This window comes from Cupressus sempervirens, chromosome 2, assembly GCF_028749045.1.
Source record: "Cupressus sempervirens isolate cs-2001-9-10 chromosome 2, ASM2874904v1, whole genome shotgun sequence".
Classification (NCBI taxonomy): domain Eukaryota; kingdom Viridiplantae; phylum Streptophyta; class Pinopsida; order Cupressales; family Cupressaceae; genus Cupressus; species Cupressus sempervirens.
The window spans coordinates 492,599,035-492,743,213 of record NC_143119.1 but is presented as its reverse complement, the minus strand read 5'-3'; the positions used below and the strand labels follow the sequence as shown (position 1 = coordinate 492,743,213).

Here is a 144,179-nt window from a genome sequence, read left to right as displayed (position 1 = left end):
TTCCAAATACTTTTAGGTAACTTACATTGGGTTTATAGCCATACCATAACTCATAGGGGGTTTTGAATGAGTCTTTCTTCAGTTGTACTCAGTTCAAGGTATGAACTACAGTGTTGATAGCTTCCTTCTAGTATTTGATAGCAATGTTCTTTTCAATCATTAAGTTTCTTACCAGTCCATGATAGATCTATTCCTCCTTTTAGCTATTCCATTTTGCTCGAGACTTCCAGGTGCTGATACATGTCAATTTGATTCCCCTTTCAATGCAAAAGTTATTGAACACATGGGAGATGAATTCACCACCTCTGTCTGACCTCAAGAATTTCAATCTTTTCCATGTTTCCTTCTCTACTCTGGCCAAGTACCATTTGAACTTCTCAAATGCTTCTGATTTATCTCTCAAATACATGATAGTCATCATTCTAGAGTAATCATTAACAAAAAGAATGAATAACTATTCTCTAGTATAGCTTTCAATTCCAATAAGTCTACACAAATCAGTATGCACAATTTCTAAAACTTCTTCAGACTGATAGTTCTTACTTTTAAAGCTAGTTTTCCCCATCTTACCAATCTGACAATTCTTGCATAGACCAACATCAGGTTTCTTTATACTAGGAATGCCTCTTACTTTCCTAAATTTTCTTATTTTCACCAGATTATCAAAATTCACATGACATAACCTTCTATGCCATAACCAACTTTCTTCAACTTGAGCAATACAGCATGAACATTCACCAAGTTCAAGATAGAACAAGTTACCTTTTGTCTGTATGCCTGATCCGATTAGCTTTCCTTTGTCATCCAACAGTCTTGCTTTTCCATGTATGAATTCTACCTTGAATCCATTATTGAGTAGCTGTGCCACACTTAACAGATTGTGTTTTAGACCTTCAACCCAAAAGGAATTATTGCATACAAGCTTTTTGGTTAGTGAGATTCTTCCTCTACCTTTTATGCAACAAGGTTCATTATTACCAAACCTCACACTACCACCATCACAGTCTTCAAAATGTTCAAACTTTGTTTTATCACTAGTCATATGATGAGAACAACCACTATCTATGATCCATGTATCATTTTTGCTCACATGAGAAATAAGTGTCATTTTATCTTCTTCATCATTATCATATTCATCTTTCATAGCTATGTAAACAATTTCATCTTTACCATCATCAGAATCATTAGAATCCTTAGCCATGAAACATGTTTTCTTACCTTTATCCTTGAATGATTTGAAGTCTTTCTTTCCATTGCACTTGTGACCTTTCTTTTCATTCTTGTTTTTCTTGTTTGGGCACCTAGCAACAATATGACCAATTTTTTCACATGAAAAACAAATTAGAGGAACCTTACCTTTGTATTTCCCTCTGCCTCTAGAATATTTCATTTTTAATAGAGCTTCAACCACCTCAAGATTACTGTCAGAACTCTGTTCTGATTCTTCCTCACTTTTTAATTCTTGCCTTTTTCTTCGATTGAAAGCTTGGCTTCAAATGCTAATTTAATGTTCTTGGAAGTTGGAACATAGTTGTCATAGTTATCTAGTTCAAATGTAGTCAATCTTCCTACTATGGCCTCTAAATTTATCTTATGATTTGCTTCACATCTTCTTTCTTGAATTGTAGAAAATCTAATTGCATAAATGAGAAGTAATGTTCTAAGAACTTTACTTACAATTGTTTCCTCCTTAATGTCTCCTCCAGAAGCCTTGATTGCACTGACAACTACTTTGACTCTTTCAACATATTTGGCAATGTTTTCATCCTCTCTCATCCTCATCTAATCAAATTGTCTTCTTAGACTTTCTGCTTTGGCTCTTCTCAAATTATCATCACCTCCATAGATATCTTTCAGCTTGTTCCACATTTCAAAGGCAGTTTTGTAGTCCTTGACATCATCAAATTCTTCATAGTTTAGGGCAGATGCAATGTCTATCATCATGGTATTATGAGTCTTCTTCTCAACAATGTCATTGATAGATAGTGTACTAAAAGGTGTCACATATTCTTCATCAAGATATTTCAATCCTATATCTCCAATGAGATGGAGTCTCATGAGACCTTGTCATGCTAAAAAGTTATCTCTGTTAAGCCTTGGAATTTCCCTCTTGTAAGACATCCTGATTTTTAGCTTAGCTCCTTGAAATCCTTCCTGCAAGCACCAAAAGCTCTGATATCAATTGTTGGAAATATAGATGGAGTAACTAAGAGGGGGGGTGAATCAATTCTCACAAAAAAAATCCACATATCTCTTAGATGTCTTAAAAACTTAGTTACTATTGCGACTTAGTAGCCACATAGAAAAATGTTGTAACTTGGTAGATGTTAACTTATTACTTATCTTTAAGCATTCACAAAAATTTAACATGCATGCATAAAAGAAATAACATCAACACAAGTGACACCAGATTTAACATGGAAACCCAATATGAGAAAAACCACCGAGTAACTAGCTACCAATTTTCACTTTTTTGAAGTGAGCCCTATTAAGAGCCAACCTTATTAAAAGTTACAAAACACACTATTAGGTGTGACCCTATTAGAGGATTTAAACACCCTGCTAAGAGTGGTCTTCCTAGAGGGCTTTAGAACAATTCAATGAAAATGTCCACCTTGTTAGAGGGTTTACAAAAATGGCTGCTAAACCAACTTTGTTAAGAGATTTAGAATTCACTGCTACAATTGTGACAAAGTAATAATGAGTGACCTAAATAAGATGCAACTAATCTTTGCTGATAGAGATTTTTATTTTTCTTCACTAGATCCTCTCTAATTGAATACAACTTTGCTACTCCTCAAGGACATATGATTCTTCTTCCAAATTCACTCACACAATCAACTCACTTGCTTGCTCACTCATTCATACATCCATTCATTCATACTTTAGAATTCACAACTTGACCTCTTATTTATACATTACAAATTGTCAAGTTGGCTCATTTACAAGTTACATTTACCAATAATCATTACATCAGTCAACTACAATCATTACATAAAATAATTATACTTTATTTTCTAGAATAATGAAATCTTTCATTGGCCGACCCTACTTGGTAAACACTGCTCCAGAAATGATTTCCAATGTTAACAAAGTGAAGCTCAGTAAACACTGTGAATTCTGCAAAATCTTTTGGAGACTGAGTGAACTCAACAAACACTAACTTTCCTTCGCTGACCTTGTGAGCTGGCTAGAAACTGACTTTCCTTTGTTTAACCTTGGGATCTTAATTACCACTAACTTCTGTCACAGAATCCTTCAATGTTCAAGTGAGCTCGGTAAAAATTGTCTTCACAGTGTAACTTCCAGAAACACTCGGTAGACTATGAGAATTTCATTGTTGACCAACTAAGCTCGATAGACTCTGCCTGATAACTAATATGACATTTGTGTAACATCAAAGACAAAACACAATTGAACAATTGTATCCAACAATCATCAACATATAAACACAAAATTATGTACATGTCATCATCTAACCTCTTAAAATAAATACAATGGTCATAATTATACTGAGTATAACCATGCTCATCCATAAATGTTATGATCCTGGTGTTGAAATTAAAGATAGAGTAACTGAGAGGGGGGGTGAATCAGTTACTCACAAAAAATTTAATCATAGATCCCTTAGATGTCTTAAAGCTCTAGTTACTGTTGATACTCGGTAAACAAATGTAGTAACTCGGTAAATTAAACTATTACTTATCTTCAAGCATTCATGCATGTATTGAAAATAAAATGAACACAAGAGACACTAGATTTAACATGGAAACACAATATGGTAAAACCACCAAGTAACTAGTTACCAATTTTTCACTCTTCTGAAGTGAGCTCTGTTAGGAGCCAACCTTGTTAAAGGTTACAATACACACTGCTAGGTGTGACCCTGTTAGAGGATTTTGATCACCCTATTAGGAGTGGCCTTGCTAAAGGTCTTTAGAATAATTCAACTGAACTGACACCTTGTTAGAATATTTACAAAATGACTGTTAAACCAACTCTGTTAAGAGATTCGAAATCACTACTACAATTGTTAGAAAGCAACACTGAATTAACCTAAATAAGATGCAACTAAATTTGTTGATTACAGGTCTCTGTTCTACAACATTAGATCCTCCTTGATCAAATATGGATTTTTTCTCCTCAATGATCTCTCATCGTCCTTCAAATTCACTTCCACAATAATCAGTCCTCATATCACATTAATTCCATTTCCATCTCACTCACACTTAGAATTCACAACTTGACCTCTTTAATTATACCATTCAGATTGTCAAGTCAACCAAATTACATGTTACCTTTACCAATAAACCATACATTAGTTGCCTACAAATATTACTCTAAACAAAGAAACTTTATTTCATAAAACAATGAAATCTTTTACTGGCTGACCCTACTGGGTAAATACTGCTTCTAGAAATTTCCTAAGTTAACCTTCTTGACTCAGTTAACATTGCAATATCTATAAAATCCTTTGGCTACCAAGTTTACTCGGTAAGAACTAAATTCCTTCATGAGAGCTTGGTAAGAATTGCTTCTGCCACATTTCCTTTGATGACTGAGTGAGCTCGGTAAGAACTACTTCTGCCACATTTCCTTTGATGACTGAGTGAGCTCAATAAGAACTAAATTTCTTTGATTACCTTGAAAGCTTGGTAATAACTATTTACTCGATAGATACTGCAAGTTTTCTTTACTAACCTTCTGGGCTTGATAGATTTTGTCATTTGCCTTGATGACCATCTAAGCTCAGTAGACTCTATCCTTTTCCTTGCTGACTTTCTGAGCTCGGTAGACACTGTTCTTTGCCTTACTGACCATCTGAGCTGAGTGGACTCTATCTGATGACTAATATGATATTTGTGTGACATCAAAGACAACACACAATTGAATAATTGTATCCAACACCTGGTGGGTGGCCTTCACTAGCACCTCAGGGTTTTGGTGAAATGGTTCATACCATGTGGTATCAGAGCCTCCACCCAGGTTTGATTCTCAGACTGGGTGGCAACGTCAACATTGTAGTGTTCGTCTAGAGCTCATACAACCAAGGGAGGGCCCACCATATGGGCACACACCTAGCCCAAAGTCTAGATTGCACAGCATGATGGGATGTTATGATCCTAATGGGTGGCCTTCACTAGAACCTTAGGGTTTTGATGCAATGTTTTGTACCAATAAAACTATCAAATTTTAAGATACCATTGTCAAGGTGCTTGCTTCAAGCCATATAGACTTTTCTTCAATCTACACACTAAGTTTTCCTTACCTTTGACATCAAATCCCTATGGATGTACCATATATGTTTCTTCATCCAAATCACCATTGAAAAAATTAAAATTAAAATTAACATCAAGTTGTTCCAAATGCAAATCTTCACCAGCCACAATACTTAAAATAATGCAAATAGAAGTCATTTTAACAACAAGGAAAAATATTTCATCAAAATTAATACCCTTTTTTTGTAAAAATCATTTTACAACTAACATGCTTTAAATATTTTCTTAACTTCATCCACTTCTTTCTACTTGTAAACTCATTTATCTGTAAAGCCTTTTTACCTACAGACAACTTGCATAAATCCCAACTCTGATTCTTTTGCAAGGAGTCAATTTCTTATGTCATTGCAAACTCCCACTAAATCTTTGTATCCACCTACATATCTTTATCAAAACATTCAGGTTCACGATCATCTATTAATAAAATAGAATACAAAGAGTGAAAAATATTTCAAGAGGTCTACTTAGCCTTGTTAGTCATCTAACATTGATATGGTGTGTCGTATTTGTTGTTCTGGTTGTTGTGGAGCATGAGGGAGTTTTGGAACATCATCCAACACTACCTAATTATTTTCTTTATTCTCATGCTACTGCAACACACCTTTGTACAACTCTTTCTCATTGAATATGACATCCTTGAATCCTACAATTTTAAGGTTTTCAAAATCCCAAATCCTATAACCAAATTCATCAATTTCATATCCAATAAATATACATTTCTTTGATTTATCATCTAGTTTTGTTCTATTTTTAGAGTCTATATGTGTAAATGATTCATGGCCAAAGATTCTAAGAAAAGAATAAATTATTTTCTTACCAGTTTAAGCTTCCTCTAGAATACCACAACCCAAAGGAGTAGATGGCCCTCTATTGATCTAACCTATAGTAGTATAGATAGCATCAACCTACATGTTTAAGGGAAGCCTAGCATGCAACCTCATGCTCCTTGCAAACTCCATTATTGGCATGTTCATGCATTTAGCCACTCCATTTTTCTATGAAGTCCTTGGAACAGTTTTCTGTCTAGTGGAACAATAATCTTCAATTATTATTTTTTTCAATACTCACCGCTATTATCATATCTAAGATATTTTATCCTTTTTCCCATCTCATCCTCAGACAAGCATTTTCATTTCTTAAAAGTTTGAAAGACATCGTATTTTTTTCTAAGGAAATAAACTCATATTTATCTAGTTGCATCATCAATGAATATAACATAATAATGAGAGTTGAAGGATTTGAGCAATACGCAATACATATCCACAAAGTTCAAAGAATTCTTACGTGTAAAAACCTATTGCAAAGAAGAAAAAGAAAAGAAGAGGCAAGGATTTTTCTCTAAAAATATGCAAATTGTATTCTCATAAATGAAAAAGATGATAGATAATTACAAACAATCTATCGTTATAGGAGGAGGTCGAAATCCAAAAAAGGTAACCTAAAAGGTACATGTCAATTAATAATTACTAATTAATTGTTAAATAAGAATGCAAAAGGTGTATAAACTAAAATATTAAGAAGAGAGAAAAGGAAATATAATAAATTAAATTAAATTAATCTTTTTCTCTAACACCCCCCCTTAAGATGAGCAACAACATAGCTACAAACAATGCAAAAAGAGCAAGGAAACTGCAATGTAATGCGAAAAGCAAACTGGGGTCCCAACAAGGCCTAATGAGGTGCCTAATCACAATCAAATCTCTATGAAATAGAGAAATGGAGAAAATCCAGTGGGAAAAATTCTATTCCAAAAAAAGATAGAACAGAATGCACAAATGAAACATCTCAAGAGAATCTCTCAAGATCATAAGTACAATGAAATCCTCCATGATAGAACCTTGAGACTCCATAGCCCATCCAGAATGGAAGAACTCCAGTGTTGATAAACATACCAATGTGGCTCCAACCTAGAGAAAAAAAAAGGCAATGGACAAGGATGATAAAACCCATGTATGTAAGGAGTAGATGGAAGTCCTAGTTGACAATCAAAGGAGAAAGTGTGAGAATCTTGAAATAGAATCTCCAATAGAGGTGGAATAATAAGTGTGTTGAATCTATCATCTGAGAGGGAATGTGTTTCCTCTGATATATCCTCAACAACTATAGTAGGTGGCTCAATAACTAGAGCTACAATAGTAAGCAATGTTAAAGAGTAATCATGTGCAAGAGATAGAATCTGAATAGGAGGTGGAGATGTAGAAGTCACAACACTAATCTCAAGAACTATACATAAGTTCAAACAACATGACATCACCTCATTAGACTCTCGTAAAAAAAAGAGTGAGTCACCAATAGTGGATATGGTGGACCAAAATGTGAGAATTTATATAGGTAGGAAGCATGATCAACATTTCTTATAGCAATAATATTCCATGTCTTGCTATCTTTGATGTGCACTGAATCCTGTGCAAACTTAGGTGTCTTCCCTATCCCACTATCTGTAATCTGATAAATAGAGAGAAGGTTAACAAAAAAAGATGGAACACAAAGTACATAATGAAATGTACCATCATCAATTTCAATAGAACCTTTCCCACATACATTCATCACAGTGTTGTTCCCCATCAAAATGTGTAGAGTAGGAGAATTTTCAAAAGAAGAAAACAAATCCTGAGAAGATGACATATGGTGTAAAGCACCTAAATCTAGTAACCATCTAAAAGAATGAGGAATAGTAGTTGCACATAGTGCATGACCCTTTCTTATATCTTTACCATCATATCAAAATGATGATGATGAAGAAGATCTATTAGAAGTAGAAGAAATATCAACGTTTCTCTTCTGAAGGAGAGCTATCAAATCTAAAACTTGTTTGTCATAGCCATCTAACTTCTTCTCATAGCAATGTAACTCATTATGATTAGGCTTATTACAATAAGCACATTTTGGTATTTCTAGTTTTGATTTACCCCTTTTAGGAGGAGGTGGCCCTAATGAACAATGAGTGTTGGAATCAATCTAAGATTCTGTAGAATGAGATTTTTGAGTCTTCTCCTTCATCCCTAAAGATGGTCGAGCTACCAATGCATGAGTCTATGAGTCTATGAGAGAATCCAACTAAGAGAGCTTAGCTTTCTCTCAAGTTAAACTATCATAAAAAAACATCAAACGAGGGTATGGAAAATATATTACCCAAAGCATCTTTAGTGGAATAAATGGTAGAAGAAAAAATCTAAAAGTTCATGTGAGGCTTAGAAAGAATCAGGTAGATGCACTCAATATCAATCTTGGTCTTCCCACAACCCTACAATAAGGATCTATGTTGATTGAACTTCATCAAGAAGTCCTCAATGGAAGGAAAATAATCTGCTATAAGAGAGGTAAGCTTTGCCTCAATCTGAAGTGCCTTGAACTCATTATTGTATTAAACAAGCCTTCAAGCTTGGTCCACATAGCTAGAGGGGTGTTGCACCCATCAAGATGAAACTATAGACTGCTAGAGACCTATAAGGAAATCAATCATATTGCCTCATCCATCTTTTTCTTGTGATACATGACCTCAAAAGGCCTCTATAAAACTGGTTGCACTACATCTAAATAAGACCACAACCCTTTTGGCCAAAGAATCCACATCATCAAGGTCTGTCATGAGCGATACTTACGAGGAGTCAAAAATTCTAGACATGAAGAGGTCTCAGCCATTGTTTTATAAGGTGTTGAATTATTTTTTAATGAAGTTCTAGTTGAAATAAGTAAATAATAGAAATAGTATGACAAAACACCCCCCAAAATGCAAAAAACCAAACCCAAACTACTAGTAAGAATGTGTAAATGAGAGAAGAGCGAAAAAGCTTCAGATATGAATCATAAATACCTATTTTTTGTAGGCTAAAAAATGGTCAAATGTTGAAAGTACTTTGTCCACTCAATATTACTCCGAACTTATACCAAATATCTGTAATTATTTTTAATGAATCGTCATCGTTGCACCTCCAAAAATTAAAGAAAAATGCTCAAAAAATGTCTGATCGGTTATGTCAAACCCTCGTTATCTTTTTTCTCAAAATATTAAACAAGCTACAACAAATTTGGCTCTAATACTATGAAGGATTTAAGCAATACACAATACAAATCCATAAAGCCTGAAGAATTCTTGCATATAAAAACTTATCACAAAGAAGAGAAAGTCAAGAAGAGCCAAGGGTTTTGCTCTAAAAATATGCAAATTGTATTCTAAGAAATTAAAAAAATAATAGATAATTAAAAATGATCTATCCTTATAGAAAGAGACTGAAACTCGAAAAGGGGAACCTTAAAGGTAAATGCAATTTAATAATTACTAATTAATCATTAAATGAGAATGCAAAAGGTGCATAAAGTGAAATCTTAAGAAGGGAGAAAAGATAATTTAATAAATTAAATTAAATTAACATTTTTCTCTAACAAGAGCTACCAAGGGAAGATACTTGAGTTTCTCCCCATACATCTGTATGAACAAGCTCTAATTTCTCATTTTTTTCCTTCCCACTCTTCACAAAACTAACTCTCTTTTATTTTTCATGCACACAACTTTCACAAAAATCCATATTGACACATTTCAAATATAGTAAAATTTTCTTTGAATTAATTAATTTTGTACCTTTCTCACTCATGTGCCAAAGTTTGTTGTGTCATAGTATTTTTTTATAATCTATAGCATTTGTTTCTCCCTACTCAACTACACCAATTGTTCCTGAATATTTATTTTTCTCTAAAACATCTAAAGTAGAAGGAACAATATGACATGTACATGTTGGAATTAATTATTCAAATTGTATGGTGTCATTGATGTTACACAAATGTTAGTAGCAACCAAGCACAATCAGTATTAATTTAGCATTGTTGATATTAACTGAACACGATGAGTATTAACTGATCACTATGAGTATTAATCGAGCATAGTCAGTATTGTCCTAGCATAGTAAATGAAGGAACTTTCGTGTTAACTAAGTAGTCGGGCATCAAAGGGATCCTACATCAATAGAGTTAACCGAGTGGTTAATCCCAATATTAATTGAGTATCAATAGATTAGACTTATTAATTAATTGACTAGAACTAAGGCCCACTAGTTGGATTTTTAATATTTATTTGAAAAGGTATTCAATTAGACTTGGAAATGTTAATGATATATAAGAATGGTCAAAAAGTGTAATGAAAGGTGTGCAAGTGTGACCAATACGTGATTGAAGAAAAAGGGAACATCAAAAAAGTGTGGAAGATAAGTAGCAAAGAATATATTAATCATTAAGGATCTAGAGGTCAAGCCAAATAGAGATCTGAATCTACAAAAGAAGTTGCTTCATAAATCAGGTCAAATTGTTGTTATTTTCTAACCATTGTAGTAGTGAAGAAATCTCCTAACATTGTTGACTTAATAGTCAGATTGTAAATCCTCTAACAAGGTGACATTTCAAGATTAAAGTGTCTAAAGACCTTTGACCAGGCCACTCCTAACAAGGTGAACTAAATCCTCTAAAAAATTCATACTTAATAGTATGTATCATTACCTTTAACAAGGTTGGCTCCTAACAAGGCTCACTTCAAAAGAGTGAAAAATATTATAACTAGTTGCATGGTGATTTTTCCAAATTGGGTTTCCACGTTAAATCTTGGTGTGATCTGTGTTCATGTTATTTTCTTAATGTTGTATGTTTCTACAACTAAGTTACTAAAGGTTAAAATAGATTAACAATCTTAAGACTTATTTGTTAATCGAGTTACAGAAATAACTTAGCTTTAACCAAGTTGGATAAAGAATTGCATTATTAATGAAAATTTTTATTTGACATATAGGACAGGGAATTATTTTGTAGTAACCGATTCACCCCTCCCCCCTCAATTATTCTCTTCATTTCCAAAAATTGGTATCAGGTCTTTTGGTTCTTGTAGGAAAGGTTTCAAAGACCTAAGTTAAAGATCAAGATGTCATACAGAAGGGATATTCCCAAGCTTAATAGAGAAAAAAAATTAGCATGGTAGGAATTGATGAAGCTACATCTATCAAGCATTGGAGATACTAGTCTATTCTACTTGGAAAATAGATATGTGCCACCACCTAAACCTATGATTTTGGAATAGATGAAGGAGGAAAATATCACAATATAATAATAATTGATATAACTTCCTCTCTCGACTATTCAAAATCTAATGAAGTTAACGAATGTCCAAATACATTTGAAATGTAGGAATAACTGCACAAAGTTTATGGAGGTGATAAAAATATGCAAAGAGCTAAGGAAGAAAGTTTAAGAGGAAAGTTTGATCAAATGAAAATGAAAGAAGGTAAAAAATTTGTCCAATATAGTGAAAAAATCAAAGAAAGTGAGAGTACAATCAGAGTTGTAGGAGGGAAGATAAATGATGAAACAGTGGTCAGCAAGGTATTAAGAACTATTTTTTCTATTTATGCAATTAGAGTTTCACCAATTCAAGAGATGTGATGCAATCCAAAAGTTAATATAACCTTGGATGCACTTGTGGGAAGATTGACTACTTTAGAATTAGACATCTTTGATAATTATGCTCCTAATCCTAGCAACATTGAATCTCCATTCAAATCCAAACTAACTATTGGTAGAAAAGGTAGAAACTCAAAAGGAAAATAGGTTGATAATGAAGAAGAATATGATACTAATGATAATCTTGAAGTAATTGAAGCCCTACTTGCAAAAATATTACCAAAGGGAAAGGTAAATCAAAGAAAAAGTTGCATCGATGTTTTTTGTCATGTGAAGAGGTTGGTCATATTGTTGCAAGATTTCCAAATACATAAGATAAAGATAAGAGAAGAAATAACATTTTCAAAGGCAAGAAAGACTTCAAAAACTATAAGGACTACAAAGACAAAGGTAAGAAATATTGTTACATTGCTAAAGATTCTGATAATGATGATAATGAAGAAGAAGAAATCTATATTGATACTAAGGATGAATCAGATGATGAAGAAAATGAAAAGATGACACTTATTTCTCATGTTAAAAGGAATAATACATGGATAATAGATAGTGGTTTTTCTCATCACATGATTGGTGAAAACATTAAGTTTGAACATTTAGAACACTATGATGGTGGAAGTGTTAGGTTTGGAAATAATGAACCATGTTATGTAAAAGGAAAAGGAATAGCATTAATTGAAGGAATCAAATGTGACAATGCCTACTAGGTTGAAGGAATAAGACACAATCTACTAAGTGTGCCACAGCTAAACAAGCTAGGATCTAAGGTAGAATTCATGAATGAAAAAGATAAGCTATTGGATGGTAAAGGAAACTTGGTTGACACTGGCAATCAAACAAAAGGTAACTTGTTTTACCTAGATCTTACAAAAAATACAAGTTTATTAGCACAAATAGAGGAAATTTGGCTATGACATAAAAGGATGTGTCATGTTAACTTTGCTAATTTAGTTACCATAAGCAAGAATAGAAGAGTAAGAGGCATACCAAATCTAAAGAAAATTGAGATGGCCATGTGTAAACAATGTCAAATTGGAAAAATGAGTAAAAGAACTTTTAAAAGTAAGACTTTCAATTCTGAAGAAGTTTCAGAACTAGTTCATATAGATATTTGTAGACCAATAGGTATAGATATATATTGTGTAGACATTTACTTCATTCTATTTGTTCATGAATATTCTAGGATGTTGACTATAATGTTCTTAAAAGATTAATTTGATGCTTTTTAAAAGTTCAAATGGTATTTGGCTAGAGTTGAGAAGGAAATAGGAAAGAATTTAAAATGCTTGAGATCATATAGAGGAGGTAAATTCATCTAAAATGAATTCAATGAATTCTCCAATGAAAGAAGAATCAAAAGACATGTATTACCACATAGAATACCAAAGAAGAATGGTATGTCAGAAAAAAAGAATAGATCCATCATGGAGTGTGCAAGAACACTAATGATTAAGAAAAATGTTGCACCACAATACTAGAGAGAAGCAATCAACACAACACTTCATACACTATACAAAGTTCAACTGAAGAAAGATATAGACAAAACACCTTACGAATTATGATATGGGTGTAAGCCTAATTTTTTTTATTTCAAATTATTTGGAAGTAAATATTATATCTTGAAAGATATAAAGAAAGGAAATGTTGATGCAAAAAGTGATGGAGGCATATTCCTAGGTTACTCTAATAAGATTAAGGCATACAAACATTTTAATCTTTCTATTCACAAAGTTATAGGAAGTGCAACTGTGAAGATTGATGAGTTTTTAGAAAGAAGTGAAGAATAGAGAAGCAAGGAGCCTGAAGACTATAGAAAGTTTATTTACTATGAGGAGGAACATGAGACTTGTTGGCATAAAGTTATTTTCCATTAGTGACAACACTCATCTAACAGTTCTAACCGAGCACTGAAGACACAGTTCAAACCAAGCATTGAAGACACAGTTCAAATCGAGCATCGAAGATACAGTCCAAACCAACTGAAGAAGCACTTAGTGTTAATCGAATGAAAATGCACTTAGTGTTAACTGAGTGAAGATGCACTTAGTGTTAACCGAGTGAAGATGCACTTAGCATTACCCGAGTGAGGAAGCACTCAGTGATGACCGAGTGAGGAAGGACTCAGTGATAACCGAGCTCAGGAGGTTAACGAAGAAGTTAGTTTCTACGGAGTGACACTATATCTACCGAGTCACCAATGGTTACCAAGTTCCAGGCAATGTTGTATGACTAGTATGAACCGAGCCCCTACCTCTACCGAGTGCATGATGATGCCGAGTAACGTAGTGGATGCCGCGTATCAAAAGGTCATCAAGTCTATCTGAAGAACTCAAGTTTATTTTACTATTTGGCCGACTCAGTTATATTTTGTTTACTTGTGTTTGGCTGACCTTGCATGAATAATCATTGGAATGGTATATATATGTAATGTATTATATCATTCAACATACAGATACAGTATAGATACAATATAGATACAAGAAAGATATACAAGGTATAGAATATTGCACAAAAGAGGGACATAAGATATGATATGTGAATTCATCAGCAGTAAAGAATACTCAGTAAGGTCTACAAGAAGAAGAAATGATTTCATCAATCATAGAAGGTGATCTACAATAAAGAATCCAGTCAAGTTGTAAGTTGATCCTAACAGGTGAATCATTCTTGTAAATCCTTTAACAGGGTAGACTTAACCGTCTTTATTCAAATCTCCTAACAGAGTGCATACTTGTAAAGTATGTTTTTAAATCCTCTAACAAGGTGGATCTAGCAATCCTTTGTGCTCCTAACAGGGTAGATCACCAAAAGTGATCATTGTAAGCCTTAACCGGCCAACTTCATACTGCAGTAATGAAGCTTTGTGGGTATCATCCCCACCCTAGTTTTACTTTCTATTTTGGAAGGTTTCTGGGTCACCAAATCTCTGTGCATATATGGTTTAAATGTTTAATGGTTCTTTTAAACAGCAGGCTAGATGAGTGAATGTTGTATATGGTTATTTTGAATTGACTTAAAAGTTTTATTGTTACTGATTCACCTCTCCCCTCTCAGTAACCTATTATATCTTGAATATTTCCAACAATTGGCATCAGAGCTTTTTGGTTCTCAGAAAAAAGTTTGATAGCTTGAGCAAAGATCTAAGTTATGGAGATATTCAGACTGGAGAAAGTTATTGAAAATGAAAAGTTAGATCTAGAAATGGCCATGGTTCAACTCAAAGAAGCAAAGGAGCATCTTTCTCAATCCCTAAAAAGAAGAAAGGAACTTGCAAGACAAATGAATGACCATCACTATGTTGAAAAAAAGATTGAAGATTTGTTACCATCAAGTAGTTTAGAAGAAGCTGACAAAGCAATCAAAGAACTTCTAGAAAAGAATGGATCTCTGCAAGAAGAAGTAAGAAAGCTCAAAAGAGAGCAAGAAATACAGTCAATTAGGCTATGTGAAGTTTTAGAACAAAGAAACAAAGCACAAGAAGAATTGGAAGATAATCAATCCCATCAGCATGAAGACCTTATAGACCAACTCTCTAATGCAAATGAAGAAATTAGGATTCTCAGAGTACAAAATGAAAGTCTACAGCATGATTTAAGAACTGAGAGACAAATTAATGAAAGCTTGGAAAATGGTCTAATCTCTGAAAGGCAATTCAATAAAAGAATGATGAAATCCCAAGAAGATATGAATCAATTAAATCAACAAAATGAGGAAAATCTATATAGACATAAAGGTAAAGCTGGTCTTGGTTACAAGGAAGAAGGTGAATCCTCCAAACAAGGTGAACAAAGGAATCAAAAACCCACTTGTAATCATTGTGGCAAGTTAGGTCATACATCAAACAAATGCTAGAGCAATGGAAAAAAAAAATTCAACGGTAAATGCTTCAATTGCAATAAGCATGGTCACAAAGCAAATAAGTGCAAAGAAAAACTAAAATTTGAAGGCAACTGTCACAAATGCAAAAAACATGGTCACAAGGCATTCCAATGCAGATCCAAATCATTCAATCCAGCTGAACAACTTGTCAAAGCCATATTTGGATGGGACTACAAAACCTAGTGCAAATGTCACTATTGTGGAGAATATGGACATACTGGCATAAATTGTGCAAGACATCATCTAAGAAAGAAGGACACTACTGTAAGGTGCTATACATGTATAGAACTTGGTCATATAGCTAGATATTGCATTAATATAGAAAGAATTGAAGATGAGAAGAAAATCAAAGCAGACAACATTCGAAAGCAAATGAAGCAACAATGGATTCCAAAATCTACCGAACAAGATAAGTCAAGAAATGGCAATATCACTCAAGAAATGAGTGACTCCACCATTTCCGATTAAGATTCATAAAAGAAAGTATGGAACTACATCCTCCAAGAATTATCCTAAACAGTTCCACAAGAAGAAAGATGATCAGAACAGTATTCAGATACACTTTGATCCTAGACTTAACCGAGTTTGGTCGGGTACAATAAAGTTTCACTTACCAAGTTATATCACCCGAGCAAGATCGATTCGTGACCTTACTGAGTTAGGTCGGTACATCAATATTTTCTTTTGATCACCGAGTTGATAGTATCTACCAAGCAAGTGGATGAAAACCTGTCATTTCATCTACCATAGTACCAAGCATTTATGACATTTTTTGTCAAAAAGGGCAAAATTTGATCTCATTCTTCACTACGAACTTTGAGCTATGTTATCTTCTGTGACTCCAGAGCAAGCTTAAAGCAATTTCGAGCAAATTTTAAAGGGCGAAGAATCTGTTCAAAATTTCTCTTCACTTACCGAGCAGCAATGGCATCCGAAAGTAGCAACTCCAAGGCAAAGAGAGGTTCATAAATGCTGGTTAAAGATGTGGAATGGAAGGTGTCAAACTTCAAATTGGCACCAGCAATTGCAGAATCACTTGACCCTAATGGTGCTCAGTCTCAAATTCCTCCAAAGGTACTCCTTATAAATGACATTCGCTCTCATTTCAAATGTTCCATTCAAGAACTTGGAAACCTAGAAATTGATAATGCCCTAGGAGAAATGAGCGTAGATGGAAATTTGAAACCCAAGCATAAACATCTTGAAACAAAAGGGTTAACCCACATTTCACATTTGCCAAGGAATTTTCAAGTTAAATGGGTTAGGTATGTACTCAGTCAGGTTCACAACAGGAAATTGTGGTTAGAGCAACCAATGCTTATCACAAAGAAAATGATTAACAAGATTACTAGCCTTCCCATGCTGAGCAAAGGTAAGACTACCAAAACCCTAGGTCGGGAAGAATTGCAAAGGCTAACCCAAGCAGAATGGGATGGTAGAGGACTTAAGCTTAGTATAGTAGCTGACGCTAAATTAAGATTTGATATTCACATCATTGCTCATAAAATTTACAGTTCGAGCCGTCCAAACAGTGTACCTTGTGAAGCAGTAGATTTAGCATATAAGGTAGTAAAGAAGAATGTTGAGTTTGATCTGTCTGAATTGCTTTTGTCTCAATTTAATAAAAATATGGAAACCATAAGGACTTCAAAGAACAACTCCTGCAAATTTGGTTCACTTTTGATCTGTTTATTTTTCTATGTTCAAAAGTCTTTTCCATCAAAAGGATCAGTAGTATGGGGAAAAGGTATTCCCGTTCTTTATCAAATAAATGAGTTCATTGTAGAGTTAGGTGAAAATTTTGACAGTGTTTTGGATAATTACTTTGAAGATTTTAAGGAAAGAATGAACAATAGGTTTCGGATTCCACCTAAACTGGTTGAGGAATACAAAGATGTATGCTTTATGGTAGATTGTGACAAAGTATACATACAGGAAGTCAGGCCCCGAGTTGCATGGGTGAAACCTCTTCCTTATGAGGTCAATATTGATGAAACCAAAGATATCATAGAAGCACTGGTGAATGAACCAGTAGACCCAAAGCAACCAGTCTTTGGAACTTATGATGAAGCTAAGGCCAGAATTGAGCTTCAAATCAAAATCCCTCAGGTCATTAGCAAAGGAAAGAGGAAGATTGCAAAGCTAAAAATAGAACTTGGTCCTCTGATGATTACTGAAGGGAAAGGAGAAGATGATGAAGAAGAAGAGGAAACCGAGTCAAAAAAAGCAGAGGAGCCTCAACAGAAGAAAGGTAAGGTGATTATCACCAAACCTAAAAAGCAAGCTACTGCAGTCTTCTCTAGGAGAACAAGACAGGGGAAGAAGGAACCTGTACTTGTCAAGCCTCCACTCACATTTGAGGCAAGGCTGAAGCAATTAGAAGAAGGTACTAGCTTCACAAACTTCAAAGCATTAAAGTTTGAAACAAGAACAGAACAAGAGAAAATGCAGATTGAAGAATTGGTATTGAATAAAATGGGAAGATGGAAATACTCTCTGGACGAGATTGCCTCTCAGATCCCTAAAGAGCTATTGGAGAGGTTGCAACCAAGATGGGAAATTGCAATCAAGACTGTCAAGGATATCTTTGAGCAAACCCTGAAAAATCTCCTATTGAGTCTCACTGATGCAGAAGTGAAGAAATCATTGAAAGATCATAAAGGTAATATGATGATTAGATTTCCCACTTGTTTGATACTAATCAAAGACATTGAGCATGTTGTAAATGATGCAACAAACATGTGGAAACATATCTATCATCTACATAAATCTAGTGAGGATATTGTTGAAATCAAGGACAATGACAGAAGTGATGATGATGATATTGAAGATATTCCAGGGGAATTGCATTCAATGATGATAAATGTTGAGGAAGAAGACAAGGAATATGAAATGGAGGAAGAAGAAGCTGAACAAGCTAAGGAGGAAGATGATCTTGTAAAAATTGCAGCCAAAGTCATTGCATCTCTTCCTCACTCTCCACCTAAAGCAGCTACATCAACTATGGAGATAGCTTCTACTAGTGAGATTGTGTGCACAACAGCCTCATCAATTGCTCAATCTTCACCTGTCTCCTCTCAGCTCCGGGTACCATCTATGCAAGTATCTACCACTTCATTAATCGAGCTGCAGCCATCTTCATTGACCAAGTCATCATCAGCTACAACAGTAAGTTCATCAAGCATATCAACTTCTACTGCAGAGTGTACAGTAAATGTACCCACTGGTACTTCAATTTTGACAATTTCATCTGCTCCAATTTTTGCATCTGTTAGTTCTCCCATTCCAACCTGTACATCAATCTTGGGAGGAACATCAATTTTTGATACTATTAGCACTTCTCTCAGTCTTCTTCTAGTTAGTCCTATTCCAGTTTTGTCAGCCAGTCCAGCCTCATCAACTATTGTTTCAGTTTCAAAGGGAAAATGTGAAGTCATTGCAGGAAAAGCAAAGAGATACATGTTTTCCAGCAAGGCAGTGGATGAGGAAATAGACTTGGATAAAGACATTGTCATTCCTAAGATAGATCTAGATAATGCATCAGTCGATGAAATGAGAATGATCAATCAGCTATTAAATCAGAAGGCAAGGCAAAAACAACTGAGGCATGAGAGAGATCAGGAATATAGTATTATTGAAAGTGCTAAGAATATTCTAACAGAGGCTATAGGTGTTGAATTAGATTCTACTCAACACATTTTGATTCAATTAGAAGAGGTTGTATATAAATTCAATGAGGATACCTCCGGCCAAGAAAAATTGATTGAAAAGGTAGAGAAGAAATTTGACAATAAGGTGCTTGAGCACATTGCTCAGCATATTGCATTGAAACAGGTAGAATTGTCTACAATTTTGAGTGATTTTGAACATTCTTTTAACAATGTAACTTCACTTTTTGGAAAACTTTGTGATGTTACCGAGTATAATAAGGAAATCAAAAAAAAGTTGAATAAAATTGATGAGGATATGAAGGTCAGTGCCCAAATGTTGCAGCTTGACCACAGTTCAAGTTCATCCCATCATCTCAGAATAAGATTTTTGTCAAAAAAACAAGCAGAATTGTTGAGAGAGGAAGCAAGGATCAGGAGTACTCTGATTGACATCCAAAATATGATCCTTCCTATCATGGACACAATGCAGAAGCATATTGCCCATTCCAAAACATTGATTCATGACAAAAACTTCTCAATTGCAGATCATATGATTGAACTCTCTGTAGAAGTTCAAATAGCACTCTCCACCAACAAACTTTTGCAAGAAAATTGGGATAAGACATTGGCTCTTATTCTCAAGGTACATTCTAAGTTTATCTCTCATTTTGGAATATTTGTGTAAATATGTATTGTTTAATTTGGCATTATTGTCAAAAAGGGGGAGATAGCACACTCCAAGAGATAATTGTGCAAGAAATATGTGTAATGACTTATAAATATTGTTCATATTGTATGGGGGAGATACATGTAAGAAAGATATGTGTAATAAGACTTGCAAAGATCAATTTTGAAAATTCAGAACTGTATGTCAATTTTTGCACATAAACTTTGAACCATAATTGTTTTTTTCACTAATGCCAAAGGGGGAGATTGTTGGCATAAAGTTATTTGCCATTAGTGACAACACTCATCTCACAGTTCTAACCGAGCACTGAAGACACAGTTCAAACCGAGCACTGAAGATACAGTCCAAACCGAGTGAAGAAGCACTTAGTGTTAACCGAGTGAAGATGCACTTAGTGTTAACCAAGTGAAGATGCACTTAGTGTTAACCAAGTGAAGATGCACTTAGTGTTAACTGAGTGAAGATGCACTTAGCATTAACCGAGTGAGGAAGCACTCAGTGATGACTGAGTGAGGAAGGACTCGATGATAACCGAGCTCAGGAGGTTAATGAAGAAGTTAGTTTCTACTGAGTGACACTATATCTACCGAGTCACCAATGGTTACCAAGTTCTAGGCAACATTGTATGACTAGTATGAACCGAGCCCCTACCTCTATCGAGTGCATGACGATGTCGAGTAATGTAGTGGATGCCGCGTATCAGAAGGTCATCAAGTATGTCTGAAGAACCCGAGTTTATTTTACTATTTGGCCGACTCAGTTATTTTTTTTTTACTTGTGTTTGGCCAACCTTGCATGAATAATCATTGGAATGGTATATATATGTAATGTATTATATCATTCAACATACAGATACAATATAGATACAATATAGATACAAGAAAGATATACAAGATATAGAATATTGCACAAAAGAGGGACATAAGATATGATATGCGAATTCATCAGCATTAAAGAATACTTAGCAAGGTCTACAAGAAGCATAAATGATTTCATCAATCACAGAAGGTGATCTACAATAAAGAATCCAGTCAAGTTGTAAGTTGATCTATTGGTTCATCCTAACAGGTGAATCATTCTTGTAAATCCTTTAACAAGGTAGACTTAACCGTCTTTATTCAAATCTCCTAATAGAGTGCATACTTGTAAAGTATGTTTGTAAATCCTCTAACAAGGTGGATCTAGCAATCCTCTATGCTCCTAACAGGGCAGATCACCAAAAGTGATCATTGTAAGCCTTAACCGGCCAACTTCATACTGTAGTAACGAAGCTTTGTGGGTATCATCCCCACCCCAGTTTTACTTTCTATTTTGGAAGGTTTCTAGGTCACCAAATCTCTGTGCATATATGGTTTAAATGTTTAATGGTTCTTTTAAGCAACAGGCTAGATGAGTGAATGTTGTATATGGTTATTTTGAATTGACTTAAAAGTTTTATTGTTACTGATTCATCCCTCCCCTCTCAGTAACCTATTATACCTTGAATATTTCCAACAGACTTTACCCAGGTCACAAATAGTTGAGGTCGGGCAAGAACAAAGTGAACCTACTGAGTCACAAATAATACAACCCAAGTTACTGTCAATTCAAATAGAAGAACCCAAGTCACAAACAAAGGAACCTGAGTCATAGACAAAAGAGCCCAAGCAAAAGGCAAAAGATCACAAGCTTGGAAAACCAAGTGAACCTAGTTCAGAAACAAGAAGGAAAGAACCTAAACTTGCAAAATATGTCAGAAGACATCATGCACCTGAACAAATAATTGGAGGAGAGATAGATGGCATATTGACAAGGAACAAACTAAAAGATAGATGCTTTCTTACTAAATTTGAACCTAGATCTTCAAAAGATGCTTTAGAAAAAGAAGATTGGATCAAGGCAATGAATGAAGAAATTGAGAGAATAAAAAAGAATGATACCAAGTCTTGTGTACCTAGACCTAAGGATAAGAATGTGATTGGTACAAGTGATATTTCGAGATAAGTTAAATGAGAAAGGAGAAGTAACAAGGAATGAGGCAAGGCTAGTATGAAAAGGATATGCATAAGAAGAAGGTATTGACTATGGAGAAACATTTTCCCCTATTGTAAGACTTGAAAGAGTTTAAATACTACTAACATATGTTGCACATAAAGAATTCAAAGTATATCAGATGGATGTAAAATTAGCTTTCTAAAATGTAATCCTATAAAAAGTCTACATTAAACATCATGAAGGTGTCATTTATCCAAAAAAAAGACATCTTATGCAACCTATACAAAGCACTATATGGATAGAAAACAAGCTCAAAGAGCATGGTATGAAAGGCTACATGGATATCTGGTAAAAAATGGGTTTAAAAGAACAATTAATAATAGTAATTTGTATAGAAAAGAAGGATCACAGGATAAGATATTTCTAGTAGAAATATTTGTGTATGATATCATATTTGGAGGACATGAGATGTTACACAAATCATTTGCTAGAGAAATGAGTAAAGAATTTGAAATTTCTATGTTTGGAGAGATAAAATTCTTTATTGGCCTACAAGTTCATCAAATGAAGGATGGCATATACATCACTCAGTCAAAGTACATTAAGGAATCTTGAAAGAATTTGGAAAGGAAGATTCCAAACTAGTTGGAACACCTATGTATATTGGACATAAATTGTCAAAGAATGATGATTCAAAGGAGATAAATCAAACTACCTATAGATCATTGATTGGGAAACTTCAGTATGTGGTATACACCAAACTTGATATTGCATTGGAAGTTGACATAGTTGCAAGGTTTTCTACAAATTTTAAAGAAAATCACATGATAGCAATAAAAATGATTTTGAGGTACCTTAAAGGAATTGAAGAATATGATTTATGGTATAAGAAAGGAGGAAACCTTGAGTTAAGAACCTTTCCCAATGTAGATTGGGCAGGAAGCATCGATGATAAAAAGAGAATCAATGGAAGAGCATTCTTTCTTGGAAAGAGCTTAGTAAAATAGACAAGTAAGAAGGAAAATTATATTTCTCAATTAACAATAGAGGCAGAATGTGTCAATGCACTAGATAACTATTGTAACATAATATGGATCAAGTAACTATTGTTAGGAATGGAGGAAATCAAGGAACTAGTGGTTATCTATTGTGATAACAAAAGTGCAATCAATATATCCAAAAACTCTATGATACACACAAAGACAAAACACATTGCAATCAAGTATATTAATAGGGGAACACCAAGGAGCAGATAGCAGACATATTCACTAAAGCACTACCTAAGGATGCCTTTATGTATCTAAAAGATAAACTAGGGGTTACTCCCCTATTTGATGCTCACTAAATCACAAGATACTGATGCATCAACAAAGTTTCCTTGAAGATCTATCAAGTTGATGCATTTTGTGACACTCCAAGTGTAAAATTCAAAACATATTGCATATGAATCAGTACAAATGGTACATAATAAATTCAAAATATGTATCCTTTTGCATTTGATGTCAAAGAGGGAGAGATTAGTATTAGAAAAGGAAAAGTACATAGATAATGAGAATATACAAAAAAGAGGGAGAATAATGACAAAAGTGCAAAGCAAAGTGATGACAAGTGTAAGAAAGAGAATTCATTTGGAAGCTGGTGAGAAAAATCCAAGTAGAATCACAAAAGGAGTTGGTATGGATGAGAATCAAAATCAAACTAAGGATATTATCTAGTTGCTCATACTTTATCATTATATGCTGACATGTTGCGTTTTCATCGATGCCAAAAAGTGAGATTATTGGAAATCATTCTTCAAATTGTATGTTTTCATTAATGTTATACAAATATTTGTATCAACTGAGCATAGTTAGTATTAACCAAACACAATCAGTATTAACTGAGCACTGTGAGTATTAACTAAGCACAGTCAGTATTCACCAAGAAAAATTGTGCAATGAATGAACTTTGGTGTTAATAGAGAAGTCGAGTATCAAAGGGATCCTACATTAATAGTATTAACCGAGTAGTTAATCCTAGTATTCACTAAGTATTAGCAGATTACACTTTTTAATTAATTGAGTAATTAACACCAACTAGTTTGATGTTTAATGTTTATTTGAAAAGGTATTCAAGAAGACTTGGCAAGGCTTATGATATATAAGAAAGGTCAACAAGTGTAATATAAAGTGTGCAAGTGCAAAACAAGATGGATATGTGATTGAAGAAAAACAGAAGAGCAGGTAAGTGTGAAAGATAAGAAGAAAAATATATTCTAATCATCAAGGATCCAGAGGTCAAGCCAAATAGAGATCTAAATCTGCAAAAGAAGTTGCTTCATAAATGAGGTCAAATTACTATTACCTTCTAACTATTATAGCACTGAAGAAATGTCCTAACAGAGTTGACTTAACAACTAGATTGTAAATCCAATAACAAGGTGATATTTCAAGATTGAAGTGTTTGAAGACCTCTAACTAGAACACTCCTAACATGGTGAACTAATCCTCTAACAAGGTCATACTCAACAGTATGCATATTAACCTTTAACAAAGTTGGCTCCTAATAGGACTTACTTGAGAAGAGTGAAAAATATTGTAACTAGTTGCACAAAGGTTTTCCCAAATTGGGTTTCCATGTTAAATCTTAGTGTCATATGTGTTCATGTTATTTATTTTATACTTAAGGTTTTTGCAACTAATTTACTAAAGGTTAAAAAAGATTAACAATCTTAAGATTATTTTGTTAACCAAGTTACAACAAGAACTTAGTTTTAACCGAGCTGGATAAAGAATTGCATTATTAGTGGAAAAAAATATTTCACATATAGGGACTAGGAATTATTTTGTAGTAATTGATTCACCCCTCCCATCTTAGTTACTCTCTTCATTTCCAACAATTTTTATCATAGCTTTTGGTACTTGCAGGAAAGGTTTCAAAGACCTAAGTTAAAGATCAAGATGTCATATAGAAGGGAGATTCCCAAGCTTAACAGAGAAAACTTTTCAACATGGCGGGAATTGATGAAGTTACATCTATCAAGCATTGGAGATACTAGTCTATTCTACTTGGAAAATAGATATGTGTCACCACCTAAACCTATGATTGTGGAATAGATAGAGTCAAAAGATCACAATATAATAATAATTGATATAGCCTACTCTCTCAACTATTAAGAATTCAATGAAGTTAAAGAATATTCAAATGCATTTGAAATGTGGGAATAACTGCAAAAATTTTATGGAGGTGATAAACATGTGCAAAGAGCCAAGATAAAAAGTTTAAGAGGAAAGTTTGATCAAATGAAAATGAAAGAAAGTGAAAACATTGTCCAATATAGTGAGCACAATCAGTATTAACCTAAGGCATTACCTAAGGATGCCTTTATGTATCTAAGAGGTAAACTAGGGGTTATTCCCCTATCTAATGCTCACTAAAGCACAAAATAGTGATGCATCAACCAAATTTCATTGAATATCTATCAAGTTGATGCAGCTTGCCACACTTTAGGTGTGAAATTAAAAACAAATTGCATATAAATCAATACAAATAGTACATATAAATTCAACATAAATATCCTTTGGCATTTGATGTCAAAGAGGAAGAGATTAGTATCAGAAGAGGTAAAGTATACAGATGATGAGAATATACTGCAAAGAGGGAGAATAATGACAAAAGTAAAAAAGCAAAGTGATGACAAATGTAAGAGGGAGAATTCATTTGGAAGTTGTTGAGACAAATCTAGGCAAAATCACAGAGGGAGTTGGTATGGATAAGAATCAAAATCAAACTAAGGATATTATCTAGTTGCTCATACTTTTATCATTGTATGTTGACATGTTGTGTCGTCATCAATGCCAAAGAGGGAGACTATTGGAAATAATTCTTCAAATTGTATGTTTTCATTGATGTTACAAAAATGTATGTATTAACTGAGCACAATCAGTATTAATCGAACACAGTCAGTATTGACTGAGCATAATCAATATTAACTGATCAATGTGCATATTACCTATGCACAATTAGTATTGTCCAAGGATAGTTAGGAAATGAAGGAACTTCAGTGTTAACTGAGTATTCATGCATCAAAGGGATCCTACATCAATAGTGTTAGCTGAGTGATCGATCCTAGTATTAATCGAGTATCATCATATTACACTTGTTAATTAACTGACTAATTAGGGGTAGCTAATTGGATGTTTAATGTTTATTTGAAAAGGTGTTCAATCTAACTTAGCAAGGCTTATGATATATAAGAAAGATCAACAAGTGTAATGAAAAGTATGCAAGTGTGAAACAAGATTGATATGTGATTGAAGAAAAGGGAAGAGCAGGCAAGTGTGGAAGATAAGTAGCAAAGAAGGTTTTTGATCATCAAGGATCCAAAGGCCAAGCCAAATAGAGATTTGAATCTGCAAAAGAATTTTCTTCATAAATCAAGTCAAATTACTATTTTTTTCTAATCATTGTAGCAGTGAAGAAATATCCTAATAGAGTTGAATTAACATCCAGATTGTAAATCTTCTAACAAGGTGACATTACAATATTAAAGTGTTTGAAGACCTCTAACTAGGCCACTCCTAATATGGTGAACTAAATCCTCTAACAAGGTCATACTTAACAATATGTATTGTAACCTTTAACAAGGTTGGCTCCTAACAGGGCTCACTTCAAAAGAGTGAAAAATATTGTAACTAGTTGCATGATGGTTTTCCCAAATTGGGTTTCCACATTAAATCTTTGTGTCATTTGTGTTCATGTTATTTGTTTTATTCTGTATGGTTTTGCAACTAAGTTACTAAAGTTCAAATCAAATTAACAATCTTAAGACTATTTTTTTAACTTAATTACAACAACAACTTAGTTTTAACCAATTTCGATAAAGAATTGCATTGTTTGTGAAAAGTTTTATTTGACATGTAGGGACTAGGAATTGTTTTGTAGTAACTAATTCACCCCTCCCCTCTCACTTACTCTCTCCATTTCCAACAGTTCAAAGATACCTTCCAATTTTTATCATTATAAGTAATTGTGCAACCCTTGTCACCTAGTTTCCCTTCTAAAATTAAATTCCTACTCATCCTTAGAACATGTCTTACCTCTTGTCGTGGCCAATAATTCTCATTCTGCAAATTGATATTAATTTTTCCCTTTTCAACAATCTGACAAGGTTCATTATCACCCAAATAAACTAGCCCAAAATCCCCTTGGAAATAATCAAGAAAGTGACATCTGAGGGGAGTAGCATAAAATGAAGCCCTAGAATCTAAAACCCATGAATCATCAACTTTCTAAAGAAAAAGAAAAGAATCCTCTTCAAATTTGTTACTTACCACATTTTCCTCATTTTTTTCATCTTTTTTTTTCTCCTTGATTGTTCTTTTGATTCCAATAGTCTTTCATTGTGTGCCCTAGTTTACCAGAGTACCAACAATCTCTCGATCTTATGGATTGAGACCTCTTTCCCTTTGATTTTCCTCTTAATTTCTCATGATTTCTAGAATTATTTTCTCTCTCATTCATTTTGCCTCCACTTTGTGCATTCAAAGTAGTTCCTGATGTAGATCCACTTGAGGTTTTCCTATGATTTTCCTCACTCAAAATAACACCAATCACATCATCAAATTTTAGGGTATTAGATCCAGAATATAATTACTCATAGCAATTACCAAGTCATTCCAGCTTTCAAGCAAAGGACACAAAATCAAGAGAGCCCTAATTTCTTCATCGAAATTAATTTTTACATAAGATAACTAACTGGTAAGCATATTAAACTCAATTAAATGATCTATAGTAGATCCACCTTCTCCCATCTTCATATTAAGTGCTTCATGAGAAATATCGTGTTTGAAGTAGAGGGCTTTTCATCTAACCTTGTTAGGGTTTGCATCAACTCTTCATTTGTATTTTCTTTGTAATATTAAATGTCACATATTGTGCTAGCCATAAATGAATACTTCCAAGTTCCTTTTGATCCAAAATCTTCCATTCCTCATCTGTCATAGCTATCAATTTCTTGGATTTTCCTTTCAATGGTCTCCATAAATCCTTTTGATAAAGATAGTCCTCCATTTGCATCTACCATAACTAAAAGCTCTACCCATTAAACTTGTCAACCTTTAGCTTACCCTTGTCTTCCATTTCTCCCACTCAACAGTGAAACTCTCACTCAACTATGAGATCTTCTTACAAAGGATAGCTAAAAACAATATGATGACACATCGCTCTGATACCACTTGTTATGATTAACAATGGACATAAATAAAAATTAAATGTAAATACAAGCAATATCAAAAAATAATAAATATCACAGAAGAGAACACAAGACACCAAGGGGCACTGCCCCCAAACCGCAATAGTTATAATCTAGGGGAAACCACATCGAATAAAGTGAGAGAAATTAACCTATGAGTCTGATACAGCTCCACATCACAACAATCAAGGCATAAAATTATGAATTTTCACATGAATTTATTTAAAACTCCATTCATCAATTTCATGAAAGTGTTAGGTGCAACAGTCAAAACAAAAGGTATAATGAACCATTCATACAACCTTCATTAGTCTTAAAAGCAGTTTTATGTTCATCTCCTTCTCTAATTCTGATCTAATGATATCTAGTTTTCAAATCAATTTCGGTAAAGTATCTAGCTCCACTCAAACAATTCATGATATCATCAATTCTAGGCAAAGGAAGCCTATATTTTATGGTGATCCTCTTTATCACTCTAGAATCAGTGCACATTCTCCATTCTCCATTCTTCTTGGGTGCCAACATAGTAGGTATTGCACAAGGATGCAAACTTTCTCTTATCGAACATCTCTCAATCAATTCTTGCACTTGTCTATTCCATTCAGCATTCGCTACAAGGGTTAGGTTATGTGGTTCTTTATTTGGTATGCTAGCTCTAGGTATCGAATCCATATAGTGACTAGTACTTCTTATAGGAGGCAATCCATCAAGTAAATCCTTAGAAATAAAATCTCTAAATTCATCTAATAAATCTTCTATATTAGGTGCATGCCCAAGTTCATCTTGTTTTTCAATCTTCCTAGGAATCAAGGTAAGGCATATGCTTTGATCCTTCGTATCTTTAACAAATTGATTTCCATCTATCAAAAAAACTCTTACTATATTAAAATGGTTCTCATCAAGTCTCTCAATAAAAGGTAACAAAATATGTTTATTTCCATTTTCCATTATCCTATATCAATTCAATCTACCATCATGCAATGTGTGTCTATCATATTGTCAAGGTCTACCCAACAAAATGTTATAACAATCCATAGGTATAATATCACACAAGACTTCATCCTAATAATTCTCAATTTTAAATTTACAAGGCATTTCTCACTTACCAGCAATTTATTCTCATCCTAAATCCAATAAACATGATAAGGATTCAAATTTCTCGAACTCTTCAACTTCAACTTTGTTACCAGTTCCTCAGAAGCCAAATTGTCTAAATTGCCACTGTCAATGATCATTTCACAACATTTCCCATCAATTTTACATATAGTTTTGAATAGACTTCTCCTCAAAATAGGTCCTTCATTTGATTTATCATTCCACAAGACCCTTCTTATCATAAGATTCTCACCATTTTCAAGTTCATTAGGTGTTTCAGCAAATTCTTCACAAGACAAAATATTTGTTCCACTTGCTCCAACCTTTCTACCAGAATTTGTACATTCAAAACCTCTATGTCCTTCTTCACCACATTTGTAGCAAGTACCTTTAAATCAAGATCTTTCATCCCTTTTACCATTATTACTATTCCTAAAGTAACCAGTATAGCTATCTCTAGTGTAATTGCCTCTCTTCCCAGCATTGTCATCTTTCCAATCAGATTTTCCTTTCTCTTGCACTTTAGATCTGCTACTTTCTCCATAGATTTAACCTCTTCCTCTATGTCTTTGATCATGTTTATTTGTCAATATTTCTGTAGTGTTTAGAGCATACTAATATGCTTCTTGCACATTGTCCATCATAACATAATTGATCTCATCTTAAATTGATGTATGAAAACCATTTAGGTATGTAGCCACTTTCTCAACTTCATCATCCACATAGCCAGATCTAATATCCAACTTGTACAATTCCTCACTATATTCCTTCACACTCATGTCTTTTTGTCTCAAATTCTGTTTTTCCCTCAACAAGTTGACTTGGTAATGTACAAGGAGAAACTTCTTAATTTTTCCAATCATTTTTGCCCATGTCTTGATCTTTTCCTTTCCTCTCTTTTGTCTTTCACTTTGCAAATGATCCCACCAAAGTGAAGCATGACCCTTCAAGTTTTTGATGGTTATCTTAACCTTCTTGTTATCAGGAGTACCTTCATACTCAACATATTTATCCATCTTAGAGATCCAATCTAGTACTACATAGTCTCCATACATCCATCATAACAAGAAACTTAAACATGTCTAACATTCACCCTAGACAAAACTTTCAAAAGCCTTTCTTCATCTTGTTCAACCTTAGGTTCAAGATTAGGATTTGGTGCTACTTCTTCACTAACATATTCAAGATGTACACCTCTTCTCTGTGATGTCTCAAGAGCTTCAAGTCTTGTTGCAATCTACCTCAACATGTCCATAATATCATTATCAATGTTTCCTCTACCACAAAACATTTTGACAAATATTGGGATTCGTGAAGAATATGTACTCCTAACAAGATGTCTGATTTAGTGAGTTATTTATACTTGGTTGTTTTATTACATTTCTCATATCCAACCCTTGTGTTGGTTTTTATTGATTATTTTGTGGAGTTGATTGTGTCAACCATGAGCACATGTGCATGCATATGGAAGGATCTTGCAAGAGTTGAATTCCTAGATTTAGGTCGGTTGATTGATTGTTCTTTTTGGGGTTGGGTTGGGAACTTGCATTGCCTTTGGGCACTCGTCGTGTGGCAAGCAGACATGCAAAGTGGCTTATCTCACATACCAAAAGTGGCCAACAAGGTAACATGAAGAGGTTTTAATAAGTGATAACCATTTTTTTTTAAATGGGATGATAAAACTTAAGATAAGATATGTGATCTACCCATATGAATCATAATTTTATTAACACCTTATTTAATTGCATGGTGGATCTTTCCATGTGTTGTGTGGGCTAGCATTATTTTAGTATTCTTCTTTGTTAGTCTCGTCACCAAAATTTTCCCATCTTTCCCCATGTGACACTTGTCACTTTGATTTATTGTTGAAATGTGTGTATTTTGAGGATTTACTATTTGAAATAACAATTCTCCCATTTGCACTTTTTCATTTGTTTCATGGTGACTATTCTAAATTTTTTTGACTAATTCTCAATATACGATTGTGACATTATCATATTCAATTCAAACCTATAATAGCATGTACAAGGGAGAAAATTACAAAGAACATACTAGTGTGTTTGTCAATAGATATCAAGGTGTTAATGAGAATTTTTCTTCTTAAATGTCGAGAAGATCTTGCATTTTACATGAAAGCAAGAATCTAATCAAAGATGTGTATTTGTTAGATGATAATGGATATATGATGCATTTTTTTGTAATTTTTTTAATTCAAATATTCAAAACTACTTGTAAGATGGTTAAGTTAATGCTAATCATGTTAAATTAGATTATATTGTTTAAGAATGTGATATTACCTTTCTTGTCATGTTGTATGCTTATGTTGGCATGCCTCCTCTTTGGTTGTTTAGGATACTTTGTTTGCTGCATGCATTGGAAACCAAGGTTGTTGCCTTCCAAATTTGTTGGATTATTTTGTGTTTTTTCATTATTGATGTCCTAAGATGGCTTTAGGTTCATCATGTCATAGTAATCACATAGACCCTTTTGACACTTTTGAACGAAGTCAATCAAAGTTTGGATGTGAAAATTATTACTCCTCGTGGCCCTTGTTGGCTCCCAAAGTGAAGATCATTTGTTCCTTAGTGCATTATCGTATGACCAAACACTTGGAATGCATTTGATCTATATTATGAGTCTTAATAAATGTGTATCTCTAGTGTTGCCTCTTTTAGAGTAGATGTTGTCTTTGATAATTAGGTATGAAAAAGTCCACCTATGAGTTTTTACCCTTGGTGTGGGTCTTGATCTTTATAGATTGTGTACGTTATTTCCTCTTTTAGAGTGAGTGGGTTGGTGTGGATACACAACTAGTGTAGTTAGTAATGGATGAGCATTGAAATGGTTGGTGGTATTGCAAGTTTCCCCAACTCACCTTGGGTTGACATAGTGTAGAGGTTGAGAGACTCCCTTCGAGACCTAAAACTCTATAGTTATATCTCTTTGTGCTTATATCTTTGTGATATTATCTTAGTCAGGTTGTTCTTGTGTGGTTGACTTAAGGTTGGAGATTGGTTTTAGTTGAAGTTGGACAATAGTATCCCTATTGTTTGGCTAGAGGGACATGGTATCTTTGGGCATATATTATCATCATGTGAGTTGGTATGAAGTTAAATATAAGATTGTGTCCACCAATAGAATTCATTACAACCTTGTTGAAAGGGGATGCCATGTCTAGTTGGGTTAAGTGACCTTAGTTCCTAGTGATGGTAAGCTCTTTGTACCTTAGAGACCATGTTGCTTCTATGATTGGTGGTAAGTTCTATCATGAGTATCCCTTCGTAAGAAAGGAGTGCACTATTGAGCCTCTTTGATCTGAGTACTTTTGGTTTTGATTATGCAACTCGGTACACTTGTACCTCCTTTTTCCCTGAGTTGGATTTAGCATCCCTCAGAAGAGTGAAAATTTGGCAAAGAATCTTCATCCTTCAAGATTTGAGGGTGAGTTAGTGAAGTTTTAGTTAGATTTATGAATGCTCATGTTTTTCATTGTAGTTATCTTTAGTATTTTTTGGATGGTTCTTCTCCATGATTCCAATTTGATTGGAAGTGTGTAGTATTTTGACCTCGGATAGTGGATGCTCAGTAGGTAGTAGTTGTAGTTATGCACCTCATGATGAGTTACAGTAGCATGTTCCTTGCATCATAGTGTAAAGTTTGGGGCTAGATGTATTTTTCTATCGCACATTGAGTTCCTTGCTCAAATATTTTGTGACAGTGTAATATTCTTTCTCTTGTGGTTGACCCTTTTTAGCAGTTGCTGAGATGGTTTGTGAGTATTGGAGTGATTTGGTTTGACTTGTGGATAATTCAATAAGATATTCTTGAGTTACTTGGTGTACCTTGTTCCTTTTTGACTCGCAGGCTTTTGAGTTTCAACTTAGTCTTTGGGGAGGTGATGTAATGCCTCTCTCATTTGATTTTTGTATGTCACCCTGATAGATATGGCCTTGATGTTCTTTCTTTCTAAATGAGGGCGGGGGTTATCTAGTGCCTCTCCCATTTTATTTTTGTATTCCACCCTGATAGTTGTGACCTTGATGTTCTTTCCTTTATAATGATCATGTTGGGACAAAAGAGTAGTCTACACCCTTCTGGTGATTTGATATATGGTGCTATATCAGTAGACCGATTATGCTTTGTGTCTGATTTATATGAATTTGATGCCTTAGATGGTTTCACTGAGGTATATGTCAGTGGTTACCTAGATTGGTATGGTATCATGATGTTTTCATGAGTACGCTTCATAAATGAACAGTGGATGCATTGTGTGATGCTTTCGGTTGGTGCACCCTGTAGTACCTCTCGTGTTTGCAGTATATACCTTGTTATATTTTGATACAAGAGATACTTGTTACTCATGTCATTTTTACATTTGAGATTACCTGATGGACAGATGTTAAACTTTAATTTTCAGTATCATAGATGTTAGATTACTTTATTGTTCAATTGACCATATTTGCATAATGATGCCCCTTTTTTAGATGACAGTATGTTTTATGATTATATCTAGTTATCTAGTATTTGGACATGTCCTCTAATTACATTTATATGTTGGATTTGATGCTATGGTTATTTAATTCATTCTTTCTTTGTGATACTTTATGTTAAATTGAGTGATGTAAATGGATTATTTTAGTATGATGAAATAAATGGTTAAATTAGGCCATTTAATGTATTTATTACTTTGGTTATGTTATTATATGTTATTGCACTTGATCATGTGTTTTAGTGTACAGGATTTATATCCCTGGCAGTGGTACATGGAATTAGTGATTTAGTTGTTCATATTTAACCAATGTCAACTTTGTATGGTTGGCATATCCTATTTATTTGTTTACATTAAACCCTATGGTGATTTAATAAATCCAAACTCATTTGCATTATGTGATTAGACCCATGAGTGTGTTTGTGCATTTAGAGGTTTGCAATAGTCACTAAGGTTATTAAGGAATTATGTGATTTTAGTTTAAGGGAATTTCGAGCTATATTTTATTTAATTTAATTCCTAACAACTTTGTCATAGATGAATTCCAATTACTTGGAATAACCTATTTTCGTTTGCGTTGATCTACAGTTTAACTAGGTGACCTGGTTATTTATCCTAATCCATTATTCACCCAAAAAGTGAATAAGTATCCAAAAATGAATTTTATTCCTCACTTCTCACCTTCTAAAATAAAAAAACTAAGAGCAATTTCCAAATCCTCTTCTGTAGGATTGTGTTTTTGTTTGTTGTAGGAGCTACGGACTGATGCAGAGTACCTTTATATTTACCTCCAAGGAATCTTAGTTAAACTCTAAGAGTTCACAATATTTTGATACACCATCAATGAACCAAGAATATCTCAAATATTTTAACAGAGAACCTAACATTTAGGCAACTGAAACAACATCTTCTTCACACAATCATATTTATATGTCTAATTACATTATTCATAACTTTTACTCCCGAACTTTTCTTGCCAAACCATTTGGTAAAATCGTTCCAAATTAGGAATAATAAAACATATTCAATTTGAGCCAAAAACAATAAATCAATTACAAATTATAGTCTTTGTATTGAGACCCGTTTTCTCTATCATAAATCAGAAGTAAAACTAGTAACCCTACGTAAGGCATCCAATAACTTCCTCAAAACGAGTCCAAATGAAAACGAACCAATTTAAAATTAATCCTCTATGAATCTATTTTCATAATATGTAATCCATTAATTCTTCCAATTAATACATCATTCTACAAGAGCAAATCATTGTTTGCAACTTCAATGGAGATCCTTAAAAACCAGTCTTTACTCAATTACATATAACTTACAAAAATATGAATGAAAACACCTCAAACCAATTGGATATTAAATATATTTCACATAACTTTCCAATGAATATAAATAGATTTCATGTTTCATCCAAATGTGTTAGTACCAAACATTTCAATCTGACTGTAGTTGGGAATCCTCAAATCTGCAAATAACCACTTTTACCAAAATGTGCATAACTTCTTCAAAACTTAATGAAATTGCTCCAAACCAAAAAAAAGAATAAATATTAGTCATAATAATATTCAGATGTACAAAATATATATGGGTCTGGGGCTTTAAATGGCTTTAAAAGACCTGGAACCAACACAAAAATAGTTAACACCAATCAAAATGGCAAGTTATTAAGAAACCAATTGATTCATAATTTTCTTCTTCTTCTCATTCATTCATGTCTCTTTTTGGAACAACCAATGCAATGCTTTTATAGTGGTTCTGGTGGTTTACAACTTCCCAACCACCTTTTAAACCAACCCATTACATTATTTTAACCCTTTTGCATTTTTGACAACATTTTATGCACTTTATGCATTTTTGCATTACATCTTTCATACAAACCCAACCTAGACCAAAATTATGACTCAAATGACTTTGGACGAATACAAACATTCACCTATTAAATAAATATTTTGACACTATTGATTATGTTAAGACCTTATTTTACAATTTTGACAACTTATTACAAATGCTTTCTCTAGCCTTTAAATCTCGACTCAAACGACTCAAATATATCATAAATGGATCACATTAATTCAACATATGACTTACAGACTCTAAACCTCCTTGTTCTCTTAAAATTTAGGTGCCTCTACACCATACTCCCAACCTTGAAACCTTTCGAAGTCCCTTGAAAACATGGAACTAATAACATGCAAGAAAAAAATAGACCAAAAATCTTCATGTTTACCTTTTTCTCGTCATGCCTTTATCACCATCATTTTTTCCTTTAAGGACATAGGACTATCCTCAAAATCATCTTCTCAAATACTCCTATCAGTGAAGCATTAGTGGCTGCAACTCCATAGTGCTTTATTAGTGAGAGATCTACCTTTACCTTGCTACTTCAAAGTCATCATAAACAACTCTACCATATGCTTCACCTAGGAGTTATCCTCTTTGCCTCTCTCCCTAGTCTCTTGGTATCCATTAGACCTTCCCATGGCCCTTGATAGAACTTCCATATATGTCAACTCAATAACAACATAAAAATATTTTTTTAGCAAGATGGATGAGAACCTACAACCAAAAACTCTATTAATAAATGAAAACCAAATCTTCAAAGTACTGGTGTGGATTGCCTCCTTCGGCACTCTACCCACACACTCAAGATCTTCAAGCTCTATTATCTTATGCAAAGCCCTCTATATTTACCTCCAAGAAATCTTAGTTTAACTCTAAGGATTCACAATATGTTGGTACACTGTAAAGGAAGCAAGAACATCTCAAAGATTTCAATAGAGAACTTAATGTTTAGATAACTAAGACAACATCTTCACACAATCATATTTCTATGTCTAATTACATTATTCATAACTTATAATCCTTGACTTTTCTTTCCAAACCTTTGGTGAAATTGTTCAAAATTAGGAATAAAACATATCCAAATCTGAGCCAAAAAAAAATAGATCCATTACAAGTTATAGTCTTTGGACCAATTTTTTATGTCATAAATCATAAGTAAAACCAATAACCCTGCCTAGGGCATCCAATAACTTCCTCAAAACAACTTAAAATGAAACCAACCCAATTTAAAATTGATCCTCTATGAACCTATATTATTAAGATGTAATCCATTAATTCTTCCAATTAATACATCGTTCTACAAGAGCAAATAATTGTCTTCAACTTCAATGGAGATCCTTAAAAACCAGTCTTTACTCAGTTACACATAACTTACACAAATATGAATGAAAACAACTCAAACTAATTGGACATGAAAGCTAGTTCACATATCTTCCCAAGAATATAAATAGAGTTCTTGTTTCATCCAAAAGTTTATGTACCAAACATTTCAATCTAACTGTAGTTGGGCATCCTCAAAGCTACAAATAACCACTTTTACCAAAATGTGCATAACTTATTCAAAACTTAATAAAATTGCTCCAAACCAAAAAGAGAAATAAGATTAGTCATCCTACCATTCATATGTATAGAATATACATGGATTGCAGGCTATAAATGTCCATACAAGACCTAGAACCAACACAAAAATAGTTAACACAAATCAAAATGCAAAGTTCTTAAGAAATCAATTGATTCAAAATTATCTTCTCCTTCTCATTCATTCATTTCTCTTTTTGGAATGACCAATACAATGCTTTTATAGTGGTTGTGGTGGTTTACAAATTCCCCAGCACCTTTTAAACCAACCCATTACATTCTTTTAACCCTTTTACATTTTTGACAACATTTTATGCATTTTATGCTTTTCTGCATTACATCTTTCATATAAACCCAACCTAGACCAAAATTATGACTCAAATGACTTTAGATGGATACAAATAGATCTTTTCACCTATTAAATAAATATTTTGATATTATTGATCATATTAAAACCTCTTTTTACAATTTTGACAACTTATTACAAATGGCTTCTATAGCCTTTACATCTTGACTCAAAAGACTCAAATATATCATGAATGGATCACATTAATTCAACATATGACTTAAGGACTCTAAACCTCCTTGTTCTCTTGAAATTTAGGTGTGTCTGCACCATGAGCATGGGATCATCATGAGATCAATCTTGTTGGATCTAGCTCACGGAGACCTTGGATTGTCGTGATTTTCGGCAGCTTCTGCGAGATATTTATTTTATTGTTCAAAAGCTCATTTTTGCCCTTTTGGCTGTCTGGTAGGCTCTCATTTTTTTTTTGTTTCAGCTTTCATAACTAGTGTTCCCCTTTGTTTCTAATTGTTAGTTCTACTCGGTTCATTGGGTATGAACACTTGTTTGATTTTCGGGATGGGGGTTTGGGATTTCGCACCATTATGCTGGTCATTTTTGCATATAGTGTTCGAACCCAATTTTTATTGGATTCATGTGGCTCATTCATTCTTGGTTTGAATGGGTTTTACTTTCATTTATTTTTTTCAATGTTGGTTTTTTTGAGGTTTTTGCCTTGATTTGTGTGCTACCCAGTTTTCTCAAATTCTCTTAGCATGGTGTTGGTCATGGATTTAGATTATTCATATGATGTCAATCTGACCAATGTTACACTTTTATGTTGCATTGGGATGCATGTCACACCTGTACTCCTAAGCTTGTATTCAATTGAGTGTTATTTTGCTTGTGTTCTCATCCATCCCTTGTTTTATGATCTTCGTGATGATGGTGCACCCACATACGAGCACATGCACGTGCATTTGTTGGGTGCTTGTAAAGCCCAATCTCCCAGTTGTTATCGGTGGAGTTATGTTCATTAGGGTTGGTTTGGGAATATGCATTGTGTACGAGAACTCATCGTATGATGAGCATGGATGTGTAGGGTAGCAACTTGGAGGAGCTTCTCTCACAACCTTGGTGAATATTTCCTAGGTTGGTGTGAAGAAGTTTTTAAATAAGTGATAACTAAATAAATTACTGGGTAATAAATCTAAGATAAAAATGTGAGCACCTAGAGTTGACCCAAGGACACTTAATTGTAAGCAGCCAAAGCTAACTCGAGGACATGATGTGATGCGCTTCCTAGGGAGATTTTGATTCCACATGACATTTAGCTTAGGCTACATGATGCTAAGCGACTTACCCTCCACCGAGTCCCTACATAGTTGACCCATAGAGTGTCTGACCAGGCCCTATTATACTTGCATTGTCTCATGATCTTGGTTTCAATCATCTATTGTCTGGCGTGAGTATTAGCCATGGATGTTTTCTTTATATGTGTTTGTGGTTGGGTTACTATCTCTATGAGCACGATGAGAGTGGGCCTATGGGTTCCAAGTGGTTGAGAGGCATAGCTACCTATACCACTACTAGGGACTGATGTATAGAGATAGTCTATTTCCAGTTGCGATCAATGCTTGGTATATTCGGGCTTCCAGAGTATGTTTTCTTGTGATTTATGATTTAATTGGAATGTTTGGATATCATGTTTAGATGACATTAGTTTCATTTATTATGATGTTTTAGCATATGGTTAGATGATGTGAGTCACTATTAGTTGGAGTATCTATGCTTTGTTGTATTAGCATGTTAGATCTCCTTGCTCTTATGATGTTATTAAGTTGTAGTAGTGATGCCTTCATAAAGCAACATCAACTATCTAGTTGGCAGTTTGGGAAGTTATGCGTGGAGGATGGCTAGGGCCTTTGAGGTCTCATGATGCTATTACGGTTGGGATGAACCGTGCACGAGTTTAGTTGTTTATGTACATTGTAATGTTTCTTTCCGCATGTTTTTTTCATATGCTACTATGGATTACATGGTTAGTTGTGTTTATGTCGGGTGTTCTTTCTTTCGAGTGTCCATGCCTCTAGAGGTTCTAACTCTATCCTTTCCCTCTGAATGTTTGTTGGAATGTTTCCTTGCATTCTTGGGCAATAGTGCTTCAGCATTGGGCGATATTGATAAAGTATTGCACATCTTAAGGAGTTATGTCGTACAATACTGGAAAGTATCTCACAGTAGTGTTGAGTTATATCATACAATACTGGAAGAATTTCGCATGACTATAGCCAACTCTATCACACGACCCTGAAAGTATTGCACAATAGTGGTGAGAAATGTCATACGATACTGGACAAGTATCACATGGTTGTATTAAAGTATCATCTGGTTATTGTGAGAAATATCACACAGCTATAGTGAAAAGTATCGCATGGGTATGTGAGAAAATGTGCTCGGGTGACTAGAGGGCCACTTTTCACTTAACCAAAACTTTTTGAGAGGTGACTTGGCTACCCATTACAAAGTTCTGAAACTCTAGTGTTTGACTTCTTAAATCCTGGGTCTCTTGGATTTGAATGTGTTTTGTGACCTCGGTAGCTTGTCGTTTTTGGTTTTAGTGTCGCTTGGAGATTCATTGGAAGTCTGGCTTGGTTGGTTAAGTCTTTCGTTGTAATCTTATGATCAATTGCATGTTGATGTTGTTGTATTTCATGCTTTAAAGAAATGTTTTGGCTTTTATTTATCCTTATTCCAAGGATCTCTGGGCAGGGCATTACACACCCAATTTGGTTCCTGCTGTGATATTGACTCATCTTTTAAGTGGTATTTTGACCATAAATGTATGATGTTATCTGGTTTATTTTATATTTGAGATTACTGATCTTGCTTCAAGATAATTGTCTGGGATTTTATGTCATGTTGTCCCACATATGTTGTTGGGTAATCAATTTTATATGCTTAGAATAATCAAGAAATGATTAATCTATATTGAGATTTGGGATTATGGATCTTATCTACATAAAGAATATGTTCATTTGAATTGTGGATTATTGTGGCTCAATATTGTATGTATTTCTCCTATAATTTCAATTGCTATATATGCTCAAAGGACTAGAAATGATTACTTAAATATTTTAATTTAAATGGTTTTTCATATGGTTATATGTTGTTATACGATACTACCCCACTGCTATTTGTGGATTGCTTGTTGTTTCTAGTATGAAGTGGGAATGAAACCATAGTCACTTTTGAGATCTGCAAGGTGTCTCACTCTCCTACACATGACTATGTGTCTTTATATGTTTTGTTTATTTTTATTTTAGACATCCACACTTGATATTTGATATTTATTAAATAGGTGCCAGGTACTTTCACCTTGAAGTCAAGATCTGAATGTGTACCTATATCCCCGACAGTGGACACTAGGAGATTTTGACTTGACCTTTCATGTTGAGTCAATGTTGTCCATGTTTGGGTGACATCTTTGTATATTTGTTATTATTAAACTTCTAATAATTGCTAAATCTAGATTCATAGCTCATTATGTGATTAGGCCCACGAATGTATCTGTGCATTTAGGGATTTGCACTTGTCATGAAAAATGTTAATTTAAAGGTTGATTTAATTGATTAGGGGATTTTATTAATTGGATTTAATTTAATTTATTTGTCAGCTAATTTTTCATAGTTGAATTCCAAATATCTGCAATTGATTTATTTAATTTGGGACAATGGGCAAATAAATTATTAAGTGGGTTGGTAATCTAATTTATAAGTCACTTAATTAAGTGCTTATAGTATGCCCAAAAGTGAGTTTTATTCTCACTTCTTATTTTTTGGAAGATTTTTCCTCCAAACCATCATAGAGAAAAAATTTCATTTGCTCGTTATGTTTGATCTGGTTCACAAATTTGTGTGTCAAGCAGTTAGTTGGATTCGTGTTGGGATTACCCAAAGGTTTCATCCGATTCGATGGAGGTTTTATTTATTTCTTCCCTTTCTTGGTTTTTACCATTCCAAAGAGGTAGGGCTTTAACATTTATTTGGATTTAATTTGTTTGAGGTAATTCTTTCAATTGATAAATGTTAGGGGGTGGAGAACTAATGTTTTCCTTTGTTTTATGCAATTCTATTCATTGTATGTTTTGAAAATGGAAATTTTGGTAATGTTATGCCGTCAAAATTTACTTGTGTGCCTGGAACTTGATTTTTTACAATTTAGGCATGTTTTAGAAATGTGATTTTTATTTCATCAAATTCTGAGATGTTTGAATTTTGGGTGTTTTTGTCATCACCTTGTTTTGTGTGCCATCATATTTTTGTTTGTCGTCTTGTTTGGCTTTACTTGGATCTTGTATTGGTAGTCTCTACTAAAAAGAGTAGGATTGTGGAGTCAAGATGATTAGAGGACATTCTGAAGTATTTTATGTCCCAATCCAAAAGCATGATTTCAAATTGAGAATGTGGACTTTTGGTTCTAGGCGGAGTTGTTGACTTCTGATTATGAACTCAATTTGGGAATTTCATTTAACCCTTGGTAGTTTGACCACATTTTGGAAGTGGATTTTCATTTTTATTAGAACTTTGGGTGTTTTTATCTTGTGTCATTTTGTGTGACACTCGTATTTTGTTGGGATTTTGGTAGTGTATGTTTAGATTGTGGAAACGGACAGTATTCCATATTTCCTTTCATATGTTGCTTTTTCTTTGTGAACAATGGAATCGTGATGAATCTATACTCTCAACAGTGCTTGATTGAGTGAGTTATTTGTACTATGTTATTTTATTGTATTTCTCATATCCAACCTTTGCATTAGTTTTTATTGATTATTTTGTGGACTTGATTGTGCCCACCTATGAGCACATGTTTGTGCATATGGCAAGATCTTGCAAGACCCAAACTCTCATATTTAGGTGGGTTGATTGATTGTTCATTTGAGGGTTGCAATGGGAACTTGCATTGTCTGTGGGCACTCGCCATATGCAAGCATGGGTATGTAGGTTAGACATGTACAGTGCCTTCTCTCATTTACCCCAGCCTAGAAGTGGCTGACGAGGTAATGTGAAGAAGTTTTAATAAGTGCTAACCAAATTAAACAAATAGGATAATAAAACTTAAGATAAGATCTGTAATCTACCCATCTAAATGATAGACAAGCAACCTGATGGAGCCAGTGTGAGGGTGGTGTGTCTGGATAGTAGCCAATCTTATGTGGAAGTTGGTATGAGGGCCCAACATGACACTTCCCATTGGAACCGAGTTACCACACTGGGTATTGGGCCTCCTGAGGGAGTGAGTTACCATACCATATACAACTTTGGATAGTTGAGCCATGTGAATACACTCCACTAGTCCCTATATAGATATCCTATAGTGTGTCTAGCTAGTGACCTATTATATTGTGTTGTCTTTGTGATCATTGAGTTTTTTCCATGCACTTTGATTTGATTGTATGTCTTGTATGTTTTGTCTTATGTGACTGTGGTCGCATCACTATCTTCATGAGCATGGTGGGGTAGACCTAAGGCTTCCACGTGGTTGGGAGGCATTGCTACCTATACCACAATTGGCAATTAGAGAACAGATGTGATCTTCTTCAAACTAGAAGACCTTTCCTTGACCTTCTCTTTCCTCTTGTCCTCTTGTTGTTGTTTAGGTATTCTCAATGTACGTATTACTTGTAATTTATGCCTTACTTGATGCATATGTTATATCATGATGTTGTATTGCCATTGTGATGGATTACATATGTATGTGAGAGTAGTATGTTAGATGTACTAAGTGTTTTACTTTGATGTATTGATGCTATCAAGTGCTTATTCCTTTAGATGTTTGTATCTGGTACTCCCTGGTGTGGAGGTTTGATTTACGTTATAGCTTAAGATTAGACTTTTTTTTAAATTTGGGAACTTAATTGTTCCCCTTTTAGCAAAAAGTCATTAAATGAAATGATACCTTATGTTTCATTGAATGTAGTTGGGAATTGTATCGCATGCATTTTGGAATTGTATCATGCAATATTAAAGTTCATCACTCTTAGGTCAGAGTCTTATCGTATTAGTATTGCGTATCATTCACTAGTTTATTGCACACCTTTTGGAGTTGTATTGTACGATGTTGATAGACAATTATTGTTCCTCAAACTAAGGGCATTTCCCATCATGCTCAAAGGATGTAGCTTAGTGTTTTGGATACCTTTTTGGGAGTTGCTTCTTGCCTGCTTGGTACATATTGCTTATTGGTTATTTTTGGGTCATTTTGTAATGTTATCTTATTCCTTCTATGTTTTACCCCAAAAATGAAGTTGTATGGCTTAATCACTTAGAAACTTGTACTTAGACTTTAAAATGATCCTTGTATCTAAAAGTTAGTATGATTAACGGAATGAACATTGTTTGGTTAATTCACCTACATGGAACATATGTATTGGTAAGTAGTAAATGCTTGGGGATCTTTGGTTAGATGGTTATGTCTTCTGTTGTGATATTTTGATCGTTGTATGCATGTTATTATGTAATTCTTAACAAACAAACAAAATGGTGTTAGTCTATGTTTATCGTTGTTTTCAAGGATCTCTAGGTGAGGCATTACAAGATCCATAACTTTTGGAGTGAAAAAAGGTATATTACCTTGCACATTTCAAGGTGGGTGCTTTATCATTCATTTCACTTTTTAGTCTAGACCTACTTCCATGTCTTAATTAGGCCTATTGCATAGATTTAGCACCTAGACCTATCTTACACTTCCCATTAAATCAATTTCACATTTACATTTACATATCCTAGATCAACTTAAACATTGCAAGAAAGAGAATTTGCTTGTGTACTTCCTTGATATAATTTGGGTTTAGCATTGGCATCCATTTATCCCTTTCGGTTTTGCTAATCTAACTTAGATTATATTGAGAGTTGTGTTTGGAAGCCCCTCTTTCTCTCGTATTTAAATGTTAATGTAAAGTGACAGCCCAATATTTACATATCTTATCAAGCACTTCCATTTTACCAATAAACATTTTGGTGAACCCAACGTGTCTCCTATTTTTTTCTTTGAAGTTAAAACTCTTGATCTCTCTAATTTCCTTCTTCACATTGGGTGTTCATCTTCTTTTGGTGAAATCGACTTGTGCCCTTTTTTTGGAGTTAGATTGATTATTGGAATCTAGATCTACTTTTTATGCAGTTGTTTACAATAGTGGTATTTAGATCTCCCTTTGCATTTACATTGTTTGCATGTATATTGCATTTCATATATTTGCATTTTGAAAATACAAAAACATCCCATCCCACATTCTTAGATTTCATTTCTTTTATAGTCGATCCATTTCCTTTCAATGGGGTGCTTATCGTTATTTTCAAGCTTTCTTCATAATCTTCAAGATGTTCCATTTCATGCATATGATGACACTTATGTGTGTTCTTTCATTGAGGCTCATCTTTTTAAAGATGATGTTGATCGAGCTTTAGTGAACCATGATGTTCCTAACATGAATAATCCTACTATTTGGGATAAAACCTTAGATAAGGACATGAAATATTCCCTTCCTCATGAAGATCCTATATACCATTGGATGATAACATGATTATTGCTTCTAATGATTAACCACTTTCTATGCATTTCATTGACATTCCTTCAATAGATGAGGCCTTGATGAGTTATCTTTGTCCTAAGAGTACATTAAAGGTGAAGGATCAAACCCTTATGCTTCTTATTGTTCCTTTCAAGGCACATCTCAAATAAATTAGATCTTGTTGAAAAAGATGATCATTATGACCTGATTTTCATAAATCTAACTTTTGATCATGAGGACCTTAATCACATTGACCTTATGGGGGCCTTCTCAACTCTTCAAGAATGGGAAACCCTAGATTATACACCAATATTCTATAGCAACACCAACATCCTGTATTTTGCAACTCAATCACTTTTATTTGATGAGTATGTGTAGATTGAGTGTTTCTATTTACATTTCAATCTAATTGTACTTAAAAGATCATCTTTTCCTATGTTTCATGAAAATTATATGACTAGTCAATATCATTATTTGCAATATAAAGAATAAATTACTTATAGTATGGTTTCAATGAATTGTGATAATAAATGGCATCTTTTACATGATCACTTTACTTAATACATCTACATCCCCAATATGTTGCTCCCCGCCTTGTGGCATTGCTAGTTTAACCTTTTATGGGTTCATTGTCCTACTTTGTGAGCAACATAATAGTCATTCCCCATGTCTCCTCACTTGAGGGGCAAGGGCCCTATTTCATTTTCCTATCTATGTATCAGGATCCATTTTCTCCCTTGTCGACTTGTTTTCCTTTTATGTGATGACATATTTTCTTGCATTCACTCATTATGTTACAAATAGATTAATATACAAAGTGCAATCTTATGTTTGCCTGAAATCACGTCTAGTATAAATCGAAACCACTTAGGGAAACATAATGTGTCTTTCTTCTCTTGTTCGATGCATCCAATATGCCTTATTAGCTTGCATTCTTTTATAGTTTGATGTTTTTTTTGCATGTATTTTTGTGTTACATAAGGATTAACATCCTAGATATGATCTTATGCTTCCAAGTGCATATTTGTTATAAAGGATTTCTCATTTAGGGTATATACTAGGCCATCTTTCTTATTTATCTTAAGGATACATTATCTCTTTGTTGTTCCTTTTGTGTTCACTAAAGTAAGCATAACATGGTATTCCTTCACCTCCCTCTTTCATTTCTCTATAGCTTTGTATTATTTTATGGTACATTTTTATATGTGGGTATGTAATGCTTTCTTTCATGCAATACGTGATTGTCGACGCCTAACAATGTCTTTCCATGCATTGAATTTAATTTTTGTCATTTATTAATCATCTACAGTTTACCTCATATGTGATATCTTTTCTACCATATTATGTTGTTTGGAATTGCATATCCTATGATGTTTCTTGCCTTCTTTTTGTATATGGTGTTGTATTATTCTATGATACATCTTGTTTGATTTAGGGTGTTTTTTCTTTGTGTAGGGCTAGATTATGGTTGCTTCTTATAGTTCATACTTATATCTTATGAGATTTTGTTTTATAATTTGCCATGGACTTCTCATTTTCACCTCACACTTGGTGGGGTGAGAATGCTTGTACATTGTTTCTCTCTTTTTGTCTAAGGATCAACTTTCCTTAGTATAATGGCATTTGTTTATCATGTGGCAATATTTTCCTGTAAAGGATTGTGTCTTGAGCATGACTCCCTCTTATATACAAGATGTGCATGTCTTTGATAATCATCTCTTCTTTATTTGCAAAACTATGTTCATTATAAATATTTTCCGTTACTATGTGCTTTAAAGTTTGTCATCCTTCACCCACGGATCCCTATTCAACCTATACACAAAGGGTTGGATAGGTGCATTCTTGCTCTTCTTCTCCTCTTTTGTCTTGAAGATATTATCTTTTTTATGACGCTCCTATTTAAGGTAGATATCTTGTTAAAATTTTATATTCCTTTCAAGGGTCCCTTCTCATAAGTGACATATCCTTTCATAATTTATCTATTTTCTTAGCTTACAAGAGTCAATTATTTTTGTTAAGTTTGTGGCATACATTGTTGTTAGAGGATGTCTCCTTGTTGCTAGAAGTAGTTATCCTTGATTTGCTTCCTTATAATGTCTATAGCTACATAGTTGTCATAAGGAGGGGGCATACATACGCGCTCCTTGTACTATAGTTTACTTTTATGGACTTTTACTTTTACACACCACTCCATGGTGAGTATAAGTGACACTTCTCCATCCCAAGGAAACACATTTACATTTTTTTTTTACATGTCACTCCCTAATGGTTTCACCAACACATATAAATCCTTAAACAAGCTTTATGACATTTTGCAAATCAGTACTAATATTCTTATCTTTGTTCATCCTTAAATATTCAAGCTTTCCTTTCAAACTTTGCATCTTCATTTACTTCACACATGTGCCTCCTTCATGTGAAGATTCCAACTTTACCCATATGTCATCAGTAGTCTCCAATTCCATAGCATTAGCATTAATAAATATGAGATGGAACTATATAATGCTTCAATGACTCTTGTGTTATATGCAAATTTCTTCTTCTCATCAGCACTAGTTTTAGATAGATCAATATGAGCTTGTAATCCTTCTTTGTAACTTCCACATACTTTATTCCCATGCATATCAAATTAGTAATCGTCCTTCATTCCCATAAGGCATAATTGTTTCAATCAGACTTTTAATTGTCCTTAAATGTTTGTATCGCAAATCACCTCAAGTGGTCAAGCTTCCAAAAGAGGACCAGACTTTGATACCAATAGCTAGGAATGCCAAGGTAGAACATACAACTGGGGGGGGCGAATTAGTTGTGTGATAAAACTTGATCTATAAAACCATTCAACACCAAAACATCTTAGATTTGAAACATAAGCATTAAGAAAAAGAAAGCAGCGTCATAACACAATACAAAAGTTTTTCACCTGGACAACTTTCTACAGGAAGAACCACGATAGCAATCAAACCCAATAGATAATGTATAAGTACATAAACCCTATTAAAGATGGAATGGGAATAGACATGCATTTAGGCTCACTTCCTAGAGCTTAGTATTCAAAAATACAAAAGAGGGAAATAATCTAGAGATTACAACAAGGCCAATAACCCTCAAATGGAGAACAATCCACTATATTGTGAATTGACTAATAACATCTCTCATATACCCTTACAAGTCCAATGAAGTATATCAACTCTCTATCTCAATAGATTACAATCATACCTCTTCTCTCAATTGCAAATATCACATGCCTACACACCTTTGCAACTCATACACTCGTCATCATCTATCGCTACCAAATACGAAATGGTTTCATCATTTTATACAATACATCAATATAAACTAAGTCGACCAAGATTAAGGCCTTAATCACAATGATTGTTTACAAAAACCAATGTAATCCAATATATGTTGATTAGGACATAGATATGACCCAAAGAAATAATCTCCATCATGCCACAATGTTAGATCATGTCCACAATCTAATGCAACACACTAAGTGACCAAGTCAACCAAGAAAGCATCAACATGCTTCATAAACTCTTTTGAATCTAATCACATAATCCAATGCAATCTACCGACAAGAATAGGACAGCATTGAGAAACAACAAGAAGCATAATGAAATACCATAGCAACAAGAAGAATATATTTCCTCAAATCCATGAACAACTCTACATTGTTCATCATGAACTTATGAGGAAATCTCTATCATAAAAGAAAAATAGCTTGCTCTTCTCAAAATCATGAACTACTCCAACGAAGGACACATATCCAAGTCCTAAGCATCCCACCAGGTTAACAACATGAAATATTTCATACCCAATTTGTACCTATGTAATGCCCCGCCCAGAGATCCTTGGAAACAAGGATTCAAATCAAGCCAAGATTTTTTTTTTTTAAAGTATGAATGCACATGACAACATCATACAGGGATCACAACGATCGCAACGGAAGACTTCAACACAATCCCGGCAACCAACGAATCTCCAAACGCCACTACCAAACTGACACACACAAACAAAGCCAACAAAGACAACGCACATGATGAGGGCACAAGAAACAACCACTCATCAACAAAACACCAAGCTGGGGTAAAATGCAGAATCCCAAAATTTGGCTAAGCTTGAAATCCTGAAGCCCTGAAAATTGGCTAAGTCTGGATTTCTAAAGCCCTGAAATTTCCTAGAATCCATAACTTATCTCTGAGAGGTCTGAAACCTATCTCAAACGATTTGTCGCATATATTAAAATATATCTTAAGTATAATCAACTTATACTTAAACGATATATTTTAAACCCCTAGGAAATATGTTTTGAACCAAAAAGGTGTAAAAACCAAAAGGGTGTCCAAAACCAACTTTCGAACTTTCATCCGACAAGCCTAGATAGCCCCTGTTTCTCGCGCAAGAAAGAAAACTAGTCTCGAGTTTCGCGCGAGATCTTTCACCGCTTCGCGCGAGAAAGTACGCACTTCGCGCGAGGACTACTGAGCTTCGCGCGAGGATTCACATTCTCGCGCGAGGATTCCTATGCGCCGCGCGAAGATTTACATTCTCGCGCGGGAAGTGTATTCTTTCGCGCAAGGAAGAAACAGTCTCGCGCGAGGAAGAACCAGTCTCGCACGAGGAAAATACAATCTCGCGCGAGGAAACAAATCAGCGCGACACAAAACACAAACAAAAAGCTAAACAAACAAGGAAACCTCCACACCGGGGAGTACCGGATCCACGTAAATCGAGGAATGAACACTCGAGAGAACTAACAGCAAGGAAAGAGAAACATCTAACCATCTAAAACATAAAAACAAATCACAAACTGAAATAAACATTGCAATGAACAAAATACATTTCAGAACTAAACAACCAAATAAATGTGCGGTTCCTCCCAACCGTCAATAGCATCATAAGACCATCATGGATCCTAATCATCCCCCGCGCGTAACATCCCAAGCCACTGACCAAATCGTCGGTACTGTCGTAATAGGGACGTCACTACTAAAAACATGCAACAATATAAGCATAAGGAAATCTAACATGCTAGTAGTAAAGCATAAGATAATCCTACAGTAGATAACATCACCTATCACATGCTAAACAGCAATAAGCAATAGATATGCTTAATATAATAATTCACAGCATCTAATCATATGCTAAACATCATAATAAGGGAATGCGCCAAATAAAATAACATCATCTAAACATGATATACAAGCATCCCAATGAAAGCATAAATCACAAGAAAGCATACTCTGAAACCCAAAGTACCAAGTGAAGACATCCAGCAACGGTCGCACTAGGACAAAAGATCGTCTCTGTACATCGATCCCTAGCAGTGGTGAAGGTAGCTACGCCTCCCAACCACATGGCACTCGTAGGTCCACACCCGCCGTGCTGATGGAGATAATGAACCAACCACAAACACACAAAACAACAACCAAGGCTAACACTCACGCCAGACAGTATGATGGCTGAACCAAGAACCTAAGACAATGCAAGGAGTAAAGGTCCTGGTCAGACACTCAAAAGGCTACTAAGTAGGGGCTGACATCATGGAGAGTCGCTTGGCATCGACAAGCCCAAGCTCGGATCGTGCGTTTCAACTCCTCAACGAAGGGCCCCGCACACACATTTTATTATCTTAAGTTTTATTATCAGTCACACATTTTATTTAGTTATCACTTATTTAAAACTTCCTCTGCCAACCCTATGGGACTAAGGTCACCAGGCTGCGAGATAGAAGCCCCCTCCATATGCTACCCTACCCTACCCATGCTCATCCTACGACAAGTGCCCGTGGGCATGCATACTCCCATCCCAACCCCAATGATCATAACTTCCGGCAAATCCACGGAAGATCAGGCCTCGCAAGTCACCCAACAAATGTACGCGTACGTACTCGTGTGTGGCGCACCACCATCACGAAGATCATAACACAAGGACAGGAATGAGAACACAATGCAAAGAAAACACCCAACTGAAAGCAACACGGGAAGGACGGATTCTACACGAATCCCAAAGCCAATAAAACCATACATCATAAAATCACTCAATCGGCCTCAATCCGAGAGTATGGATTCTACACGAATTTCAATGATGTAACAAGACCAAACATCGTGAACTCACTCAACCGGCCTCAATCCGAGAGTATGGATTCTACACGAATCCTAGCGTTCACGAAACAAAAGCAAAGGTCCAACAAAAACCATAACAAGTGTAAAATCACTCAACCGAACACGTCGGGAGTACGGATGCAACATGCATCCCAATGCAACATAAAAGTGCAATAGTGGTCTGACTGATATCCAAATGGATCATCCAGGTCCACGAACCATAATGTGCCAAGAAAACTCAAGAAAATAGGGCGGCACGCAAAACGAGGTAAAAACCCCAAAAATTTGAAAAACTTTGAAATTAAAACCCATTTAGCCTTTGGGTTTAAAAACCCCCAAAAATCCAAAAATAAATGAAATCGGACACCGTATGCAAAAACGGCCAGCATAATGGTGCAAAACTCCAAACCCTCATCCCAAAAAACAGGGAAATGTTCATACCTGCCCAACCGGGTAGAACTAGCATACAGAAACGGAGGGGAACACTAGTTCTCAGCCTCCAAACAAACGGCTACCAAAAACAGAAGCAGAAACGGAGCAGAAACAATAAAACAGGAAAGCCCTACCTCACAGCCAAAAGGGCAAAATGGGAATCTGAACCATAAAATAAATATCCCGCAGAAGTAGCTGAAAATCGCGGCAATCCAAGGTTTCCCCGAGCTGGATCCAACGAGCCCAACCTCGCGACGATCCCACGCCCATAGCTCCCACAACGAACAAAACAGTAAATCCTCCTGAAGAGGATTTTGGGTTTTACTCTCCAACTTTCCAATTTGAAAGTGAGAAGTGAGGAATTAAATTCCTCTTTGGATATTTATTCACTTTTCGAGTGAATAATCGATTAGGGCAAATAACCAGCCAACCTAGTTAAATCCCGAATCGACCCAAACGAAAACAGGCTATTCCTATAAATAGGAATTCATCTATGGCAAAGCTGCCAGAAATATAAAATAAATCAATTAAAAAGCCCGAAAACTCAAAAACACATAAATCTCCTGAACAACTTTCGCGACAAAGCGAAACTCTAAATGCACAGACACGCTTACTGGTCTAATCACATAATGCAAATGAGTTCGGATTTAATAATCACCGAAAGGTTTAAATTAAACATTTAATTAAGGATACGTCGACCATACAAGGATGACATTGGTAAAATATGAACGGCTGAATCACTAACTCCATGTGCCATTGCCAGGGATATAAATCCTACACACTAAACAACACGATCAAGTGCAATTGCATATAATAACATAGCCAAAGCAATAAATGCATTAAATCACTTAATTTAACCATTTATTTAATTATATTAAAATAATCTATTTACATCACTCACGTTCGCAAAAGGCATAGCAACGCAAGAATGAAGTAAATAACCATAGCATTAAATCCATCATATAGCGAAATCAGAGGTATGTCCAAATACTAGATAACTAGATAACCAGATAACATCATAAAACACACTGTCATCTCAAAATGGCATCATCATGCAATATGATTAACTGAACAACATAGTAGTCTAATATCTATGATACTGAAATCAAAGAGTAACATCTGACCCTCGGGTCCTCTCAAATGTAAACATAACATGAGTAACAAATATCTCTCTAATCAGAAATATAACAAGGTAAATGTCCGCAACACATAACCAAAGAATCCAACAAGAATAATCCATTCTAATTACTTAAGCATTTAATAATGATTGATTACTTTGCATTAAAAAAGGCATTTAAAACACATAAGCAAACATAGTCATAAACATGACTAACCATCGCTACAGGAACCCAATCCAGTGTAGCATGGTAATAGTACACAGTGCAATCTTTGCACACATCTCAGGATAATCACGAAACAACCTCATGATACCACATCGATCCTGGTAACCACTGGCAAAAACCTCAGTGAATTTCAAAAATCACATCATAATCTCAAAGATCAGTCAAAAGCATAAATAAGGCAACTGATACAAAAATATAAATCCAAACACCTCGACGGTGTAGACCACTCAGGGTCACAATCATGATCCATCACAACAAAAGATCAACAAGGTTGCATCCATCAGGATGACTTACAAAAGTCAAATGGGAGAGGCACTACAACCTATCCAAATATTGCAACATTGTCATCACTAGAATAACCACAAAAGGCATATAAATAAAAATTGGTTAACTCATTGTTAACTTGCTCAAATCACAAAATTTGCATCAACATTCCAATAATCATCATCTACAAACATCCATGAATCCATCTACAACTATGCATCGTCTAATTGATAATACAGAAATACTATACATCCAATCTCACCTAGAATAAATTGTCAACACTATCAAGACAAGAAATATGTTGATATCAATGACAAAATATTAATGTGAGAACATATAATGCAATCTCCTACAAAAATCCCAACAAAGATGATATCATCATCTTGTAATAGAGTGGGAGCAACAAGAGCCTTGAACCTAGTGCCAACAAAAACCTCACTCTACTTCCAAACAACTACACTCTAGTTCAAAACATAGGAGTCATGTAACCCCCCTAACTGAGCCAATTGGACAAGAAGAAACATATGGAGGAATCTCTTTCTCCAAGGCCATACTATCTAGTACCTCAAATTATAACTAAAACATGTATCAAGTTATCAATCCCTATATCATATCTTATGGCCTCGCCCATTAGCCTGAGCTCTAGCAAGAATAATTCCATCCTTATCAAGGCCTACTCATTCATCAGGACCCACTTACCTAGATTATCTATCTCCATGTATGTAATAGAAGAAGACCCACTAGGACCCCCAATAGAACCACTATTCCCCTTAGCAACCTAGGAGCATTGTTGTTGTAAATGTGCATACTCCTGATATATCTGACACACAAAAAAGGGAGGGACTCTTAATGTAATTATTTCTCCCATGAAGAGGAGCCTAAACAACTTTCCAAAGAGTTTGGAAAAGGATTACTTCAATCAATTTCAACATAAATTTGGGCATAAGAAATAAACTATTTACTAAGGGATTGTTGTGAAATCGAGATCAATGTCCCAAGATAAACAACAATCCAATGCAAAATGCCTTCCCACCAAAACTCTAGAGGAAGTCTTGGAAAAGGAACCAGGTAGGAACTTATGATGAAAGTTCCTCGGCAAAATTGAACCTTGTATTTCAGGGTTTAACAACAACCCCAAGTGATTATAAAATATGGGCTTCTCTCAAGAACATGATTCCAATCATGTATGCATGGAAGCGCAACCAATAAATGTAGCTAGCATAATTTCCATATAATCCTTCACCTACCATGAACAACAAATACAACCCTTGAGATTCATCAAAGAAATCCTAATTCCAATCAAGTTACAAATCAGAGCATGTCTAATACTCGACATCATCCACAAATAATTATGGAGGAACAACAAGGACAAGACAATCTTGACTCCTCAGAAGATAGAAATTAACTTTATTTAACTTTGATCTCGCTCCCACATAAAATGACTCAAGCATCCAAGCATATGACCTCAAAGAAGATCCAATAGGTGGCACAACTCTAGCAACCACCAAGCTATTGGAAACCCCAAACCTAACCATATGGATCCAAAATAAAAACATTGGATAAAAAAGAAACTCCAAACACCCTACAATATTCACAAAACATCTTTTGAAGACTCCAAAACCCACACCAAATAAATATGAACACCCTACATAGACTCAAAAAAATCGGCCTCCCTCCAAAACATGATGATAGAAAGTAAAAAGATTAGGCCTAGTGTACACAAGCCCTAACCGATGTTCACAATCACCCTAATCACCACCCTCATTCTCACTCGGTAACTTCCATCTCAACCTTTTAGTGCTAGTTAAGTGGAATAATTCTTTATAATTTAATCATATCATTTTTTCAATATATGTATTGTTAATGTGCCTTCAACTTCTTGTTGAGTGTAAGGTTATGACATAAGAGATGCAGCAATAAAAATATCACAATTATTGATTTGTCTCCACTATTATCACTAGAATATGCACCCAAGGACGTGCAAGGGTTATACCAATAGAAAAATATATGAGTTACTAGGCTAGAAAGAACAATTAAGTAGTGCATGTAATATCTAAATTAATTTTAAATATTTTATGGATAAAAAAGTATTTTTTGTATATAATTTTGTTAATATAAAGTCTTAAAATACTTATTCTATTGTTTATATAACTTTATTAGCCATGAATCATAAGTGTTTTTGACTTCTTGGAAAAAGGTTTTCTGAGGGACAAATATCTATTACACTAACTCTTGATGATAAGGCTCAAGCTTCTACTAATTGCATGTATTTCCTAGAAACTATAGTCATTAATCACCACATGAAAGTAGTATTAGGAACATATATTGTTGTTCAATGTTCAAAATTTTATTTTGATTTTAAGTTTGAGCATAAGATGAGCATAGGATTTAAAACAATAATGACAAAAGGACTTCTAATTTAAAAATTAATTATTAGTTGCCTTGTGTTAGGCCCTCTTTGAAATGGTTGAAAGCTATTATCACCTATATATAAAAGAATAGATTCTCTAGTTATTTCCATGATCGAGTAGCATCATTTATTGATATTATAAAACAATAAAGAAATTATATTAAGATATTAAAAACTATAATTTGTCTTATAAATTATTGGGATTCAAAAATTTGAAGATATGAAAAATAGTTCCCTTACTCTGTAACAATCTAGCTGAAAAAAATCCTAAATCAACATTACATGTTGAAATGAATCATTTATATATCATTGTGTCCATAAAAAAAATCAATTCAAAAATAAGAAAAAAATATCATAGTGAATAGTGATTATTTGAAATGGTGATGACAATGGAATCTTGATGGTGGTCATCAACATAGTGATAGATCAAATGTTGATTGAAGTAGACATCCTTTGCTTTAAGAACTATAACTAATAATAGTAGATAATTAATCATAGAGTTGGACAATTCTATAAATTTCACTGGACCTATATCATCCTCTTTTGGATCACTATATTACTTAAACCAATTATATTTCAGCAAAAAACTCTTGTGTAGTGACCACTGTTTAAAGCTTGGAAATTATAGCCAGCATTGAAGTGCCTAAGGTTGCATACACACAAGTTGGAAAGATGCATCTCTTAGATATAGGATTGCTTATATAAGAAATTTATTAATTTATATCCTAATCAATAATTCACTTGAAGATCATATCCCTCCATAATCTATTGAGTGCAAAATCCTAAAAGAAATGTATATAAAATAATAGTTTCACATGAAACATAACACCAGATATTACAAATCTCAAAGATCATAGATATTTGATAATAAGTTGTTTTCTTGATGCCCATCACATTAGGGGTCCAAAAAAATATCACCATAATCAACTCATGAGAATTACACCTTTAACAATTTGATCCCTTTTTCTGTATGATCTTCATTAGCACTAGTTGGGTTTCAAGACCCTAAAAAATGTGTAGTGGCATTTGACTTTTTCCGTTACAAATTTGAGTACTCTTATTGCTGAAAACGTGACTTGAGACTTAATTTTCAAATTGATTGGTTAGATATGGTTTTTAATATTTCAAACAGATTGTTTTTTGTTCCAAAACAATTCTTGAACCAATCTCACATGCTTTGAGTCTACAAAAAAGTTTCTCCATATTTAATAAGCTCTTGGTTGGTTCAAAACTTTGAAACTAAGCTTTATATCACTTTTATAATGTCCAAAACATCAATAATGTGTACAAATTGCACACCCATGATGACTTGGGTGGCTCAAGAGATAGTCACAATTTTGAGGATGGAGGTAGCAATCAATATATCCAAAAGCCAACCCATATATAATATTAGAAGGATTCAATTCAAACACAAGCACAATTCAAGGAAGGGGATCGTTATTTCACATCAAATAACAGGGAGGGCATGCCCCATTTCCAACTTCCTCTGCATTGTGACAGGAGGGAAATGGACAATGGGGAGGGGGGTTGGGGGTGGTGGAGGTAATACCATTCCCCATTTGCGGTATACATAGTCCACAATTTATTTGGCATAATTTTTTAATGATTAACAGAGCAATGTCGACTGTGTTGGACAATATGTGCAAGACTCCAAAAACCTCAACACAAAATTTGTGGGCTTTAACTCCAGCAACTCTAAAAAAGTTTGGTGCTCCAACACCCAAGACAGGGCTTTGCATACATCTGTGCATTATAGGGGGCAGAGGTTATTGCCCTCGACACAGAGATCGCATTGTGATATTGCTATCAAGATTCAACTAAGTAGTTCTTTAAGTCAAACTCATTGACCCATGGTCATGAGTAGTGGTTCACACAGACCCATCTCCCATGAGAAGGAATGGAACACATGAACCACTCTTGAACATGGTAAATGAAATTGACTCAAATTATTACACAATTTAATCTTGATGACAATATCACAATTTGACATGTTATGGGTACATATCTCTTATTTATCAACAAAGCAACAAAACAGAGAACAACTTCCAGAATGTCTAGTTTTCAAGCTTAGTTTGAGCATAAGATTTGTGACATGGATTAATCGCCTCTTGTGGTTCTATAAGGCTATTGGTTGTATCAGACATTGACAGGTCAATCTTTCAGTGCAATAGCAACCCTAGCCTTTCTAACAATTGGTATTAAAGTTTGGTCAAAGGTTCAAATCTCGCAGGCCACAATGAGTGATGGTGGGAGGGGGATTGTTGGTAGTGGATCAGCGTCCCTTGCAAGATTTGCAACATGGCTTAACCACCTCATATGGTTCTATAAGACTATTGGTTGTATCAGGCATTGATAGGTTGATCTTTTGGTGCAACAGCAACCCTGGCCTTTCTAACAAAATCTGCCTCACAAACATGAAGCATCTCCCTTATAGTAGGAATGTTGTTGTTCACACTCTGGATAGAAGGAATTATCAGAGAGTACATTTACAAGTGAATTAACAATCAAACACTACATCAACATTATTTTGTCCTTGGGGCAACCAATTCACATATTTAAGCCCACGAGAGGAATAGCATATTGGAATTGCTTTGTAGAGCTACTTTACAGATATTTACCATTAATAGCAATTGATCACAATGTTATTGAACTTCTTGTGGATGTATTTGAAGAAATTTTGAAAGACTTGGAACAATATTATGGTGAGGAAAACTGGAAAGGAAATGTGGGGTTTTCACATCATCACCCCATTGAAAGTGAGGACCCCCTCTTTTTCTCTGTCTTTTCCTTTTGTCTTTAGTTCTTGGTAGTGTTGGGAACAATCCTCTAAGGTTCCCCTCTTTCAAATGAAAATTGGTAAAATTGGTCAAGTCTAAAAAGTGTTGTCCATGTGGCTCCTAGAATGGAAAACATTTGCTTGTTTGAGAATTAAATGTCTTGACATACTTACTATTTTAAGGAAGACTATTTTTAGTAAATTCCACTGCCTCTCGGATTGCCCTTATTTGAATTTGGGACAACTTATTCTTAGCATGAACCCCTTTCATGCATATGTTTAACTTCTATCATTCATATACATTGTTCTTTATGATGGTGTACGTGGTGGTATGAAAATCTTTTGCATAACCCTTCAAGATTGCACCAGTCCACACGTAGTTGTAGTATAACTTGGCAAAGCGGAGCTTGGTAAATTAAGGAATTTGTCTACCAAAGTAGAATCTATTGACATGACTTCCCTTAGTATCATAATAGAGTTCCTAAACCCTATCCCATTTCATTTCTGCATACTTCGTGAAAATAAAATAAAAATCTACTTCATAACAAAACCTTTAGATAGCTCTTACATACAATATGGTTTGAAACGAATCTAAGTAAACACACATAAGGCCGCTTGTTATCATCGGCAAATCATATCAACCATTGAGCTTATCAACAATCAAGAGGAACCTTGAAGTCATCGTATGATCTTCCAGCAATCTTCATATACACGAGACTCTGTTCAAGAGAGGATAAGATATTTCAGTATTTTGTTCTACTATTTGGTGGGCCATAAAACACACATCAAAAAAATTGGTACTAGAGGGAGGGCTTGAATTTGAAATTCATTCTTGAAAAAAATTAAAAGCTCGGATCATTGGTGGTATGCAAACCCTCCATCATTGCACCATCAACAAAAATTAGCGCTAGAGGGTAGACATGAATTTGATATTCATTCTTGAAAAAGTTTTAGAGATTGGATCATTGGTGGTACACAAACCCTCCATTGTCACTCCATCAACAAAAAGTGGTGCTAGAAGGAGGGTTGAATAAAGTGCATTTGTGGAATTATCAAGAGAAGTAATCTTTCAAGTATATCTGAGATAGGAGATCTCTTTAAAGGAGAAATCCAAAAAAGTGAAAACTTGAAAAATCAAAAATAATTAAAAATCAAAAAACTCAAAAAGAAGAGAAGGTTTCTCAATGAACGGGCAGATTGATCTTCTCCCAATTTGGTTTCCATTGAACAAATGACTACATCCATCTATCTCAGCTTGCAGCATCAAGATAATGTAGGATACATGGTACCACAAAGCATGAGGAGATGCATTGTTTGGTGTTCCTTTTGAGGGTAGACTTGGCATTACGAGGAAGGATTTATTTTTTCACGTGTATGAGCCTGTGGTGCTTGTCAATTCAGAAACAGACTTCCTTGAGTTCAAAGAAGATATCAATAGGAAACCAAGAAGTGGATATGGAGGAAATACTTGGTGCAGTGTGCATAGCCTTTGACATTCAGAATTTACATTCTCATCTTGTTAAGATACCATCGACTTGATTAAGTTCCAAATAGGTTGGTACGGGGAGACATATGTGGGGGGTAGCAAGGATTTCTTCCAAATCCCAAGTTGGATGTCAAGGGAAGGTGGCAGTCATCACACAAGTTTGGAACTAAAGGTTAAAGAAAGAAATCAGTTGCATCAAGAAAGCATGGTTGAGTATAATGACAATGATAATCAAGAGGAAAGGCTTTCACACATCACTTCACAAGAAGGTGTTGAAAATAAAATCAAGGATCCAATCAATTTTATCAAAGAGAAGAAATAGAAGACAAATATCAACATAATGAAGAACTTGAAGAAAATCGCCACAAGTTTGAGGAGGTGGTCCTCGGTGAACTTCTCCTCATGCTACAAAGTTGAATTCTTGAGGATGACTTGCAAGAAATTTTACATACCCTAGAATGGGAAGGCAATCAGGTGGACAGGTTAGATGAGGAATTTCAAGTTATCATAGATGAGTCAAAGTATAGGGAACAAGTTGACAAAACCATCAAAGCTATTGCAACCTTTGTGGGGGGGTGCTAAAAAATCTCGTGAAGGATGTTGATTCATTGCCAAATGTATTTCAAGATTATCAAGTTATTGCAAGTGACATGCTTCAACATCAACTTTGAGACATTAACCTCCCGAAACATTAACCCCTGCTATTGAATTTGAAAATGAATTCATGAAGATGTTGGATGATCTTCCTTTCAGTTGCGAGGATGATATGCTTGATGGGATTCTACATAGAGAATTTCAAGATTTTCCTAAAGAGAAATCTACATGCAACATCATGGGTGAGGATGATGAAGAACAAGGTTGATGTCACAATTAGATATTGTATTCGAACAACTTTGGAAGATATTTGAAGGAGACCTCATCAAGGAATCCTTGATTTTTGAGGATGCACTTAGCAATACACACATGGATGCATGGTTTGTGTTATATAAGGATAAGCCACCTAAAGCAGTATTCCAAGGGCTTGATCACAAAAGTAGTCTTGTCTTAAACACCCATTTGTTTGATGTTTCCACCAGCGGAGAAATCCACCACCAACTACGACCTCTTGAAGCTGTGAATAATCAAGGATTCAAACATGAATTACCACTTGAGGCATGCCAGGTTGTTTCTTTGTTTGCTTCTAATGTTGAATTTTTTATAGTCATTATTTTGATTATGGAAGTTTACGACAAAAAAGTTGTGTTTGGATTGACCATGGGCCACATGAATTGCATCAATTGTTGGTCTTGCACGATAATTTCCCTGAGTTTGAATAGGGGTAATAAAAAAAATTTAAAGTACAAGGATAAAAATGTCAAATTGATAACCCTTACCCAATCCTTGCTACTCTTGAACATCTTGAAAAACCATGTTAGATCAAGTGTATATATTAGTTTGGTTTATGTCATCCCTTCGGTATTCTTGTACATAATTAGAGTAGGTTTATCTTGAACCACTTGGATCAAGAGGGTTAGTGTAGGTTTCCTTTCTTTTGGTCAGAATAGTTGTTTCTTTGTCATGTTGGGAAGTTAAATTGCCCCAAGTCATTAGGCATGAGATGTCTTTGAGCGGCTCAGTTAGCTATGGGGCTTTATTTTCTTTAGAGAGTCAATCTGTAGGTTTTCCTCGAGTCATGTGAATTGAGTGGTTTGCTTGTTGTTTCCTTTAGTTGTCTAGCCTCCTTTAGTTTAGTTGCCTTCTTGGTTAGTTCAGTTAGGGAGATTCAAATTTGTGAGGAAGGCAAGGTGTTATACAACACACTTTGGCATTTCTCCTAGTGAATTTGTTTGGAACATTTCTTGGATATCTCTTTCTCTTGTTCCTTGAATTGGAGATTGGATTCCTAATAACCTTATCCTGTGAAAAGGATTTGTACTAAATTTGGATTGAATTCATTTGTTGGGTCGGAGGCATCCAAGTCTTTCAATTACAACATTTTACTCACCATTTAATTGCTCAAACTGCTTTTAGTTCTCAAGGTGAAATTGGGATTAGTGAAAATCATACACCTACTTCAGTGCCACTATAGTTTTCCAAACCCTCTACAACCTTCAATTCTCGTAAGCTAAACAAAGGGTTGAAAGATCGAAAAAAAATGAAAAATGAAACAATTTGGCTCTAGGTGTGTGAATATCTTTATCAGTGCTATAAAAATAATCACTAAAGGTAGAGCAATGTTCATGGTTGACTATAGGAATAACCTCGTCGTGGTTATAGATGCAAAACTGGTAGTGAGGCTCTATCTAGGATGCTTTTGAAGTAAGGATATCAAAATAGCTAAGTCCAATGGATCTGAGAGACTTTCTAGGTTCTTGTCGAGCGGGGAATGAATACACTTGCGCACGTGTGTGTAATTGAGGATGAAGGTGCTTAGCGCAATTTGTCGTTTCTTCCATTTTAAGTGCGTTTCCTAGTTGTTGGATAAGTGGAAGTGGATTCAAACAAAGGTTCTTGTTTCCGCACAAGTTTTACCCTTGAACTGTTCAAGAACATTTCTTTGTGTGGGTGCTAGATGTTGTGGGGTTTTCACACCATTGCCCCATTGCAAATGGGGAATCCCTCTTTTTCTCTAGGTCTTGTCCTTTTGGCTTTAGTTCTTGGTAGTGTTAGGCTCAGTCCTCTAAGGTTTCCCTCTTTCAAATGAGAATTGATAAAATTGGTCGTCAAAAAGTGTTGTTCATGTGGCTCCTAAAATTGAAAATGTTTGCTTGTCTGATAATTGAATGTCTTGACATACTATTTCTAGTTAGTCTATTTTTAGTAAATTTCATTGCCTCTCGGATTGCCCTTATTTTGACTTTGGGACAACTTGCTATTTTTGGAAAGTATATTTCAGATAGGTCTTTTTTGGCAACAAGTGGGCTTTGGTTGATAAAAAGACAACGGGTATCTATTTCTATATCTAAAATAATGAGGAAGCACGGTAGTCAATCAAAAAAATGGTTAAGTCTAGAATCACCCTTGAAATATCCAAAAGTGGAAAGATGGGAAAGCATCAAAAAAAATGATTGTTGTGGAATTCTTCCATCATGGAAAATTCCCATGATCAATCAAAAAATCCTACCTTGGAAAAGAATCGTTGTTGCGAAATTCTTCCATCATGGAAAAAATCAATGATCACTCAAAAAATCTCGCCTTGGAGAAAAATAGTTGTTTCAGAATTCTTTCATCATATACAAAACCCATGACCACTCAAAAACTCCTTAAAAAAAGGGTTGTTGAGAATTATTCCATCATTGGCAAAAATCCATGACCACTCAAAATTTTTGTTAGCAAAAAAATTAGAAATCTTGGAAAAAACTGCTGAGTGTTAGAAAATTTCTCCTTCATGGAAGAATAAGTGGCTAAATGTTACAAAATTTCTCCTTCATGGGAAAAAATGCCAGATTTTGGAAATCTCTACTTCATGAAAGAAATAATGGCCAAGTGTTTGAAAATTTCTCCTTCATGAAGAAAAAATGGCTAAGTGTTTAAAAATCTCTCACTCGTCGAAGAAAATGTTTGAAATTTCTCCCTCATGAAAGAAAAAATGGCGAGTGTTGGAAATTTCTCCTTCGTGAAAAAAAAATGGCAAAGTGTTTGAAAATTCTCCTTCATGGAAGAAAAAACGGTTAAGAGTTGAAAATTTCTCCTTCATGGAAGAAAAAATGGCTAAGCGATGAAAATTTCTCCTTAATAGAAGAATAATTGTGTAAGTGTTGGAAATTTTCTCCTTCATATCTCAAATTTCACAGTCTTCAAGAGTGCACCTATAGCTGGAGAAATGATTGACGATGATAAACAAAAAAGGCTAATTCTTTGAAAACAAAAGAAAAGGCGTAACAAAGTGAGTTTAAAGCATTACAAGAGAAAGGTGTGAGGACAGAGAGAGATAATGGTTGGAGAAAGAAAATATCTTTCTAGAGAGAGAGAATATATAAGAAGCCTATGTGTTTCATTTTAAATTTATTACATGATTCTTATATTGATTATTTCTATTTTGCAGGAGGAGAAAGCTCTAGTTCAAGAAATTCAAAAAAGATGCTCAAATCCCAAATTCTAGTTCTAGCATCAAAGACATCCAAGTACTAAGTGATCCAATCACAAGCATTCAAAGTTCAAAGATCTAAAGTTCAAATCCAAAAATCTAATAACATGGCAAAGGAAGTTCAAAATAAGGAAATTCTAAAGTGACATAATCATCAGCAAGGGATTCCAATCCATTTCAAGGAGTAAATTTCCAAGGAGGTACATGGAAGATGAGAATGTTCGAGGAGAGATTTTTAGAAAAGTCGATCAAAGTCGGATCTTAGTTAATAAAATGACACAATTGGAAAGGAATCAAGCTTACATGCATCCATCATATTTTCATGGCACCCAATTATCTTTACAAGGCAGCCTAAGTTCTCCAAGTCAAACATCTTTGCATTAAAGGAATAGAATCAAGAATAATCTATTCAAGGAAGACCAAGCATTGATCAAGTAATGGACATGCATTTTGGCCATTTATCACACCCCACTATGTTCTTGAGCGAGCATGTGTAGTGGGCATTTAATTACCCACTATAGTGGTGGATTGCTTATTGCGTTAATGTAGATTCCTTTTCCTTTGCCCTAGCCCTAATTAGGGCTTATGTGGCACGATCTGGGCCATCGATTATTGTGATTATCAAGGCCACCTGTTGTAATCGAGGACCTATATAAAGGCCTCATTTCTCATTTGTAAAGGAAGGATTTTATGATATTGTTGCTATGAGCTATTGAGATAATAGAGTTTTCATTGAAACTTGGTGAATACTTGATGTGTCTTGGTGCTTGCTTGTTCTCTTAAATTATCTCACTTAGATTAAATTTAGTTTAGTTAAAGTGTCATTATTGCAATGGAGAATGTGATGGTGTATTGATGAATTAATTTGGTTGATACTTTTGATATTTTAGTCATTTTAAATCATCATGCAAAGTTAGCATGAACCCCTTTCATGCATATGTTCAACTTCTTTCATTCGTATACATTGTTCTTTATAACATGGTGTATGTGTGGTATGAAAAACTTTTGCATAACCCTCGAAGATTGCATCAATTCATGCATAGTTGTAGTATAACTTGGCAAAGCGAAGTTTGGTAAATTAAGGAATTTCTCCACCAAAGTACCATCTATTGTCATCACTTCCCTTAGGATTAGAATAGAGTTCCTAAACCCTATCCCATTTCATTTTCGTATACTCCATGAAAATCCAAAAAAAAGTACTTAATAGCAATACCTTTAGATAGCTCCCACATCCAATATGGTTTGAAACAAATATAAGTAAACACACGTAAGGCCCCTTTTGATGATCAGCAAATCACATTAACCATTGAGCTTATCCATAGTCAAGACCTGGTGTTGAAGGAACCTTGAAGTCATCATATGATATTCTAGCAATCTTAGCATACACGAGACTTTATTCAAGAGGATAAGATATTTTGGTATTTTGTTCTACTATTTGGTGGGTCATAAAACACTCATCAACATGAAAGTTTTACATTGAATTGTATTTTAATGTTTGTGATGATGTTCATAAGGGGGATGATTTCAGGGAACGATTTTTGGACTGGCAATTTCATGTTTGGGTATTAGAATCAAATAATGGTGATCTTCTAGATATTCTATTTTTGGTTAGAGAGATCATGTTGTGGATGGAGAAGTCATATATTTTCAATCTACACAAAGTAGTGTTTCTTATTATGGGCTGGTGGGAAAGTGTGTGCATGAGTTTGTCATAGAAGAAGCTGCTTTTGATTCTAATCTAGCTTGGACAAGACTCACTCATATTGTATTTGAACAAATATTTGGCAACATTGAGGTTTTCTCAAAGCCTAGTTGTTGATTGACATTTGAAATAGAAAGCAAGGGATGCCACTGTGCATGGTTGTGTCGATTGGACTTCACGAGGGAGATTATTGGGATGTGAAGTGCCCAATGGTCACATGATGAGTCATTCTCCCTCATCTATTTGTATTCAACGAGCTTTGTATAAATGATGGTGCAATCTTCGTATGTTTTATTATACATTGAGTAATAAAGTGATTCCTTGTTTTAGAGTGGATGTAGGCAATTGCCAAACTACTATAAAATCATCTCTTGTTTTGTTGTCATTTTTTATGTTTTTGTTCCTTTCTCTGTTCATTATAATTACAAATTAATGGCTCCCACATTAGGGTTTCAATTTTTTTAATTCTAATTAATTAATTATATTTGTGATGATAAAAAAATGCACTACTAACATTTACATATGCACTGTCACATGACTAACACAATGAATTTTCTAGTCTCTAGAGTTAAGAAAGTGTCACCTTTGTATTGTGTTGTGCAAGGCTTTCATATTGTGGCTTTATGGAAGCTCCCCACCTCAAAGTTGGGATGTTGTGAAATTACTTGATGTGATTGCCATTTACTTGATGTGGATTATTATTTGATGTGACAACTAAAATGTCCTCTACATCCTTGCAATTGGTTAAAAATTTAGCAACGTGAACTTCTCTAAAGCTATTAAATTGTCTTTGATGTCATTTTGACATTAATGTGAAGTTGCAAATGGCATGATATGACATACTATCATTTGTTATAAGAAGGAATGAAACTTCCGTAGCCTTTGCCGTAAGATCTTACTAGAATTGTCTATGATCTAATACAAGAAAGAGATATGAAGGAGGGAATGATGTTTCATCAATTCGATCTGCCTTTTTGTTATGTAGGCAGATGGATAACCGCTTGCTAGCCCCCTACTATCTATAGGGCATAGAGATTAGTAAGTGTCGCAGAAGAGCAAGGCATTAAACCAATGTCATCCTTTTGGTGCCCTCGTCAATATTTAGCCTTGACATGAATATAAAACTTGGATCAATTCAACAAGAAATGAAGTGTTATCCTTCTGCAACAACCAAAATTGTCTTCGATGGACTATGTGGCAAGAAATTGATCCCTGATCCAACATGTATCCAAGACGGGCCACCTCATCTGAGATTCATTGAACCCTACATTATTCATCATTGTTTGCTTGAAGAAATGTTTATATTATAAGAGTTAAGACCTTCCAAGAGATATGGTAGATGGTACCTCAACTTGGTGATGCCTCTATAGATGCTAATATTTATTATATGTAATATCCCCTCTACCATATGAGTTAAAGAGGAGCAATACTGAAAATGCTTACCAAGAAATCTTCAGATTTGTATTATGAAAGTGCCAACATGATGTAAATAAATCTACCAGCAACATCCATGGAAAGATCTGATCCAAGTCTGAACAACAGAGCCCTGATGGAACAATATCTAAATGACACTGGTAATACTCAATGAGAATCAACTCTTACAAATCTTAAGAACAATTCAGATATATTAAAAATTAAAACCTGCCAACTTAAAGTTGCTCCCTTGCCTCTGTCGTCTGTATATCCACCTCGTTGCCTGACTCAAATAGTACTGTTTCGAATGACTGGAGCTCGTTTCTGGTTGGCTTGCACAGGTGTTCTGCTTGATGCGTCGAAATTCTCCCTGAATTTGATGTCTTCATGGGTTGCCGGCAGCGATGGTTACCATTCGGAATATTTCCTTCATATCCTAAGGAATTTGGCGCTTGAATTGAATGGGGCTTTTTTCCACCGAATGGTTCGCTGATGGAGGGACGTGCTGATCCGCGAAGGGCCACCTGTCTGGTTACTGGAAGAACAAGTTCCGGCTGCGTTGGAAACTGCCGTCCTCCTCTATATCCGCCTATGGTAGACACTTAATCGGATCTGCCAGCCTATACCCCGCCGTTACTATGTGTGACTGCAGCCTTGTTTTTCAACGATAAGGACATCAGACAGCAAACACGAATTCCTTCAGTTGTTTCAGAAGTCTCGAATTTGGGAAGGACAACGCTCCCGTGAATGGCGAGCTTAAAAGAAAACACCGGTTGCTTATCTCCAGAGGGAAGGAACCTCTCCACAACTGCAGTGACTTGTCCCTTCTAATTAAATCCTAGATGCTGGCCCCAGGCCACAAATTCGCCCAACCTGAAATAGCTGAATGCTACCTCCAAGCGCAATAATTCGAGTGATATCTCACACCCTCAGAATTGCTTATCCATGAGAGTTATCGTTCTCACAGATAGATTGGAAATTTGCAGACTGAAGACCACAAATTGCTCCAACATGAAAAAAATAATGAAATCCACAAAATCGCTTGCTTTCAAAAGGAACCCTATGCCCTCTATTTATCTTTTTGCCGGGAAGTTTTCAGAAATTATCCGAAATCATCTTGCACTACAAATATTAACTTTATAAAATTAAATAATAAACTTTATAAAGTTAGAATACAACCTTTATTTAATATTCAAATGAGTAGGCCCCGCTTTCTTATTTGGAAGACAAAATCGACCCTCTTCACATAATTATTTGCCTACGAGAGTCAGTAATAGGCAAATCCCCTGTTATAATTACGTTGCTAAGAGAGGGACATGACAGTCCGCCCTTCCGGATATTGCTTGCCCTCAAGCAATCTCAGAGCTGGATGCTGCAAAATGGTCTCATTCTCCCAAGTAGCATCTTCGACGGGTAGATTCTTCCATTTCACCAAATATTCTCTGATTACTCTTCGGCGAAGCTGTTTTTCTCTGCTTTCTAAAATGAATTCCGGTACCATAATCAATTTCCCTTCATCATCCAGAGGCGGCAAGACTGCAGAGGGTATCACATTCTGTCCCAATGCCTTTTTGAGACGTGATACATGAAACACATTATATACTTTGATGTCTGCTGGAAGCTCAAGTTCATAAGCCAATTCCCCTATTCGCCTACTGATCCTGAATGGTCCATAATACCTGGGTTTAAGCTTCTCTGACCCACTCTTTTTGAGAGTGGATTGTCGAAATGGCTGGAGCATTAAGTAAACCATGTCGCCCACCTCAAAGCTCCTCTCCGTCCTCTTTTGATCTGCATATTGCTTATACTGATTCTGTGCTCGAGCGATGTTATCACGTAGAGAGCTAATGATATCTTCACTTTCTTGCAGTAATTCCCCAACACGTGGAACCCGAACATCACTCATCAATAAGTCAATGAAACTGGGTGTATCATAACCGTATAATGCTCGAAAAGGTGTCATTTGGATAGACATGTGGAAAGTGGTGTTATAGCAATATTCACACAAATAAATCCATCTTACCCAGGCCTTTTGCTGATCGGCTACGTAATTCCTCAAGTAGCCTTCTACCCATTTGTTTACTATCTCCGTCTGACCATCGGTTTGCGGGTGATAACTAGTACTGGGTGTGAGCTCAGTGCCGCATAATCGAAACACCTCTTGCTAGAAATGACTCAAGAATCTACTATCCCTGTCACTGACAATACTGCGGGGTATCCCGTGTAACCTGAAAACCTCCTTGAAGAATACTTCGGCTACCTGTACCGCAGTATAAGTAGTGGTGATGGGAAAGAAATGAGCATATTTTGTTAGCCTATCCACCACCACATAACTGCAATCGCGTCCTTGAGCCTTGGGCAACCCAGTAATGAAATCCATGGATATGCATTCCCACTTTTGACTCGGAATGGGAAGTGGCTGTAGAAGCCCTGCTGGAAAGGTGTGTTCCTGTTTATTCTGTTGGCAAATAGAACACTCACGAACATACTGCAAAACATCCTTCTTAAGTCCTTTCCATGTAAACCGTTCTCGCACCTGTCTATATGTTTTAAAGTATCCGGGGTGACCAGCTGTAGGTGAATCATGAAGAGCTCGCAAAATGAACTGCCTCACCTTCGATCCTGGGACTAAAAATACCTTGCTCTTGTAAATAATCAATTTATCCACAAGTGTGTACCTGGTATCAACAAGTGTCCCATCAACTATCTTGGATGCCCATGAATCTTTGGCATATTCTGCAATAATCAAATGCTTCCAATCCTCAGAGATCTCAATCATTGAACTAAGATGTGGTCTTCGTGACAAGGCATCTGCTACCACATTCTGTGTGCCCTTAACATAAGATATATCGAAGTCATATGCCTGTAACTTACTGACCCATTTCTGCTGCCTATCATTGAGATCCCTTTGCCCGAGGAAGTGCTTTAAACTGTTGTGGTCAGTTTTTATGCAGAATTTGCCACCTACTAAATACTGCCTGAACTTAGCTAGTGCATGCATGATAGCTAACATCTCCTTGTCGTAAATGTTGAATGATCTCTCTGGCCCACGGAGTTTCCTGCTTTCGTATGCAATTGGGTGTTTATCCTGCATTAAAACAGCCCCAATACCATCTCCTGAGGCATCACACTGGAGTTCAAATGGTTTCGAGAAATCAGGCAACGCTAGTACCGGACACGAAGTCATGATCTCCTTGAACCTGTCAAAACAAGCCTGTGCCTTTGCTGTCCAAACGAAAGCTCCCCTCTTAAGCAAATCAGTTATAGGAGCCGCGTGTCGTGAATATCCGCAAACAAATCTGCGGTAAAATCCACACAAACCAAGGAATCCCCTTAACTGAGTTAGGTTCTCAGGAGTAGGCCACTCTACAATAGCACGAATTTTATCAGGATCCATCCGTACACCTTCTTGGCTGATAATATGACCTAAGTATAACAACTCAGTCATTCCCAAATCGCATTTGGATTCTTTGGCATACAAGGATTCTTCTTGCAAAATCTTCAATACTGTTTCAAGATGCACCATGTGCTCCTGCCATGTTCGACTGTATACCAAGATATCATCAAAGAATACCAACACGAATTTTCTCAGCTGATGATGGAAGACCTTGTTCATGGTAGACTGGAAAGTAGCTGGTGCATTGGTCAATCCAAATGGCATCACTACAAACTCAAAATGCCCACAGTGGCACCTGAATGCTGTCTTCTCAATGTCTTGTTCTCTGACTCTAATCTGGTGGTAACCTGATCTCAAATCGATTTTACTAAAGTAGCATGCCCCATGTAGTTCATCTATTAGCTCATCAATCCGTGGAATAGGATATCTATTCTTAATGGTTTTCTTATTCAGCATCCTATAATCTATACACATCCGTAACGAACCATCTTTCTTCTTAACCAAAACTACTGAGGAAGCAAAAGGAGACTTACTAGGTCTGATGTGTCCCATTGCGAGTAGCTCCTTGATGGTTTTCTCTATCTCGTCTTTAAGCCTTTTGGGATGCCTGTATGGAGTAATCATGACTGGTTTAGCGCCTTCTTCCAATTCGATAATGTGCTCGATCCCTCTATCAGGTGGTGTTCCAGGTGGAATATCGCTGAATACCTTACTGTACTTTTCCTTCAATATCTGTATGTCGGAATGATATTCTGTCTTCGGTTGTTCCTCCTGTGTAGGCATGAGAGTACACATGGCTGCCCATTCAAGATCCTCATGTCGCACCAATCTTTCCAATCGTCTAAGAGAGATCGTTCGGATATCACTGTTCCGAATAGCTCTCAATACATGCTGCCTCCCATCTACTTCGAACTTAATCTCCATGTCCCTGAGTCGAAAAGTAACCTCACCCAATAAACGTAACCATGTCATTCCCAAAACAATATCCAAATCACCCATATTGACCACGTGGTAATCTGCTTTGAACTCATAATTGTTCAGGCGTAAAGGCATGTCTCTAACTATCTTGTTGCACTTAAGAGTGTATCCGTCAGCAACCTGTACACGAAGACCTTCAAATTCTTCTGTCTTAATACCACGACGCTCGACCAATCTTGCATCAATGAAGTTATGTGTAGCTCCGGTATCAACTAATGTAATCACCTTCTGCCCTGCTAGGACACCACGTAACCTAAAAGATCCTTCCTGTTGAATGCTAGACAAGCGCCCTTGCTGTAGATGCAATTCAGGTTCTTCTCTCTGTTCTGACTTTCCCGTCTCCTCCTCAGATTCTGAACCAGTATGTTCACCCTCTTTCTCCGTACTGTCGGAATCTGATCCCTCATAATATGCCCACATAACTCTATTGGCTTTTCCTTTTGGTCGCAAGGGACAATCATGATCCCTATCATATGGACCTTTGCAATAGAAGCATAGTTTCTTCCTTCGCAAGTCATTTAATGCTTCTGTATCTAGGGGTATGGTAGATTTCCCTTTGGTTTCAATGCTCTTCCCTTTATTTTTATCAAACTTCCTGTTGTCTTTGAAAGAGGTAGTGCTTCTGGAAGTGAACCGGTTAGAAGGAGCTGTAAGTTCCATACTTCGTGCTTTCCTCATGGCTTCCTGCAGTGTTGGTGGATCAAATGCCTTAATCCATCCCTTGAGGGGTTCAGACAATCCTTCTGTAAATAAGATAACTAACCTCCTCTCCGATACATCCGGTACCATGACTGACAACCTCTGAAATTCACTAATATAAACTTCGATATTGCCAGTCTGTTTTAATTGTGCAAGATCGCGAAAATAAATTTATGGATCCTTCTTATCAAAACGTTCAACTAATCTATCCACGAAGTCCTGGTATGATGTTACCTGATTGTGCTGCAAGGTAACCATTCCATGTGACCACCAGTCATGTGCTGCGCCTTCCAGATGCAAGGTAGCATATCTGATGGCATCTATTTCAGACATAGGCCTTAATGCTAGGAAGGTGTCCAACTTATGAATCCAAGCTTGTGCCGTCATCTGACCACTCCCATCGAAGAAAGGCAAAGTAAGTTTACTGACAGCTCGTTGTAACTCACTTTCATGACTCCCTCTAGGCTTCCGATTCTGGCGGCTATTCCTCATATGTTCTCTTCTTTGGTTTAGATATCGATCAAAGTTTAATAGCTCACGCACATGCTGGGGTAATGCTTGCCATTCTGCCGTAGCAGCCCTGAGATCATCCTGGAAATCTTCTGGGGCGTCGTCTTCTCCTATCTCCTGAGCCTCTTCCCTTAGGAAGGTGGGACGAGTAGGCCTATTGGTTGTCCATGATCTGCGCCTAGGAGCACCCTGTGATCCTGCCACACTCCTATCGTCGTGATCAGATGTGCCTCTTCCTTGATCTTGAATCCTGGGCTGAATAACTCTTTCCATTATGGTAGTCAAAGCCTGTAGTGTCTGAGTTATTTCTTGTTGTCCGTTAGTCATGGCTCTATAAAATTCTCTGGTTTCATCATCGTCGACCCTGGGAAATCTTGGCGGACTCTGTCTTTCACCCATATCCCTGTTCTTGAATATGGTTTTCGAGTACAACTCCGGAAATTAGAGTACTTTTACCCAATCAGGATGGCAAGACTACTGCTCTGATACCACTGTAATATCCCCTCTACCATATGAGTTAAAGAGGAGCAATACTGAAAATGCTTACCAAGAAATCTTCAGATTTGTATTATGAAAGTGCCAACATGATGTAAATAAATCTACCAGCAACATCCATGGAAAGATCTGATCCAAGTCTGAACAACAGAGCCCTGATGGAACAATATCTAAATGACACTGGTAATACTCAATGAGAATCAACTCTTACAAATCTTAAGAACAATTCAGATATATTAAAAATTAAAACCTGCCAACTTAAAGTTGCTCCCTTGCCTCTGTCGTCTGTATATCCACCTCGTTGCCTGACTCAAATAGTACTGTTTCGAATGACTGGAGCTCGTTTCTGGTTGGCTTGCACAGGTGTTCTGCTTGATGCGTCGAAATTCTCCCTGAATTTGATGTCTTCATGGGTTGTCGGCAGCGATGGTTACCATTCGGAATATTTCCTTCATATCCTAAGGAATTTGGCGCTTGAATTGAATGGGGCTTTTTTCCACCGAATGGTTCGCTGATGGAGGGACGTGCTGATCCGCGAAGGGCCACCTGTCTGGTTACTGGAAGAACAAGTTCCGGCTGCGTTGGAAACTGCCGTCCTCCTCTATATCCGCCTATGGTAGACACTTAATCGGATCTGCCCGCCTATACCCCGCCGTTACTATGTGTGACTGCAGCCTTGTTTTTCAACGATAAGGACATCAGACAACAAACACGAATTCCTTCAGTTGTTTCAGAAGTCTCGAATTTGGGAAGGACAATGCTCCCGTGAATGGCGAGCTTAAAAGAAAACACCGGTTGCTCATCTCCAGAGGGAAGGAACCTCTCCACAACTGCAGTGACTTGTCCCTTCTAATTAAATCCTAGATGCTGGCCCCAGGCCACAAATTCGCCCAACCTGAAATAGCTGAATGCTACCTCCAAGCGCAATAATTCGAGTGATATCTCACACCCTCAGAATTGCTTATCCATGAGAGTTATCGTTCTCACAGATAGATTGGAAATTTGCAGACCGAAGACCACAAATTGCTCCAACATGAAAAAAATAATGAAATCCACAAAATCGCTTGCTTTCAAAAGGAACCCTATGCCCTCTATTTATCTTTTTGCCGAGAAGTTTCCGGAAATTATCCGGAATCATCTTGCACTACAAATATTAACTTTATAAAATTAAATAATAAACTTTATAAAGTTAGAATACAACCTTTATTTAATATTCAAATGAGTAGGCCCCGCTTTCTTATTTGGAAGACAAAATCGACCCTCTTCACATAATTATTTGCCTACGAGAGTCAGTAATAGGCAAATCCCCTGTTATAATTACGTTGCTAAGAGAGGGACATGACATTATAGACCTATTTTCAGATGTCATTACATAATAGTATTGCTCTGAACTAGACCTTCAAGTTGTCTTTTAACTATATTCAAGTCTTGGAAAAGAGGGGCACTGTAACAAATTAAATGAGGAAATCCAAGTACAAACTTAACAACATGACTAAAAAAGGATTAAAACCCTGTCAATGAGCTAATCAACCTATGCTAACTGTTAAGGCTGAAAGTAGCCTACACAACTTAAGAAAATATGAATGTCCCAAGGATATGAAAATGGTCCAATGCAACATCAGTATTACAAAATTTTGAAGTAATCAGATTGAATTTTACATAATCTTTTTGCCCCTTGAGTTCCCTTTTCCTTTCTCACAAATTTTGTTTGTGACACTATATATCCAACTAAAATATTTCCTATTAAACCCAATTCTTGCAAAATTGGAAAAACCAAAAGTATATAACTTCTATGTACTCAAATTGGAGAGTTTGCTTATAATTCTAAATTTGAAAGGAAGTGAAAAAGAGGTAGAAATCAAAAGTCAAACAGAAGACAATCAATGTCCCACTTTTTATAAGTTTATGGAAGAATACAGAACAAAAAGTCTTTGTGCATGCATTCTTATAGGATATTTCCAACCTGTAAACATGTCTAAAAGACAATGCTGAGCTTTGTGTTCTTACAAAAGACCATATTAATTCAAACGATCCTGCAAAAGATGTCAGCAGTATTGCAAAAGTTATCTTATAATTATGAAATACAATTTATCTTTCTAAATGAATTTTAAGATTAAAAAATTGGAAACACCAATGACTGCAGGAGTGATGGATATTAGTTACCTAATTTGGCCACCTCGATACATTATTCAAATGACTTATATCTTCTTCTGAAGATGTGCCCTATTTTTCTCTAGCTCTCCTGATTATCATAAACCATCCTCAATCAGTTGTCCTAAAAAACTTCTCTTTTACAAGCTAAAGAGCCATATTGCCCCAAAACCTTAACTATATTACATCAAATAGTCATGCATTAATAGCTTATTTAAGGCGAACACACATATCAAGGAGAAAATGGCACATGCAAGATAAATTTGAATAAATAATGAAATTAAATTAAAAACAAGTTCCCCGCAGCTATTATGAACAAAGTAAGACGAGACACTTCTTTTCAAAAACTGTAAAACAACTTGTGCAAGTATATCAGCTGTTGATCTGTAACAAATGTGTGATTAATCAACATGCATGATGGCTGCCAACTGGGCCAGAAGTGTTTCTCATACAATGCAATATAGTTGGGCGAATAACCATGTCTCTATCATGAATTTGTCACTAACAAAGTTTGTACTGTTTGTAAATGTATTACCATTTTTTGTTCCATTTGCTCTCATTACGACAGTTTTTATACTAGTTCATGCTTGGCTGGTTTAGAAGGTCTTGCATTTTTGCAGTGATCATTCTATTATATGTAATGTTTAAAAGAGGAAGGTCAAGAGTTTGGGAAAATAGGTATCAATGAAGTCACAAAGTGAAATTGAAGAATAAAATTAGATCAAGGTGCCACTCAAATAGAAAACCCTTTTAACTGCTTATCCTCATGTGATAAGTTTTTTATAACATCTTAGCTAAAAAGAAGCCTCTAAAAAATGGAATTACAAGATTAGATCACATATTTGTTCAAGTTAAATCAGTATCTGGAAGAGACTACAGGTATGAAGGCTGTCTTTACTGGCATTGTATGTTCATGAAGCAAGCTTGTCGAGTTGTCACGTTAGGTAAAAGTTAAACCATCGTCTTTATAAAAGAAGAATATTATCTGTCAAAAAGGGTGCAAATGTTATGAAAGCAAAAACTGCACATGCTACTTAGAAGAGGAATCAGTGTGCACAATGGATATACACTTACTATTAGCATTTAATTTGTTGAACAGTGAACTTCCAAAACAGTCAAGATAATAGTACCTATAAGACTATTAGGGGCTGGAAGACAACAGAACAAGTGATAGGCATTAAATGAAATGATCTTTGGAACATATCTGTGTGACATGCCATTCACATAAGGTGCTCCACACTGCTTTCATAGATGAGATTGAAAAACAGAAGACAGATTGAATTGTTAATTACAAACAGGCAAGATGAACAGATTGAAAAGCATCTATTCATCTAATCAAGGAACCAATCAATTCAAGCAATCAGTAGTCACAAAAAACAGATCAGTTCATAAGACACAGCAGTAAAGCATATAGATCGATCAGATCAAAAAAAATTATAGATTATAGTCAATAAAGATCTTATCTTGATTGTGGAATTCAAGTTAATGATAAGATTAAATATTTAAATCGTCATCCAAATATATATATATATATATATATATATATATATATATATATATATATATATATATATCCTTTATTATAGTGATAGTAAGTAATGGTTTATTAAATTATTTATTGCAATCTTCCATAAACCACCATGAAAGGATCGGGGAGGTCCTCAATAGGGTATCAAGAGCGTATTGCCTTCTACATAGCACACCTCATGTTGGCCAGAAAAGAGCTCCTACCACTTGAGGCCAAAAGGTCAAGTTTGAATACCCCATGCTCTTGGGCTTAGTTGTGGTGGAATTAGGGTACCTTATTGTGGAGTCATGATTAAGGCAACCAGTGTGTATTCCCTAAGTAGCCCGCCTCATGCTGGATAAACAAGAGCTCCCACCAGTTGGGGCTAAGGGGTCATAATTGATTATACTACTCTCTTGGGCTTGGTTGTGGTGAATTTAGGGCACCCTAATTGTTGGCAAAATGGTCAGTGCTCCCCTAGAGATTCATGACAAGGGAGTAATCGCCTCCTATGTTCTATAAGTCCAGCAGTTGTATCGGGCATTGATAGGTTGATCTTTTGGTGTAGCGACAACCACCACTGTAATAAGTGGTATCAAAGCTTGGTCATGGGTTTGAATCTCCTCGATTAACACTGAGGGGGAGATTGTTGGCAAAATAGTCAGCACTCCCCTCGAGATTCGTGACAAGGGACTAATCGCCTCCTGTATTCTATAAGTCTAGTGGTTGTATCAGGCATCAACAGATCTATCTTTTGGTGCAACGGCAACCACCACTCTAACAAGATGCTTCCTCTCCAACCCCTATTACAGTTGCTTATGGAAATGGAACTATTGATTCTTGAATTTTTAATGATTTATTTTAAAAACATTGAAATGATTAGTAATATAAATATAGATATGCATTTATATGTTACTCTAACCCTTCTACAGTCTTTAGTAGAATTATGTTGCAAATGTTAACTAAGATGATTGCAAGACCAATTCCAAGGTTTATCTTTACTAAAGACATATTTATTGGTAAAGATATAATTCAAACTATATTACACCTCTTGTCATAATTAAACATGTGATTCTATGGAAAAATTTAGGGTAATCCCAACAAGGGACATTACAATTGCCATCAAAACATCATTCCCACCACCCCAAGGGACGGAAGATAGTTGATGCAACTTTGCCAAACGGCTTTGAAGAGAGAAAATAAGAGATTTGCATCCACCATTAACCACACTTAAAACAATGCAATAAGCAAACAAATGGGAAACTGATTGAGTGTAACATACACTTTTTCCAGGTCTTAACAACAACTAACTTATCAAAGAAATACAGTTATTACTTCATTTTCATAGGAAGACAGTTATATCAGTTATGTTCATGTGAAAGAGATTAACGGTTACAAACAATTAAACAAAATTTCATAACTAAGAATTGAAAATACCATCAATGAATTTACTATGGAAATTAAAATTTACATACCATGGTATTTGAAAACGAAATCAATCTAGGGATGCTTCTGCAAACACCCACATTAGTCCATAAATACCACTTAGGATCAAATGACGATTGCCATCAAATACCACTATATCAAAATCAAATGATGATTCCATTAAATACCACTTATATCAATTAGGGCATCGATTACCAATGGATCATTTAGGGCATCAAATACCACTGTATGAATTAGGGCATCAACTACCACTGTATCAATTAGGGCATCAAATACCATTGGATCATTTAGGGCATTAGATATCATTGTATCAATTAGGGCATCAAATACCATTAGATCATTTAGGGCATCAGATAACATTGTATCATTTAGGACATCAGATACCACTGTACCACTTAGGATGTCAATTACCACTGAATCATTTTTTTTCTTCCCATTGCTAACTATGCCAATAACATAAGATTAGAAGATACACTCATAATCATTATTCATATAAATGAAAAAATGAAATAACAATCCTATAGATATATTCCATATTCAATTGGAAGATTATTCGATCTAACTGGTTACCAATTACATTGACAAGAAAGATTGCTCACATCAAAGGAGATAACTGATCTCAATGATATAAATTAATCCATCATAATTCCTACTTGTATAAATATCATAAAAGTAAAAATACATGTTACCGATAACATTTGAATGCATAACTTATCTTTATCTAATGCACGTCCGACATCTTGTGGAGAGGGGAAACATTGTCAAAAGCTTAACCACCCAACCTCGGACCATAACTTATCCCCACACAATCTTTAACGAGAAAGGCCCTCCTTACCTGAAATAGAAATGGAACATCTTGACAGCCACTAAGCATCCTGGTATCTAATCATACCACTCAACTTGACAGAAGGAGAATACACTAAACATGATCATGCATGAGCTATTAAATGATATTATTCTAGATTCAATGTATCATATTTTATTTTTATTTCAATGTCATTGCAGACTCCATCTCACCTCTTCACCTTTTCCATAGCTATACAACCGGAGAATCCTAGGTGCTCGGATCTCTGAGCAATCGGCTCTGTCTATTGATTCTCAACTAATTCATGAAAATATATATATATATTCCAACGTATCACAATCTATGATTTGAAAAAGATATTCTTAGAGATTGTAGAAATTATTGTTTAACACTAATCTCCATTAGCATAATGATTCATGGATTCATATTATGGTTACTTGGCTTTCACTTTCCATGAATAAATCTACTTTAAAGAGGATCAATTTTGTAATATCAAACAAGATATCATCATGATAAATATTGTATCTTACTGTTATGTAATTCGATGTTATTGCACCATTTGATTCAAGAAAATTGAATTTGAAATATTGGATTCGGGTGTTACGCATAACCTAGACAAATTCGGAGATGATGTCTTGCTAAACGATTCAGCTACTTGCCACACCTTTACTTGCAAAATATCTAACGCTGTCCCAACATAAAAGTGCTCACGATTTTCGCAGAATATCTGAATGGGCAAGAAACCGTGGGAAGGATTAATGTAATAGTTTAAACTGGTATCAGCAGGGATATAGGCACTAAGACAAAGGTAGCCGGTTATGTGGAAGAAGGCGAAAATTATCACAGAAAATTGTATGTAAATGAACAAGGTAGTCGGATGATGTAGGAAATAAGAATAGAGTGTTGTTCTCCTTCGGTTTGCTTTCAAGTGTAATCCACAGTGTATAAATACAACTCCAATCCTCAACATAGAAAGAAACACATACAACAGACTATATTAAGAACAACACTGCTATGAAAGGTAAAGGTTTTCGAATAAAATTTGCTGAAAGTTCAATTGATTTAGCAGAGCATCGGTTATGAAAGAAAATCAGAATGAACAAGGAAAAATGCGATAATAATATATGCAAGTCGGGAATGTGACTTCTTGAATATCCCGTCTCTCCCGACCCATAATACAAATATTAAAGGTTAAGGACTCTTTGGCTTCCAAGAAGCCATAACATAAAGAATTATCTTGGCTCTTGGACACCAAATAAATGTGCCAAGTGTTAAATTGATTTCAAACAAGAAAAAGAAAGAATAAAGGTTGGAAGAAAATTTGAAGGTTTAAAATTGAAATTATTATGGTCTATATTTATCTACGTATACAGATTTATTTGTGAGGTGGCATCATTATATTATAAAAAAGATAATATTATGGTGTCACTTTGTAAAGTTTTATTATGCTATGATCTAGATTGGTGTAAATCTCAATTTAGAGTTTTGATAATGCAGACGTTAAGATACTGTTATCTATTACTGGATGTTTATTTGATGATTTCAATAATTTATTGAAACAGTATATATCCCTGATTTTTATGTATTATGATCTGCATGTGTGAGAGTACGATTTCCATTGTTATTGATCTACTTCAAACTGCAGATCATAATATATATATGTACAGGCGTATGGATGAGAAGACGTGATGAAAGATCATATACCAACAACCCAACGGTTATGAGTCAGGTCACAATGTTTGACAATCGAAAGCAACATTAGTTAGTATTACTGTTTAAGCTTCCACTCATGGTGGTAAGCAAACACCATGTAATGTAATCTGCCAACTATTACGTGAGTGTAATTTGTATTATTTTCTATCGGCAGTAAAAGGTCTACGTATGTGTTAAGTTATCAGCAGAATATAATAAACATGTGCCATTGGTAGTATTAAAATAATTATGTGCTATCAAAGGTATAAACAGATTACATTACATTATATTAATGCTTAATCTAAACTTGAGTATATATATATATATATATGATAATAGTAATAATGAGACATATATATATATATATATACACACAATTATAGTAATTAGTTATGCAAAATTTATTTGAGGATAACCATAAAAAATACAGATTCAATTTCACACAGGCTAACATTTTAACACTCCCTCTTTAGCAAGGGAAATTGAATTAAGTTTAACAAAAATGTAATCATCATTATGTTTTAAACTAAGAGAGAGAAAGAAGAAGGAAAAACATAATGGATTTTCATGGTGTTCGGCTATCGCCCAAAAGACCCATGAAGGTTATTAATGTGTCCGGCAAAATCCGGCCCAAAGAACAAGGATAACCCAAACTTCCAAAACAATGGATTTTCATGGTGTCCGACTATCGCCCAAAAGACCCATGAAGGTTATCAATGTGTTTGGCAAAATCCGGCTTGAAAGATAACAACAATTTTAACCATTGTTTGAAAATAGATCAACTAAAATAAAGTTGTCACTTTACCATAGGATCAGAACACATGAAAAGTCGTCACCTTTCTCAAAAAAAGTCGTCACTTTTCACAATACAAGCTTGCAAGCAAAAAGAAGAAAAAATAATTTGTATTCATGAATAAAATGTATTTACAATAATATCATACCAAGTTTTTCTTGGAAGTACACAATTTTCAACTTCGCAAGAGGTTTGGTGAAAATATCAACATTCTGTTCATTTGTATTGATATAACTTAATTTAATAATATCTCTGCCGACCATGTCTCTTATGTAGTGATAGGGAGTCTCAATATGCTTTGATCGATTGTGGAAAAATGGATTTTCTAACAACTTGATACAACTTTGATTATCATAATGAATCACAGTTGGTTTTAGAGGTTTTCCAAATAGCCCAAATAGAAGTTTTCTTAACCAAACTGCTTCACGTGCTCCCATGGAAGCGGCTACATACTCAACTTTAGTAGAACTCAAGGCAACAACTAATTGTTTTCTGCTGAACCAAGATATCATTGCTAACCCAAGACTGAAACAACAACCTGTAGTGCTCTTGCAATTAGAGGAACATCCTGCCCACTCTAAGTCAGTATATCCTTCGAAATTTATCTCAACTTTTTCATACTTTAATCCAAAACCAATAGATCCTCGTAAATATGTTGCCACAAGGTGGATCTTCTTAGGTTTACACATAAAATGACTAAGGACATTTGTAGCATAGCATATGTCGAGTCTGGAATTCACAAGATACATAAGAGATCCAATTCTTTGTCTAAAGAGAGTAGGATCAATGTCCTTAGATTTTGATGCTTCTTCTTTCAGCTTGACCAATTTGTTTCCATTGGAGTAGATAAGGGCTTACTATCCATCATTCCAAATCTAGTCAAAATATCTTGAGTGTACTTTCCTTGATGTAAGAAAATGTAGTCTTTCTTTTGATTAACTTCTAATCTCAAGAAGTAGTGTAATAACCCTAAATTTTTCATTTCAAATTCAGCTATCAAATTTTGTTTACATTTTTCAATTAATTTATCATCACCTGTTATTAGCAAGTCGTCAACATATAGAACAAGTATTACCATACCATCATCTGTGGTTTTGAAGTATATGTTAGAGTCGGCTTCATTTTTTGAGTATCCAAGTTTGGAAAGGTAATTATCTATCCTTTCATACCAAGCTCGAGGAGCCTGTTTCAGACCATAGAGTGCTTTCTCGAGTTTACATACATATAATTTTTTATCTTTTATGGTGAACCCTTCAGGTTGTTCTATGTAGACTTCTTCATTAATAACCCCATTTAGAAAAGCAGTTTTTACATCCATTTGATGAATCTTCCATCTTTTTGATGCTGCAATTGCAATAATTGTTCTTACAGAAGTGTAACGAGCTACTGGTGCAAAGGTTTCTTCATAGTCAATGCCAGCTTTCTGGGAGAATCCTCAAGCAACAAATCTAGCTTTGTATTTTTCAATACTTCCATCAGTAGCGTATTTGATTTTGTATAGCCATTTTGAAGATACAACTGTCTTGTCTTCCGGCCTAGGTACAATATCCCAAACATCGTTCTAAATTATGGAATTGTATTCTTCTACCATGGCATATTTCCACTCTTGTGACTTTAGGGCTTCTTCAGCTGTAGTTGGTTCGATTTTGTTTATTTCAGTTGTAAGAGCAATATAACATGATTGATTTCGAGTTCTCTTGTTTTCTTTTGAAATCTCATATGGTTCCACATTGTTTTCTTCAAGCATCTTCCTTGCCCATAATGGTCTTTTCTTCCCATTAGTTATATCTAGTTCTCTCTCTTCCAGTGTATGCTCCCTCTGATTTTCAGTTTGTCTAATTTCCTCATCATCTGAGATTGGTTCATCTTCTATACCAGTTGAAAGTTTTAAGGCAGAATCCTCTTCAAAAATTACATCTCTACTTATCTCAACTAAACTTTGTCCAGGAATGTAAATTCTATAACCCTTGGAATTTTCACAATATCCTATAAATATACCTCTCTTCCCAAAAGGTTCAAGTTTAGTTCTCTTTTCTTTGGGTATATGAATGTATACTGGACATCTGAATATTCTAAGATGACTTAGATCTGGTTTGGTCCCTGAGAAGACTTCTTCAAGTGTGGTATTCTTTAGAAATGAATGTGGACATCTGTTTCAAATGTATACTGCAGTCTTAGAAGCTTCTGCCCAAAATGAGGCATGCATATTTTGATCATGTAACATAGCTTTTGCAGCTTCAATTATGGTTCTGTTTTTCCTTTTTGTGACACCATTTTGTTGGGGATTATAAGGTACTGTATACTCCCTCTTAATCCCAACAGAATTACAAAAACTTTTGAAGATATCTGATGTATATTCTCCTCCATTGTCTGATCTTAATGTTTTAATCCTTTTACGAGTCTGATTTTCTACTAATGCTCTGAAGGTTTTGAATTTTGATAGAACTTCATTTGAAAAATCATCTATGAAAGATATGTAATAAAGGAAACCTCCTAGAGAAGGTGTGGGCATGGGTCCACAAAGGTCTGAATGGACTAGTTCCAAAACTGATTTTGACTTATGTTCACTGGAGGGAAAGGGTTTTTTTATGATTTTCCCTAGAGCACACCCTTTGCAAGTTCCTTTATGAGATGAGTCTAGTTTAGGAGTACCAGAAGTTATCTTATCTAAATTAAGAAGAGAACTAAACCCAATGTGCCCAAGTCATCTATGCCATAATTCATTAACATTGGATGTTTCAAGACTAAGAGCTTGAGTTTGAATATTGCTTAATCTATATAATGTTCCAAATCTGGACCCTATGGTAATAGCAGTTTTCATATTTGAGTTATTAGGCCAATATGGTACTTTGTCTTTGTTGAAGGTGACATGATATCCATCATCGGATAGACTTGAGATAGAAATTAGGTTCCTTTTTATGCCTGGTACAAATAAGACATCTTTAAGATTAAGTGTAGTCCCATCTTTCAATTTTATAGAGCATGTCCCAATACCTTTTACAGGATAGGGTAGAATTGTCTCCAATTGTAACTCCTTCAATGATATAAGTTCCAAATGTATCAAACATATCTTTGAATCCAAAGATGTGACGGGATGCACCACTGTCTACGACCCAAGCTTCTTTATCTGAATTTACTTCACTCGAAAGTGCGGAATAGTATAGTTGATTTTCATCTTCCTTCGTTTCAATAAGGGAGGCTAAAATTTTCTCTCTATCTGGTCAATTTCTGAAGGTGTCCTATTTTCTCACAATTAAAACACTTAACATGAGAATGATCTTTATTAAACTTCTTTTTATTATTTTTTAAAAAAAAATTTATTGAATTTCCTCTTTCTTTTGTTTGAGACAGTGTGAAGAGCCTGATTTTCTCCCTCTTGATTTGAAGTGATCCCTCTAGAGATTAGCCTTGATTCTTCTGCTATGCATTCATTTTTCAATTGATCAAAAGTAGGAATTGAAGGTCTGTTTACAACTTGTATGAAAGTATCCCAAGACATTGGAAGCCCTCTTAGAGCTATTAATGAGAGTTCTTGATCTTCGATTTTGTTTCCAATGGAAGATAATTGTTTCTTCGTTTCAGAAATTTTTTCAAAGAGTAAATAGAATCTCCTTTTTCCATTTTAGTATTCAGTAATTGGGATTTTAAGGTGATTAGTCTACTTGAGTTATTTATCTCAAATGTATTTTTTATGGTCTTGAATACTTCATATGCACTTTTGATCTCTAATATGGAAGGAAGGATGTGATCTTTAACTGAATCAACAATGATTTTCCTTGCTTTATTATTACATCTTTTCCAGGTGAGTTTTTCAGTTTCATCTTGAGGTATTGGGATATCTTTTTCAATGTATTCTTCAAGTTCCAGTTCTTCCAGAATGGTAATGATACGGGTTTTCCAAGAGAAGAAATTCGATGCACCTTCAAGTCTGTCTTCCACCCTAACGTTATTTGCCATTGTTTCTTCCTTCAAAAATTGAGATTTCTCTGCCAATTTGGCTCTGATACCATGTAAAGTTTTATTATGCTATGATCTAGATTGGTGTAAATCTCATTTTAGAGTTTTGATAATGCAGACATTAAGATATTGTTATCTATTACTGGATGTTTATTTGATGATTTCAATAATTTATTGAAACAATATATATCACTGATTTTTATGTATTATGATCTGCAAGTGTGAGAGTACGATTTCCACTGTTATTGATCTACTTCACATTGCAGATCATAATATATATATATATATATATATGTGTGTGTGTGTGTGTGTGTGTGTGTGTGTGTGTGTGTGTGTGTGTGTGTGTGTGTGTGTGTGTGTACAGGTGTATGGATGAGAAGACGTGATGAAAGATCACGTACCAACAACCCAACGGTTATGAGTCGGGTCACAATGTTGGACAATCGAAAGCAACATTAGTTAGTATTACTATTTAAGCTTCCACTCACGGTGGTAAGCAAACACCACGTAATGTAATCTGCCAACTATTACGTGAGTGTAATTTGTATTATTTTCTATCGGCAATAAAAGATCTACGTATGTATTAAGTTATCGGCAAAATATAATAAACATGTGCCATCAGTAGTATTAAAATAATTATGTGCTATCAAAGGTATAAACAGATTACATTACATTATATTAATGCTTAATCTGAACTTGAGTGTATATATATGTATATATATATATATGATAATAGTAATAATGAGACATATATATATATAATATTATATGTATGTATGTATATATATATATATACAATTACAATAATTAGTTATGCAAAATTTATTTGAGAATAACCATAAAAAATACAGATTCAATTTCACACAGGTTAACATTTTAACGCACTTCATATTTATCTCTTTGTGTGTGTACATAGGTATATATTAAAATAATATTGAGAAAGATCAATCAAGCCTTTAAGACACATATTATATTTTTATTTATTTATTTTATGTTTTAAATTATTTATGTAATAGCTCATGCAGTTCCATCGATTGTATCCTGATGTTCAAGTCGCTAGGTCCTCAACCCATTTGCCTAGTGATGGTGATGCTCCTGTGCCTTTCTTTTCTGACAATGCTTCCTACCCTTCGACGTGCTTCCTACAAAGAAATTCTCCACAGTTAAATCATATTACCATAACAAGTTATTAATCACAAATAATCATAACGGCTAACCGCCTTTCCAATTCCATGACTTCATGATAAATAATCAACTAACATGTTATTTTCATATGAAATTATAACGACTAACCATCTTACTATTTCGCAAGATTTTAACAAATTAAACTGTCAACTGACTTCATGTAAACCTCAACGGCTATATGAACATTTTAAATTAGGTCAAAAATTGGGATGTAACATACCATTCCCCTTGTGTTTCATCTTCCTCGATGAGCTTGAAATTGTAATGAACTTTATAAAGGAACATTTAAAATTTAGCCAAAATTTGGAATGTAACATACCATTCCCCTTTGTGTTTCATCGTCCTCGATGATCTCTGCCAATTAGACACTAAAAGAATATTCCAAATACAAGATGTATATATATAGCATCGTGATATCATTTCCTTTAAGATTTGAGTCAAATCTAAGTCATGACCAAAAATCAAGGTCTATTTTTACTTTAATACTTCCATAAAGATGCTTGCTTGCATGATATTATAGAATTAAACACACAATCCCCTGAGTTCACTTTAACGTACTTGTGGTCACCTCAGCATCACTTGAGTTGATAATGTTGTAGAATATTCTATTTCATATTCCTATCATACTCATGTAGACACTCACCATATCATTAGTTCGATCCTCATATTGATATCTTCATATAAGAGAATTTTCAAGGTTCAATAATTGCGAGTAAGATAAGTATTCAAAATTGGAATTCTTCAACTAGCAAGTTCTAGATCATAATTTAAGTCACTTATACATACCCTCTGGCATATGGCACTCATTAATGAGTAGATCATCCTTGCAAACTTACAAGTCACTTGAAAAGGTTAATAGATCTATGTTTTCCATTTATGTAACCTCAACCTTCATGCCCATCTTATCACAATAACATTTTATTAGAATAATCATCCCATGATAGAAATATACCTCATCTCTAAATAATATAAACAGCTCAGTATGTCTTGTTATTTCCATAAGCATCAAAAACAAATTTACATAGGGTTCTTATCAAGTAACTCATCATTCGCCTATAAATATTTGGAAGTTTATCTTTTCCATTTGTGTGACCTAGGCTTTCATACCCATCTTGTCAATGTAATGTTTCAAGAAAAATTCAAGTCAAACAAAAGTTTACATCCATAAATAAGCATTGATAGTTTCAAGTATGCAAGTGTGTTTACTCCATACTGGAGCATAGAATGACCTTGTCGTTTAATCAACATCAAAAAGGATTGTTATCAAAATCATGGTTCACGATTTTGTTTTTCCTTCAGTTCAAGTTCAAAATAGATAACAAAATATTACTATCATTTCATATGATCAAAAATATAATTACATAAAATAAATGTTGGGAACATTCAACTGAAAAGAAATATTTAGCCATCATCAGGGTTTAGATAACATCTCATCAAGGTTATAGCAATTGGTTTATATTGTGCAAGCCTCGGCATTTGGACCTCGTTTAATCTTCTCATTCTCTACTAAGAATGGGCCTCCCTCCTGGGATAAGGCGCATGTACCATTGTGGTCCTGCCACCTGAGCATACCGATGTTTAGAATGTTCGCTCAGTAAAAGGCGAGTCTTGCCTTATTAACTGGCACCACGGACAATCTTGTAATCAAAAGATGGAAAACATGCCTTTAAGCTACCTTGGCCAAGGATTTAAATGGGCGGATAAAAAGCCCGATCACCACTACTCGACTTGCCAATCATGTCATTTCTTAGTTTTGTTTCATCTTTATGATTTTGTAGTTTATACATTTGTCCATTTCATATCATCTCAGCCCTTTCTGGCTATTCTGGATGATTTCCTAATGTGATTTTTCCAGCTTGATTGTAAAATATCCATTTACGTAAAATAATTTTTTTTCAACATTACATTCTCAGTTTCTCAAAAGCAGTGTTGAGCCCAAGGTTTCAGCGTTGAACCCAGCGCTCTAATACCATACGTAACAACCACTTGTTCTGGGTCTTAACAACAATTAACATATCAAAGAAATACAGTTATTACTTCATTTTCATAGGAAGACGATTATATCAGTCATGTTCATGTGAAAGAGATTAACGGTTACAAACAATTAAACAAAATTTCATAACTAAGAATTGAAAACACCATCAATGAATTTACTATGAAAATTAAAATTTACATGCCATGGTATTTGAAAATGAAATCAATCTAGTTACTTCTGCAAACACCCACGTTAGTCCATAAATACCACTTAGGATCAAATGACGATTACCATCAAATACCACTATACCAAAATCAAATGATGATTCCATTAAATACCACTTATATCAATTAGGGCATCGATTACCAATGGATCATTTAGGGCATTAGATACCATTGTATCAATTAGGGCATCAAATACCATCAGATCATTTAGGGCATCAGATACCACTATATCAATTAGGGCATCAAATACCACTGTATCAATTAGGGCATCAGATACCACTGTATCAATTAGGGCATCAGAAACCATTGGATCATTTAGGGCATCAAATACCATTGTATCAATTAGGCCATCAAATACCATTGGATCATTTAGGGCATCAGATACCACTGTATCCTTTAAGGCGTCAGATACCATTGTATCACTTAGGGCATCTAATACCACTGTATCATTTCTTTTCTTCCCATTGTTAACTACGGCAACAACATAAGATTAGAAGATACACTCATAATCATTATTCATATAAATGAAAAATTGAAATAACAATCCTATAGATATATTCCATATTCAGTTGGAAGATTATCCGATCTAACTGGTTACCAATTACATTAACGAAAAAGATTGCTTACATCAAAGGAGATAATTGATCTCAACGATATAAATTAATCCATCATAATTCCTACTTGTATAAATATCATAAAAGTAAAATACCTGTTACCGATAACGTTTGAATGCATAACTAATCTTTATCTGATGCACGTCCGACATCTTGTGGAAAGAGGAAACATTGTCAAGGGCTTAACCACCCAACCTCGGACCATAACTTATTCCCACACAATCTCTAACGAGAAAGACCCTCCCTACCCGGAATAGAAATGGAACATCTTGTCATCCACTGTGCATCCTGGTATCTAATCACACCACTCGACTTGACAGCAGGAGAATACAATAAAAATGATCATGCATGAGTTATTAAATGATATTATTCCAAATTTAATGTATTATATCTTACTTTTATTTCTATGTCATTGCAAACTACATCTCACCTCTTCACCTTTTCCATGGCTATACAGTCGATGAATCCTAAGTGCTCGGATCTCAAAGCAATCGGCTCGGTCTGTTGATTCTCAACTAATTCATGAATATTACACACATATATATATATATATATTCCAGCTTATCATAATCTATGATTTGAAAAAAATATTCTTAGAGATTGCAAAAATTATTGTTTAACTCTAATCTCCATTAGCATAATGATTCATGGATTCGTATTATGGTTACTTGGCTTTCACTTGCCATTAATAAATCTACTTTAAAGAGGATCAATTTTGTAATATCAAACAAGATATCATCATGATAAATACTGTAGCTTACTGTTATGTAATTCGATGTTATTGCACCATTTGATTCAAGAAAATCGACTTTGAAATATTGGATTCGGATGTTACACATAACCTGGACAAATTTGGAGATGATGTCTTGCTGAACGATTCAGCTACTTGCCACACCTTTACTTGCAAAATATCTAACACTATCCCAACATAAAAATGCTCACAATTTCTGGTAGAATATTTGAATGGGCAAGAAACCGTGGGAAGGATTAATGTAATAGTTTAACTGGTATCAGCAAGGATATCAGCACTAAGAAGAAGGTAGTCGGTTATGTGGAAGAAGGTGGAAATGATCACAAAAAATCGTATGCAAATGAACAAGGTAGCCGGGTGATGTAAGAAATAAGAATAGAGTGTTGCTCTCCTTCGGTTTGCTTTCAGGCATAATCACAGTGTATAAATACAACTTCAATCCTCAGCATAGAAAAGAACACATACGGAAAACTGTATTAAGAATGGCACAGCTATGAAAGGTAAAGGTTTTCGAATGAAACTTGCAAAAAGTTCAATTGATTTAGCAGAGCATCGGTTATGGAAAAAAATCAGAATGAACAAAGAAAAATGCGATAATAATATATGGAAGTCGGGAATGTGACTTCTTGAATATCCTGTCTCTCCTGACCCACAATATAAATCTTAAAGGTTAGGAACTCTTTGGCTTCCAAGAAGTCGTAACATAAAGAATTATCTTGGCTCTTGGATGCCAAATAAATGTGCCAAGTGTTAAATCGGTTTCAAACAAGAAAAAGAAACAATAAAGGTTGGAAGAAAATTTGAAGGTTTAAAATCGAAATTATTATGGTTTATATTTATCTACATACACAGATTTATTTGTGAGGTGGCATCATCATTATATTATAAAGAAGATAATATTATGGTGTCACTTTATATTTATCTCTGTGTACGTACATAGGTATATATTAAAATAATATTGAAAAAGATCAATCAAACCTTTAAGGTACGTATTATATTTTTATTTATTTATTTTATGTTTTAAATTGTTTATTTAATAGCTTATGCGGTTCCATCGATTTTATCCTAATGTTCAAGTCGCTAGGTCCTCAACCCATTTGCCCAGTGATGGTGATGCTTCTATGCCTAATTCTTTTCTGACAATGCTTCCTACCTTTCGACGTGCTTCCTACAAGCAAATTCTCCTCAATTAAATCATATTACCATAACAAGTTATTAATCATAAATAATCATAACGGCTAACCGCCTTTCCAATTCCATGAATTCATGATAGATAATCAACTAGCATGTTATCTTCATATGAAATTATAACAACTAACCATCTTACCATTTTGCATGATTATAACAAATTAAACTATCAACTGACTTCATATGAACCTCAACGGCTATATGAACATTTTAAATTAGGTCCAAAATTGGGATGTAACATTGAGGGCATTCATGGAGTGCAACAAACAAATGATCCCAACTCTTGTGATCAAACTTTGGAAACACAACTACTTCGAGCCCTCCAAAATATGAATAATACTTTCAGTCATAGTTGGAAAACTCTTGGGACTCGGCAAGAGTCGTGATTCTTGTATCAGGTTGAGTCAACTTGCCATGAACTTGTGAGTCAAGTTTGGTCAAGTCCTAGTTTGAGATTCACGAGTCTAACTTTGGGCTCACACAAGTCTAAGATTGGGACTTGCGATTCCTTGCCAGAGAGTCTTGTGCATTGCTTAAGATGCTCAAGCGAATTTAAAATACTTTTTTTGGATTTTTTCCTTGTGTTATGTTGTTGAGAAGGGTCTATGTGGATGTAATCGCTAAAATGATGTGCTCCATGGAGTTTAATGTGGTTCAATGTAGCCTGTGACCCCTTGAGAGGCTCCCCCCTCAACCTCCAAAAGGGGTATTTCCCCTTGACCCCACTGTGTGCTACCCACAAACACTTGCAAGGGGTGCTACTCCTTGACCTCATTGGGCATGTTGCCCCCAAATTAACATTTGATTTTTGAAGTACACTACAACTTTAAGTTTGCATAGCATGAGTCATTGTCTAAACTCTTCCCATTAGCCTTAAGTCATTGAGAACAAAGATGTATTTTACTCCAAGTTTTGATACACACAGCCATCTTTATTATTATTCTAAGTCTATGATTTATTAGATATAGTAGTAAATAGTGAAGTTTTTCGTAATGTTTGAATTATGGCTTTTATTTCCTTTAAATTCATTTATTTCTTTTTATTGTAAACCTACAGTTTTCTTCTTTGTCGAGTCCTTGCCAATTTTTTTTCCCAAGTTCTTTTTGAGTCACGAGTCCAAGTCCTATTTTGCGTCGTCGAATCTAAGTTTTCAAACTATTCTTTCAATAGTCTTCGACCCAACCAAACTAATGGGAGGGATGCCAACCCTAATCATTCAAAAAATAACAATAGGGAATCAATATCTAGGTTGAAAAGATCTTTTATACCTAGAAGAGAGCACACAATTAAGGAAGATACAAATAACCCACATGTAGATAATGTTGATGATATTGCTTATGCATACTAAAAGCTAGGTCCTAAAATAAAAACTATTTCATTTAGAGATCACTACGAAAAACTGACCCTAGAAACGAAAGAGAACAACCCAACAAAGATTTAAGACAAAGGGCAAGTAAAATGACTCTACCCAACTTTGATGGATCTGGAAGAATCACAGCACATTCACAAGTCAAAAAGATGGACACCTATCTCTCACTTAGTCTCATGACAAAGGAAGACACTATTAAATTCACCATCCTACACATGGAGGAAGTTGTGCGTGATTGATTGCATCTTGGCCTTATCACCCAGGGTCACCAATATATAACTTGTGATGAATCACTCAATAACTTATAAAAATGTTTGGTCAAAAATACCACGAAGGGTACTTTAAAGAGTTAATGCAATTAAAACATGGAGCAATAGAAGATTATGTCATTGAAATCCAAAAATATTAAACATGGAGCAATAGAAGATTATGTCATTGAAATCCAAAAATATTAAGTTATGGTACCAGTGATGTCTCAAAGTAGACTCGCATACATGATGTAAAAGGGTTAAAAGAGTCAATCAAAGGTTTGATAAGAGCTCAAGACCCTACAACACTTAAAGATGCAAATCAAAGCATTAAGGTTGGAAATAACATCAAGACACAAAGCTCCCATGAGAATGATAAGCATCAAAGAGAATTTCCTCCTAGAGAAGGCCATTAAGATTTTCAAAGAAAAAAATTATGTTTCCGGTGAAAGGAAAAATGGGAGTGTGGACATATTTGTAAACCAAGAGTCTTAAATGAAAAAATTGTGCCACAGGTGCAAGTAAAAATGGGAACTGGGGCATAAATCTGGAAAAGTTTAAAGGGAGCCAAGCACACAATATAGAGGCATTGTCCAGCAAGAAACATTGGAAGAACGAAAGAAAACTCCAAGTAAAAGGTGTGATATAGAATAATCTCAAAATTAAAATGGAGCTTTTGATGTTAAGGAGCACATTTAGTAGTTGCTTAACCCTTATATCCTCAATACTTGGAAACAATTTATCCAACCAATAAGAATTGATCTCAACGGTGATATGTCAACTTGAAATCTCTTCACGAGACTCCTAAGGTTTTCCTAACATGTAGAGGGAAAACCTCTAGATAGAACATTACATTTATGTGTCATACTTCTAATCCTCATCTTTATATGTAAGAAAACTCACTTTATTTACAAACTTGACAATTCCCAGATTGGTTATAACTCACATTCAAATTAAAAATAATAGCATATATGTCTTAAATCAAATTTGCAACTTGAGATAATATCAGAGCAGCAGAAGATGTGTTATGAATTAAACTCTCAAAAGCATTAGAAGTCGCATACATTAAACCCTTTCCACTGTAGTCATCTTGAAAAACTCTCTATGATCAAACCATCATTGTCTGAGGACAAACATTTATCTGAATCTAATCAGGGAATCAAACAATTCAAGCAATCAGTACTCATAATAAGCCAATCAGTTCATAAGACAACAGTGAACAGATATATAGATCAATCAGATCACAAACTACTATATATTGCAGTCAATAGCAATCTTATTTCAATTGTGGTATGTAAGATATTATATGATTACATAAATATACATCCATATTTTATGATTATATGACTTATATACATTTTTATAATAGTGACAGTAACTGAACATTTATTTGTAATCTCCAATAAATTACCATGAAAGGATTAAGGAGGACCTCAACAGGGTATTAGGTGCATATTCCCCTTCCAATGAGCCCATCTCATGTTGGATGGACAAGAAATCCTGCCACTTGAGGCCAAGAGATCAAGTTTGGATACTCTATACTCGTGGGCTTAGCTGTGGTGAATCTAGGGAACCTTGCAGTGGAGTCGTGATTAGGGAAGCAAGTGCAAATTCCCCTTCTAAGTAGCCCACCCCATGCTGGATGAACAAGACTTCCTGCCACTTGGGGCCAAGAGGTCAAATTTGGATAATCTGCATTCTTGGGCTTAGTGGTGGAGAATTTAGAGCACCCTAACATGCTTCATCTCCAACCCCTATTATGGTTGTTTATAAGTATAGAACAATTGATTCTTGACTTCTTAAATGATTTATCTATGACGAGTAACATATATGCATTTATACATTAAATTAACCCTTAAAGAATATCTAGTAGAATTATGGTACATATGTTATCTAATATGATTGCAGGACCCATTTGTTGATGTCAATTTTTGTACCACTACATAACATATTAGCAATTGAATACTTGATACGAACTATCAAACACACAATTCCTCTCTTGAAAAGTTAATACTCATGGGACATGAGAATAACTCCAATGTTCCTTACACCTGTGGATACTAACTCAGTATATCAATCTGATTTGTTGGTAAACACGTAGGCAAGCTTACGTTATTCATTCGAAGATAATTTGGTCTTTGGTGGAATGATGGTGATGGTGATTTGGTGTGAATGTCAAATGATGTTGATGGAGAAGGTGATGGTGATGGAGGGTGAATGTTCTTACGACTTACGTCTTTTTAACTTTACTCTTCAAAACTCCAACTCCTAACTACTTGCTATTCTACTCCTACTCCTATGAATGGAAAGATTAGCAAATGGGTGGGGATCGAATCTAATAAAAGTTAACCATTGGCTCCACCTCCATAGATGCAATGATTCAAAGGAAAATAAACTAGTTTACCCCACAAGGCTTCCCAACAAGCCGCTAAGATGCTAGTGGCCTAGTTATTGATCCCTATCAAACATCCACTAATCCTACCATGCAACTATCCATCTACCCTTAATCTTACTTAAAAACTTGAAATAAAATCTATTTTAGCAACTTTAAAATGAAAATCTTATTCTAACTAGTGGAAGTAGAAACCATGCAACAATACCAAATGTTCTTAATCACCGTGCAAGTCACAACAATGATAAAGAGAGGCAATTTTGGCATTATCTTATGTAACAATTTTCTCCGACATAACTCCCTCACAAATGAGAGCAAAATGGCCTTATATAGAGGCTAAAATGTACAACCGACGATAGAGATAAAGAGGCAAAACTAACGATCTAGATTGAATCCTAGAAACCCTAATTAGGGTTGCCACCCCATCGGCCAATGAGAAGATGCCACTTCGTCAATGGACCAATGAAAAAAGTGGAAAAGTAGCAACCAATGATAAGGCACCAAAATGGTGGCCAATCGGAATTAGACACTTGTCCTCCCCTAGAAGAAGGAGAAATTGCCACTTTTGGGCTTACATCAAATGATCTTCTAATATAAATCTCCCTTTTTTTTCGTTCTTTTAGCTAAGGCAATGAACTTAGCTAGCCTTTCGTTGACTTTTTCCATGGGAGGGCAAGGTGTATGCTTTATCTTGAGCTCAGCCGATTTCATCACGCTGCTTGTTGCCTGTAGTGTCTTCTCATGGTCCTTCTCATATTCTTTTGCATATTCGATAAAGGCATTGAGAGAGGAAAGGGTGCCCAAATGTTTCTTCTTGATAGCAACCTTTCCTAACTCATCCAATCTTGATCCAAGTCCTGTCTCGTTGATGTCCTCTTCTCTGATGTCTTCAAAATCAAGTGCCACCCCAACGTTGCTCATCATGGTTGAAATGGAAGTGTCGACGCTTGGGCTGTGTTGTGCAACTACATTCTGTATCTCCTCGAATGTTCTCAATCTGGTAGTCAAGGCAACAAACCAAGACTCAACTGTACTCAATCCTCTTTCATCAACCAACTTGGCCCTTCCCAAATATGTCTTTGGTAGCCCAATGAACGCCTATAGCCTGGGAATAGCTAAATCCTTGACTGGAAGGAAATCCTTCCACTCTTCTTCAAATATTTTGAATTTGTTTCTAACAGTCAATAATGACCGGAATGTCGAGATGAAGGAAGGCAAGAAATTTTTTCCGTCTTGGATTGTATCATGGATCCAATCCTTGACTTCATGTAGCTGAGCCGCTATCTCTTCCATATTGCTCCCACTGTCTTGAGGAAGGGTTGCCTGGTGCAACTATTGGATAGGCTGGCAATCTCTCCAATATTTGTTCTCGGCCTCCAACTTTATGATCCTTTCATTTGCCTTCCTCAACCTTTCTGTGATTGAAGCTATACCCTCCTGGATCTCCTCACATTCCATGTCATCTGTGTTTCTTCCCAAATTATGCTCCACTATCTCATATTCTTGGGTCGCAATCTCATCCAATGCCTTGTTGATTGTTGGTATAGCAATCTGAACCTTTCGGTGACCATCATTGTCGCTTCTGATTACCTTTGCCACCATTTTTGCAATCTGTTTCTGGTTCTCGCTATCACCCTTCTCTATTAATCCTTAAACGTCTTCCACTGTTCGGGCAATTACTACCTCGCCTCTTGGCATAAACATTTTCCTTAACCATAGTGGTGCAATGCATCTCCCCAAATCTGGATTCAATCCAACTAACAGAGCATCACCAACGGCCTCGGGTGCCTGACTTATTGCCTCAATATTAATCGGACCATCTCCTTCTTCACTAGTAACTGCCATGTCATCTCCACGTTGATTTTCTGAGAGAGGAGAGTACTCGGTGCTATTACTGTAACCACTTGACCCTGAATCAAAGCTCACTTTCACCACGGTCCTTTGTTCACTTGTGTTATCTTCTTGGCCTCTAGCCTCAATTATACTTTCCCTTGACAGTGTTGCATGTTGTCTCTTTGTTGGAGGTTCCTGATGTTCTTTGTTTTTTTCAACCTCCAAAGCTCTCTTCTTACTCCTAACTATTTCTTGTTGCCAACTACTTCCTTTACCCTTCTGTCCGACTAATTCCGCTAGACCCTCTTTTGGCTTCATCTTTTCATAAGGGGTATCCTTTGACTTTGTAGTTTCCTTAACTTTTCATTATACCACGACTCAGTATGCAAATCTACTATCCTTGTGACTGCTTCCAAAGAAGGATCCTAATAATCATCCCAATCTACTGGATTCAACTCTATTCATTCTACTGTATCATAATCTTCTCAGCACATCTCCATCATCTTCCAACTGATCGGGAATCTCAAGGCCTCTCCATTTGATATCTCTCATCATGTTCACCGACAACCTTGAGAAAGCTAGTTTTCTCACATAAAAGTCATCCTTGGCATTGGCCCAAAAGTCTTTTATAGTGGGAACATGTTTAAATGCGTTTCCGTGAGATACCTTGACAAGACCATTAGGATCAAATCCTTGCCTTGCTTTGTACCATCCTAAATGATACCATTCCAATTCCTTCTCCGCAACTACAAAGGCGACACAATTGGGGCAACTATCATTGCCAATTTCAAATGAGAAAGTAATGCCCGTCTCACCCCTGAGTTTCATTATTCTTTCATAATGCTCGAGTTGCCTAGCCAATTCCATCAAAACTACCTTGTCAAGTGGGTACCTTGGAAGTCTCTTGGGACCAACTGTGCTTCCTGCTACTCTAATGTATGTGAATTGTGGAAATTGGATGAACCAACTTTCATACTTCTTTATCTTTGCTTCTGCTTCCGATGAGAGTCTCTTAGCAAGTGTCCCTTGTAATAGCCTTACTGTCTTCATGGCAAAGGCGTCACAAAATATTTTGTAATCTTTGTTGTTGTGCAAATGAAGCTATGGATAGCATTCATGCACCAAATATTGCCCCGGCTCACTACCAATTTCTCCCAAGACCTTAAGTCCCAGACTTTTATACAATCTACCAATTAGGTAAAACAAATAAGATCCCATGTAGAATTACTTTTGGTTTTGTACGGTTCTAAGTTGCAATTATAGATTCTCACTTATGATCCTAGCCCAATCAAATCTTCTTTTCCCTTTTTCAATTTCATCAACAAAGAAGTACATCTAGTTTTTCAATTGCATCCCTTGAGCTAGGCCCATGATCCGGCTAAGGAGCATAATGAGATCTCCATATTCTAATTTGAAGTCTACCATTGTGGGTCTTGATGATCTGGTGACTCCCTTCTTTCTTTCGTGTAGCCAATCCTATTTTAGATGTATGAAATAAGCTTCCTGGTTATCCTAAAATTTCTTGGTTGCCTGATCCATCATCACCACTGTCATGCTCTTGTACTGGGGAATGTTAAATGCTTCTTCGATCACCTGTCCACCAATGTTGGCCAACACCCTCTTCCCTTCATAAAAAATGATGGATTTACTGATCAGATCAAACCTGGATGCGCACTCCATAACCAATTCTGGACAAGGCAAGGTAGGAGGAAAAGCTGTTGGGTGTACAATTCCACTTCTGTATATCTTCTTTGCTATGGGGGATTGTCCTTCATCTAGTTTGTCCTTTACTTGTATCATATTTACTGTACCGACATTGGTATCGATTATTTGCCTCATTTTCGAAAATAAAATTGTTTTGGGCATCATATCCTCTGTCTTTCTTAGTGTTTGTTCCCTTAAGATTCTTGCTTGCACTAACATCTACCATCCTAAACACTTATTTCTGCCCCTTCGTTCTAAGTGATATGGACTACCCTTATTGATCCCCAACCTTCTTTCTATCAATGGATTCTACACTTATTTTTGCCTCGCCAAGTCCTATCACTACACTTATCAATCTCCAATCTTCAATCTAGGGGTGAGACTACCACTTATTTCTGCCCCTTCATTACCTTAGGATGGACTACACTTATGACTCCCTCTCCAATACCTAAGGTGTTCTAGCTTATTTCTGCCTCTTCAAATGTCCTATCATGGATTCTACATTTATCAATCTTCAACCTATGATAAGATGATGAAGTGATGGATGATGAATGCAAGAAGAACCAAGAAAAACAAAACTAGACAAGAACAAAAGAGCGAAATCCGCTTAAGGACCACTTTCAACTCTAAATGAATTGAATTTACCTTTACCAATGGTTGGGTCTTCTTTTAAATTTTGGATCAGACCTAGGAATTTCAAACCCCTTGCGAATATTGATGCCCTAGCTAAAGAAATCAGAATTCTGTCCACTTGAAATTACTCATGCATATGCCACAAAAATCAGATTTAATCACTTGTTTTCTTCACCAACCAAAATCGTCCAATATCTAGGAGAAAATCGTCGCCTCTCTAGAAAATCAGAATTGTCTTCCACAAGTTTCGGCTCCACAAAATTCGCCTTAGGGCAAGAAATTCTAGCTTGCCACAAGAAGTTGTCTAAGGCAGAAATGCAACCTTCATGGAAAAAAAATCAGATTGCCAACAATGGAAATCCATCTTTGCAAGAATGCCAAAATCTGGAAAAAATCGCCTTCCTTAAGAAAAATCGTTGCCTTCCTCAAAATTCGCCCAAGCATGGAAGAGGAGGATGGAATGAATGAGGAGGTAAGGGAAAGGAGATCCCTCTTATACCCAATTCATTTGCCTTCTCTAGCTGGCCGACTTGCACCTAGGAGGGAAAAAAAATATTAATTAATGCACAATTCTGGCCCGGACTAAATGATAAGCTAAAAATTAATTTTGCCACAATAAAATTTGCATTTTTAAATTGCCGGTTAGACCAAAATTGCAAAAATAAAATAAATAAAGCCTTGGAAATGCTAAACGTTTTCATTTAATGACAATTTAGTAATTAATATATCATTAAAAATCGGATTTGACAAGCCAAAATTGATTTTTTCAATTTTAAATTACTAATTTCTTTAAATATTTTAAAATCTTCAAGGCAAATTTAATCCATTTAATGCCAATATTTATAATTTAATCTAAATCGATTTTGCTATGTAATTTTAATTTTTAATTTTAACAAAAGTAAAATCATTTCTCTAGAATCTAAAATCGATTTTCCTAATTTGATTTCACCATCACAAAATTAATTTCTCACCAAAAAATTAAAATTTCTGAAACAATTAAATCTAAAAAATTTATTTATTTTGAAAATGCTAAAGATTACATAATTACATCCAATTTTCAAAATAAATCGTCTAAGTACAAAATTTACAATTTTATCTTGCCAAGTGTTGTTCTTTGAAATTCGTTCGGCCTAAAGATAAAATTAGTCATTCTAGAAAATCAAGCTTAAAATCGGGTGAAAAATAAACCTAACCTCCTCCCTCCTGGCCTAAAGGTGTCCAAGACATAAAATTTTCTAAAATTGAAAATTTTTGGACAACTTCAAAAATTATTGCCAAGGCGACCGAAAAAAGGGGGTCCCCAAAAATTTTGGGGCGATGATGTGAAAACTTCACAACACCATTCAAGGGTTTAACTTGCTAAAGACATATTAATTGGTAAATATAAAATTTTAACTATATTACACCTCTTGTTTTAATTGAAATTGTAATTCTAGGGCAGAATTTAGTCTAATGCAAATTACAGGGGCATTAGAAGTTTCAATTCACCCACCACCCTTGAAATGTGGGGATGTGTATTGTCTCGTAGGCCTTCAAGAACACTTCCTCATTTAACATTGAATTGAAAGAAAGAGAGGGAAATCTATAAAGAGAGAATCAGGTTTTCAAATGACTCACTTTCTTGTGAAGTTGTGGCTGATTTTACATCTGTACGAAAGAACAGTCCACATTTTTTCTCATAAACAGGCTGCAAAAAAGCACAAACATTAGAGAGAAGTCCTGTCAAAGAAGGTCCTAAAATTTATACAACATTTGAATTAAATTTTGAAATAAACAAATTAATAAAATCACAAAATTAAAAGTAAATCAATAGAATTAATGAAGATCTAACCACTGGTAGTACAGGTACAGGTGATAATTTAGAAGAGTGGAGACCTATAGTTACATCCAAGGGAAAACTACTGGTTTTTATTTCTTATGGTAAAAAGCATAAGTCAGCCCTAATTTCCTGTTTAAAAAAAATACTTCATAAGCCAGAATGCACATTTAGAGAGTTGGGGAATAGCCCTTCATAATGCTTAAGAGTTCCAAGTTTCCAACCCATCCTCAAAATCTGTAATGCACCACTCTGTAAAGACTCATGCACCAAGTCTCTGCCAAATAATCACCAAGCCTTGGCCAAGTCTACCAAAACCTCACCAAATTTTAGATACAGACTAGTGCATTTCAGGCAAGGACTTGATGTGGCCAGAACACCAAGAAAAGAGGGCATGAAAACAGTCAAACAAATCGTTTTTTTGAGTTCATTTGGTCTCACAGAGGTGCAAGGAATGCTGCAGGGAGTGATTGGAAAGTGGTGTTCAAGATTGAATTGAGTTTGAAGTTCATTTGAGAAAGGTGTGTATTGTTTGTTTATCCTTGTTTTTTTACCTTCTTTTTTCAAATTTCAACTGTCAAATGCTGAAACCCAGTTGTTGGACATATCTGGAATCAAATAAGTAACAAAAATGGTCATGCACAACATTGTAGTGGCAGCTCTCTTACATACCCCTCAATAATCCCAAACCCTTAGAGGATGTAACAGATGTAGTTAATAATATTATTCAGAAGTTGAAAACTCTTCATGATGCCTCAGATGCATAGCATAACCTTACTAAATGTCCTTTTTTTTGTTGAAACTAATAGACTTTGCATTAAATTGGCTATTACGGACAAGAAACTATAAGGGGAAACATAGCTACCAAAGTTAAAGAAAATCAGATCACTAGAACCTTGGAAAATGGCATCAAAATTACCTAATTCAATATTATATTATTAAGGTCAATGAGGTGAGCAAATGTACAATTAAAAACAGTGCTATAGGCCTCAATATTCTCAGTGATATATTAAAAGATTTTATCAACTGCTCAAGGATCCAATCTCCTCAAATCCAAGTAAACAATAAAAGGCAATTCAAGCTGAACCAAGTTCAAGAAAAGTAGCAATAAAAATAAATCCTGGGCAGAAGAGAAAAAGAAGCTTCAGGAGTTTGTAGACCTACACAAGAGCTTCTATAAAGAACTAGTGGTTGCGGAAACTTTGAAAAAACTTTAGTTTCCTATTTATTATTTTGAGATTTAAAGCTTTGCAAAATTATTCTGTTGTGCGTTCTTATTTGCTGTTTATGCTTTGTTACTGTTTTATTGTCAATCAGCAGATGTTTAGCTGAATTTTTAATAGATGTATGAAGATTTCGTGTCCCTTCAAATTTCAAACTTGCTTTTACCCTCAATCAGAAACATAATAGGAGCAGCAAATATTGGCAAGTTTAGGATTGTTGATGTGTATTGTATGACCCACCAAACAGTAGAACAAAATACCGAGGTATCTCATCCTCTCTTGAACAAAGTCTCGTGAATGCTAAGATTGCAGGAACATCATACGATGAGTCCAAGGTTCCTTCAATATCAGGTCTTGACTGTGGATAAGCTCAGTGGGTGATGTGATGTGTTGATGATCACAAGTGCCCTTACATTGAAGTTACGTGTATTTGCTCAGATTTGATCACAAGGGCCCTTACATTGAAGTTACGTGTATTTGCTCAGATTCATTTCAAGTCATACTGGATGTGGGAGCTATCAAGAGGTTTTGCAATGAAGTACTTTTTGGGGGATTTTCACAAAATATGTGAAAATAAATGGGAATAGGGTTTAGAAATTTTATTCTAATTATAAGGGTAGTGACAACAACAGCCCTTAATTACCAAGCTCTGCTTCGCCAAGTTATTCTACAACTACACATAAACTCGGGCAATCTTCAAGGGTTATGCCAAAGATTTTCATACCACCACATACGCCATCATAGAAAACAATGTATATGAATGATAGAAATTATATATGCATGAAAAGGTTTTAGGCTAACTTTGCACAACGATTTAGACTCACTAAAACGTCAAAAGTATGAACCAAAGGAATTCATCAAAACACCATCATCTTCTCCATAACAATCACCACACTTTATCTAAACTAAACTTAATCACCACACTTTATCTAAACTAAACTTAATCTAAAACTTTATTGTCTCAGTAGCTCATAGCAACAATCTCTAAATGCCTCCCCCTCCACAAATGAGAAATGAGGTCTTTATATAGGTCCTACAATACAATGGGTGGCTTGAATGAAAAGAGTATCTGATAGCTCAAATCGTGCTATATCAGCCCTAATTAGGGTTAGGTCAAGGAAAATGGAATCTACATTAATGCAAGATGGAATTCACAATTGTAATGGATAATAAATGTCCACTATGCTTGCACATTGAGGATGTGAGTGGGTGCAATAAATGACCACTACACATACACACCCACTATGCATTAAATGCATCTATTCTTGAGTCATGGCTTGAAGGCATCGAATCGATCCAACACTGTCTCTAATTATTTTGTGTTGATGCTTGGTGTCGATTCCTGCTTGACTTCTAGAACTACAACTGCCCTTTCAACCTTTCTTAAACATTCCTCCCAATCTGGTAACAAGTCATGAGTTGTGTGCATGGTATTCTTGAAGATGAAGTTCTCAAAATCATCCCTCTCGAAAACATTTAGGTCAAAGAACTCCTCCAACTTTCCTTTCAAGTTTTTCCACAGTTATTTCATTCTCTACCAATATTTGTGACAAGGATACAACTGTATTGGAAACCCCTTGCCTAGTTTTGTCAACTACCTTTCTGCATCAAGCAGATTCCTCGATGAAGCTCTCAAATATTTCCTTGGTTGTGATTGTTGCACTGTACCATCAAAGGAAATCATAGAAAACATAAAACAATCATATACATAAGAGCGTGCAAAAGTAAAATTAATTTCTCCAAAATGAGAAGATTTTGGAAATTTGTCAGAATTTCTCCATTTTTTCCAAAATTCGCTTTTGATGCTTCTCTCAACAAACATATGCTTTTCTCCAACTTACTAAAACAAAATCTTTCTAATGAAATTCGCGATTCTCTTTGCAAATTTCGAGAAAATTCCCTTATTTCTCTCTTTTCAGGAATTATGAGCATTTTCATGTTCTTTTCAAGGAATCTCTTCAGAATCCTTTTCCAAGTCTTTTGAATCTCAATTTTTGCTTGTCAATTTGCTTCTTCAAATTTGTGTGTGAGAGAATGGAATAAGAGGGTTTCTTATATAAAGTCTCCTCATTTAAAAAGCTGCCATCATGAGTGCATGTTAAATTTATGTAGCTACTTTACTTAGTTTCCAAGATTTCATTTTGGAAGGATTTTTCTGCCACTTGTCATTGTTTTCTTCACTTTTTGGGAAACTACCAGTTTGACCCTTCTAACTTCATGAGGAAGGTATGTCAAATTAACTAATTAAATACTAATTTAAATCAATATTTAATCAAATTTTATTTTATTTTAAATTCATGAAATCCTTTTCCACTCTTATCCTTTTCAGTTTTGGATTAACTTCGTCATCGCATCTAATTCCCAAAAAGCTATTTTTTGATTTAATAAATTTATTAACTAAATATTGATAAAGAAATAATATTTAATTAAAAAAGTTGATTTAATTTCACTTTTCAAGAATTTGATTTTCAAAAACATGATTAATTTCCAAGTTTTTTGCTTTTTCAAATTCGGTTGATTTTCTTTTAAAAACTTATCAATTAAATAAAAAATAAATTTGACATTTAATTAATATTGCATTTAATCCAAAAAAGAAAATCATTTCATCTATCTTTTGAAATTTCCAAAAATCTCAATTTTTTTCAGAATCCAATCTTTTCACTTTTCAAAATCCTTTTATTCACAATGACGAGTGGTCTGCCACAAATAGCTATTAACTTTGAAAATTACAGTTCGTTCACAACATTTGAAAGGCGTTTGAGCACACAATGAGAGGATTCAAACTTTTCTAACTTTGGAAATTATCCTTAATAGAGCTCCTTTTACACATGCAAGAGTGTTTAAGCGAGATTTTCATAAGATTATTATTTTTCTTGCAAAGTCCATTACTGGATTTTTCCACAATACAATTAAAATCCCCCTTGGACGCATTTTGAGTCCCATGAATTATTTCCTTTTCACCAAAATTCCAAAACTTGCATGAATATGCCTTTGAGAGAGGACATGGAGGATTTTATCCTTCATTCCAAAATTCCACCACTTGGTTGAAAATGCACTCGGGCACATTTTTTGAGTGAAGGATTTTATGCACTTTGGACAAAATCCACAACTTAAGCCATTTTGCACCCCAGTGCATTTTAGAGATGATGGTGGATTTTGTCTTCATTGACCATTCCTTTATTCGCATTTAATTGCACCCAATTATTTTTAATATCTCTGTTGTAGTTGTATTCTCTCATCTATCACATTGGACTCTCCATCAAAGCTTATGCACACTGGATGCAAGGCTGATTGTTTAGTGAATCACACAGGCCCCTTCCATCTTAAGCACATTCGGAGAGCCAAGGATAATTATTACAAGGGTGTATCTTAAAACCCAATCTACTTCTGTATTTTGTGTTCAAATTCCTTCACTAAGTGTGCCCATGGTTGGCATGTGTCAAAGGGGTATTTTTGGTATGAATTTGCATGAGGTGTGGTGGTGGATTTCCTCTTGACCAAGCCATCTTCCAATGCAATTGAAGGGTGTGTACTCTCCTTTTGCAAACCAAGTTTTCCTTGTATTCATTTATTGATGATGCAGGACAGTGGGATTTATAATTTGGAAACATCATTTCTTCTTTTCTCTTCGCATGATGAGGTAACTTTGCAAACCACGTAACTTAATTTATTGTACTAGGTGGATGCCTCCATTGAAGTATTTCCTAAAGTTGGAATGGCTCGTGGATATCTTATGTTTGTGGCCTCCCTTTGTCAATGGATTTGGATGCATCAAATGGCTATGGTGGACACCATATTCTTGCACCCATGACAACATATTACTTGGACTTGGAAACCTACCTTCTCCTTCATTCATTTTGGGTTCGCAAATGTCAATGAGCAGGGGTATCCTTTCCTCCTACCATAGAACATATTATTCCCTCAAAATTTCCACCACTTGCTGGAACACAATCGATGCACTTTTAGCATTTGTAAAATGAATTTTGAATTTACAAAATAAATCTTTGGTGGGAGAAGTCAAATTGCATCGAATTCCTTGGAGTTCCCTTCATCCAACTTCTAGTCGTCTTGAACCATCTTTTGAGTGTAATTAATATTGGGGATAGAGACTTAATCTTGATTTTTTGAAGTTTCTCCCTAATTTTGGGTATATTGCCAACTGCCCCCTAGCACTCATGACCAAGAACACCTCAAGTTTGTGCTTTTCTTACTTTTAGGAATGGTCCTTATATTTCACCATTATGGGGTGCTCTTCATTTTTATTACTTACCTGGCTTTCACTTTTCACATTATTGAGTGTGAGGGGATTTGAAATCTGATAATATAACATGCGAAGAAAAGATATTCCTTTAGAATGAACCTTATATTTCACCATATATTTCTTATATTTCTTAGAAGAAAAGAGATTCCTTAAGTTTGTGCTTTTCTTACTTTCAGGAATGCTCCTTATATTTTACCATTATGGGGTGCTCTTCATTTTTATTAATTACCTGGCTTTCACTTTTCACATTATCAAGTGTGAGGGGATTTGAACTCCTATAATTTAACATGCAAAGAAAAGAGATTCCTTTAGAATGAACTGTTAGGGTGATGGAGTCTTGCCTTTGTCATGAATCCACGTGAGCGTGACCCAAATGTTATCTTTTCACCTTCCCATCTCCCTTAAATGAATTTGGCTCATTAGACCGTGATTCAAAATCAACAACTTCTTTAAAGTTAGAGGAAGAACAAAAAAAAATTGTGAGGATGACAGAGGCAATACTTATCTTAGGACCAAGAAGACATCATTCCTTAGCCAAGAATTAGAGAATTTTGGATAACTAGAGCCAAAGTTACCGAGAAAAGAAAAAAGGGACAAGAGAATTGGAAAGAAAGGGGGTCTCGTTAGAAATGGGCAAAGTTGTAAAAAAGGCCACAATAGGTATTAGAGGAGTGCAAAGCAAGAATGGCATCAAGGACAATAACCTATCAAGATCATATTTGCAATTTCTTAGGAGATGAAATCAACAGCACATCTTTCGAGCTCACAATAAGATCCTAGCGAATGGCTTTAAAAGAGTTTACCTATTTTCCAAAAACTCTTTGTTAGAATTCTAAGATTCTTTTCTACATGTCATTATTCTTAAGACATCTAGAGAAAGAACCACTTCTACAACATACAGCAAAATGTGACATAAAGAACTAATTTCTTTCCCTGTACCAAAGATATCCAATTATCAAAATAGTTTTGCCAAGGAAAGCATCAGGATAAGGAATACAAACATTCAAACAAATCACATCAGATTAAGCCTACCTTCCTCCTCCAAAACATCAACCATTTCAACAGTAGGAAAAAGGGACTAAGTAGCCATATGCTCATCTTTTCAAGCCTGTACTTTAGCCCAATGTTTGAAAAGCCCCCATATTTTGCACCACAAATTCCAGACCTTCATCCATTGTTGGATGCTCATCAACAACAAGAGCATCTTTGGAAGATTTAACCCCATTACTATCAGAAATATTGACATCCTCATCCTCCATACCCAAACAGTGCATTTGGACTCCACAAACCCAAGAGAAATACTTTCACACGCCAAAGTAAATGCCAAGTACAGAGGAATTAAAGAATAGAGATCAAGTTTCAAAGTTCAAACTATAGCTCCCAAACTTGAACTCAACTTGAACTATGCAAGGCCAACTCAACTCGTAACTTGGCTACGACTCATCAAAATGAAAATACCCTTGAGATTTAGAGATTTTAATGATTTAAAACTTGTTTTATGCACCCTTTATTGAATATAACATAAAGGCACTATAACATCACCAAGTAGAACCTAATTTCTCATCACATGCATAAACAAGAAACATATATGCTAAATCTATCATATACGTAAAATGTAAATCGTAGCTATGTCTATTAGGAATATGAAATTAAAACAAAAGGGATTTTGGATGAAATAAGTTAAAAACTTAAAACCTTTAGACAATCCTTTTTCTAGCTTCAATTTGACCTTAAAAAGTCAAGATAGGTTATGGGGTGGTAGAGTGTTGAAGGCGTGATGAATATTGGGATTTCATTGAGTTTGGAATTTTTTGGAAAACCCCAAAATCTAGATTTTGCATCTTAACTCCTATGAAGCTAAAACCTATCTCAAAAATCTTGACAACATTTATACAAATATGACTTTAAGTATAAGAAAGGAAATAACTTAAATGCTATATTTGTATAAATCCTCTCACCCACTGAGCCAAGTGTTGAATTGCAAAGTAAACTTGCAAGCGTATGCTCAGACTTGGCCAAGTTATGTATGCTTAGACTTAGCGAGTTTGGCGAGCTTGGCGAGTTTTGCCAACTCGCCGAGTTAGACGAGTCATAAGTCATTACTCAACGAGCCAAGCAACCGAGTCAGCATTAATTGGCGTTGACTCTACTTGCCAACTCGCCTAACTCGCGGTGAGTTTGGGATCACTAATTCAAACCATAACCAATATTTTTTTTTAAACTAAATTTTTAAAAAAGGTGCAACCACAAAAAAACAACACAAAACAAAAATAAACAATTACACAAAAAACATGATCCAAGAGATCAATAGAACAAAAATATGGAATTGCTCTACCTACCTCTACCTCTGTTGAGTATGGCTATCCATCTACACCTAGATGTGCTTCAGAATATGCTTCTGGTGCGTGCAAAGGTATGGATCTAGATATGGGTACAAAAGCTCTACATATGGACTTGGCTTTGGAACCGCTACCTTATCCAACTAGCTATGTTTCTCATGCCCTTGCTACTATATGGTGGTTTAACCAAATCAACCGCCCCACGGGGCTGTGATGTTGCTGGCTATTTCAATTGCTGGATCAAAAACGGCGATGAATTGGCACCCAACCCTTAGCCCTACAGGGCAATTAGCTGCCTATATGGCTTTCGAACTGAAACGAATGCAGCCGCTCTGTCTCCTTCCACCCACCCCTGCTGGGTCAACTACTTATTCAATGGGTGGTGAAACTGAGAGCCTCGCATCTGTGTCTGGATCTTTTTCTTTATTAACTGAATCCTTGGAATTCGTAGTCAACTAAATCACTTGCTTAAGCACACAAAACGAATAGCGCTGTGCAAAACCCTACTCAACCGGATAGCGCTGGTCTATATAGTCATTCCTCTGCTGACAATACTAGTGGTGGAGAAGCTTCTGCTGCTTTTGACCTTGGACAATTTGGAAGAGAGTTAGATGAAGATGGAAATGGAGGATGACACTTTGATTTCCACCAAAGCGCTTCACACCAGCTCTCTCAATCCCCATAACAATCCAAAACTCCTACCTAACTAATTGTGTCTGCAGTCAGCCCTCTAGATCCCTACTAATTAAACCAAAAAAAAAGTATACATCTACATGTTCAGTGATTTTTTTCTAAAAAACCTCGCAAGGGTGTTCCTCAAATTAATTATGTTCTGACAAAGAATCCAAAACTTTAGGATTCAAACTCATCGTCATGCACATAAACAAGTCAGCAATGCACTAAATTAGCTTTATGATAATTACTGTTTCTCTTGACAAAAGTTAATAATTTATAATAACAAACCTTCCACGATCATATGTGGCTATTCTGCACTGTCAGTGAACTTCAAGTTTGAAGAAAACAAGGGTATCTCCAATAAATCCTCAAATCAGCCACTTCGTATTTATTGCTAGTAGAACAAAAGCAGAGAGGTTAACAATCAAAACAAAAGCAAACAGGTATGCTCCACGGGGACGTGTTTCCTAGGGTTTTACCCTCGTACCCATACCGGGGACGAAATGGGGATGCGAGGACGGATTTTGGCCATCCCTTCAATCGTCCCCTTTTTGGAAAATTCAGAAATGTCCCTAAAACGGCCAATTTTTTTGGCAGGAAACTTGGGGACGGCCAGAAGTACCGAGGACGGTTTTTCCGTCCCCTATCCATCCCTGAAACTCCTGGCTGTCCCCTTTTTTCCAGTCAATCTGGTAAAAGCAAAACACTCCCAAAAAATAATTATTTTTTCTAATCTTTGCTGTCCGTGTGGCCCCTAGTCGTCTTAAAGACATATAACAATATACAACCCATATTTGGTCCATTAAAACACTAACTCTTCTACTCATTTTTAAATTTAACATACTTGCTAAGAGGAAGAGAAAAACATAAGAACAGTAGCAACAGTGAGCAAAGATTGCGTTTATTATTTACTAGCTATTCTAGTTGGACTTCTCTTTATTTCATTATGATTTCAGCATGATACTTGGAGTCTATAGGCATTTTGATTTTTGCTATATATGTATGTAATATTGTTATAATGGAAGTACTTAGTATTTGCCATTAGATAATATTCCATGTATTGATCTTCTAAAATGTCTATGGTGAATGGTTTATCAATGTTATGATATGCATATTTGAATTTTGTCTCTATATATAAAAAAATCCCCTATGTTTTTAATCGCCATCCCTTGATGTCCCGTCCCCTAAATTTTGGCTTTCACCCGTACCCGTACCAGAAAGATGTCCCCGTCCCCTAAAACGTCCCCATCCCGGAAACTCCGTGGAGCATAGGCAAACAGTAAAAGACTGTGCGGTTCATTAAGTGCAACCATAAATTAAAAAAATACACAATGAACACTATAATAACTTGACAGTAAAACAACAACAACAAAAAAATCTGTGTATAAGCTCCATTCCCTAATGATGAAACTAATAGCGTGACTGAAGTCAAAGTTAAAGAACTTTACGAATTGATTGCACAAATTTTCACCTCGAAAACACTACAGTACCCTATCAGAAAAAATGATCTACGGGATTTTTTCTTCTTACCACCACCATATATCCCTACAATCTGTTGGAAAATTTATTGCATGTGCCTCCTGTTAGTAACCTACCTGTCAGGAGCACTTCGCACATTTCTAGGGATCTCTATCCCTCCTACTTGCCCCTGACATGCAGCAGCAGCAGCTAAATGTTTTGCCAATGAAATTAATGAAGGTAGGTAAGTTTGAATTTTAAAATTTTGAGGGAGAACTTTGAAAGACGGCAAGAGACAAATAAGACGAATGTCAATGTACGGTTTGAGTCAAGGAAAATAATGTTTATGCAGTTCTGGGCAGGAGTAGTGCAGAAACACCTGTGATAGTGAAGTGTGTAGTGAACAACAGATAGCACCAAACAGAAGAAAAAGTCAGTCTGAAGCTCCAGCCAAGTAGAGGAAAAGTTCTGAGTAGCTCCAGATAGTTTGTGACTGTGTGCAGCTCCAAATTGTTGCAGATAAAATGGTTCATATTCAATATTGTATTCTGCGTTTGAAATCATTTTGTAAAAGCTTTTTTATGTTTTAATAGAAGAAGGAAATGGCCTGTCTTTAGCTTGTTATGTTTGCTTTCAGATTTTGCGGGTGTATAGCCAACTGATTGGCAACAGCACTGCAATATCTCTCTTTTTTTCCTTTTTGTGATTTAATTTCTATAAATTGGCATCAAACCTAGAATGCCCTGAGTCTTAACTCTTAAGTGAGTTGGGCATTGTCCTTTCTAGCTATTGAAAATTTGTTGAGTTGGAAACATGGCTGGAGAAGATAGTAAGAGCTGGCAGCAGCCAACATCATTTAATAGACAAAACTATGTTGTATGGGCAAAGAAGATGAAGATCATTATGTTTGCAAACCATTTGTTAGAGTTGGAGGCTAAGTCACAAGGTTCGAGTTCGAGTTCGAGTTCGACGACCTTGAAATTCGGATGAAGTTCGACAAGTCAAAAATATCGAAAAAAATTCGACATTAAATTCGCCTTAATGTAATTTTCAAAAAAATATAAGTATATGCTATTTTTATTATTATATATTTTAATAATTGATAAAATTAAATAATATTTACATGTTTAATTATAAATATATACTATTTATGATTATATAATATAAAATAATATTAACATGTTTTACATTTTAATATTTAACAAATAATATAAATTTGTTCACAATTTTTAACAAATAATATAAAATTAATCACAATAACAAAACATACAATAATATAAAATTATAACTATTAACTAAATCTAAAATTAAATAATCTCAAAATAATAAAATATTAAACATACTATAATTAAAATCTAAAACTATTAACCAAAACCTAGAATTAAATAATCTCTTAACATTATTAAAAAGTTAAATACAATTTAATCATTCCCGAACCGCCGACGGAGAGGAAAGAGTTTTCTTCAGACGCCTTCACCAATGGAGAGGAATGAAAGCCAAGTTCGTTTCAGATGTCGTTCATTGCAAACTTGCAAGGCATTCAAGAGACGCTGAAGGCGAACAAGAAGCAGAGAAGTTAATGCCTTAAAAGTAGACAAGAAAGTAGAGAGTTTGGATGACTTGTAACCCACGACCTACACTCATGGTTATAATCTACAGACGCGATGACCGGCACTCATGGTTACAGTCTACACACACGAATTTGAGACGAATTTTCACGAATTTTTCATTTAATTTTTAGGTTCGCCGAATTTCGAACTTGGAGCCGAAAATTCGGCGAACCTTGTGACACAGGTTGGAGGTCTGTGGGCTCATTCATGTGACTGACTGAGCTCAATTTGCAGCTCTCACAATAAAATATCCCAAACCGGATATTTACTAAATTTCTCTTTTAACAATATAATCAGAACTAAAACACTACAGATGTATTTCGGCACAATGGAATCCAATAAAACCCCAATAGATATTTGACTAACTTCTTGAATATAACATTCAAACTAAGATATAGGCAAATGGAATACAACGCTATAATAAAACCAGAAGATTCTCCACAAGAATATAACCCATTATTTCACAATAACATTCAAGATGTCGAACATATAACCATGAGTTACAAACCAGTAAGATAAAACCAGCAAACTCTTATAACTCCTTAAAATATGTTATTGCATTGTACAACAGCAATACAATAACCAGCAGTATGAATCCAATCATTAATGCAAATTTACAATCAGATTGGAATACTAGAATAAGAACCTGTAAGCGCAAATGAAAAACTTGAATTGATGTCTCTCGAGACAATGGGTTTGCATCCACTGTCTGCCAGCACAAGGGGCTACATCCTCAAACTAACTGAAAGCTGAAGCTTTCTGAAAACTCTCACAAGAGAGAAAACTGGACTGAATCATAAATCAAGCATAACCAGCAATGAGCCTCTTTCCCCTTTTAATACACAAACTAAGACACTTCGACTCCCCTTTGGCTTTCATCTTATTCCCTTGTGGCTCTTCAACTTCCCTATGGCATTTCGTCTTATTCTTCCTTAACCTTTTGCCCTCTTTATAACATTAAATTGATCTTTTAATAATTTGAGTCTTTGTTTCATAGTCAATTTTAACATTATATAAAATAAGTCCTCAATATTTCTAATGTCCCAAAAAGGGGACATTACACACAAACAACTAGAAGACCCAATTGAAGGAGAAAAGATGCAAAAGCCCTCAATTTGATAGAGACAGCCATGACAGGGGCAATTTTCCCTACAATAGTAGCAGCTAGCAATGCAAAGGATGCTAGGGAAATCCTCCAAACAAGCTTCAAAGGAACTTATAAAGTCAGCTTGCAGCTCTCTCAAATAACTAGCAGACCCAATTGAAGGGGGCGAAGAGAAGAGATGCAAAAACCCTCAGTTTAGTAGAGGCAGCCTTGACGGAGGCAATATGCAAAGGAGACTTAGGAAATCCTCCAAACAACCTTCAAAGGGACTAATAAAGCCAGATAGGTGAAGCTCCAAGTGCTTCAAAGAGATTTTAGACTCTTCAAATTTAGGACAGTGAGTCCATTTTAGATTTTCACACAAGAGTCTCTGGTTTCACAAACCAGTTTAGAACAAATGGTGAGATAATACAAGAGCAAAGAATTATGGAGAAAATCCTCAGAAATTCACCCTCAAAATTTGTTGCAATAGTGATTGTCATTGAAGAGCAAAGAAGTTTCAAAAATTTACAGCTAATGAGTTGATGGGTTATCTTCAAACCCACGAGCAGCACCTAAATATATCTGCAACTTCTTCCCAAGAGAAAGTTTTCAAAGCTCAAACCAATGAAAGAGCCAGGTAGAGAGATAGAAATAGCTTTGGACAAAGCTCAAGAGGTAGAGGTAGAGGCAACTGTGGACATGGAAGTTATAGAGGAGATAGATTGGAACGAGCAAGCAACTTTCAGTCAAGCTCCAACCAACCAAGAAGAACAATACCTCGAGTAAAAGGGATGCTGAGAGAAATGTTGAATGTCATTATTGTCATAAATTTGGTCACTGTCCTAATGAGTGTTGGAAAAAGAAGCATAATCAGTCTCAGTCAAAGCAAAATGCAAATGTGGTTGATGAAAATGTAATTGAAGGTGATCAATCAACAGCCTTCATCATGTGCAACATTGGTGAGCAAGGTGGTGTTAAAGTATGGTACTTGGACAGTGGTTGCAGCAACAACATGAGGACTAATGAAATTTATTTTCTTTTATTGATAAAAATGTCAAGTCTGAAATTATGTTGGGGGGCAATTGAACAGTTCCAGTTGTTGACAAAGGGTACGTTATTCTCCGCACCAGTGAAGGTGAGAAGAAGATAGAAAATATTTATCTTGCCCCTAGCACTAAGCACAATCTTTTGAGTGTTGGACAGTTAGTCCAAAGAGGCTACAAGGTGCTAATTGATAAGGGTGAGTGATCATTTTTGACAAGAATGGAAGCAAGAATATTGTTGTAACCATTCAAATGACAATGAATTAGATGATTACTTTGACAATAGCAACATGCTTCTCATCTCAGACCATGGTTGCTACTCCTAGGCATGGAAAATATACAGCAACCCAGTAACAATGAGCCTTGAAGACTATCATTCAAGACCCCTCCAAACTTTGGCATCTCAAGTGTGGACAGTTGAGCTTTGTTGGTTTGAGTCTTTTGTCCAAGAAGGGTATGGTTAAATCTTTTTCATTCATTGTAAATCCTCATGGTAGGTGTGAAGATTGCATTTTAAGAAAACAATATAGGCATCCCTTTGAAATTGGCAACTCCAGAAGGGCGAAAGCACCATTAGAGTTGGTGCACACTGATTGCATGGCCCTATGCAAAGCATTTCTATTGGGAGGAGTCAATATTTTATGACCTTCATAGATAATTACAACTGTAAATGGGTTTAGTTTTTGAAGCATTTGATAAGTTCAAGGTGTTAAAAGCCCAGGCTAAAAGTGAACATTCCATCAACGTCTTAAGGTCAAATAAAGGCGAAGAGTATACCTCCAATGAATCTGTGAGTTTTTGCAAGCATCGTGGCATGAAGGAGTTAACAGCCATCTATACTCTACACCAACATGGAGTGGTTGAGAGGAAGAATAGATCAATAGTGAAGATGGCAAGGAGTATGTTGAAAGCTAAGGGACTCCCAAATGAGTATTGGCTGAAGCTGTAGCAGTAGCACTTAATTTGATAAATTTGAGTCCCACAAAGGGAGTCCAAGACAAGATAACATAAAAAGCATGGACACAATGTAAATGGATGGTTGAGCACTTAAGAGCGATTTGGCATGTGGCATATGCATTTGTGCAAAAGGAAAAAGTTGAATTATAAGGGTGAGAAGTGCATTTCCATGGATTATAGTGTGCAGTCCTTAACATATAGGTCATATAACCCTGTCACCAAGGAAGTAGTGATCAGCAGAGATGTTGAATTCATTAAGAATGAGTCGTGGTAGGAATTGGTGCACAACTATTTGGGTATTTCACATTGAGTGTCTATTGATGATGATGAAGAAGAGTATGAAGAGCAACAAGATGATGCACTTAAAGGAAGTTAAGGTAGGGAAACAACTTCCTACACTAACCTTGAGAGCGGGTTTATGCTAAACTTTTCAAATCTTTACAACAATAACAAAAATAGACATAAATAGGATGCATACCACAATGCAATGATTTACATGGGTAAAGCCCCTTTGGGAGAAAAACACCACACTCCAAAAGCTGCCCAATATATTATTCAGAAATTCCAACAAATTGTACTATACTTGCAGCACAAGCTTCTCACAAAAGTATCACCACAGAAGATCCAAAGGCAACTCAATAACTATCAGACTCTCAAAATACATCCTGATACATATTGGTAATATAATGCCCTCATATAATTGGGTTATCTTCGAAGGCAAACAAAGAACATGAAATATCAAATATTATATCTATGACCTAATGATAAATAGTCATGATTTACAGTGATAAATATGGCTTCAGGGGCATTGCTCATGAAATACAGCCCCTGAACCCCCTACCAAGAGGGGCAAACCCCTGAACCCCACAAGGGAAGGGGGGTAGCCCTCCCTTGCAACCCCTTGTGCTCATTTATCAATGGTGACCTTTTATTATTGCAAGGTTGAAACACCATTTCCTAACATGCAACACAGGAATGCAGCCCACTAGACAGCTCCAGAGAGCCTCTGAATTCACACAAACAGCCATACAATTGGCTTCGGATAGCTCCTGATGCAAATAGGCAAACAAACAAATAGTTCCAAATGGCCAGACAATTGGCACCAAGAGCTTCGAACAGCTCTAGATCATTGCACAAATACAAGTTTTAAATAGATCCAAACACAATTTGCATGGCAAAGCAACAACAATAGTGATAGTTTCAACACCACTCTTGCCTCCCTAATGTCAATAAAGACCAAGAGGCTAAGGGAGATCTACAAAAATGAAAAGTATGATGATAAATTTGATGAAATTCTATATTTTGCATTATGTTTTCATAGTGATCAGATTTATTTCAAGGATATTGTAAAGAAAAGAAACAGTGTGAGGCCCTGGATTAGGAAATAGATGCAATAAAGAGGAACTATAAAATATTAGTTACCCGATTTGCTTCCAAATAAGCAAAGTTATTGGAGTGAAGTGGGTCTATAAGACCAAAGTGCATCTGATGGAAGAATAGAGAGATAGAAGGCAAGATTGATTGTCAAAGGGTACAAATAGCAGTTTAGAAGAGATTACGATGAGACATATGCTCTAGGTGCAAGGATGGAAACCATGCAAATAGCCAGGGCAATTGCAGCCCAACACTAGTGAAAGGTATTTAAAAAGGATGTTCAATTCACCTTTTGAATAGAGTATTAAAAGAGGAAGTGTATGTGGAACAGCCACCTAGTTGTGAAGTTCAAAGGCATGAAAACAAAGCGTATAGGCTGAAGAAAGCTCTTATTGGATTGAAGCAATCACAACAGGCATGGAACATTAGAATTGACTCGTATTTGTTGAGCAATAGCTTTAGCAAAAGTGATGTTGAGCCCAGTCCTTACATCAAGGCCCGATTTTGATTGTTGTCTTATAAGTGGATGATTTGGTATTTAGAAAAGATGACGATGTCTTCATTGCTAAAGCCACAAAAAGACAATTTGATATGACAAATTTAGGTCTCTTAAAGTATTTTCTAGACATAGAAGTGAGACAAATGCATGATGGTATTTTTATCTCTCAAAAAAAGTATGCAGCAAAGATATTGAAAAGGTTAAGGATGTGAAATGGCAAACCTGCACCAACACCAATAGTTGTGGGTATGAAGTTGAGTAACTCAAGGGAGATCGCACTGGAAAATGTAAATCAACTATATATAGAAGTTTGGTTGGAAGTTTTATGCGGTTAATAGCAACGATGTTTGGTATATTGCATTCAATCATTTTAATTTCCAAATTTATAAAGACTCCAAAGGAGACACGTTGGCAAGCGGGTAAAAGAATCCTAAGGTATGTGAATGGCAGCAAAGGATGTGGTGTTTGTATACTGCAGAAGATGACTTTGGGTTGGATGAATATAGTGATTGTGATGGTAAGGAAATATGACTGATACGAAGAGCACATATGGATATGTGTTCCTCTTGGGTTTGGGAGCCATCTCATGGGCTTCGAAGAAACAACCTAAAGTTTCCCTTTATTAGAATATTCTAATGTTTCTGTTATGGTCATCTTAGTTAAGTCTTTAGTTTATTTAGTAGTTTCTATTTCTGTCATTAATTCACGGTTGTTTCTTTTAGAAACATTGTCTTTATAAATATATATAAGGAGTTTGCATCTCCTTTGTTTAATACAACTACAACAACATCGATTTACCATAACATGGTATCAGAGCAGGTCAGTGGGATTTCATACAATTTGGCGGATTTTTTAAGGAAAATTCAAGCCTCTTTTGTTTTGAAATTTTTTCCAGAAATTTGCTATTCAATTTTTATAAATAAAAGTCATTAGAGGTATTTTCTGAAACTTTTGTGGTTCGTCTTCGAAGACTTTTTTGGGACATCGCAAGCCTGGTTAAGGGTTTTGATCCCGTGATTTCTTAGTTGCAGCAAAAGTCTCTGACTAAGGGTTATGATCATTAAAAAGAGGTTACTCGCCAGGATTTAATACAAAGTTTCTTAAGAAGATTAGGGTCTGTCCAGACTTAATTTGGGTTTCTAAAATTCCATTAATTTTCATCAAATTGTTTCTGATATTTAAAAACATTTCACTTCGTGTTTTAATTACTAAAAACGTTTCAGAAAAAAACCATACCCGTGAAGGATGAAGACTCTTGAGCTCCGCGATTGCTACTTCCAGCTGCTTCGTCTGAGAGACCCATAACACACACTCTTGTTCAAAATAAACAATAAAATATGCTAAAATATCAGCCGAAACTAACACAACAGAGAAGACTTTACCAAATAAAGGCTTGCAGTAACAGAAAATGAAAAAAAAATCAGATACACTGCCCCCGGGAATGCATAAACAATGGAAAATCAACCTTAAAAAGTAGCTTGCGCTTGGTTACTTCTGTTGAAGTCATGGAAGAAGAAGAAGACATTCTGCTTTTCCAACTAGTTGCAAAAGTCACAGCCAAAATTGATTCAGGCTGATTTCGACGCTTCTTCAATTCGAATGCAGAATCCTCCTCTACAGATATGTACAAGTTCGGGTCCGTAAGGCAGGGTTACAGGAGGTAGTGAGTGAGTACAATTTTCTCTTTTAAAATAAAATGTATTTTTGATTAAAATTGGAAAAATCGAATTTGTTCTTCATAATCTGAAAAAAGAAATTAAGAAAAAATACTTTTCAGACATTGTGCATTCTGCGGAGGATGCGCCCTTTTAAGATAGGAACTTTTATTTTTAAATATTCGATGAAATATGTTTTTATAATTTGCTAAATATTTAATTTAGGAATTTTTTTTAATTTTGCTTTTGATAAAAAATTAGTTTTTAAATTATTTTTCATATGTACAATTATAGTTTTCTTAAATTTTAGAATTCAATTAGACTACAAAATTGATGGAACGGTCTCCTTTAAAATGTTTCTAAAAAGTAGTCAATAGTTCTATCTCTATTTTTTAGGATGTTCCTTAAGGTAATGTGAATTGCTAAAATTTATCATTATTTAGACTATTATTTATTTTATTTTTGTTGGCCTCATATCAAATTGGTTATTTTTAAATATATTTATTTTTTAAGGTTCATATGTACTTTTAGGTTTTTCAATTTTTTGATCTAAAATCTGACTCTAGTATGTTTAGTTATATCATTAAGTTAATTTAAAGTAATAGTTCTTTTATTTTCAAATTAAATTTTATTAGCACTTGTACCAAAAGGTTCAATAGTTACTTTTGTAGTAGAATTTGTTTTGAATAATATTCTGCAAGGGAAAAATCAAAATTACATTTGTTTTCAATTACTGGGATATGGTCTCTACAACTAACACAATTTGAAATTTCTAAAATTTTGTAATATCAACTTCAACAATATAAAGACCTTTCTTCTTTTCATAATGCATCACTTAGTTCTTCTTCCTTCTATTCTTCTTATAGGATTCTGTCTCTAGGGTCTTCTTTGAGGATCATATACTTCCTTTATGGTTTGTATGTCATTTCGAGTGTGTGTGTGTGTGTTTGTGTGTGTGTGGAGAGAGAGAGAGAGAGAGAGAGAGAGAGAGAGAGAGAGAGAGAGAGAGAGAGAGACTTTGGTCTTTTATTTATTTTTTAAACAATATGAAGACCTTATCATCATTCCACTTTATCCAAAATCCTTTTAGAATTAGCAGTTGAACTACATGTCCATTTAAATTTTTAAAAATGTTGTTTAAGAAGTTGAATACATTGAATACACACTTCTTTTATCGTTGTGTTATTTATCCTATTATTGATGTCCATACCTTGAATTCATCCTTATTGTTCATTGGAGTTTTTGTAGGCTGGAACTTCAAGAAAATTAGATCTATCTATTGCACATAATTGAAGTTTTCTAATAGATATTATAAGAAATGAATACACTTCATGTGAGTAGTGTATGTAGATGATATTGGTCAATGATATGCATTATCATCTTTCATATTTATTCTTTGTATGTGAGTGTGTGCCTCTTAGTGTAATTATTGTAAAACAAAAGAATTGGAAAAGTGAAATTCACATATCATGAAAAACTCATAATGTTTTTGATATAAAAAGCGACCAAAAACAAGGGGGTCGGCCCTTACAAACAAAAATCTGGTAACTAGCACATTACCAGCAATGTCCAACAGCAAACAAAAAACTAACTAAAGCTACACAAAACCACAGAACCTTAAGAAAGTAACTAACCAGTATAAAATTAAGAACAACTATACTAAATTAAAAGACCAAAAGATCCAACAACTACGGAAGTTCATCAAAATAACTGTTCGCAAATCAAGCAAACCCAAGTCTTAGTTACAGCTAGATACCAGCAAAACCAAAAACAACAGAATAACATAAAAGTCTTGGATCTGAGGATCCCATTAAACTAAAAAACTCAATTTTCTTTTTTCTCCTTCCCCTTCGCAGCCAGCAGAATCTGGGACTAGTCATCAGCAAGGAATTTGAAGAGGAGCTTATGGTCCTCCATATCCATCCCAATATCTTCCTTTTCATGTGCCAACAGCTGGAGGGTGGTGGCTACAGCGTGGGTGACTTTGAGGGAAAATTTAGAGAAGGTAAAGAACCCTTCCTCTAAAATCTTAACCCTCTTATCCAAATTGGCATACACCTCCACCTGCTCCTCAGTCTCTTCCTTTATATCCATTTCCACCTTTTTTGCTTCCTCCTTTGCTTTCTATACCTGGATATCATCCTACAAAACCCTTGGATTAGTAGAAATCTTAGATTTTTCCTTAGTCAGGGATGAGGTAGTTATGGGGGAGGTGTCCACTTTTTTGCTCTCTTCACAGAAGGTTATGGGCTAGAGGGTGAAGCTAGTGAACACATGCATGATCTCCGTAGTAGCAGCATTGTCAACCGACACCTGAGTCTGAGCATTTTCAACAAAATTATCCTCCGAGTTAAGACTTTTTTCCACCTCCTCCGTTCCTTCTTCTCTTTTAGAATTAAATTTGTCTTCCTCCTCCCTTTCTTCTTTATTATTTTCTAAGCTTTCCTCCTCAACCTCCTCAACTCTAAATCTGTTGGATTTCTGTTTGCACCTTGCCTGAGATTGGGCAAGTCTTCCAGATCTCCTCCTAGCCTTACCCCCAGCCTCCTCCTCTACCTCCTCCTCTTCCACCTCAACGGGTTTTTCAACTTTTATCTTTTTGTTGCCCTTTTGTTCTGCAGTCGTATCAAGTTTTTTCTTTTTCTTGTTTTCTCGGCTAGGGGAGGGATGAAGGGTATGAATTTTAGTGCCAGTACTGGTGCTCGGGGGTGAATTCTAGTGGTGGTGTTGGTTGTCAACCACCACCACCCTAGGGGGGCATAGGGTAAGGTGGAATTAGTATAGGTGGAAAATTATTCCTTGATGGATAATGGTAAAGTTATGCCCTTTATTCCTCTTTTCGCTAATATCAGCTACCATATCCTCAAGAGAATGTAGAAGAAAAAATGGGATAGAAATGAAATCCCTATTCCTAAAATGATTTAACAAAGGGAAATGGTAGTAATAGCAAACACCAAACTTTCCCTCCAACGTCAGATATCTCATGAGAACCAAGCACAAATCATCCCACGGGGCTGGTAGCTTGTCCCTTTTAAACCCTCCTCTATATCGAATTGGTTCCTCACCTTTCGCAAAGAAGTTGTTCATACTGGCCTCATCAGTAGTTTTAGTGACCTTTCACCATTTTTTCCCTTTCATTGAAAGGCCAGTTGCCATGGCAATCACTTCCTCATTCACTTGGAAGGTGATTCCATAAATGGTGACCTTGCGGTTGTTCCACCCGTTAACAAACTAGAGGGCGCAATTTTCGTCGTACCCCGCCATCGACTGCATGTAAGGCAAAAAACCCTCTTCCTTCAGCAGAAACCAAGTGGCCATCCTATCCTTGAAGTTCTCCATTTTTGTGGGCTCCAACCTGTTCAAGTCCCCACCCATATCTATTCTGCCAATATCTCATTCCTGTTCTTCAATGGTGCACATCTGAACTTCCTTCTCAACGAAATCTCTGCAACTACTTCCCACCTTAATACCTTTAACAATAAGCAAAATAATTTTACAGTCCCGTGCTTGATAAGTTTCAAATTCCCATGCAATTTCATTATGGGAATCGTGATTGTATAGTATCATAATTTTCACACCCCAAAAATCTCTGATAGTCTGATAAATGATAACATTCGTACTGTTAATTGGGAAGTAATTTGAATTCTATGATGGGTTACCATAATGGTGAAAAGACATCTCTCTTAATTTACATTCACTCATTTTTCCATTAGTACGACCACGTCTTTTATTCATTTCCAAAAAGCCTTTGTTAAATTTAGTGAACATCGGAACAAAATTGCCAAAATTGGCACTGACTTTAAAATTTATAGTCATTATTAAATGATATTCCTGCCTCTTTCTATGGTTATCAATGACTTAATGTCTTCATTAAGATCTATCATATCCCTTAAGCACGTGATTGTCATTAATTTAAAACCCATGGCAGCCACCATATTTCCTTCTATGTAAATGTGTTTCAAGTGGACACTTTCCATCCCTTCCAAAATTTGCCTAATATCCACAATGATAGTTCAAATATTCCATCCTGGTTGGGACATTCCCTTAACCAGATCAATGATTAATTTGGAGTCCCCCTCTAATGTTATTTCCCTAATTTGCATTTCATTAATTAGCTAAAGACCCCAAAACAACACCATTGCCTCAGCCAGATTATTACTTCCATTTCTCACCTTCCCAGCATAAACCAATAGTGCATCACCATTCCTATCTCACAGCACTCCTCCTGCCACTCTTATACCTCCTCTTGTAGCACCATCAAAATTCAGTTTATATTGTGTAAGGGTAGGTGGTTTCCATCTCATTTGTTGTCTCCTCAGAATTTTTGAGTTATCAAAGAGGAAAAAATCCTCATGACAACCCCACTTTTCGGCAACTAGTCCTTCTTGTCTACCTGGTTCTCCTTTTGGCATTTTACATTTAGCCACCCTTAAATTTTCCTTCAATAATTTCTCTATTATTCCAAAAACCACCTCCACCAGTTTATTCTCCTCTCCAAATATTATGTTATTTCTTTCTTTCCATATATGCCAGCAAGGATATGGTGGAACAATTTCCATAGAAAAATCAATCTAGGATAATAAAAGGGACAACTCTAGTTCTCCACAAATTGACCTAGATTGTCCTTCATAATCTAGTCCAAACCAAATCTCTCCCAGACCCTAGTCCATATCTCTAAGGCATACTAGCATTCAAGGAATAGGTGAGAAATACTCTCCTCCTTTTCCTTGCAAAGATAACAACGTTTGTTATATAAAAGCCCCTTCTTTTTAGATTGTCTAAGGTTAAAATTTTGCCATGCTGAACCATCCACTAAAAGAAGTTGATTTTAGGAATAAGGTTACTAATCCAAACCTTACTTCACAATGGTGGGCAGGGGTCTTGGCTAAGCAGGTGTAAGTAAGCCGATTTAACAATGAAGCTACCACTTGGAGTTTAAGTCCCAAGCTGTAATGTCCTCCTGGAATAGAACTAGGGGTCTCTGTTCTCCTAGTAGCTCTTCCAACTCCTTGAGAAGTTGAATATCCTCTTGGGAGTAATTTTCCTTACCAAGTTTATTCCACTTCCTCCCCTGATCAATATAGTCTCCAACTTTTGTTCCCACATCTTCTTTAAGCAACTCCATTAATCTTCTAAATTTGCTAAAAACCAGTGGTTTCCCTCCCACCCACTTGTCTTCCCAAAATCTGATACTATGACCATTCCCCACAATCCACCTTGTCCCTTCCCTTAATACTCCTTTACTCTTGACAATATTCATCCAAATTTTAGACCCTCCTAGGAGGTCATTATTAAATATATTCCAATTGAAAGGGGAATTCGACAGATATTTAGCTTTCATAATATTACCCCAATCTGTATTATCTTATCCCAACCTCCAGCCAATCTTCGTAAGGAGAGCCTTGTTAAGGTCTCAAAGTCTTCTTACTCGCAACCCCCCCAACCTTTGGCTTACACACCTCCTCCCAATTGACTAAACTCAATTTGTTTCTCTCTTCTAATCCTGACCAGAGGAAATTCCGTTGTATTCTCTCAATCCTCTCTGCCATGTTTTGGTTAATTTTGAAGAGGGAAAGGAAGTAAATGGGAATACCCTAGAGAGCAGTTGAGAGTAATTGCAATTTACCAGCATTGCTTAATATCTTCCCTTTCCATCTTGCAAGTTTCCTTTGAATTCTCTCCACTATCGTATTCCAGAAATCATCAATCACTTTTTTAGTGGTTAGTGCTAGTCCAAGAAAAGTATTTGGCAGGTTGGCAGATTGACATTCCAAGATATTCCTTATCCTCCTTTGTAATGAGGCATTTGTATTAAAGAAATAAATCTTACTCTTATGATAATTAACTTGTTGTCTTGAACTTTCTTCATAATTGTGTAGCATAGTCTTCCAAGCTTCAGCCTCTATAACTGAAGATTCTCCAAATAGGACTGTGTCATCAACAAATTGTTGTAAGACTTCAGTATGAGCAGTAGTAGCAAGCTTTACCCCTTTGACACAACCAATATTCACAAGTTTATAGAAAGACCTCCCTAAGACTTCAACAACCATAATGAAGAGGTAGGGAGAAAGTGGGTCACCCTATCTTAGGCCTTTCTCCGTCCAAAATTTTCTCCGTCCAAAATTTCCCCAGGGAGAACCATTTAGGAGAATAGAATATTGAACTAAGCCAATCATCATCTTGATCAGATTTATAACCTTGTTATTAAACCCCACTCTTTCAAGTACCTCATAGAGGAAATCTCACTTAACCTTATCATAAGCTTTGGAGATATCCAATTTGAATGCCATCCCCGATTTTTTGCTTTTTTCCATTGAGTGAATAACCTCATGTGTGGTTATGGCCGCATCTAGGATCTGTCTACCCGGAACAAATCCTTTCTAAGGGCTGGAAATTATTCTATCCAGAAAAGGTTTTATTCTATTCACCAAGACTTTAGCAAATATCTGGTAGATAGTATTACATAAACTTATAGGTCTAAAATCAAGCGAGCTTAATGGTGTGGGGATTTTGGGAACTAAAGCAATAAAGGTCTTATTGATTCTCTTTAGCATCTTTCCAATTCTAAAAAAATCCCTAGTAGCCCAAACCAATTCAGATTTATTAACCTCCCAGAAATGTTGGAAGAACACGAGAGGGAACCCACATGGACCTGGGGCCTTATAAGCTTTCATAGAGAACATCGCACATTTCACCTCCTCCTCTATGATATTGCCAAGAATGTGATTATTTTCCCCCATATCTAGTATTTGTGGAATTGTATTAATCAAGCTTCTTCTGATCACCAAATTCCCAATTTTATTGTCCTTTGCATAAGCCTTGTTAAAGTATTCCAACACATGTCTTCCCATCTCCTCTTGATCCTTAAAGATCCTTCCCCCTTCACCATCTAGCCTATTGGTTGTGTTTCTTCTTTTATGGTTAGAGGTTGACCTATGAAAGAAAGTAGTGTTCTTATCCCCTTCCTTAAGCCATTTAACTCTTGATCTTTATTTCCAAAAAATGTCCTCCCTCAAGAGAATATCCTTCCACTTTTTTCTATACTCCTCTTCCTGAGTTTCTTTGTCTAGGTTAATCCCTTCAGTAATTTCCCCTTGGAGTTTTTTAAGCTTTTCCTCCACATCACCTTTGATTTTGAACAAGTCTCCAAATGAACTCTTTGCCCAACCCTTTACATTCTTGCTTATGTTATCCAATTTTTTGGTCAATCTAAACATAGCAGTAAAATCTATCCTTATATTCCACCAATCTTGTACTCTCTCTTTGAATTCTGGGTGAGACTGCCACATTATTTCATATCTAAAAGGTTTTGGTCCACTTTTGAAACCATCCACCCACTGGAAAATAAGAGGGGAATGATCTGAAACAGTTCTAGTGAGGTTCTCTAGATGGGAATTCCCAAGACTATTCCAATTCCCTGTCAGCAATAACATGTCCAGTCTAACCTGGATAAAGTCCTTCCCTTTTCTATTGTTGGTCCAATTATATGGGTTCCCTCTTAGTTTCGCATCAATAAAGTCCATTCTACTCATAAAGTCATTAAAGTCTTGCAAACTTTCTAGGCAGTCCCTGTTACCACCTAATTTCTCTGAATGGTACAAGGGGGTATTAAAATCTCCCATACACATCAGTTGCTTATCCTTTATTGTTTCAATAATCCTAGCCAGTTTATCATACGTTTCCTCCCTCCCTGATTTGCTATTCAAAGCATAAATATTGATCAACCCCTAACAATGAATACTAGAATGGAAATCAATAATTATAAAATTTCTATCTTTCCAAACCTCAGCTCCCATCATAGAGTTCAGATTCCACATAGTAGGAATACCCCCTGAGGCACCATCAACATTCATATGTAAATACTCAGCACCCGACCAAATATGACTAACTATTTTGTCAAAACTAGCACTAGACATTTTAGTTTCTTGTATTAAAACACAGTCTAATTTTTCCTGAAATATGCATTGTTTCAAAGCATATTGCTTCTAGGGGTTATTTAACCCCCTCAAATTCCAAGAAAGGAATTTCATTTCTTACCTCTAGTAACTATCTCTAGTGTAAGTTGCTTACCACTGGCCACATCCCTTGCTGTTTGTTTTGTCCTGGTTGCTCTACTAGACGGTCTTCTAGTTGTCCCATAGGCACCAACATCTGGTTCCCCCCCCCCACCTCCTCTTCTTTTATGAACCTCCCATTCCCCATTATCCCCATCAAAAACTCATAAAGTTATTGGGAGAGAGTGGGCACAAAATTGCATGCCTTGTTTTATTATAGGGGTAATTGTTATAGTCGAAATACCTCCATTTTTCTTATAATTGTGTATGGATTGCTTTGCATTTTGGAGTATAACCCGAAGGAGAATGTGTGATGAATGTGAAGAACATCAAATAATTTGACTCTTGATATAGTTGTAAATGCCAATCATTTTCTTTATATCTTTCCAATTTTAATTGTTTATCTTTGTAGTGTTAGACTTTGGGATTTGTGTATGGTAATAAACCATGGCATTTTGAATGGTTTTTGTCTACAAGATCCACTTCTATCCATATGTTGGACATTACCATGATTTTCTGGCCTCTACATAGTACCACATATTTTTCAAGTTGCTCACCATCACCTTTGATATCCATTTTTTCTTCTAGTACTTGTTGAATACTTATTGCAATTGAATGGCTTAGTTGTATTAACATTCTTATATTGTGTAAAGACGACCTATTTGAAAACATACCACATAAGCTAATACGTGTAAAATACAGAAACATCAAAAATTGAAATCAAAAGTTGACAACACAATAGTCTGGTCAACATGATAATTCCACTTCATAATAGGTAATTACACATGAATTTAACCTACACATGGAGACAAATAAAATTCAATATAAATTATAACCAATATACAAAGTATTGAGCAAACTATCAAATATTAATGTTGTAACATGGCTACAATAAGATCAAGTACATCAAGGAAGTCAAACTTCATTACGTCGTGAATTATATCATCTATAAAAGCATATGCATCAAGACAAAAATATAGGATGTTGACATGCACGTCGAACATCAAACACATGAGAACTGTTGGAAGCATGAATGTTGATGATATTCCTATAGGGGAGTATTGTAGAAACATGATTAGATTACTATCATGATGATATGTCACATTCATGACTGTGTTTGTCATTAATGTCAACATAACAGTTTTTTGTGGTAGTTGACAGAAGAATAGTGGAAAGATCACGTTGGTACGAATAGAAAGTTGAATACTTTTAGTAGCGAGGTTAAAGGGAGATTATATTATGTGTCTAGTATATGCAGCTAACCTCAGAAGCATAAGATATTAAGTCTAAAAGAAGTTATGCAAGTTTTGGTGAAGATTGTTCTAAGATAGAGTTTACAAAGCCATGTTCTGATAAACTTGTTATATCTCTTAGTAGAGTTATTATTCTGAGAAGCCAAAGTTAAAGATGTGAAGAAGACATATTGGTGATGATGTGACAGGCTCACTCATTATAATGTTATGTGTAGGGAAAGTTATTAAAGTTGCAAGGTGAAAGATTAATGTTATTGCTAAGTGTAACGTGTTCTTAGTGTGGTCGTACAATAATTAATTGAGAAGGTGTAATAGCTGACTTGGGGAATAGTTTTATGGATTATGTATAAAGGAAGGACATTTACCTTTATCATAAAAGAAGGAAGTATAGATGAATGTAAATGATTGAAGAGTGAAATGCGAAGATAAGTAGAGCAGAGTGGAAGTGAAGGAAACTTCATTGTCAAGGTTTTATTGTGGGATTCAAAGTTGGATACTTCAATCCAAGGTTTGTGGCCTAGTCTACAAGGTCTGACAATGATTGGTCTGGTTGATAGGACAAAGGAAAGACGTTAAAGTACAATATATACAATTATTTTACAAGGTATAGTTAAGAGATCAGTTTGACAATGAGCTTAGTGGTCTTGCCCGAGAGGCTATTTGGACAATGGGTCCTTCTATCTTCTAAAACTCCTAACAGGGTTGGCACAACTCCTAACAAGGTTGTAATCTTCTAACAAAGATTCAAAGTCTTCTAATAGGGACTCATATGTACTAAATGTTGTAATAGACTCCTAATAGGGTTCATCTTCTAACAAGGAATAATTATATTAGTACATCATCTTGTGGGCATCATTCCTATTGGGGTTTTCCCTCTAATCAAGGGTTTCCCTAGTTAACATATCTGGTGTAATTGTCTATGTGCATCTTGTTATGGTTACTGTTTACTTTGGTTGAATTGATAAGATTGTTTAAGGTTGATAAATGTTTTAATTATTGGATATCTAATTCACCCCCCTCTCAGTTATCTTGGTGGACTATTGTTTCTAACAATTGGTATCAAAGCATGAGGTCCTTGAAGATAAAGTTTAACAACTTTGAGAGATCCATGACAAGCATGTTTAGGAAAGATAGTCCAAAGTTTGATGGAACAAATTATGACAACTGGAAGGAAAATATGCAGACACGTCTATTATGTGTGGGTCCAAGATATTGGATCTTGACAAAATCATCAAAGACAATCATTGCTGAAAAAGATTTGGAAACGTGTACTAAAAAAGAAAGAGATATTTTTATGCGCAACATTAGAGCTAGAGAAGCACTATTGTCTGCACTTCCTAAAATTGAATACAATTAGGTAAAGTCACTTTTTACTTCTCATTTAATTTGGAAAGCTTTGGAAACTAGTTTTTTAAGGTGATAAACATTTTAAGAAATCAAGGCTACAAAATTGGATTTGTGCATTTCAAGATGCTAAAATGATGGAAGATGAATCTATAAGAACATATGTAGGTAGAATATCATAAATTACTGCAGGTATTGATCTCGAGGATGAACCAAAGAAGATGATGAGGTTATATAGAAAATATTGAAGAGCTTAACACCACTATTTAATTCAGCAGTTCAAATGATACAGTTGTTGATATCTTGTACCAAAGATTTCACAAAGGAGACATTGCTTGGATGACTTGAAGCAATTGAGAATGAACTTAGACAATTTAGAGAATTGACCAGAACAAAAACAACTTTCAGTGCCTTGAATATTCAACCTAGTTTATCAAGGAGCACAAGTGCTAGAGGATACTTTGCTAGCAGTAGCATATCTAATGAGGACATAAAGATTGAAGGAGTAGCCCTTTTGGCAAGAAGAGAAAAGGATGGTAAGAAAAAGTATAAAGGAAATTTCAAACCTAGAAGAGATAGAGAGTGTCTATATGCAAATGAAGAAGATGAATCCAATGAACAAGCAATAAGTGCTAGTGATGATGAAATAGGATTTATAGCAATCAAAGAAGAAAGTCTAGATAAAGTAGCTTTGGTATCACAGGTTGAAAATTAATCTGATTGGATAATTGACAATGGTTGTTCACATCATGAGATTGGTGATATGAACAAGTTTGTTGACTTCAAAAGTCAGGATGGAGGCATTGTTAGAATTGGAAATAATGTAGCATGCCATGTTAAAGGTATTAGATCTATAACTCTTGATGGTAAAACTAACATTGAGGATCTATATTTTCTTGATGGTCTAAAGCACAATCTTTAGAGTGTTGGACAACTAGTAGATAAAGGTTATTAGCTGTAGTTCACAGAAAAGGCATGCATGATCAAAGACAAAGATGGAAAGATAATTAGAATAGGAACCAAATCTAGAGGTAATGTATTTCAATTAAATCCTACTGAAATGACATGTTTGGTTGTGAAGGTAGATGATAATTGATTATGGCATAAAAGATTTTGTCATGTAAACTTTGACAGCATTTTGAAGACTAATAGTATGTTTGCAATTAGAGTTTTGTGTAAGATTATAAAACCTACTAACACAATTTGCAAGGAGTGTGTTTTGGCAAAGCATAACAGAACTTTTCCCTGCAAGAAGTTTACTATTACAGCAAAATTGAAGATTGTACACATAGATCTCAGCGGTCCTATGAAGACTAAATGATTCTATGGTGAAAGGTATTTCATGATTTTAGTTGATGACTTTTCTAGAATGATGTGGGTTGCATTTCTTAAAGAAAAATCTGAGTATTTGATAAGTTCAAGATATTGAAGAATAGAGTTGAGAATGAATAAGACATGAAGATAAAATGTTTAAGATCAGATAGAGGAGGAGAGTTTACTTCAAATGAGTTTAACATCTTTTGTGAAGCTAATGGAATCAAAAGATACTTATCAACTCAAAGAACCCTTGAACAAAATGGTATAGGAGAGAGAAGAAATAGGTCAGTAATAGAAGCAGTACGAGCTATGTTAGCTAAGAATGATGTATCCAAGATGTTTTGGAGAGAAGTTGGGAATAAAATAGTCTACACTATGAACAGAGTGCAGTTCATGAAAGACACAAACAAGACCTCTTATGAACTATGGTTTGGTCACTCGCTTATAGTTAAGTATTTCATAATTTTTGGCAGTAAGTGTTATATCAAAAGAGATGATAATGCTGATAAGTTTGATGCTATAAGTGATGAAGGTATGTTTCTTGATTATTCATTGAAAATCAACATGTATAGATGTAAGACTATTATGGAAAGTGCAAATGTGAAAGTTGATGAGAAATTTAGGATACAAGAAAGAATAGTTGATTACAATTTAGATTGATGATGTTGTTACTAAACCAAGGAATGATGAAGTATTCCTTGAGACTAACAATGATTTGTAGAATGAAGGAGAGAAAAGGCAAAAACAAAGCTCAAAGCCTTCAAGAAAGCCAAGAGTTGAGATAATAACTCCTACTTCGGGTAAGAATATGACAAAGAATCATCCACTCGAGCAGATCATCGGAAGCAAAGATAAAGGTGTGATGACAAGAAGCAGAATCAATGAAGAACTATGTTTAATATCTCAAGTCAAACCTAAGAATGCAAATGAAGCATGTAAAGATGACTATTGGAAGCAAGTTATGAAAGAGGAATTAGTTAGATAGTAAAGAATGAGACATGGGAATTGGTCCCTAGACTAGCTGATAAGAATGTGATAGAAACTAAATGGGTATTCAGGAACAAGATGAATGAGAAAAGTGAATTTGCAAGGGACAAGGAAAGATTGGTATGTGAAGGTTACTCATATCAAGAAGGAATCTACTATGATGAAACCTATGCTCTTGTGGCAAGAATTGAAGTAGTAAGGTTATTCTTAGCATATGCAACATATAAGAAATTCAAAGTATATCAGATAGATGTCAAGTCAACATTTCTAAATGGAGAACTTGAAGAAGATGTATACATTGAATAGCTTGAAGGTTGTCCTTTAATAGATAACAAGGAGATAGTATGCAGATTGAAGAATGAATTGTATGGCTTGAAGCAAGCACCCAGAACTTGGTATGCAAGGTTAGACAAGAATTTGACAAAGCTTGGATATAGAAAAGGTATGGCAGATAGTAATCTCTATTGGAAGGAAATTGATTATGGATTAATGATTTTGGTAATATTTGTTGATGATATCATATTTGGAGGAAATGATGATGAAAGTGACAAGTTTGCAGAAGAAATGAAAAAGGAATTTGAAATGAGTATGATAGGAGAAATATAATATTTTCTAGGATTACAAATTATACAGGATAAAGAAGGAATCTTTATTTCTTAGACTAAGTATTTGAAAGATTTATTGAAAAGGTTTGGTTTGGAAACATGTAAACCTGTTGGAACACCTATGGTAACTAGATAGAGGTTATCTACAAAGGATGAGACACCTACTATTGAGTAGAAGAAGTACAAATCTATGATTGGAAGTTTACAATATCTGACTCACACAAGGCCAGATATAGCAAATGCAGTTGGAATTGTTGCAAGATTCCAAGTCGATCCTAGAGAAGCACACTATGCAGCAGTCAAAAGGATATTTAGATACCTTAAAGGAACACTTGAGTTTGGATTGTTGTATGATAAATCTAATGATTTCACTCTATATGCTTATACTGATGATGATTGAGCAAGCAATATGGATGATAGAAAGAGCACCAGTGGTGGAGCCTTCTTTCTTGGAGGAAGATTAGTTTCTTGGTTAAGCAAGAAGCAGGATTATACCTCACAAAGTACAAGAGAAGCAGAATATGTTGCAGCAACAAACGATTGTAATCAAGTTGTTTGGATGAAGTAGATGTTAAAGGATATAATGATAGAATTCAGTGAACCTATTGTCATACATTTTGACAAAACAAACATAGTAAATATGTCTAAGAATCTAGTGTTGCATTCTAAGACTAAGTACATTTCTATCAAGTATCACATGTTGAGAGAGAAAGTTGCAGAAAAAATAAATTAGATTGGAGTTTGTGAGCACTAAAGAGCAGATTGCAGATATTTTCACTAAGTCTCTTCCCAAAGAGACTTTTGAGTATTTGTGAGGTATACTAGGGGTCATGCCCCTTCCTACATTAGAGTAGATGATGCAAGAATGCATTAGTCTAATGTAACATAGCACCATTGTTTGTTTGGACTGAATGTTGATGCTTCCTGTACGGGGGAGTATCTGTGATGGATAGAGTCATTTAGGACTCTTGTTGGATGTTGTTTTTGAACAACATCTTTGGACACTTGAGCTAGTCAGAAATAGTTGTTGTAGAGATTGTTGGTTGCTGAAACCTTTGACATTGATGTCAATAAGGGAGAAGTTTAGCATGAAAAATAATTTGATTACATTGAAGGGTGAAGAAAATAGTTTGGGAGAAGTACATCATGGGAGAATGATTAATGAAGAGGATTTGAAAAGAAAGGTTAAAAGTCTTTTGCAGTTGGAATTCTTGGAACTAGATGTTTTTCATCTATGTTGCCATCAATGTCAAAGGGGAGATTGTTGGAAGCATGAATGTTGATCATATTCCTATGGGGGAGTATTGTAGAAACATGATTAGATCACTATCATGATGATATGTTACATTCATGACTGTGTTTGTCATTGATATCAACATACCAGTTTTTTGTGGTATCTAATAGAAGAATAGCTCAAAGATCAAGTTGGTACAAATATAAAGTTGAGTACTTTAAGTAGCAAGGTTAAAGGGAGATTATGTGTCTAGGATACACAACTAACCTTGGAAGCATAAGATATTAAGTTTGGAAGAAGTTATGCAAGTTTTGGTGAAGACTATTCTGAGATAGAGTTTATAGAATCATGTTCTGGTAAACTTGTTATATCTCTTAGCAAAATTGTTATTCTGAGAAGTCAAAGTTAAAGATGTGAAGAAGTCATGTTGGTGATGACATAGACAAGCTCGTTCATCATAATGTTATGTGTATGGAAAGCTATTCAAGTTGCAAGCTAAAAGATTAATGTTATTGCTAAGTGTAACGTGTTCTTAATGTGGTCCTATAATAATTCAATGAGAAGGTGTAACAACCAACCCAAGGAATTATTTTATAGATTCAGTATAAAGGAAGGAAATTTTCCTTTATCATAAAAGAAGGAAGTATGGATGAATGCGAATGATTGAAGAGTGGAATGCAAAGTTAAGCAGAGCAAAGTAGAAGTGGAGGAAACTTCATTGCTGAGGTTTTATTATGTGATCCGAAGTTGGATACTTGGATCTGAGGTTTGTGGCCTAGTCTAGAAGGTCTGATAGTGATTGGTCCAGTTGATAGGACAAAGGAAAGAAGTTAAAGTATAGTACATACAATTATTCTACAAGTAATATTTGAGAGATTAGTTGTATAGTGAGTTCAATGGTCTTGCCCCAGAAGCTGTTTAGATAGTGGATCCTTCTATCTTCTACAACTCCTAACAGGGTTGGCACAACTCCTCATAGGGTTGGAATCTTCTAACAAGGATTCAAAGTCTCCTAAGAGGGACTCATATGTACTAAATGTTGTAATAGACTCCTAACAAGGTCCATCCTCTAACAAGGAATATTTATATTAGTACATCATCTTGTGGGCATCATTTCCACCAGGATTTTCCCTCTAATCAAGGGTTTCCCTACTTAGCATATCTAGTGTAATTGTCTATGTGCATCTTGTTATGTTTACTATTTACTTTGGTTGAATGGATAAGATAGTTTAAGGTTGATAAATGTTTTAATTATTGGATAATTGATTCACACCCCCCCCCCCCCCTTCTCAGTTATCTTGGTGGAGTATTGTTTCTAACAAGAACATCACATAAGTAAAGACCGTAGAAAGAAAACACATACATGAATGATTGTGCCTTTGGATTTGTGTCCATCTACATGCATCATGTTCTCTTTAACCATAAGACATTGTACATCTGTTATAACAAGATAGGAGTGTGGCCCAAGTGTTATTTTAGGCCAACCACGAAGAACACGTCAACCCTACTCAAGAAGCCTATCAACCTAAAACTGGGGGATCAAATAGATTTGGTGCAGCCGTGTAGCATATCTACATGCACATATGCCTATAAATCTAGAATTAAATATGAATGTGGTAGGGAGAAGAACAATTAACCATGCATAGAAATATATATACAATATACAACTCTAGCTAGAGCATTTAAATGTTAGCTCTTTTGGTTCCCAAAACCGCAAATTGGAAATCTAAGAGCCTGCCACTTCTCCAATAGGATTTCACAATCAGTTCTGGTTCGTAAACACTTGTTACAACCTTCATAGTGCCATTATTATTTCAGCTATTGATTATTATCTTATTCAATTATTTTTGTATTCACTGAAGATGTTCTTTTCATATTCATTCAATATTTTGTACTCTCTACATGATGAGATTAAATTGGTCACTCTCCAACCCAATGGCAAGCCATTGTCACTCTATGTCATTTTGATGTGCACGCATTAAAGCATATCATATATATATTAAAATTAAGCCCGAACAGTAACACTTTGTCATTTGATTGACATGATCAATGACACCAATAATTACTACCTTACATTTTGTTTATATTTTCAATGAGGCTCAACTTATGTATATATTTTATTGATCATAGTGAACTCTATATACTATTGTTTCTCCTCATTGCATATTCCATATACTCTATCTTTTCTTTCTTTCTGAATCTGCCCAGTCACATTAATTTCAGGATATATCCACCTCTCAAAGTCTTTGTCTTCATGATTTCAACATCAACATCAATGTTTTATCAAATTCTCAACATTATTTCTTAAATGGAGATCCTAAATTTTCCCAAAAAACTGAGCTCCATCAAGCTCTTTCTTAGCAAGTAGAAAAGAAGATTAAAATATTTCAATCTTATCCTTCCCTAGCATTCCACATTCAACACCCTTCCAAGATTCTATATTTCCTAGAAAGAAAACAACACGCTATCACATAGCATTGACACAAAATAGTGCCAAGGAAAATTCTCTAATGTATGTAAAAGTAACTTTATCTTTTCCCCACATCCCTTTTGTTAAACCACATATGTCCAATTAGAAAAATGCTTCAAGAAAGAAAGGGGGACTCTACTATCATGTACTACCTATCCAAGCAACCTCGAATGTATTAGCAATCATTGTCTTTTAGACGCAAAATAAAATAAAATAACATATTTTAAAATTTCATTACAAGATCTATAATGCATCTGCATTAGTCTTTTACAACTATTTTATATAATAATGTAAAACTATTTTCATCTCACAACATTTCCTTTTAAAATTCAATACCTTTATTATCTAATTATATTACACACATTGGTTAGCCCAACAAAGGGGAAAACTTAATTATATAATTCTCATAATTTATAGATATATTTAAATTTATAAAACAATGCACTTCATATTCTACATTTGCCACAACTGGGAAATAAGGTTTAATAATTAATTGTGGAGTTACTATACATAATAGTACACACAAAATCCAATGTTTGCATTCATCTTGTTGTAACCAATCTTACAACATTGTAACTACTTGTTTGAATAAGGCCAAATCTAGAGTCTACGATATACTTATCATCCTTGTTGATTGTAATAAATAAATTAAATAACACTTCATTACTTCTATAGAAGACGTCACTACAAAGGTTGCTAAAAAGTTTGAGGGAAAATATTTTTCTCAACTTCTAAATTGAAGGAAATGATATAACCATACCAAGGCTTTGTTTCAACAAGTACAAGTAAGTGAACATTAAAGTATGTGGTTTGTAAATTATCCATATAAGACAATGGTTCTTTAAAACATATGCTATGCTACCATTCTTGTGGAAATTTATTAACACCATAATGAACAAATTGAAAGAAATGATATGTTTTAACAAGTACAAGTAAGTGAGCATTAATGTACATGGTTTGCACATTTTCCATATAAGACAATGATTGTTTAAAACATATGCTATGCTACCATTCTTGTGGAAATTTATTAACACTAGAATGAACCCACTTAGAAAATTTCAAATGCGCTTAACAACAATCTAAAAGTCAAGAAATGCAATCATATATATATGATTGCATTTCTTGACTTGTAGATTATTGTCAAGTGAATTTTATAAATAAGTCTTAATAATATTAAACAACTAATTTCTTCAATTAATACTTTGAATTACTTGAGATATTATTGTGAATCAAATATGTAAGCCTCCTAAAACTAACTTCAACATTCCCTCTTAGCTAGGAAGGCTTTTGTATTAGGTTAAATCATAATGAACTTACCACTAACATTTATAACAAATTTCACAATGAATATATATATATATTTTGAGCAGGTTCACTCTGTTGCTAATAAATTTACACAAGAATGGTAGCATAACATTTGTTTTAAACAATCATTATGTTATGTGGAAAATGTACAAACCACATACTTAAATGAGCACTTGTGTGTGTGTGTGTGTGTGTGTGTGTGTGTGTGTGTGTGTGTGTGTGTGTGTGTGTGTCCAGGTCATTAGTAACATCAAAGGCCAAGAAAGCTAAAAATGAAATTTCACATCAATATATACTTTAACTTCTCATAACATGAATTTATACTTTGATACACAAAAAAGAAATGATGTCATGTGTTGGCTCCTGATTTAACAATTTTTGAATAACCCAATGATGAGAATAGATATATCTAGGGTGTAGTTAATTCCCATGTTCAACACACCTATTCAGACATCAGGACCAACTACAAGGTTGAACTCCTTCTTCTTGAGGCTTTGCAAGACCTAGGTGGGTAAAAGTTAGATTCTATTATGTGACTAGTGCAAAAACCATAGATCTAAATCTATATAAAGCAAATGAAAACCCCAATTTCTTCTATACTTATGCAATAATAGAGGCATGAAACAATTAATAACATGATCAATGCATTCACAAGCCAAGTGAGGGTTAACCTTTTCAGCTCTTTAACATGAAAGGGAAAATATATTGATTATAAAAAGATATTCAACATAACCCATCTATGCAACAACAAGGACATGCAATCTCCTAGTTGATCAATCCCTTATCCATTGGGTACCACACAAGTTAGAACATACACCATATCATTGTGATCTATCCATTCACTTTGTAAATTAGACATTAATATTCAAAATGGATCTCATGCTTATCAAGTCCTCCCATGATCCCTATGATTTTGTCAATGAATATTAAGAATTTACTCAACTCTTTGACTTAACAACAAAACACACAATGGCATGCAACTTCAAATCAAGTTGCAATTGGACTATATGTTCTTTGTCCATACATTATAGAAAATTACAAACCCATAGAAAGGAGACAAGATTTAGAATGAAAGTTTTCAACAAGAATCTTTCTATTAATTTCTTTTAAACCAATATATTAGGTGCATGCACTAACCCATAATAATACACCAAAGATGAATGTATCCAGTACTTGGTCAAAGGAAATTACAATTTTGTTCAAACTTGGAGAAATATTAAACAATGGTGGAATCACAATTAGAGCTCTTCTCAATAAACTAGAACCAACCCACCCTACAAAAAGAGAAAAAAAAGAGAATAAGTAGAAGAGGAATAATTCTTAGATCTGATATGAAACTGCCAATTGTCCACTTCAAAATATTCCACCTATTGCTTGTAAAACATTCATCCTCTTCCATTTTCCAACTAAAATTCAAATCTGATCTCCGTCAAAGGAGACAAATCTTTTGCCAAAGTTTTATGCCAAAATGTCTTCCAAAGGTTTTAAAAGAAAAATAACAACTCTAGTAACATTTCTACCAAATTTGGTGCATACCCACTTCACCATTAAGCTCAAAAAAAAATCTGCACTATCAAACAAAAATACAGTTGAGAGTGGAGCACGTTAGATACATCTGAAAATCACAATTACCCACTATTACTTGTATTGATCTAATGGAAAAATTGAAAAGTTCATCTCTTCCATTTTTTGTTGATATACAATACTCATATATTTGAATCAAAATTAGGTCCTTTCCAAGCTCAGACAAACCCTAGTTGACTCTTCCTGACACGTGGCCTTATGTGATTGGTCGCCTAATCTCTGTCACCACCTTTGTCATATTACACCTGTATACTTTACCATGTCATTTCCACATGGCATCATCTCATTTCTTCTCATCTCTAATAGCTCTGGCATGTGGTTGTGCAAGATTTCAAAATATGTGGAGCCTCCTGCACAGTCACTTGGTAGCACAGCGTAACTCCAAAAGTCTTCAAAATTGACCCTACGATGTTATGCTTAATTGTATTCCCCTTGGGTCATAGGTTCACAAGCTTAACTACTTGAGGTCTTCTCTCTTACGCTTGGTAGTTAACTAACATTTTTGTTACATCGTAGCCCTTGAAATAAGCCTCTTCTCATATGCTAACCTTCAACCATAACTCTGCAAGCTTCAAATTTGACCATACCATGTTACGCTTAATTGTCCGTGGATGTACACCTTTATGTTTCCTCTTTGGACGTAACATCGTGACCACCCCTTAAGTTGCACTTGCACTCATATGCCTTCCGTTTTGGGCATAAGTTCGGGAGACATAAAACCTTATCATAAAATCCTTTACGAACTTACGCTCACTGCCTTGGTCGTATCTTCGGATGACTTTTCAAGTAAGTTTTGATCCTTTTAATCTTTGGTTGGAAATAGATTTGAATGTGGACAAGTGATAGAGACACAACCAAAGACTAGAATGAACACATAGGAAAAGGGAAATATTATTATCAATGAAAAATGCCCTATGGGCTTATAATAATATGATTATGGAGAAAGAAATCCTCCACACATTACCTTCTCTCTAACTCCACTAAGAATTGCCTTTACAATGCTAGAAATGTTCTTAAATAAGCCCCAAATGGTTTAGGGTTAGGAATACATTCTAGAATATTCTAGTTGGCACCCACCACCAAAACAAAAGGTTCCAGAAATCACGTTAGAAGTTGGTGTAAAATTAGAAGAATCCAAAAATGGTAGTCTAACTTTCGAGAGTCATAACTTTTGAACCGAGAATCTGAATGACGAACCATTTACATTTCTAGAAAGCTCTCGAAGCACTCTACAACCTTATGGAGGAGATTTTCTCATCCCACATTTTTTGGCCCTGTAGAAGGCCATTTAGTGCCCCAAATCTAACTTTGAAGCACTCTTAAGAGGTCTCCAGGAAAATTAAAACTCTAATAACTTTCTAATCGTAAAGCCTTTTGACCTGATTCTTTTTCTAGAGCACTTTAAATTACAAGTATAATCATCCCTCCAAATTAAACCATCTAAATCATCATAATTTTGGCTTAATTACAAAATAACTCTTTTTTTGCATTTACACGTATTCCAAGGTGCTTAAATACTCTAACCCAGAAAACTAATAGTGGAACTATGAGAGCTGGAACCTTTATTTGACCCAAATGGGTATCCATAAATAAAAACACATTAAACATAAACTATTTCTAAGCATATTTTTGGGTGATACGGGATTGCCCCTACACCACTAGATGCTCCTACATTAGACACCCAGGGTAGATTGAAAAGTGACCCTGTCACTTTATGGTAGAGGAAAACCCAAATGGGAAACCTCCATTGTTGATATCCAAGTTGAGTCTTCTATTGGTCGTCCTTTCCACTTCACCAGGTACTCTTCATACTGCCTATTTCTGGTACTCCTGCCCATGTGACTATCCAGAATCTCTTCTATTTCCTTCTTAGAAGTAGGAATTGGACATGGCTCCAGCATCAACCCCTCATATGTACCATCATCATGGTATTCTGTTAAGTCTAAAATGTTGAAGATAGGAGAAATATGAATTCCATCTGGCAAATCCACCTCATATGCATTTCTCGAGTCACGTTTCTTCAAAATTTTGTCGGGGCCAAATTTCTTCATCTTCAGCTTGTTGTAAGTACCCACTAGAAATCGTTCCTTTTGTAAGTGTACCATAACCAGATCCCCTACTTGGAACCCCTTATGTCTCCTCCTTTGCTATGCCCTAGCTTTATACTGTTGATTTATCTTGATAATGTGTGCATGGACCTCCTCATGTAGGCTCTTGACATGTTCAGCAAATTCTTCTGCCTCAGCACTTGTCCTCTCCCCTTGCTCCATCTTCCTTAATTTTGGTGTAGTCCTTGGGCTACTTCCATACACAATTTGGAATGGTGATCTACCAATGCTCCTATTTATAGAATTATTGTAAGCAAATTTTGCTTGTGGTAGAATCAAATCCCATCCCTTGGGCTTATCTCCCACTAAACACCTCAGCAAATTGCCCAGACTTCTATTTACCACTTATGTTTGTCCATCAGTCTGTGGATGATGTGTAGAATTGCACTTCAATTCTATCCTCAACTTCTTCCATAAAGTCCTTTAGAAATACCCCACAAATTTAGTATCCCTGTCGAAAATAATACTCTTTGGGAGACAATATAGTCTCACCACCTCTCTGAAAAACAAATCCACAATATTTACAATATCACGAGTCTTGTGGCATGGGATGAAATGTGCCATCTTGGAGAACCTATCAACCATCGCAAATATTGAGTCATTACCCCTTTGTGTCTTCGACAATCCAAGAACAAAATCCATACTTATGTCCTCCCATGGCTTTGATGGAACAAGCAATGGCTGATAGAGTCTAGTATTGTGACTAAATCCTTTGGCTACTTGACATACTTGACAACTCTGTACAAACTTCTTCACATCATGTGACATTTGAGGCCAAAAATAATGTTCTCTAAGAATGGTAATGGTCTTATCTTGACCAAAGTGTCCTACCATCCCCCCATTGTGTTTCTCATTGATCAAATTTTCCCTCATGGAACTCCTTGGAATGCACAATTGACTACCCTTGAACAACATACCATCCTGAATCAAATAATCTAGCCACCTGGTTCTGTCTATAGCAGGTTCTTTAAAAGCCTTCCATGCTTCAACAAAATCAGAATCCTTAGGGTATAGATTATTGAGTTCATCAAACCCAACCACTTCAACCTACATTACTGGCAACAACAATTGTCTCCTACTCAACGCATTTGCAACCCTATTAGACCTTCCACTTCTATGTTTCAACACAAATGTATAGCTCTGCATGAACTCTACCCACTTCATATGTCTCTGGTTCAATTGACCTTGGCTATTTAGGTACTGCAATGCCTAGTGAATAGTATACAAGACAAATTCTTTTGGCAATAAATAATGGCTCCATTTCTTTAAGGCCTGAACGATTGCATAGAACTCTTGATCATAAACAGAATACTTCTTCTTTGCATCATTCAATTTTTTACTAAAATATGCAATAGGCTTACCTTCTTGGCTCAATACAACCCTAGTAGCACTACCACTAGCATCACAATCTACCTGGAACACTTTATTGAAATTAGGAAGTGCCAACATAGGTTGTTCTATCACCTTCTTCTTCAATAGTTCAAAACTCCTTGCAGCTGATGTAGTCCACTTGAACTCTTTCCTATTCCCCCTTATTGTTTTAGTTAGGGGTGCACATATGCCACTGGAATTCTTAATGAACTTTCTGTAAAAACTAACTAGACCATGAAATGATCTCACCTTAGTAGTAGACCTTGGAGTAGGCCATTCCAAGATGGCCTTTACCTTCTATGGATCCATTTTGAGACCTTCAGATGATACAACAAACCCCAAGTAGACTAACTCTATTTTTACAAAGCTACACTTCTTCAGATTAATCAACAATTTATCTTCCCTCAAACTTTCAAGGACACTATGAATGTGCAATAAATGTTCATCCAAAGTCTTGCGAAAAATTAAAATATCATCCAAATAGACAATAAATTTTTTTCCCAAGAATTTCTTTAGTACCTCATTCATAAGTCACATGAAGGTGCTTGGCATGTTGGTCAGTCCAAAGGGCATGACTGACCACTCATATAGACCCTCCTTGGTCTTGAATGTAGTCTTCCACTTATCTCCCTCTCATATCCTTATCTAGTGATAGCCACTCTTGAGATCTATCTTTGTGAAGTACTGAGCTCCACTCAAGCAGTCCATAAGATCATCCATTCTTGGCAAAGGGAACTGATACTTGATGGTTATTCTATTTATGGCTCGAGAGTCTGTGCACATTCTCCACTCTCCATTCTTCTTTGGTGTAAGTACTATAGGCACTACACATGGACTCAGGCTCTCTCAAATCAAGCCCTTCCTTAATAGCTCCTGAACTTGTCTATTTAGCTCCTCAGTTTAGTAGGAGTCATCCTATGGGCAGCCTTGTTAGGCAAACTAGCTCCAGGGATTAAATCTATCTAATGAATGATCTGCCTTACAGGTGGCAATCCTTCTAGTATA

At 35.3% G+C, this 144,179-nt stretch overlaps 1 long non-coding RNA gene across 1 annotated transcript; it reads right to left on the bottom strand.

The window, feature by feature from the left end:
• Window positions 1-74,943: 74,943 nt before the first annotated feature.
• LOC149573161 (uncharacterized) lies at window positions 74,944-119,669 on the bottom strand. The gene is made up of 5 exons (XR_016360044.1): window positions 119,353-119,669; window positions 119,124-119,177; window positions 101,163-101,232; window positions 75,242-75,320; window positions 74,944-75,111 (listed from the first exon to the last, which is right to left on the bottom strand). It is a non-coding gene; the product is annotated as an uncharacterized LOC149573161 (long non-coding RNA).
• Between the last annotated feature and the right edge of the window lie 24,510 nt (window positions 119,670-144,179).